This window comes from Rattus rattus, chromosome 10 (genome assembly GCF_011064425.1).
Source record: "Rattus rattus isolate New Zealand chromosome 10, Rrattus_CSIRO_v1, whole genome shotgun sequence".
Lineage (NCBI taxonomy): Eukaryota > Metazoa > Chordata > Mammalia > Rodentia > Muridae > Rattus > Rattus rattus.
In genome coordinates this window covers 44,619,097-44,747,338 of record NC_046163.1, presented here as the reverse complement: position 1 = coordinate 44,747,338, position 128,242 = coordinate 44,619,097, and the positions used below count along the sequence as shown (strand labels likewise).

The 128,242-nt window shown below is 45.4% G+C and overlaps 2 protein-coding genes across 3 annotated transcripts; one reads left to right on the top strand and one right to left on the bottom strand.

Annotated features, from left to right (window-relative positions):
- The first annotated feature begins 5,007 nt into the window (after positions 1 to 5,007).
- Positions 5,008 to 42,706, top strand: Mpzl1 (myelin protein zero like 1). 2 transcript variants are annotated; one of them, XM_032914995.1, is made up of 6 exons: positions 5,008 to 5,247; positions 27,963 to 28,129; positions 30,511 to 30,724; positions 31,897 to 32,029; positions 34,688 to 34,793; positions 41,288 to 42,706. In XM_032914995.1, the coding sequence occupies exons 1-6, from the start codon at positions 5,157 to 5,159 to the stop codon at positions 41,387 to 41,389; spliced, it is 813 nt and encodes a 270-aa protein (XP_032770886.1). In that variant the 5' UTR covers positions 5,008 to 5,156; the 3' UTR covers positions 41,390 to 42,706. The 2 variants fall into 2 exon arrangements, with proteins under 2 accessions (XP_032770886.1, XP_032770887.1); XM_032914996.1 differs by lacking the exon at positions 34,688 to 34,793.
- Positions 42,707 to 60,360: 17,654 nt separating this feature from the next.
- On the bottom strand, positions 60,361 to 125,006 carry Adcy10 (adenylate cyclase 10). The gene is made up of 29 exons (XM_032915418.1): positions 124,906 to 125,006; positions 121,030 to 121,235; positions 118,801 to 118,897; positions 116,140 to 116,228; positions 111,312 to 111,503; positions 109,987 to 110,105; positions 109,583 to 109,659; positions 105,649 to 105,838; positions 102,430 to 102,485; positions 96,654 to 96,810; positions 93,504 to 93,696; positions 92,239 to 92,325; positions 89,955 to 90,229; positions 86,528 to 86,664; positions 84,944 to 85,069; positions 81,767 to 82,045; positions 81,222 to 81,512; positions 76,944 to 77,010; positions 76,246 to 76,477; positions 74,684 to 74,791; positions 74,057 to 74,232; positions 71,556 to 71,709; positions 69,390 to 69,594; positions 69,214 to 69,310; positions 68,234 to 68,349; positions 65,829 to 65,946; positions 64,677 to 64,872; positions 63,387 to 63,572; positions 60,361 to 60,757 (listed from the first exon to the last, which is right to left on the bottom strand). Exons 2-29 carry the CDS (start codon positions 121,210 to 121,212, stop codon positions 60,596 to 60,598), a joined length of 4,365 nt encoding a protein of 1,454 aa, XP_032771309.1. The 5' UTR covers positions 121,213 to 121,235; positions 124,906 to 125,006; the 3' UTR covers positions 60,361 to 60,595.
- Between the last annotated feature and the right edge of the window lie 3,236 nt (positions 125,007 to 128,242).

The window sequence follows — 128,242 nt, the reverse complement described above, 5'->3', positions numbered from 1 at the left end:
GTTGTCTGATTGCCCATGATCCTTAGTTAGACAAAGAAGTCACAGCCTGTGGTTTCTTCAGCAGAACACACTGCTTGCTAAAATTGAAACAATATGAAGAATAGCATGACTCCTGTGTTCTGTATTCTTTTTTAAAAAAAAGTCATAACTTCTTAACTATATAAAATTTTAAACATTTCTCATTGATGCTTATGGTAGACATCTAGGGTACTACTCAGTAATTCTGAGTGACCACAATTTGTCCCAAATTCCTTATCAGCATATACGTTGGTACTCTGAGGAAGAGTAATTGAGAAACAACAAAAGGCAGCGGGCTCTCCTGAACAGACACATTCATGTCACGTGCGTGGTATCCACCGGCCACTCCTTTGCTTCCTGAAGCTCAGTCATCCAGCAAGCATTTGGCACATGGTGGTTCTTCACCTTGAATTGTCAAAACTTTCCCCCTAGGGGTTGACACTAGAAAAATTACGGCACTGGGATTCTACCACGCAGTCTCCACCCTTTGTTTTATTTGAAACTGTCCTAACTCGAGCCTTTCATTCTTAGGGCTCCAGGCAGTAACTCTGAGAATACTCTTTAAAATATTAACGAGTTCTGGATGCCAGAATAGTTTATTCATGAAAACCTAACTGGGAAAAAAATGTGCCCCAGACACCAAAAGAAGCCTCTACTTCCTAAACGAAGCAGTGGTTGTTACTAAAATAACGTAATCCCTTAGTGTCCACAAACTAAGAGTCTGTGCTGTCTCCTTCTCTCCTTGAATTCACCGGAAGTAGCATAGGTAGCATCTCCTCCCCGTCCAGGGCAGCTGCTGGGACTCAGAATCTCCTCAAACCTTTGTCCCCCATCCTGGCCTGGTCTCCTGCACACTGCAAGTACAAGTGTGAGCCACCACGGCCAGCTAAGGGGCGTATCCTTTATTCTCTGCACCCCAGATCCGAGACTATCTCCTTTATCTATCATAACAGTGACGGAAGAAGCTGGCGACAGTAAGAGTCATAGTAGTGGTTGCCTTAGGGTGGAAAAGCTTCCTGTCTTTGGGGAATGTGATGCTTCCGTGCTCTTTAGCTCTCGTCCATTTGACAGAAACTCGAGTCACCTAAAAAGAGGGAACCTTAGTTGAGGAGGTGCCTCCATCAGATTGGCTTGTGGGCGTGTCTGTGAGGCTTGATCTTATCGATGATTGCTGGGAGGCTCCTTTGAGCAGGGTCACCCCTGGGCGGGTGGTCCTGGGTGGTATCTGAAAGCAGACTTTGGAGACGTGAGGAGCAAACCGGTCAGCAGTATTCTTCCATGGTCACTGTCTCAGTTCCTGCCTCCAGGTTCTGTGAGTTCTTGCCTTGGCTTCCCTCGATAGACTGCAGGTTTTTTGGTCATGGTGTCTATCACAGCAATATAAAACCAACTAGGGAGGCCTGTGGTCCAGTCCCAGGCACATGCTTCCCTAGAATGAGGTCCTTGTGAAACAGGATGTGGATAGTTGCAGTGTGCAGGGAGTTTGAATCTTGAGGAACATTTTATCTCAGACACATTGCATGGGCGGCATATCCTTCAGGAGCAGGGTAGGAAGACAGAGAATTATGGGGTCACGGGAAGAAAACAGAGCATCTCCAGATTCTGACGAAAGCAAGAATCCCAATATGTTTGCTAGAAAGGCTGTCAACTAAAGGTAATTATTTTTTAAAAAAAAATTCTACATATCTATGCTGGAGAGATGGCTCAGACCATTTAAAGGTTAGGTTTATAACCAAAATAAAAAGGATGCCTATAATAGTTCTTGCAAATAAGATATTCTACCTTAAAATAGCAGTGAACCAGGCTCATGGCCTGAATGTGTGTAACCTTGGCAGCATCTCGTTTCTCTACCAGACATTTGCTGTAATCTCACAGATAACGTTGTTAGCTCTGCAGCATTGCTGTCCCCGTTTGGTTTGGTTATAAAAATGTGTGTATTATTATTGTTGTTATTATTATTACTATTGTTATTGTTATGTGCATGCATGCATTTGTGGATGCACTCATGAATGCAGGTGCCCTCACAGGCTTCTCAGTTGCGTCTGTCCTGGAGCTGGGGTCATGAGCTGTCTCCGGTGGGTACTGAGAATCAAATTTGGACCATATCTTTCCAGCTCCTAACTTAATTTACAATAAAGATCTCCCAACTTCCAGTGCTCTACCAGGTTGCTGTACCAATCATAATTCTGTCAGAAGCATCTCTGGACCCTCCCGTGGTCTCATTCATTAACCTCTTTAGCAAGGGCCTGAGATGGCTTAGCAGGTAAGGGTGCTTACCGCTGAGCCTAACAGCCTGCCCTGAACTCATTCATGTGGGTAGCTGAGAACCGACTCCCTTAGAGTTGTCCTCTGACTTCCCCTTGTGCCTTGGTGCGTTCGTGCCTCTCCCTACACACGCAAAGTGAATGAATGCAATTTCTTTAGAAAGTTTACTTGTTTGCGATCTTTCGAAGACAATAGCTTCAAAAGCTCGCCCAAGTCCTATCTGGTAGATGACTGAGATGTCCGCTGAGGGCTGAGGCGCTTACCCGGAGGAAGGAGCTGGCTGAAAAGGCCATAGAAACTGACCCTAAAGACAAGTTTGACAGTCTAGAAATTAGAACTCTTTTTCGTGATTGTATTTCCCATATCAATCTTTTTCTGAACCATTTCCCAGATGCTGCCTCCTCTCCATCTCCATGTGGATACTGTATGTTGTGCGCTTGTGAATGCTCTTCCATGCCCCCCCCCATCACTATCTCTGTCTCTCTCTGTCTGAGACAGGGTCTCACTAAGTAATCCTGTCAGTCCTAGAACTCACTATGTAGCACAAACTCTCAAAGACCCCTGTTTTTGCCTCCTGAGGGTAGGATTAAAGGCATGAGGAGCTCTCTGCATTACAGATCTGATTTTGTGGCCACTCCCCTTCTGTCACCCACAGAGTAACCTAAGGGTCTCCAAAATACCACCTCTGCATACACTGTTCACACTCGTACTTTGTCTCGTCCGCCTGACATACACTTTCCTGTCCTCTGTGTTTGCCTTTTCTATTCTTTTTTTTTTTAAGATTTATTCATTTATTATATATGAGACACTGCAGCTGTCTTCAGATACACCAGAAGGGGGCATCGGATCTCTTTACAGATGGTTGTGAGCCACCATATGGTTGCTGGGAATTGAACTCAGGACCTCTGGAAGAGTAGTCGGGTGCTCTTAACCGCTGAGCCATCTCTCCAGCCCTCTATTTGGCTTTTTGTTTTATTGTTTGTTTGTTTGTTTGAGGTATGAGTCTTACAGTGTAGTCTACCCTGTGGCACAGGCTGGCTTAGAACTCATGAAGCAGCCTACGTTGACCTCAAACTTGTTCCTCTTTCTCAGACTCATTCTCCACATCTTGCCTTTCTACTGCTCTACTAAACTCTTAGTCCTTAAATGTCCGCCTCAAATATGTTATCTTTCATAAGTCCTTCCCAGAGTCCTCTTGGCCAAGCGTGACTGTGTTGACGCGAATGACAATCTGTGAAGCTTTGACGCGTGCCTTTGAGAACCGCTGTTCCCATTAGCCGCAGGTATCTGCTTTGTTTTCTCTTCGTGAATGGCTGAGGTGAGTGTGGTGGCCCATGCCTTTAACCCAGCATTTGGGACCTTTAATTCCAGCACTCAGGAGGCAGATCTCTGTGAGTTAGAGGCCGACCTGGTCTACAAAGCAAGTTCCAGGCTAGCAAAGACTACATAGAGAGACCCTGCCTCAAAGAAACAACAACAAAACTCAAAAAGATTGTGTTAAAAATTGAGTATCGGGTTGTCTACGCTGAGTATCGGACATGTGCTACTCGAAAGTAAAGTCTAAGGGGCTGTGCATCTACAGATCAGTGAACACAGACATCTATTGGAAGGACTTGTGCACAGGAAAGGCAAAAATGTTGTGATAAGCATTCCTGGCTTTCACCAATTGCCTGGTAATTGGGAATTTGCTCTACTGCACGGTTAAGGGGCTAGACCAGCAAAAAACATCGGAAGGACACTGTTAAGACAGGCTTTTGACAAAATCCTGAAACGAGAGACTGCATTCTGGTCGACTGGACCACCCCCGCCTCTATTCTTGTTCCTGTCCAAAGCTTGTTTTCCTTCCCCAGACTCTCAGTTGGATTTTCCTGCTCTTCGGTCACTCTCATCTGTTTTGTGTTCTGGTCCCTCCTTCTTCCCTCTTTGAAGACCATTCTCAGAATCCTCCCACTCTAGGATTTGTTGGGCAGCTAGAACGCAGCAGGCACTTTTCTGAATCGAAGTGAGGCACATCCTCCGTTCTCACTTCTCATCTATAGGCCGAGGGACATTGATACACTAAACAAACAGTAAGCGCATTCATTGATGATCTAGGTGGCGAGAAAGAGTTCCAATTCCCACTCCTTTCCTGTCCTTTGAAAAGCCAGAAGAAGGGCTGCTCAGAAGTTAGGGCAAGATGGAGACTTCTCATGTTGCAACGCAAATGATCCAGTTCAGGCAAAGACAGACACTCGGCATAGGTCAAAGAGATGGTGGGTCCTTTTCTATCTGGACGACTGGATGGAAGTCTTTCCTCACCTCACTCTTCACTCCTACCCCTCCCCCACCCCGTCCCTAAATTAATTGCTTTTCTTTAGGTGAGGCCAGGAGTAACCAAGCAGATCCTAGTCGGAGATCAATCAGATCGGGACTTGGAAGAGAACGTGGGGAGGAACATTAAGAGAACTGTGGGGCTGGCCCCTCAGCGAAGAGGGCAGCCTCTGGCGGCTGCGGGCCGAAGGGCAGCCCCACGCCAGCCACGCAGGCAGGCTCAATGTAGTGCCGCTGCAGAGGCACAGTACGCGGGCATGCTGCACTGACACACCAAGGGCGGGGCCCGGGGGGCGGGGCCTTGTTCGAGGGGGGCTGACGGGGACTCGAGTTGTCCAATGGCTTCCTTCACAGGTTGCCAGAAAGACCAATGAGCGGGCAGCGGGGCGGGCACGGGGGCTGGAGCTGGGCAGAGGGCTGGCGGTTGGCCACTGGGGCCGGGAGCGGGGAGCTGTGGCGTGGAGGTGTCCTCGCGCCCGCAGCCGCGATCCGGAGCTGTGTGGTCTCAGGCAAGCGAGCCAACCGCTGCGGGAACCCGGGCGGAACGGAGCGGCGGGAGCAGGATGGCAGAGGCCGTCGGAGCCGTGACACTGATTGCGGCCCCGGCCCGCCGGCGCTGGCTGTGGTCGGCGCTAGCCGCGATGCTCGGGCTGTGTGAGTGATGCCGGGCCAGGGTCGGGCGGGGGCTCCGCGGCCGTGCGCGCGCTCGGGGCGCCGCGGAGGGGAGGGGGCGCGGCCTGCGCGCTCTTGGGGCCCGGGCACGCCGCCCGGGGAGCGCGGCCCAGAGCCGAGGAACCTTTCTTTGGATCCTTTTGCGTGGAGGGCGGAGAGGGGGGCACCTTACCTTGTAGCTCCCTGGGGGCAATCCCAGGAGCACACTCACGCCCAGTCCCCTGCCGTCGCTTCCTGGTGATTCTGGATCGCTCAGGACCGCCCGGGGGTCGGACTCTAGAATTGAGGCTCTCCACCTTTGGGAGATGGCGGAAGATTGTAGGATTTTTCACCTGTGGGGCCTTTGTTGGTTTATTTCCTTGTTTAAACCAGTGTTTTTCCTTTACCTGCTAAGATCTATTTCGAATGTTCTCAGATCCATTCTTTAGGCTCTGTGGTTGAAAACTCAGAACCTCATTTATATCACCTCGGGGGTCTGCAAATCACAGAAACGAAATTTATGTTACTTCTAGACTAGAAAGCAAAGGCTTAAAAGAATTCGGTCGAATTCGTTTTAATGGTAAACATGGGCACCGTAGTTTGACAAGACAGAATTATTTCCAAAGCGTGCTTTTACTTTGATTTAAAAAGCCTCACTTCCAGGCCCTTTCCAAATAACCAGACTCAAGATTTTGATAAAGGCTCCGGCTTGGTTTATGTGAAGTCTTGGGCGAGTTGTTTTATGGGACGTCTGAAGAAGTGTCTGCCCCAGGACTTTTTTTGTGTGTTGTTCAAAGCAAAGTACTTGTTTCTGTCTCAGAATTCGGTTAAGTAGTGGTTACTGAGAGGACGAACTGCTAAGAAAACACGGAGGGGGTTCCTCCCACTCATTTCTTTTGTTGTGTAAAATGTAATTTGTTCAAAATCCATTACTCAGTACTTTCGTGCAAAAGTTCTTAATGTAGTAGTCCCTGGAACCAGAAAATATAGTGAAATTCTGTTGGATTATCAACTTTAATTGAACCTAGTCATTAATAGTATAGAGGTGAACATGGAGAAGGTTCCTTTTCTGTGTATCAGATGGGATCTGTTCTGTTTTTCCCCCCTGTTTCTCCTAAGGAAACAGAAAGATGTGGGTTTTTTGTTTTGTTTTTGTTCTTTTTTGTTTTATGAATCGGTGCGGGTTGTATTTGTGTTTAAGCAAAGGAGGACAGAACAGACCGAAACTCCACTTTATCAGACCTCTTGTGGGCTGAATTGTGTAATGTCAGACATTGCTGTTGGGGACAGGGCAGTCAGAGTGATCTTAAGTTCAGGGTGTTATAAGCAGCAGAAGCAGGAACTTTGTGTTATGAATGAAATGCCACCTGCTCTGGTATAAAAGAAACTTTTTTTTTTTTTTTTTAAATAGAAGCCAGGTATTGTGGCTCACGCCTAAAGTCCCAGCACTTGAGTGGCTGGGACATGAGTTGGAGGCCAGTCTGGGCTGATTTGAAGGAACTACACATAAGGGTTCATCTTTACAAAACATTCTTTTGAGACAGCATCTCACGGTTTATCACAGGCTGTTCTTGAACTGGGCATCTTCCTGCCTCTACCTCCCAAGAGCTGGATTAAAGGTGTATACTACACGTGACTTTTCTGTTTTTGAGGTTTCTTTTCACCGTGTTGTCTAGACTGGCCTTTAACTCTTGGGCTCAAGCAATCCTGCTTCCGCCTCCAGGCACCTGGGAGCTGCCGGATGGAACACACCACCGTTTTCATCTAGAGTAGCTTCTCAAGTTCTGTTCAGTTACTTAGCAAATAGCTATCAGCACCTCTTAGCTGTTAAGTACTTGAAACGGTTATGGAATTTGGGGTCACAGTCTTTACCCTAAGACTCCAGGTTCTTGAGAAGTCAAAATAGTCAAATCAATAAACAAAAATCTGTGGAAAGTGGAGATTTACTCAGTGTGGCCACGTTGGGAAGACACAGGAGATCCAGTGACTCAATTCCAGGCCATCCCCAGGATCCTGAAAAGTTTAAGGTTTAAATAGAAGGCAAGAGACGTGTGCAAGTCTAAGCAGCCCAGGTCAGGGTGTGGGCTCACCCACCCCATTGACCCATTATTATCTGGGCTTAAGTCTCTCCAGCAAGGTGGTCCAACAACTTGTTAGTGTTGCAAGCTGCCGACAGTTACATTGTAGGTGTGGAAGCTCAGTCTTGAAACTTGATTAGGGTCTTGCCCTGGACTTCAGTTTTCCAGGGCAGAGGCCTGCCATTTAGAAAGTAGATTAAACTCTACAAATGACCAATGTGGTCCATTCTGTGGTAATTTATCTTGTATCAAAACTCAAACCCCTCGCCCCTTTTCTCCTTCACCTTAACAGTCGCTGTGTGTGTGTGTGTGTGTGTGTGTGTGTCTTAATTTGTGCTATATATGTCCACATGTTTAGACTAATGTTAAATGGGAAGAACACTGGGCTGAGAAGTTTGAGTACTTGGAAGCCTTGCACGCAGCCAGCACTCATGCCTGCTGGGTGTGCTGGTCACAGAGTGAGGTTATCGGCACACCTACTGACCCCATTACACACTCGTCTGTACTGCTCTGTTTTATATTCTTTCTCCTGGAGATTAGTTTTTCATGCTTATGAAGATATAAATCACTACCGAGGCTGAAGGAGAACAAGGTCGAGAGGACCACTTATTCCGTACTGATGATGTATTGATTGACGTAGCGATTTACTTCAAGCACTGCTTGTACTGCCTATTGACCAAGCATGACTTTGCCTGCTACCTGGAACAAAACGACCCGGAGAAACAGCTGAGAGCAGTGGGCAGTCAGCCTTAGCAATCCGCTCACTGCCAGTGTTTCCACAAAACATTGGTGCCTACACTACCTTGTGGTTTTAGAGTATAAAATGACAGTACAGACCGGAGCCCCGAGTGAAGCCTTTCAGGAGATGTCCTGGCTTTGGTCCACCAGTGACATCTCCTCTCTTCCACCATTACTGGTGTAGAATGCTTATCTCAGAATGATTCCCACCGCAGGGCCTTGGAAAATGCCTGGGCAGTAAATCACCAGGTATTTGTTGAGGGATTCATCGGATAGCAGGGCTGGCATGACTTCATTTGCAAGTTGACGTTTGTTTCCTGAAAGTTTGAAGTGGAGAAACTTTTGAGTTCTTAACCTTTTATTTAATTTATTTGTATGTATATATGTTTGAGACAGAGTCTCACATGCTATATAGCTCTGACTAGCTTCAGATTCACCGGGTAGCTAGCTCAACCTGGCCTTGAACTCACAGTAATCTTCCTGCGTTGGCCTTCCTAAATGCTGGGATTACTGGTATGAAGCACATTTGACTTGAGTTTTTAAGATCATAGTTAAAACTTTCTAAACTCATGAGGCACGTAGATAATTTACTGTAAACAAATGTTAAAAGTGAGGTCTAAAATCCCCGCATGGTGCTTTTCCTATAAAACTAAACAACAAGCCCAGGGAGCCTGACAGGCCAGCAGACATCTGCCTGGGGAGCATAGGCAGATAACTCTTTCCTGGCTCACCTTCGTCATCTCCCTTGGGGCTACTTACCTGCATGACCCCTTACCTACAGGAAGTCCCTGTTTCTCTGAGGTCCTGCTCACTCTCAGGCTGTTTCTTACTAGCCTGGCCTTCTCTCCTCCTGGGGTTCTTAAGCCTCTGACTGTCACCGTTACTAGAAAGCACACCAACTTCAGAGCGTCACCCTGCTCTTCTCTGCAGTCTCCCAAGCCCACTCCAAGTTGCTGGAGCTCATCACGACTGTGGTCTTGCTCCCCACCACCACACCGCCCTTCAGTGCGTTAGTCACTTCCTGGCTGCTTGTCTCCCACTGCAGCTCTCCACAGCCATTGTTGGAATCATTTCCTGGCAAACTCTTCCCTTCCTTGTATGCACCTGGCAGTCCCCCGCGTCTGGGAAAGCACGACCACAGCCTCACGTCTGCTCTCACATCTGCAGTAGTGTCCCCTTTCAGATCTTTCTCAGATCGTGCAGTACAGACGTGCCGTAGGATTTGTCTAGTTAAGAAACCTGACTTCGGCCTCACAGCTCCCCTTAGTTACATCTCTAAGCTCCAGTTCTCTGCAGACTTTCTCTGAGGGGGCCTGCTCCCCATTTAGTAATCAAGTCTTGTCACCTGGAGGTTTGGGAATTTGACGTTTGCATTGCCGGTCTTTTATCCGCCCCCTAGCTTTTGGTGCTGATTCTTTTCTTTAGCCCCTGGTTTGTAGTGCTTTGTTTCCTCTGGTTCATGCCAGCAAATACGAGGGGGAGACTCAAAAGAAACCGCACCAGAGCATGTGTTCAGGAACCTTCTAGTCATGGCGGATCAACAGTGATTTCCCTCCTGATGAATGGAGCTCGCACAAGCAAGCATGCTGAGGAGAGAGAGTTGGAAAGCCTCACCTCCTGCTGGCAGAGATGCACAGGGATGCTGTGCAAACCTTGACCTGTTTATAGCACTCGGTGGCTCCACGGGCACTTTACTAGGACAGTGGTTCTCAACCTTCCTAACATGCGACCCTTAAAACAGTTCCTCACGTTGTGGTGACCCCAACCATAAGATTATTTTGTTGCTACGTCATGACTGTAATTGTGCTACTATTAGGAATTATAATATAAAAATCTGCTTTCCAAGGATCCTAGATGACTCCATGAAAAAGTCATTCACCCCACGTAAGAGGTCATGACCCACAAGTTGAGAAACACTGAACTAAGGGGTCACAAAAGGGCCAATTCACAAAAGCCTCAGGGCATAGTGGAAGACTGAAGATGCCTAGGGTCCTGTCAGTGCTTAGAGACCATTTGGACAGATAAGCAGTGAACAGAAAGTAGGACCAAGGTTTTACTCTCATTCCAATAATGGTCATTTTTTAAGTTAGAATACAAAGTAATGAGATTCTCCACGACATTTTAATGCATATTATATCCTGTTCTAATTCATCCTCCTCCCCGGCTAATATCTCTTAGTTAATAATTTTCTTTGGGCATAAGTCTGTCCAATAGGAATGTACCTAAGTGTTCCTGCAGCTGCTGACTTATTTCTTCCAGTATATGGAACGTATACTAGGCCAGGTACCATTTTCAGCTCTTTGAAAGCATTAACTAATTTCAGTTCTAAAATAACTTAACGAAGCAGGCACTCCAGGTCGAGTAACCCTGATCTAAAATGACAGGACCAGAAGTGTTTTTGTTTTTTTTTTAAACCCTGGAATATCTGCAGAAGCATATATATGCTGAGATATCTTGGGGTGGGAGCAAGTCTGCTATGCAAACTCATTTGTTTAATAGATAACATTTAGAAGTATCCTGAGGGTGATTTTACACAACATTTTTAATACACTTATATTTGGGTATTTATTAATTTGAGTTTGTAAAATAGGGTCTTGCTGTGTTTCTCTAGCTGGCCTTGAACTCACTGCAAAATTTGGTTGAGTTGATGACATTGCATTTGCCTCAGGTCCATAGCACTTTGGAGAGCAGGGCAGGTTTTCTAAGGAAGTCCAGAATGGACTAGGGAAGTGTTGACTGCTCCCCGCACCCCTGCTCTACCCTCCCACCTCCTATTCCCACCTCCTGCCCCTACCTTACCCCAAATGTGTGTGTATAAGATACAGGCCAAAGATCAACCTCTGGTATCTCTCCTCAAGCACTCTTTACCTTGGTTGTGCTTATTTCATTTTAAAATATTTTATTTTATGTGTTGAGTTTTCCCTGCATTATGCAAATGTGCCCTGCCTGTGCTATACCTAAGAAAGCCAGAAGGCAGACCAGATTTCCCACAACTGAAGTTCTGAGACTCCATGTGGGTGCTGGAAACCAGTCCTCTGCAAGAGCAGTAAGTGCTCTTAACCCCGAGCACCCTCCAGTCACCTCCCAGCCCTCCATTGCCTTAGAGACAAAGTCTCTCTTTGACCTGCAGCTCACCAAGTTAGGCACAGCTGGCAAACAGTTTCTCCTATTAGAGAGTTTTCATCTCAATTTCTTGAGAGTTTGAAGCACAAAAGTTTTTAATTTTTATTAAACCCAATTTACCCATCTTATCTTTTTATAATCTACTTACTTTTTTTAAATGTACATTGGTATTTTGACGGCATGCATGTCTGTGTGAGGGCGTCAGGTCCCCTGGAACAGGAGTTACAGACAGTTATGAGCTGCCATGCGGGTACTGGGAATTGAACCCAGTCCTCTGGGAGAACAGTGCTCTTAACCACTGAGCCTTCTCTTTAGCCCCACACTCCTCCCTTTTATTGCTTCTGCTTTGGTTCTTTGAAGCCATCACTGACTAATAACAATGCACAACAATGAACTCCCCTGCTTTTTTAAGATTGTATAGTTTTCCCTCTTCTATTTAAGTCTGCTCTATTTGAGTTAAATTTTGTATAGGGTGCATTCACATCTTTTTTCATTTAGTAATCTATATTTCGTAATCATTTTATAGCAGCATTAAAGAACTTTCTTACTGGACTAGGGAGGTAGATGGCTCTGTCAGTCAAGTCCTTGTCACTCAAGGACAAGAGTGGCTTGGATTGTGCCAGCAGCTCCCTTGTAAGAACCAGCACTGGAGCGGTAAGGAGTAGAACACGGGTTAAGTCTCCAAGCTGGGCATTTCTAGGTGGGGCTCATCACCCTCCTGAGGCTGCAGAAGCATCTCTGAATTATAGTAGCTCCAATGTCTGCAAGAGGACAGTAAGACACTGTTTTCCTTTTCTCATTCATATTTATTTTGTTATAATTTCAGACTTAAGGAAGAGTTGCAAACAAATGGGAAGAATACTGTGTGCCTTCGGGTTGTTTAAATGTTACCATTTGAATCTCTTTCTCCGCCCTCTCAGCTCAGCCTCAGGAACGATGCTTCCCGCACTCCCAACTACTCCATTGCACGTTCTCTAAAGACACTTTCATGTCTGACCCGTGTCCTTCATGATCAGGAGATGGATATTGAAGTACTCTTATTGTGCAGTATGTGGCTTCAATTTGCCTGTTGTCTTAAGATCATCCTTCATATCCTGGTGGCCCCTGTCTCTTTAGTCACCTTTAGTCAGGAGCACTTCCTCGGTTTTTAAAATTCACACCTATATCTGTGTTTGTTTTGAGACAAGGTTTCTCTGTGTGGCTCTGGCTGTTCTGGAACTCACTCTGTAGACCAGAGTTGAGTTGAGACTCAAACTCAAGAGATCCACCTGAGTGGATGGGGTTTAAAGGCCTGTGCCACCATCCCCTGGCTTCACACCAACATATAAACCATAGAGGCCAGTTACATTGTAGATTGCCCCTCAGCCCACTGTCTGGTGACTTGGCTCTGTATTTGGCAGGAATGTCACAGGAGTGACACTGATCTCCGTGCAGGTCACCAAGAGATGCTGGCTCCTCTTTCCCTTCCTGGTGCCATGTTGCTCCACAGTACAGTAACCGTCATTTCCTGCTTTGTAGGGAACCATCCTGTGAGGAATATTTTGAAACTGCGTAGATGTTTGGTAAGATTCCCATAGGTGAGCTGGAGAGATGGCTCAGTGGTTAAGAGCACTGACTGCTCTTCCAGAGGTCCTGAGTTCAAATTCCAGCAACCACCTGGTGGCTCACAACCATCTGTAATGGGATCCAATGCCCTCTTCTGGTGTGTCTGAAGACAGGGACAGTGTGCTTATATATAATAAATGAATCTTTAAAAAAAATTCCCATAAGTGATTATGGTGTTTGAAACTAAGCTTTAGGTAAGAGCTTTTGATAAATCTATAGAATTCATTTCTTCCCCTGTTTTGGAGACAGGGTTTTGCTATGTAGGGGACACACCATGTATGTCAGGTTGACCTTGAATAGAGACTTGGTTGTCTCTTTATGCTCTAGAATTTCTTATTGCTAGTTATTTCAAAGAAATTGGGCATGTGTCCTTTTCTCAAAAAAAAAAAAAAAAAAAAAAAAAAAAGGAAAAAAATACGCCTTTTTGCTAAAGAAATGGCTTAGCTGCTCTTCCAGAGGTTCTGAGTTCAATTCCCAGCAACCAGATGGTGGCTCACAACCACCTGTAATGGAATCCGATGCCCTCTTCCAGTGTGTCTAAGGACATTGACAGTGTACTGGTATACATAAAATAAATAAATAAATCTTCAAAAAGAAAAACCTCACCTATCTAAAGTATTTGTACTTTTATAACTTGATTTTCTTAATAGTACCATTTTTAGATGATTTGAGATCAGATTCTGCCTCTGGGAGTTTTGTATTTATCTGATATCGAGGTTGCAATTGACATTTTAAAGAATCCTTTGGGAAAGTTCTGTTCTGAGTCTCTCTTCTCTTTGCTGTGTAACGGGTGATCTCATCCAGAAAGCCCACCGTGGTCATGTTGTCCTGTTTAAAAACCCTTAGGCTTAGTTCAAAGCCTTTGGATCCGCATACTCCAAGCTTTAAACCGCTGTTCTTGTTTCTGTTCCTGCAGCATGTGCCTCTGGTCTGTCTGGAGTCTTTCTGACATTCTGGACAAAACTCACATGCACTTTCCTAAAGCTTGCCCTTCCTCCCTGTGCTTCTTCAGACTTTGACTTTAACTGTGTGCAGTCTATTTTGTACTTCAGGGTGCATGATGGTTTGATGGGAATATAAAGAAATGGTGGGAAAACAGTAAATAACCCACACTCAGGACAGCCATGCTCCTGTTACAGAGGCCATTTTTCTGAGCTTACATCTGCTTACTGCGTGTACTCAACTCTTTTCTTTTTGAGACAGTCTTTCTGTGTATCTCTAGCCAGCCTAGAGTTCACTTTAAACTTGTGGTGGTGATCCTCCTGTCTCTGCTGGGATTACAGGTATGTGCCAGCACACCCGATTCATGAGAGTGCACACATCCGTGTATGGTGTTTGACCAGTATAGCCCTGCAGAACCTAGCACTGAACTGTGCAGGACCAGTAATCAAGAGTTTGTTTTTCTCTGGAAGGTTCTGCTTCCATGAGGTACAGGATGAGAGACACTGAGTATCAGGGCAGTACTCATCAAATCCGAGGCATCCTTACCAGTCTCCTTGGATGGAACCTCGGGAGACTGGGCTTTCACAAAGACCGGCCTGGTTCTGGGTTGAGAGAAAAATAACCATCATGTGTGCAAAGGGATGAATGTTACTGTGGACGTGGAAGGGATGAATGTTACTGTGGACGTGGAAGGAAGTGGGCGCTCCCAGCTCCCAGGTGTGGCACCTCAGATAGAAAGCAGGGGAGGACCCTGGTTTTGAAAAGTCTGCAGGGTCTCACTGAGGGTTGGTGGCAATTTTTTTTTCTTTGCTTGTTTTTGTTTTTCCAAGATGGGTTCTCTGTGGACCCCTGGCTGTCGCGGAACTCACTCTGTAGACCATTCCGGCCCTGAACTCAGAGCTCCACCTGCCTCTGCCTCCTGAGTGCTGAGATTATAAGCATGTGCCACCACTGCCTGTCCAAATATGGCACTTTTAAAATAAGAAACTGGCATGGACAAATTTTCATTCAAATCAAATTTAATTGAGAATCTGCCCCCAAATATTGGTAATCGACACAGCCCCCAGCTCTACACAGCTCTAAACGTTTCTAGCCACTATTTACCTCACTTTCCTGTGTGTGAGCCATGCTGCTAGCTTGTTCTTCCCACTCCGGACGTTTTGGCAAAAGGCTTAGGTTTCACACACCGTTAATACATTTACATTTCTCAAAACCTGTCAGAGCAGTAATGGTTCAAGCCTCCAATAGAATCTGTAGATGTTCTGGCCACTGTGCTATAGAATAAACACTAGCTTCATGTTTCATTTCTTCCTAATGTACATCTCTAACCATTAAAGTCCCGGCAGCTTGCACTCGCAGAGTATGGTAGGTATTGTGTGTGTATAGGGACTTTGAAGGCATCATTAACCCGGACTTGGTTACTATTTTTGTGCACATTTAACAGTGTCTTTAAGAAGACCATAGAGCATTGCCTTAGTCTTTTGAAAGTCTCAGGTCCGTAACCTTTATTTTACTAGTGAACCTTCCTATGCCTGAACCTAAGTCAAGTGCAGCGAAGTAGAGCTTGTCTGCCACAGGCCTGGTCTTCCTGTGGAAGGGCATCACTAGTGAAGGTCTGACTTCCTCTTTGGTATGCCAGAGAGTGGTTGGTCTTGAGGGCATTTAAAGGTTTTGAATGCCTTTACACTTCGTAACAATTAAAAGGTCTAAGGATAAAATGTCTATGGGCCCCACATATGAGTGTTTTGATTGCTTTATTTTCCTAGTTTATTCCAGTCTGGGTTTCATGTGACCGTGCTTGGTCTTGAACTGTCTGAGTGGATGAGGATGGCTTTGAACTCATCCCATTCTCCAACTCCCAAGTTCTGGGATCATAGCATGTACCACCACCCCTGGCATGCATTGTGTTAAAGAACAAATCTTAAGCGTCTGCGTGTCTGCGTGTCTGCGTGTCTGCGTGTCTGCGTCTGCGTCTCTGTGTCTGCGTCTGCGCCTGCGTCTGCACCTGCACCTGCGCCTGTGCCTGTGCTTATAGTACTTGTGTACAGAGAGGCCTGAGGAAGCCAGAGGCGGCATTAGATCCCTGGAGCTGGTGTTCCAGGAGCTTGGGAACTGTCTAACTTGAGTACTTGGAACCGAATTCAGGTGCTCTGGAAGAGTACAAGCTCTCCTAACCACTAGTGGTCTCCCAGCCCCAAGGCTTTCTAAGACGACTTTGGTTTTTAGAGTTTTTTGGATTATACAGGAGATGCAGCTGTTTCAGGCCCTCCCCCATCCACACACACGTCTATGTGTCTATGTACAGTCTCCCGTGTCACCAGCATCCTCCACCAGGGTGATGCTTTGGAGAAGGCTGTTGGGCCTGCTGAACCTGTACTGCAACATCTCTGTAACCCAAAAACTCCAGTGTTCACAGCAGTATTTACTTCTAGTGTGTCTAGTGCTAAGTCCACCATTGTGAGCACACACATAGTAGTTCCAGAGTTTTTCAGTAGTTTAAATGAGCACCACTAACTTTTATTTATTTATTCTACTTTACGTATTTTTTTTTTTTTTTTTTTTTTTGAGGAATGCCCTTTTTTTTTTATATTTTTTTTTATTATTATTAACTTGAGTATTTCTTATATACATTTCGAGTGTTATTCCCTTTCCCGGTTTCCGGGCAAACATCCCCCTCCCCCCTCCCCTTCCTTATGGGTGTTCCCCTCCCAACCCTCCCCCCCTTGCTTCCCTCTCCCCAACAGTCTAGTTCACTGGGGGTTCAGTCTTAGCAGGACCCAGGACTTCCCCTTCCACTGGTGCTCTTACTAGGATATTCATTGCTACCTATGAGGTCAGAGTCCAGGGTCAGTCCATGTATAGTCTTTGCCCTTTTTGCCATTGACCTTGAGCACAGTCTCCTTTCTGTTCAGTGATGTATTACGGTAATAGCCAGATTTGTTTCCCACGGCTTCTGACGTACCGTAAATCTTCTAAGATTTGAAAATTCACGCAGTTTTAAGACACAGTGATCTTTTGCTAAAAGAGAAATTTGTGTACATTTCTGCACTTGGGAAAGTGAAGTATTGAATGGTGGGCTCCCTAGTGGTAATGAAGGACCCCCGGGGCTTTCAACATTGGGTGTTAAGTTATAACCCTGGGAAGTAAAATGATCTGATTTACCCAAAGTACTGTGTTTTTATCTACTTGCCAAATCTGAGGACGTGCTTGGATCCCACATGCTGGTACTCCAGGGCAGGCGGAGGGCAGGAATGGGTTTGCATTGCCTGCTTGATTGCACTGAGCTTTTGGACTTTAGGGAAGGCCCACCATGGGACATCCCCGCATGACTCCCTAGGAGTCTAGATGCAGGGAATGGTGCCGCCCTGATGTACTGTGGATGTTTGTCTGTCTGCACAAGGCTTGTCAGTTCCAGCATAGGCTTGTAAGAATGAATGCTTGATTGGAAAAAAGAAACCAGTCACAGGAAAGAGACGAACAGTGCACACAGAGAGACAGAGAAGCAATGCCAGGCCTTATAGTCAAGTGATCAGCACAGTGACTGGCCTGGTTCAGGACCTTTTGAATATTTCTCATTTCAGCAACAGAACAATCTTTGTTGGTCCAGAAAAAAAAGTTAAGGATAGAGATGTGGCCAGCTGGACATGGACGTGAATGGTAGGAATTGATTTTGAGAGATTGGGGAATCCTGCCTGTTCCTACAAGGACAGGGAAATTCCTCTTGCATTGAAAGTCTGACAGATAAGTCCCTTTGGGGGAGACCTGCAGATGCTTCCTTCAAGGTTGTGTCAGCCAACAGATTTTACCCTCAGTAATCTCTATGATGGTGATTTAAAACTTGGATTTTTTGTTTGTTTGTTTGGTTTGGATTTTGGTTTTTTAAGACAGGGTTTCTCTTTCTAGCCTTGGCTGTCCTGGAACCCACTCACTCTATAGACCAGGCTGGCTTCAAACTTTGAGACTCACCTGTCTCTGCCTCCTGGGTGCTGGGGTTAAAGGCATACACTCCCACCCCTGCAAATCTTTTTTTTTTTTTTTTTTTTTTTTTTTTTTTTTTAACCCAGGGCCTTTCCCCTCCTTGGCAAGCGCTCTACCACCGAGCTAAATCCCCCACCCCCATAAATAAATCTTTAAAACAAACAAAAAAAAGAGAAAAATATGCTTTTTTTTTTTTTTTTTTTTTTTTTGGTTTGTTTGTTTTTTTCTTTTCTTTTCTTTTTTTTTTTTTCCGGAGCTGGGGACCAACCCAGGGCCTTGTGCCTGCTAGGCAAGTGCTCTACCACTGAGCTAAATCCCCAACCCTGTTTTTGTTTTTTTTTTAAAGACTTATTTATTTTATGTATATGAGTATGCTGTCACTGACACACAGAAGAGGGCATCGGATCCTGTTATAGATGGGTGTGAGCCACCATGTGGTTGCTGGGAATTGAACTCAGAACCTCTGGGAGAGCAGCCAGTGCTCTTAACTATTGAGCCATCTCTCCAACCCAAATCTTGAAATCTTTATTGTGAATCAGTTAGAACTTTGGATGTTTTGTTCTTTCTTTTGTTAGTTCTCTCATTTTGTGACCCCCTTCAAACAATACCTGAACACACTGAGAGGGGGCCAGGCGTCTGCTAGGTAAAAAAAGGTGTAATGGTGAACATAGAAGCCGTCCTCTGCCCTCTGATGGCTATAGACAACTATCCTTTCCACAGAGCATGATGGGAGAAGTGACCAGGGAAGGACAGGATGTCACGGGATCAAAAGTTCACTTGATGAGGGTTTTGGGCTCACTGAGTGGTGTATATTTTTGTAGGCGTCCCTGACTTTGTGTCATTCAGCTAAGAGTGATCCAAAATAGCAACGCTGACGCGTGGAAGAAAGGAGCCCATTTGAGCTCTAAGTGGCCTCTGGTCACCAACTGCAGCCAAGCAGCCCTGCACCTACCCAGTCGCCGCTGACTCGAGATCAAGCTCTGCTTCTCCAGCCAGATTGTGCAGGCACAGTGGGCACTACTGAAGGTTTTGACTGGAACATTCTGGGACTGAAAAAAGACATCTTTCCAATTCTTACTAATGTCTTTCCCTCTGTTCGTTCGTTTGTTTCTTTATTGTTTTGGTTTTCAAGACAGGGCTTCTCTGTGTAGCTCTAGGTGTCCTGGAAGTTACTCTGTAGATCAGGCTGGCCTCGAACCCAGAGATCCACCTGCCTTAGTCTCTGAAGTGCTGAGATTAAAGCATTCCACCACCACCTGGCTTCCTCTCAGTTTTTATTCTGAAACATAAAATGTGTGAGGGAAAAAGGCAGAGAGAGAACACTGCTTGTGGGGTAAACAGAGAGTAAGGGCCCAGGTATCTGTCCCCCACCACTGTGGCCCAGCAGTAACTTCATCCTGAATAATCTCGTGTTTAGTGTGTTTTGTCCTTTTCTTTTAAAAGGTCACATGAGTGCTTGTCTTAGGAGGGAATATTAGCCCATCACTGAGTACCAACAAAATCAAGGAAAGATGGGTCAGAGAGCAGTTCCTAAGTAGATGGATTTGTACTCATCATAAGAGACCAGACTGACAACTTCAAAGTCCTTGGGGCACAGGATGGGGGGAGGGCGGTCGGAGGTGGGGTAATTGTGGATTAAAGCCTTCTTTCAACAAGGAAAACCTTAACAGGATCCTTTCTGTAACACTTAAGGTTGAAAGTGGACCCATAGTAGCAGGGGGAGGCTGCCTCAACCAAATGCACTCTCGGGCTCATTGTCTGCCTGGGCTGTGGGAGTGTTTTATTTACTCACAACTGTGCTATTCCAGTGTATTTCCAGCGATTTTACAAGTTTGAATTTGTTTGGAGTAACAAGGTCATTGGGTCGCCTCACTCACTTCCTGTTACGTTCATAATTCAGAGTATCGGAACAGGCTATGTCAGGAAATGACCTCCTGGACAAGCCGTGTTTGACTAACCGAGCATGAATTTGCTTCAGGCTGGGTGGTGTGGCACTTGCGCCTGTGGACTCAGCTAGATAGATTGCCAGGTCAGAGTCAGCCAGACCAGCTGCCAGACCAAAGAAACACAACCTTGTTTCTTTGTTGTTTCATACTGTTTTCCTTTTGATCTTTCCTAACATGTCCTGGCTTTCCATCTAAAGTATAGGCACATCAAGGTGGGCATCATTGTAGAAATGACCTTGCTCCGTTGTTTCTTCCTGTCAGGTATTTTCTAGGTGTCTTTCAGTCTGAGGCAGGCTCCGTGCTCTTTGTTGTCAAAGTCACTGCTCAAAGGTAAATTGGTAGTTTTAGAAGTCCTATTCTCCAGGGCTCAGTAACTGAAGAGTTCTTTCCAGGTTGTTTATTTGTTTTCTTGACCTTTAAGCTCTAGCATAACTCAGCAAAGTTTTCTACTTCTTGCTAAACCAAGGGGGAGAAAATGTGCCGATGCCATTACTGTGTCTGAGTTTATGTGAGCCTTGGATGTAAGTTCATGGAGTATGGAAACACTTGATAAGCATTTCATCTTTTTATTCATTTCATTTTTGTTTTATTTGTAGGCCTGATGTCAACAGAAAAAAATCATTTTAAAGTGTTTTGGGGCTCAAACTTAATGCAATGTGTCCTAGTTTTCTGTTTGTTTTATTTCTTTCTTTCCTCCCTCCTCTTCCTCCTCTTCTTCCTCCTCTCCTTCCTTTTCCTCCTTCTCCTTTTTTTCCCTTTCCTGTAATAAATACTATGACCCAAACAGTGCACCATAAAAGGGAAATCTGTTAGGGACTCAAAGCAGGAAGTGACGCAGAAGCCATGGAGAAAGTCTGATTACTGCATGCTCTCCAGGCTCCCTTTCAGCTACTTCTCTTCTGCCTGAGGTGGGTTGGCCCCTCCCACATTGATCATTAATCAAGAAAATGTCCCTCAGGCTTGCCTATAGGCCAACTTGATGAAGGCATTTCCTCACTTGAGGTTCCTTCTTAGATGACTGTAATTTGTGTCAAGTTCACAAAAAACTTACCAACATACGTTGCAGCAGTCACTTTGCTTCCCTTAATTTTCTTTTTCACTCTTATGTTTTTTACTTACATTTTACTTATGTGTCTGTGCTTGCAGAAACATTAATATTTTCCTGACAAGCTGGCTCGTAGTTCATCTGCTTTTGTTCCTCTAGGACTGGGAAGCTCATTGTACAGCTCATACTGCATCCTTATATGTTGTATAGTTGAGAAATTATATATTTTGAACTCATGGTTTCAGCATTCTTTCCCACAGCCTTAAGGGTTGTCCTGAAGGTCATAGTGTTCTACCATTTCGCTGAGACATAGACACACCCTCACCTTCCGGACTCATGCTGTCTTTGATTTTCATGGAGTCATTAACCTTGGCAAAGAGGACAATCCTTGAAGGAGGACCATGAAAATATGTATACTGTTATACAAACAAGCCATATGCCCACAACAACCATTGACACTCATGGAGGCCCACGCACTCTGGCTCTGTTCCAGGGGCAGGAAACCATGTCATACTGTCTCTTAAATGGCTAAGCCAACTTGGAACTCTGGGTATGGAACTCGGTCATCAGGTTTGTACAATAAGCATCTTGACTCTCTGAGCTATCTAGCCTCAACTTTTATTTCCTCATTATCTTGAGAAGTATCAGATTTCCACATTTTTTGGTACATCATTATTTTTGGTTGACCTTCCCCACTATCTTCTCTCCCATCCTCTGCCTCCCCCTACACCCCTATCTTAACTCGTCTGTGTTTATAGCATATCTGTTCTATTCTCCTTCCCTTCCCAAATTAAAGAATCTCTTTTTCCCTCCCACAAGCCCTTTTAAGTCTCCTTGGTTCTGTGCACACTTCACCTAAATGCACATAAAGAAAATCAGAAGCTAGAATCTGCATATAAGGAAGAATACATGGTTTGTCTTTCTGAGCTTGGGTTACCTCACTTCATGTGTTTTCCAGTTCTACGTATTTCTTACACGTCATAATTTCAGGTTCTTTACAGCTGAATAAAGTCCATTGTGCATACTTACATTGCATTACCCATTCAGCAGTTGGTGGACATCTAAGATAATAGCCACTTTTTACCATGATCCCATAATTACAAATTCTAGATCTGAAAGGAATCCGTTTGATTTTTTTTCACATTGGGATTTCAGCCTTGGTGACTTGGAATGTAGCTTAGCACAGTTCTTTCTGTGTCTTGGTGCTCTTCACATCTGCATGTGCAGACATTATAATTAGACCCTGAGAACTCTCTTTTATGACTCTGAAGCCGAGCTGTCTGAATCCACAATAATTTAACTGTGATCTTCCACTATAATAATTATGGGGGGGGGGCAGGACAAAGCAAGCCATTCCTAATTGTTTAAGAAACCAATGAACCCACCCTTTGCTTGGGCTACATGGAATGTAACCTTAGAGGGACACCTGCTTTTTAGCTTCTCTCTTTGCTCACACAGGAGACCATTTCTAACAAAGGTGCCATTCCCACTCATTGTAGAATGTCAGAAACAACAATTGCAGCGTGCTTGTGTAAAAGCACATTGGATTCTATACTCTGCCATTGCATGGAAACCATGCGCAGGCTTAAGCAAGAGAGACTGTCGCAGTGTGCTTGGTAAAAGCTGTTTGTTGCTCTTGCATAGAAACCACTTACAGATTGAACTTGTGTTTGAAGAGGTGCGTCAGGTCTCAAACTGGAGCCATGATCCAAAGGAACAGGTGCCTTTGAGGAAGCTGTTTATTGGTGTCTTAAGCTTTACAACCACAGATAATAGTTTAAAAGAACATTCTGAGAATGAGAAACGTTAACAGGTTGTGTGGAGATGAGAGACCTTCAACAAAACACTCCAGGGACTCTGGTTTTGTGACTTGCTCCTGTGTTGAAGAGGTGGATGTAACATGTGCCCAGCCACACAAACTTGATGGTTGTGGTAGAATGGGGGAGCCTTTTCTAGAGAGTCCGTAAAGACGATTTTGGTGGTATTAAAGAAGAACCTGAAGACTATAATCTGAGAGACCACTTTGAAAAAGTAAGGCAGGTTGAAACCATCCAAGTTCTGGAAGTCGGACAGAGTGGGAAAAAGAGGATTTGCTTTTGTAGCTTTTGACGATTGTGACACAATTAATGACATTGTTGTTCAGGAATACCACAGTGGTCAGTGAGCCTAACTGTGATGTGAGAAGGGCCGTTTCTAAACAAGTGATGCATCTGCTGACACAGAGAGGTCTCTCAATGGATGTAATCGTGAAGAAGAGGTGCAGTCTGCTGGAGCATAGAGAGGGTGGGGAGGTGGATATGGCAACTTATGGGTCATGGAGGAAACTTTGGAAGCAGTTTTGGTCTTGGTGGAATCTTTGGTAGAAGAGGAGGCGATTGGTGGCCGCAGAGGTAGTTAGAGAAGTGGTGATGGTGGATATAAAGGACTTGAAGGTGACGGTGGTAACTGTGCTGGTGGTTATGGTTACAGTAGTAGAGGAGACTATGGTGGTGGACAGGATATGGAGACTAAGGTGGTGGAGGAGAAGAGGAGGATATGATGGTTATAATGAAGGAGGAAACTGTGGTGGAGGTAACTGTGGTGGTGGTAGGAACTGTAATGACTTTGGAAACTAGAGTGGATACGAGCATCTAAACATGGATCCATGGATGAGGGCAGTGTTAGGATGCTTAAGATAGTCTGCATGGGGGTAGCTGCTGATCCGTGGTGGACATGGTAGATATGGAAGCATAAGGTTTAACAAGCAGCAGAAAATGGCTACAGAAGGGAGGGCGGGTTTGTCAGGAAAGCTCTAGGTTACTCTGAGACAGTCATCTTCAATACTTTAGAGGAACTGTAAAAACTTGCCACGGAAGGAGCAAGGGTCCATAGCCAGGAAGCCCTTCTTGTTCAGGACTGTCACAGCACGGTTTGCAAAAGCGCAGCTGTGTATTAATGCAGTGTAGGGTCAATTAGGTGTACATGCCAAGGTCTTTTACCTGTTGTAGCTTTTCTTTTCATTACATCAGGTATGTGGCCCCGTAAATTGTAGTGGTACCAGGAATTAAAAAAAAAATAGGAAATTTTTTAGCTTAAATGAAAGAAAACACATGGACGTTTAAGCCAGAAGAACTGCTGCAGTGTGCTGGGTAAGAACAGGATGAACTCCAGCTGCTGTAGCAAGCAAGAGTTTCTTCCCCCGAGGCTTCCTCTTGAGATAGCTATGCCGAGCATTTGACACAGTTCCTTCCCTGTATCTCTCTTCATCCTGGGGCTCTGAGACACTCCCAGGCTTGTCCTCCTTGGTGCTCTCCGTGCGTAGATACATTCCTAGCTTCGGAGTGGATACTGCTGCACGTTTCAATGAGTTTGGAGAGGTGGGGCTAACCCACCTCAAGGGATGTGAGGGCTGGCCTGATTGTGGGTCTTGTAGGGAGCCCTGAAGACTCAAGCAGAGCAGTGATAAGATCTTACCTTTGCTTTTAAACAGAACCTTCCTGACCTCTCTGTGGAACACGTGTAGTTAAGTGAGTAGGGTGGAGTAAAGACACTAGTTAGGAGGCCATTGAAGTCCTCTATGTGAAAATGCTGGCTTAGACCAAGACTAGCACTGAATCCCAGAGAGATTTCAACTGTCAAAGAATGGGGAATGTGGTTTTTAGACAGCTTTGGAACTTGTGAGAAAAAGGAGTCAGGACCACTCTGGGTCAGCCTTGCCACTGACTGCCACAGAAGTTAATGGAAAGCCAAGCTGCTATACAAGAATGAGGGGATTGGTTTGGGCATTTCAAGTTTGTGTGTTCTGAGCGATCACTTTTAGGAGCCCCGAAGCGAGATGAAGTCACAGAGAGGAACGCTAAGTGCACATGGGTCAGAGTGTCCTGGGGCTTAGAGATGAGGAAAGCTGGGAAGGAGCGGGCAGTGAGATAAGAGAATTCAGGAGAAAAACCTTCCACAACCAGACTATAAGATGCTAAGGAGCAGGAATGAACTCCATCTGATAAGAGTCAGACCCTAACCGTTGATTAACCACGTGAAGGTAGTGTCATTCCTTAGCAAGAATGCATTGGTTGGAGGAGTGGGGATGTGAATCTGAGGTGGGTTTCTTCATGAGAGAAAGGTATACATTGGACATTGGGACTGTCTGGGGTTAGAATTCATTGTCTGCTCTAAGGGTTGTGTGTTCAAATTAACTGGTGATAAGGTGTTTCAGAATAACTTTACTCACCAGCTTGAAGTAATGAAATCAGGCCCATCTTACATAGACTGCTGAGAACCTTTTTAACTATCTGACTAGGCTTTTTCTCAAAACTCTTGACTTTAAACTCTGCCACCTGGCTCTCACTGTGTAGGCCAGGCTTCTCATCGCCCTGCTGTAGGCTCGCAGTGGGGGGATCTCAGGCCTGTGACCTTACAAGTGGGCTGAGAGACAAGGCTCTAACTTAACAAAACTCCTGAAGAAGCTTTGTTGCAGTTCTCACCATCTGAGGAAAAATGTGTCAAAACCAAGTGGAGTAAGCCACCGCAGCAAGTTATAATCCTGCAGGGAGCTGGTTAACTGCTCTGTCTTGTGCTTTGTCACGGGTTCTGAAACCCAGGTCCCCAGGGCGGCTTTCCTGCCTGCCCACAACGGCAAGGAACGTCTTTTGTTTGCTCCTAGTCTCAAAGAAAGGCTTATTTTGAGGTCTGGACCACAAATAATAATCCATTGTTCCCTATAATAATCCACCCTCACTGAGTAGAAAAAAATTTCCCTGATGCAGTGTGGCTATCGGTTTATTTAAAAGAATAGCCAAAGTGCCCATTATATTCTGAGAATAAACATTTGCAAGATGATTGGGAGGAATGAGGAGGTGCTCTTATTCTTCCTGGCTGGAGTCACAGTCAAACCCTCGGGGAGAAAATGACTGTCGTCCGGTGACAGTGCTGGTCTGTTCATTCTGAGGGTATTTGAACACAGCAGGTATTTATTCCAAACTGTTTCTTATAAGAATACCTTATTTTGCAGATGGGTGTTTTTAAGTTAATGGTTTCAGGGCAAATGCATTTAGCCTGTGAACATGCCTCTGTTCTGAATGCAGACGGTCTTACTGAGGCTGCCTCCTCTAACTGCCCTGCCCTGGCCTCTGATTACAGAGAGGGGTGGGGGAAGAGCTATTTTAAAATTGCAGAACGGTAGACACATTTTAATTGGCATTTCCTGGTCTTAAGCTAAGAAAACAACGTAGAAGGTAAAATGCGAACTTAAACCAACCAGTGTGATCAGCGCTGTCTAGAGTCCCCATGTCCCTAGCACAGGGACATTTTAAAGGAGGTAAGATTTCTCTCAGAAAACTGAATAATTTATACATTTTCCTGCCTTGAGTCCTCTCTAGGAAGAGTGTCAGTTAAGTGTGTCTTAGATTAGTTTAACTTCGTTTAAATTTAAGTATTGCTTCAAATATAAATGTGAGTAGAGCTTAATGCAGTGACAATGGCAGTATATCAGATGAGTATAAAAACTTCTTTAAGAAATAAAAATAAGACATTCATGTTATAGCAAACAGTCCACCAGGGAAATCCCAAGAAGCCCCCCCGCCCCATTGTTTTCTGTTCTGGAACTCACTTTCTAGATCAGGCTGCTTTCAAACGCACAGAGATCTGCCTGCCTCTGCCTCCTGAGTTTGAGGATTAAGGGTCTGCACCACCATGCCCAACTACCCAAGAAGGCAAGTGGTTGAATGCTAGAATCTGTGGAACAGCGGGAGTGTTTCCCATTGCATTTGTTACTTTCCTGTGGCTGTGTGGAAACTTATCTACAGTGTGACTCCAGCTATCCAATGCTGGGAAGGAGACGGAAATCTAGAGACAGTAAAAGGCCAGTGTTTCCAGGATCTTGAGGCCGTTTCTTAATCAGAGGCACTCAGAGGTGTTTAGGAGAGTGGACTTTTATATGTGATTCCTTAGTGAGGGTTATATGTTGCTACACTCATTGTTAAAATCCACAGGACTTAGAAAAAAGCCTTTACAAGAATGAACCCTAATGTAAACTAGGGACCTTAGTTAACAGTAATGTAGCAATATGTTTATAATTGAGACAAATGTACCACACTGATGCCAGATGTTAGTAACAGGGCGACCGGAAGGGAAGAGGGGGATGCAGTTTGTGGCAGCTCTACACTTTGCCTGCAGGTCTCTAAACATGAGACTGTGTTTACTGTTTGTTCTTGCCTTTTAATTATTTTTAAGACATTTATTTTGCTTTATTTGTATGAGAATTGGGCCCAGGTTCTCTACAAGAGCACCAAGCCCTCCTAACTGTTGAGCCATCTTTCCAGCCCCCAAAAAGGACTTTTACCCCCAAACAGAGTCTTACTATGTCTTTCCAGCTAACCTGGAACTTACTGTGTAAGCAAGGGTGTCCTCTGACTCACAAAGATCTGACTGCCTCTGCTTCTGCCTCTGCCTCTGCCTCTGCTTCTGCTTCTACCTCTGCCTCTCTGCCTCTGCCTCTCTTCCTCTGCCTCTCTCTCTGCCGCCTCTGCCTCTCTCTCTTCTGCCTCTGCCTCTCTGCTTCTGTCTCTGCCTCTCTGCTTCTGCCTCAGTCTCTGCTCTATGCCTCTCTTATGCCTCTCTCTCTCTGCCTCTGCCTATGACTCTCTGCCTCTGCCTCTCTGCCTCTGCCTCTCTCTCTCTCTTCTGTCTCTGCCTCTGCCTCTGCATCTCTGCCTCTGCCTCTGCCTCTACGTCTCTCCGCCTGCACCTCTATGCCTCTCCCTCTCCCTCTCTCCCTGTGCCTCTGTCTCTGTCTCTCTGCCTCTCTCCCTCTGCCTCTGCCTCTCTGCCTCTCTGCCTCTCTGCCTCTCTGCCTCTCTGCCCTGCCTCTGCCTCTGCCTCTGCCTCTGCCTCTGCCTCTGCCTCTGCCTCTGCCTCTGCCTCTGCCTCTGCCTCTGCCTCTGCCTGAGTGCTAGGATTAAAGGCATTTGCTACCATAGCCAAATTAGTGAAAAATATTTAATTAATAAAAACTCAAAACTAACCAAGTCTGTCTGTAGCCCAGAGCAGGAGGAGTCTGAATCCAAGGCCAGCTTGGGTTACCTAATTGAGACTTTGTCTCCAAATAGGACATCTCCCAAATGAGTAAAAACCAACCAACCAAACAACAAACAAATGAACAGCCAGACAGTGACAATTACTCTGAAGAAACCCAGTGAGATCTCTTTCTTTGGTAAATACGTACAGTGGTATTTCTGCCAAATCCTGCTCTTAAACTTTGCTTTTTGTTTTGTTTTGTTTTGTCTTCAGTGACAGCTAGAATATCAGCCTTGGAGGTACATACTCCTAAAGAAATCTTCGTGGTGAATGGGACACAAGGGAAGCTGACGTGCACGTTTGACTCTCCTAATACAACTGGGTGGTTGACCACGGTCTCCTGGAGCTTCCAGCCAGATGGCACCGACAGCGCCGTGTCGGTAAGGACCACGCCCCTCACCTATTCAGCCTCCCTCCTCTTCCGCCCGTGTTTATGGTTTCTCCTAACTGCTCTGTTGCTCTCCTGTGAACAGTGATCCACTCAGCATCCATCTCTGAAATGAGATCCGTCAAGGCTCGCTCTTCTCTGGCTTCAGAATGTTCCAGAATTAAGAGTTGCTCTGCATCTCTTAATGCAGCTTATTTCCTTGTCTTTTTAATTATCTCCCTTTCCATGTGGTCATTGTTGTCCCGTGTGTTATGTCCCCCTCACCCCACTTCTGTCCATCAGATCCCATTTGGAATTGTCCACTTCCTCAGAACACTTTCTGTTGGAACAAGTTTTATCCTGCACCCTTTCAGCTTACATTTGCCCCATTTTTAATTTCTATTTATGTTATGACATCTGTCTATAGCTGTCTGTCTTTGCTCTTCCCAGGGCGTAATGAGAATACACCTGGCATGTAGTTCCAGGATGCTGACGGACACAGCAGAAGGGAAGTGCTGAGTTTGCACAGAACATGTATTAGTGTTATTTTCTCCTTGTTGCTGTGATAAAATAATGACCAAGGCAACTTGAAGGAGAAAGTTTTTTATTTTGACTCATAATTCAATAGCATAATCCACTATGGAGGGAAGACATCATGACAGCTGAGCTAGACATAGCTGGTGACATCATGGTGACAGGAGGGAAGCAGAGGGTGACAAATGCAAACTCAGATCACTTTCTCCTTTTTATATTGCCAATCCCAGCCTAGGGAATGATACCAACCACAGTGGGCAAGTCTTCCCATATCAGTTAACTAAGTCAAAGTGATAATCTCCCATAGGCATGCTCAGAAACCCATCTTCCAGGTCTTTTTAGATTTCATGAATAATTGAGGTTAATCATCACAGAAAATCAGTTACCAGCTAGAAGCTAGTTATGTAGTGGGTTCTTGTTAGACATGGACCAACTGTTCCCATTCACTAATCCCAGCACTTGGGAGGCAAAAGCAGGGGGATCTCTGAGTTTGAGTCCAGCCTGGTCTACAAAGTGGGTTCTAGAATGGCCAGGGCTCCCCCGCCCCTCAAAAAAACCCCAGAATGGTGATTCTTCTTTAGCTGATGAGTAGGTGATTTGAATGGGTTCCCCAAATGCTGTCCCCTAAGCCTGTTTGGAGATCTTTAGGTGAGGTTAGGTGAAGTGGTGAAAGTAGGGTTCCCATGATGCACTAGTGACTAGAAGCAGAGATATTTGCCCTAGAATAAATGTTCCATTTTCCCATATGATGGATACCCTCTGCCATGTTCTGATGCAGCAAGATGCTCCACGGTGCTGACACTGGCTCTCCTGCTGCGCGAAGTCAGGTTCCACACTTGAGCAACACTGAACTGAGTTTTCTTCTCCTCACTTTCCTGTCTCTGTTCTTTGACGGTAGCTGTGCTCTTTGAAGTGGCTCTGCGAGATTCAGTTGTAATTGTTCTGCCTTCTCCAGTGTTATCTTTAGAGATAAGAACCTTTGTTGCCGCCCTCCTGAGTCTGGTCCCTGGCTTGGCACAGAGTACCAGTTCCTTCTACGGTGCGATGTGTGTGGCTGGTTCAGAGTGCAAGTTAGGGAATATTTGGAGATGATAATGGAATGGAAAACTAGATTATTTTAAAAAATCTCCTTTATTAGCTTGAAAATTTATTTTTTATTTCCTTGTTGAAGATGGGGGAAGGAGGGAGGGAGGAAGGAAGACAGCAGCTGACTTTGAGCAGGCAAAATATAACCAACCAGGATCGATGTTAAATAACAGAAATCACATGGGATTCGAAATCAAAGCTGGGTTTAAATTCCATCTCCAGGGCCTGTGACCTTAAGCAGGTCACTGAGGTTTTCTGAGCTTCCAGTTCCTCATCTGTGACATTCAGGGCATGCACAGGGGGGGTCAAGCTTAGTGAAATCAGATAGGACTTGAAGAGAAAACAGAGAACGTGGGTTGTATGTGCAGTAGTTGACTGTTAGGATCCACATTGCATAGGAAGGGCAGGGGCAGGGTGGATGACTACAAGGTTTATGGTGAACAACAGATTTCTAAGCCCATTGCTGTGCTGTAATAAAATGGCAAGGATTGGGTAATTTATAAGGAACATAGATTTGTGTCTTACAGATCCGGAGTCTGAAAAGCTGAAGACCAACGAACCCAGCATTTGGCAAGGGCTTTCTTGTTGTGTCATCCCAGAGTGGAAGCCAGAAAGACAAGAGAGTAAAGGCCCTTTGCCAAACCCTTGTTGATTCGCTTGTCTTCCTGTGGGAATCTTTTGAAAGAGAAGCTGAGAGTGCAGCGCCGCTGTCACCGGACGATGGGGATTTGTGCCTCTGAGAGTAGCTCATGAGTTCTTGTTTTCTTATTGCAGTTTTTCCACTACTCACAAGGACAAGTGTACATTGGGGATTATCCACCGTTTAAAGACCGAGTCACCTGGGCTGGGGACCTTGACAAGAAAGATGCATCGATCAATATAGAAAACATTCAGGCTGTTCACAATGGCACCTATATCTGCGATGTCAAAAACCCTCCTGACATTGTTGTGCGGCCTGGGCAGATTAGGCTCCACGTGGTGGAAATAGGTAACTTCCCACAGTGGCTGATAGATGGACAGACGGACGGACAGACGGACGGACGGACGGATGGATGGACGGATGGATGGATGGACGGATGGACGGATGGATGGTCTGCTTTGTTGTGGTCCACAGTGGCTGATGTGATAGATGGACGGATGTCTGCTTTGTTGGGGTTCACAATGACTGATGGATGGATGGACAGATGTCTTCTTTGTTGTGGTCCACAGTGGCTGATGGATGGATGGACAGATGTCTGCTTTGTTTTGGTCCACAGTGGCTGATGGATGGATGGACGGATGGTTTGCTTTGTTGGGGTTCACAGTGGCTGAATGAGGGATGGACAGATGTCTGCTTTGTTGGGGTTCACAGTGGCTGATGGATGGACAGATGGTCTTTTTTGCTGTAGTTAGCTGGAGAATTATGTTTCAAGGTGCATTTGGAAGGAAGATTTTTTTAAATTTACTTTCGTGGGTGTTGTAGATCAAACCCCAGCCTTACAAATGCTGGCCAGTTACTTTACTAATGAGCCCTATCCCCAAGTCCTGCAGGAAAGGTTTTGCCTTTCAGCTATGCTTCCCAGCTCTGCGGACACTCAAGGCTCAGCCTGGCGGAGCTGATGGCTGAGAACTGCTCAGTCAGTTCAGAGCTGGCTCCCTTTCCCATGCCTCTATCTGGAGCCTGGGGCTGACTTCAGACATAATAATGTCTTGGTCTTCACGCCAAGAAAGCCCAAATTTACTCTGGCTAGATGGGGTGGGCCATGGGGAAAGGAGAGTAGTGAGGCTATCTTGATACTGTCTGAGGTGATATTTAATATCGTTCATCACAACACAGTATTTTCTTCCCTTGTCTGAGGGTGTGCAGGGAATGCAGGTTTCAATGCCTCTCCTTGTGGCAGTTTTTAGCTGGAGAGTCAATTGTGAGCGTTCGCATCTCCAGATTTTCTTTGACTGCAGAATGTGAAGCTGGGTTGTGGGTAGAGAAATGCCCAGCTGTCTAGGTCATTTTCAACCTAGATGCCAGGGGCATTGCCAGCTGTGGGTCATCATTAGATGCTGCTCTAACAGAGGCTAAAGAAGATAACTGCCACGGGGAGACTTTTGCTCATTAAATTCATGAGATCCCGTCTCTTCTCTCTGTGGTCCTGTTCCTGACCCTTGCCCTGTTCTCTCCTCTAGACAACCTGCTGGTGTTCCTGGTTTGGGTGGTGGTGGGCACTGTCACTGCTGTGGTCCTTGGGCTCACTCTACTCATCAGCTTGGTCCTGGTCGTCCTCTACAGACGGAAGCATTCGAAGCGGGATTACACCGGGTAAGAACTGCTTCCTTGGAGGAAAGGGTTGGGGAGAAGAAACCGGGATAGAAACTTACTCTTTATGGAGAAAGCGCTGCAAGGAATTAACCTGCGGTTCGCTCCTCGGTCGGGCTCCAGCAGTCCTCCGGGCTGGGTTATGAGGAAGCAGACGTGAGTGGCTTGCTGTTGGTTAGCATAGGATGCCAGTGTCTGTTCTGTTGTTTCCTTCCAAGGTTTGGGGAAATGAATGGCTCAGCAGTCAGATGCTGAGTTCCCATGCCGTCCACTCGTCAGTTAGAATTCTTAAGCCAGACATCACTTACTCAGTTTAAGTAATGCTTCAGACGGTTTAAGGGTTTGATTTTGCCAGGCATGGTGGCACATGCCTGTAATTCTAGTACTTGGGAAATAGTTCAAGGTCATACTTGGCCTCACAGTAGGTTTGAGGCCAGCCTCACAAGACCTTGTTTTACAATAACAACAGGGTCTGGCACGATAGTTCGGCGGGTCGCCCCTAATGACTGGAGTTTAATACTGAAGCCCATATGGTAGGAAGGAACTAACCCCTGACAAGTTTTCCTTTGATCCTCTATTTGCATACCATGGTACACATGTGTGTATCCCCCTCAAATTAAAACGAGAAAAGGTTAAAGATAGTTTAATTGCAGTATGTTGCTATTAATTCATAAGGGCCTTCCTTTTGCTTGCTTATATAAAACACCACTGGAGACGCTCTGCTAGTGAATGGCTCTCCTAGCCCTGTGTCCTGCGCGACTTCTCTCTGCTGTAGTTCCCACCCCACTACAGCATGAGCAGCTTTATCACTTTGCTTTTTGCTGGTTGCATGCGCTGGGAGATTAAGAGCTAAGAAGAGCTAACGTCATAGCACAAGAGGAAGAAAGAAGACATGGCTTTGTTATGGTGTCTCGCCAGGGATGTCTGAGTGTAGGGGTTGTGTCTAACTTCAAGACCTTCTCTTTTCTCACTCCAGCTGGAAAGCTGACCCAATATAAGATGTAGCACCCATGGGTAAGATTGGGGGGTGAGGCTGGTTTCAAGTCGGTATAGCATGCACAGTGTCACACAGGCATAAGCTAACTTGAGTCATCCTAGAGGGACTGTGGTTAGAGAGGATCGCATGCCCGGATGACGGGGAGTTTTGCTGATCTAGAGTCCTTGGAAGTGCTGTGTTTAAACAAGTCTGCGTGCTCTGATTCGGGTACTGCCTGCTTGGAATGCTTCTGTTCTGCTGTGTATTGCTCCTTTGCATGAGTGTTTGGTGATTAAATCCAGCAGAATGGATGGTTCTCAGCATGAGGCTAGGCTAAGGTAGTAATGCTTCAGACGGTAGTGCTTGCTTGGGGTTAATAAAGTGGGTAGGAAGATTTCCCTCAGGTCCTGCCTACAGGGCACCATGGTTGCTGCTGTTCTTACCCCTCCCCCCATTTCTTGCTTTTCTTCCTTGGTATGCTGGGGCCAGGTCCTGGTTAGCTTCCCTTTTTAAGATGACATAGAAGATACATTGTTACTTAGAAGATACAGAAGGCACTGTAACGGGCTGAGTCTCCTCTTCTACTCCCACTAGACACATGGTAACCGATCCCACTGCCTGTTACTTGTTAATAGTGTGTGTACATGTTCAGCCCATTCCCTTTGTTGGCACTAACCAGCTAGCTCTGTGCTAACCCAACAGCTATTATGGCTTGTTCAAGAATATGTCCTTTGACTATACTGAAAACATAAAACATAACATCTGGATGAAGTTAGGTTCATCTGAGTGTGTGTGTGTGTATGTGTGTGTGTTTGTATATGTGTGAGATTCTTGTACATGAACTTTATTGTCAATGATTAAGACCTTCTTTGTATAGAATAATCGATCAGTTTGGCTTAGGGCATAGCTTCCCATCCAGAGAAGGCCATTCACAAAGTGCCCAGGATGCTTTAGCCTTAGTCATGACACTGAATGTAGTCCCCTCCAGACTCTTTATTTCTTAAGCACTAATGACAGCCCTAATGACCTGCTTCTTGGTGTTCAGTTTTCCTGATTTATTCATGAGGTGGCACTTGTTAGAGATGTTCCTATGTCTCTCACAGAGTTCAGTCCATGGAACATTCCAGAGTTTGTGGGTCATGACTTCCTGACTGATGGGTTTTGAGGCTTTTGTTTTTATTGGTTTTGTTTGGTCGTAATGTTGATAGGGAAACAAACTATGGGGACGGAAGACTGGAGGGAGCAAGGGACTGCTGTTTTGGCTCTGGATGCCGACCTGTAATTTTGAAATTCATCCAGAAGACACTTTCCCGTGTGGAGGACTAAAGATTTTGGCCATTAAGCAAGTGGAACTTATCACTTTGAACATTTATCCCAAAGCAGGGTGGATGGCAGGAGAGAAGATAGTGTCACAGACACAGACAGAAAGAATCACATTGTCTCCCCACACAGACGGAATCACAGAGTCGCCCCTCCCCCTCAGCAACATGCTGATTGGTTGAGAAGGATGCAGGGGTTTCAGGAGTGGGAAGCATTTGTCAGCTGTTGGTTGTCTGTAGACCCACGGTTCTGTTTCCGGTCGTTTTGCTTTTGTGCATCTGTTGCCATCACGTCATTATATTTTTGTTTCCATTTATTGTAATTTTTTGTTTTTACATTTGTTCTTCAAATCGTCACTTCATCAGCTGCAGTACCTCAGAGCGTTTGTCACCAGTTAAGCAGGCTCCACGGAAGTGTCCCTCCGACACAGAGGGTCTAGTAAAGAGTCCGCCTTCCGCCGGATCTCACCAGGTAACAGCTGATGGCACTCTGCTCTAAGGTTTGGTACACTATAACTTATTGGGTATGAAGGCAAATTCTGCACCGTGATAGAACCCACGCAGACAGAGAAAGGGAGGAAGATGGAGGAATTAAAGGGGTGGTCAAGACGACAAAAAAAGCGTGTAACAAAGAATTGATCTCAGTAAAGTTTTCCACCAAACCACCATTTACTAAAATGTGGCTCCTTTGACCCAAGTAGCAAGTGACTTTGTCAGCTGTAAAGCATTCTTCAGTTGCCCACGGAAATAAAGTTTAGGAAACCATAATCTAAAGAAACTCTGTAAGAACTGATGGGGGGGGGGGGCTGGAGAGATGGCTCAGCCGGTTAAGAGCACCCGACTGCTCTTCCAGAGGTCATGAGTTCAACTCCCAGCAACCACATGGTGGCTCACAACCATCTGTAAAGAGATCCGATGCCCTCTTCTGGTGTGTCTGAAGACAGTTACAGTGTACTTATATGTAATAAATGAATAAATCTTTTTTTTTCTTTTTTTCTTTTTTTTTTTTTTTTTTTTCCGGAGCTGGGGACCGAACCCAGGGCCTTGCGCTCACTAGGCAAGCGCTCTACCGCTGAGCTAAATCCCCAACCCATAAATGAATAAATCTTAAAAAAAAAAAAAAGAACTGATCGGGGAAGGGCTGGGGCAATAGTTAATTCATTTGGTAAAGTTCTTGCAAGAAGACCTGGGCTCAGTTCTCAGAACCCACATAAAGGGAGACTTGCGCTTAAAATCACAGTGCTGGAGAGGTAAGGGCGATGGACTCCTTAAGCTCACTGGGCAGATTACCCACCACCCCGGAAGTTAGGAGGGAAAGTTGGTGTTCTCAGTATTAATAAAACAAGAAAATTATTTCATGGTGGTCAGGATTTATGATGCAGAGTACCAGAAAATTTACTTTAAAGGAAAAATTGATATTTGTGGTATTCATAATAAAACAAAAAAATTGACTTTCTTTAGAAAAAATAGAGGTGCTAGAGAGATAGATGGTCCACCATTGGGAGCACTTGACTGCTCTTGCAGAGGACCCTGGTTCAATTCCCAGAACCCACATGGTAGCTCACAATCATCTGTATAATTCAGGCAATCCATTATCCTTAATTGAGAGGAAATGCTTCTGTGAATAATTTATAGGCAAGATGAATAAGGAAGAGTGTTTGGGTTCTGCTTCTTTTAGGTACTATTGCGAATACTTGGAATTTAGCGCAGGATCCAGCATCCTACTTCATATTGTGCCTTTACCGAGCTGTTTGAACCATAACTGTGGCTTCCTCAAAGCTTCATGGCTTAGTGCCTGTGGGATCTGCAAGGAGTAGAAACCATTCTGAAGAACTGGGCCAATACTGTTTTGCCCTAAAGAAGTGATAGCTAAAGGGACTGGATGGTTTTCACAAACAGTAAAAAGAATTTATATATATATATTCCCCATAAATAACACAGTGGCCTTAGTTCATGGGTCTTACATGTGAGGAGACCTAGGTCAGTAAGGAAACTGATACCAGGAAGGAAGGGTCAGGATTGGGATTCAGACCTAGACTCACAGACAGCAGGTGTGGTATAGCAGCCGCAGGCTCAGAACCTGTTCCTCTTCCCTTCCTCCCACTCTGTCCCCCCATTTCCACAGTATACCACAGCTAACTGATTGGGCCCTGACTAGGAATAGGGTTGTGGTGATGTCAGGGGAGTTATAAATAGGTCTAATGGCAAACAAAGCCTTGGGGAAGTTTTGTTCTGCCCTTGGAGTGAGGTGGGCATTGCTCTTCTGCTGAAAACAAACTCCTAGTGTGGAATACCGAGACCATGGATTTCAAGACACTGTAAACAGGGCATATGGCAGTCTGACCTCTCAAAGGGAAGAAACGGTACAGGCTTGAAATTGCACTGTCGGGCCACAGACTGTACTGCAGGGAAGGAAACGGTAGGATGGGAAATCAGACATCCCAGAGGAGGAGAGCGCGTGGCCATGTGGATGAAGTATTTGAGAGACCTGAAGGGGCATCTCTGAGAGTTTGAGGCTGAGTACAGATCTTGTGTACATGGCAGAAAACGTTTGAGACCCGGGAAAGAACCACCTGGAAAGAACACACGGAGCTTGGAGCTCCCCTGGAGCTGGGAAGTCTTGGGCTGGCTCTGGTGCTCGGGGTAGTCACACCTTTATGGGTGTGACACCTGAGTAAAGGGTGCTCTGTACCTGCTGTGTCAGGGCTTGTGAAGAAGCCTCTAGAGAATTAAACTAATCCAGAAGTAATTTAGCTGTGCCACAGCAGTGCCACAACCCAGCAGTGTGCCAGCAACCCAGTGCCCAACCGTGTAAAATTCTTAATGTCCGGTACCAATCAAAAATGACTGGGTACATGGCCAGGTGTGGTGACACACACTTGTAACACCAGTACTTGAGAGGCTGAGTTTGTCCTCTGCTGAAAACAAACTTGGTATTGCCTAAAGACCAAACTGGGCTACATGGAGACCCTTCCTCAAAGAGGGCTAAGGGAAACGAGGTGTGTAAGAAGCCAGCAATCAGTCGGTAGAAACCAACCCAGGCTGAGGCTGAAGAGGTAACCCAGGCAGCTAAGATGCCTGCTGCATTTGAAGGCTCCCAGCAGCCACGCAGTGCCTCACAGCCGTCCATAACTCCAGTTCTAGGGGATCTGACATGACACGCTCCGGCCTCCTTGGGCGCCAGGCACGCACACGGTACACATATATGCAAGCAAACATTCATGCATTAAAAAAAAAAAATCAATAAGCCTTTTAAAATTTGAGCCCAGAAATGACACCTATAATCCTAGCATTTGGGAGGCTGAGTCAGGAGGATCAAGAATTCAAGGCCAATCTGAGTACTCTAAGATCGGATCTCAAAAAGAAGCACATTTATTCTTAGAAGGTTATCTTCTAAGTCTGTGCCTTTTAAAAGTTATAATTAATGAGGTTTCTGCCTTGCCTGTCTGTTGAGTTTGTCCATCCACTGACAGTTGGCACAATACTATGAAGTGAATCACATGATTTTCAGATTTACTGGATAGGCTTTTGTTTATTTTTTTATTTTAATGATTGTTTCTATGGCCCTGTTAACTTACCTCAGAGGCTGCTGCTCTGGTAGGGCTTAAAATTTCCCAAGCTCCTTAGCCCACAGTCATTAATCCTGCTGGCTGCTGCTGCTCCCTCAGCCCCACCTTCCGAAGCTGAGGTAGAGCCTCCCTCGCAGGCAAGCTGCTCCCGAGAGTCCCAAGAGCACCTCCGTATACCAGAGGCACAAGTTCAAGTGCCCTGTCTCTACCTCTTCTGCACTTTCTTTCTTCAGGTTTGTTAGGAATTGGTTCTCAGCCTTCCAAGTGCTAGGACTCCAGAGACTGTCACTCTGACTAACCGCAAGCTTCCTTTTTTTTTTTTTTTGGTAGCTCTTTTCTCTCAGCCTTACGCTCTGTTTTTGTTTAGACATCACATAAAAATGGCTAACAGGAAGAAACCCCCAGATCCCCTTGTGTGCCAGTATCTGTTATGAGTGAGACAGTGCCAGAAAACCCCACAGACTCTTGTCCCTAGTCCCTGAAGGCCAAGAGTGAGTTACCTCTTCTTATCACCTGCAAGGGTCAGTCATTGTGACTGGCAGAGATAAGTTCGTGATTCACCCTGGGACCCAAATGGTGAAGTCCTTTGCCTCAAGAAAAACAAAACCAAGCAAACAATCAACAAAGACAAAGCAAGTACTGAGGGTGAATAGCGGAAGCACAGGAGGTCCCCACCAGCAGCAGGAGACAGGATGGGTTGGGTGGGGGTGGTCTGCAGTCCTAGATCTGTGTGGTTCTAACACACAAGCAACTTCTTTCCTGCTTGACCAATTCTTCTCAGTTCTCTTGATACCTCTCAAAGAGTCATTACACATAATTTGACTTTTGTATTTGGCCTCTAAAACCCCAGGAAGTAAATCCTGTAATGGGGCTTGGCCAGCAGTTTGTGGACACATACTGAAGACAGGTGCTCCCTCTCAGGGCGCACTGGGGGTTAAAAGTGAGTCTTTTCAGCCTGGGAAGCAGAGGCAGGTGGGTCTCTGAATTTAAGACCAGCCTGAGCTACAGAGGGATCCTGTGTCAAAAACAAAGCAAAAAATTTCGAGAAACACAAAGCCTGAGGCGGTCTATTCTTTTAATTGAACTCATTCAACTGGAGTTGCGTCAGCTCTGAATCTACCCTTCAGATTTTCTTTCCTACTAGAACATCTGCTGAAGGGGGAAGGAAGAAGGGATCAAAGGTACACACCACAGCACCCAACTTCTTGAAACACTTTTAAGGCCTTTGGTAGCTAATCGGTGGTGGTAAGCAAGCAAAAGGTTCGCTTCATTGTTGTAACAGTTTTGGGAGAAAATGTTGGAGGTTGAATGTTGAACCATCTATAGCTGCTCTGGGCCCAGTTGCTGCTCTTCTCTCTCTGCAGTCCTACCCTCACTCACCTGCTCTCTTAGAAGTCGGGCTCCCTCCTGAGGCATCGCCTTGTAACCAGCTCCAGAGCCAGGCTCCCGAGAGCAGTTCCAGATGAAGCCAAGATCTCAATCTCGCCCCCACGGCTTTATTTCTTTCATGTGGCGTGAGCCCTACATAATCTCGAAAGTTCTAGGTGATTAAGTAATGAAGATCCTGACTTTAGACCTATTGTATTCTAAGGGGAAGAAAGATCAGACTGATCGGGTAAGCACCTGAAGAAAGCCAGTGCAGCCCCAGGAAGGATTTCTGTCTCATGACCTTTGCAGACAGCCTTCCCATGAAACGCAATCTTGTGTCATGTGATTGCTGCGATGATTCTGTGTGTTTTCTCTGTCTCCTATTCATGCTGGGTCAGTTACCTGCTGCTGTGTGTGTGACCCCACTGCTCCACAACCAAGGGCTGAAATCAACCGATTATGCACATTGGTGGGGGGACGCTCTGGTTTAGATTTACTGGATCAGTTACCTCAGAGTGTTTGTAAGTTTGTGTGACATGATTCTGGCGGTAACAGCTGGTGTGTGTCTGTCATGCACACTGCCCAGCACTGCCCATCATTCACAGGTACCGTTTCAGTGTCATAACAAGACCAAAGGTCTCATCGAGAGAGCAGATTCAGTCTGCCCAGTGCCACGTGGCCATCGGCCAGGCCGCATAGAGAGCGCCTCATGAATTCTAAGTGGCTTTACCAGAGTCCAGATGGGTTTAGTGACTGACTGATTTTATGGCCTATGATTTACTGTCACACAGCCCTGCCCCTGGGCCTGTGTTCCCATGGAAGTCAGGATGTTGAACACTGCACTGCAGGAAGGATCTCGCCTTACACACTGGAGGGCACAGGTTGGCCTCCTGGCTACCGAGGGCTTTGGCTACCCCGCTAGACCTCTCAAAGTCCCCTGGATTGGGAGAAGACCTGACTTTGGGTTGAACTACATTTTTCTTCTTAAGTTAGAGCGGTTTTGTTGTTTTTACTTACAGTTTTACAGATTTAAAGGAATTGAGAAGGTTGTAAATGTAAACTGCCTTTCTGGCAGTTGACCCATCAGCCTTTGCCCAGACTTGGTCCCCCAAGAGTCAGGTATTTGCTCTGCTTCCAGCAGCCCAGCCTCTCTTGCTTTCCTGGACTGGACTCTGACACCCATCCTTGACTTCATTGGCTTCCTCGATGCTGAGGGAGAAGTGGGAAACTTCTACTTTAATCTATCTAGCGTTTTCTTTACGTTTCTTAAACTGTGAATTTATTAAAAAAAAGAAAGAAAGAAAGAAAGAAAGAAAGAAAGAAAGAAAGAAAGAAAGAAAGAAAGAAATGACTTACAAGGACAGGTACCTGATTCTGGAAATCAGCAGGCTGGTGGTAGTGCAGCTCAGTGGTTGGGTATTCCTAGCCTGGCTAGGATTAAGGATCAGTCTGATCCCTAACCAGAGAAGGTTGCAGGGATCACAAAACCCCAAAACTTTAAGCAATCACGACAGGGTCAGACTGAAAGGATTGTGTTGTATTTATATCGAATATTTAAACTGCTTGAGGATCTATTAGTATAAATTGACCAGCACAAATTAATCAAATGGGTGGCATCTATAGGTAATTCTCTATAGGGTGATTCTGAAACTCAGTGGCCCTTGGGTTGGGCAAGGTCCAACCTAGTCCTCATGCCCAGTTCTAATTGCAGATGCTGACGAATGCTTTGATAACCTAGTAAGGGGCATTGCCAGGAAGGAATGTCATATATTTTTATGAAAATGTCTAAGATACACAAAACCAAGAGGAGTAACATAACTAATTTTCATGTACCAGCTTTGGTGGCTTCAGTGGGTACCCACTCTGGTTTTAAGATCAATTCTAAACATGTCATACGGAACCTTAACTCTTCAAAGGAGCAGAGTCCTTGCCTTGGGAGCCTAAAGTATGGCTGTAGTGCTTGCTTCTGTTCCTGTGGCTCAGGGGACTGTAGGTCTTTCCAAACCTCTAATTGGTGTCTCTTTTCCAGGGCCCAGTCATATACGCACAGTTAGACCACTCTGGCGGACATCACAGTGGCAAGATTAATAAGTCAGAGTCTGTTGTGTATGCGGACATCCGGAAAGACTAAGAGAACACCCCAAATATTTCTTAAGCAAGAAACAAACCCAAGCGGACTCTTGTGAGGAAAGTGTCCATAACCATGTGTGGCCTTGAAGCAAGGACAAGCATGTGTGTACTCAGAGAGAGAAGAAAATGTGTATAAAGGAAATGCATATTCTATTTAATCTTCCGATGTGAGAGGCCAATGTTGCATGATGAGATGGTATGAGTCTATGTATGTGTAAGTTGTCTTGCTGTTTCTCTATATTCTTTCAGAGTCATTTCCAGCTGGAAAGTTTCAGAAACATCCTGTCACCCCGGGATATGGTTTGCCTTATTGAAGACTCTGCAGAACCCTTGGGCTTCCCAACAGACGTGGCCTTTTCATCAAGGGCTCAACCAGTCTAAGCATTTCTTGTAGTTAGAGAGTGCAATGTTGAGTGGAAGTGTGTCTCTCACAGTATCAGGACCGTTTGTTCTGTGCCCGTGCTAGCTGATCGATGTCATCCATTAACCATGCCACCGGAGGATGGTTTGAGAGGTTTTTGTTGATGCTTTTCTAAAATTTGAGGGACTTTTGAGCTTGAGGGCATCACCATCCTGCTATTAGCTAAGAGCTCACCAGTGAGTGGGCTGACTGAGGCCGTGGTTGTGGTTAAAAGGGTACAAGTTACAGCACCCCAGCATGACATTAACATGTGAAAGATGTCAGAGGAAGTCAGCATCTTCCTTCTCCTCCTCTTAGGGATTCAGTGAATGAACCGTACATTCTAGATACCCCAGGTGCTTTATGGTCTCCTTGTAGTACTGAGACAGAGACAGTGCATACGGTGCTAGGAGTGGGCTCTGTTCAAATGACACCTCCTCTTAGGGGCTTTCTGCATCTGGCTCCGTGACCTCCCTGCCCAGTCAGAACCAAATCCTCTGTTGGCCCAAGCCAACCTTCTTCCCTAGGCGGAAACAGTTAGCTGCTGGCATCCTGGACTGAGTCTGCAGCCTGGTTCCAGCTGCTTACAGGACAGCGTGCAGACCTCAGGGTCTAACTCCACACCCCACCTCCTTGGAGCATCCGGTCTCTTTCCGGAAACTCTGTCTTCTGGGCCTAGCTACAGATAACAGTGAGGTCACATCCAGACGGCAGACCTGTGCTTCCTGTGTCTTCTGACCAGAAGAGTGCATGAGATTTGAGAAGAGACACCTAAAAGTGATGGCTTTTTAAAATCCCTGTCTGTATTTTCTCACGGAAATGTATCCAGCTAGGAGAGATATCAAGTTCATTGTTACTTTTTGATATTTTCATTTGTACTTCTGTGACTATTTTAATACATCTTTTTTGATTTCTGAATGGTGTTGTCTGCTTATTTTTAATCAAACAGAAAGATAGAAGCCCTTTCATGTGAACCACGGCAGGTACACAAGACTCTATCTTTGAAACACACTACCTGTGTGCCTACTTCAGAGCCTAAAACAGGACTACTGCAGATTTTTGAGTGAGATCTGCTCTGTGGCTTAAGTTCAGATGTCCCCTTAAAGAGACCCTCCTGCAACATAAAAGCCACCTCAGGACAGTGAGATGGCTCGGTGGGCCTGACAACCTACATTAGGTTCCCAAATCCATATCACACACACACACATACACACACACACACACACACACACACACACACACACACACACACACACACACCACATCCTTAAAATGATTTGAAATAAAACAGCAACTCCAACTCCCTAGCCTGTCAGCTCTGATCTTGTGCTGCTCTCCCCAGCAAGACTTGGTTGTTTTGTTCATGGCTTCGCCCTGTGTAGAAAAGCACCCGGCACATTCCGGCTGCTTGCTCTATGCTTGCTGGGCAGGTGGGTCTGTCTACTAAGCAAGTGACACTGAGGACTGTCCTGGGCCAGTCACTGCACCAAGCATGAGGAAACAGCGAAGAGGATCACACTCTGAGGAGATGGCTTCAGAGGCCTGGCAGGGAGACCCAATTACTCCTAAGACTTGGCACATGCCCCGTGCTTGCCTTTCTTACTCTCTCGTAGCACACTGAGCTATTACCAGCTCTGCTAGCCTCACACCTCTTTTTAGAAAGACGTTCAGGCTTAGATTATATATTTTGCCCAACCACTGTCACTTAGCAATTAGTTACAGAGAGGGAGCTGAAGACCTCACTTCTAATTCATTCAGACGAGCGATCCACGTGCTAGCAGCAGTTTTCTCTCCAGGAGCTGTGGGTGGGGCATGGGGGGATGGAGGAATGGGAGGGTGAGTGAGAGAGACATGGCTGTCCAGGGTCTTAGTTTCAGTTTGAAAAACGGTGTGATGAAGGTAGAAAAAAAAACCAAAGACTACATGGTGACTTAGTCTGTCAAGAGCTGTGCCACAAATGCTACCAGTGACCAAACAACAAGAGTTGGTGCTTTCTAGTGATGTGTGTGTGTGTGTGTGGTGTGTGTGTGTGTGTGTGTGTGTGTGTGTGTGTGTGTGTGTGTGTGTGTGTGTCTGATGAGGAGGGAGCCCCTGGCTTTCATAACTTAAGGCTCTCCAGATGGGAGACATGGGACCCTTAGGGTTTTTTTTTTTTTATCATCTATGCTTCTCTCAAGGGAAAACTGGGTGTTGTTGGCCTTCCTTCTGCTTTGAGGGCTCTGGCTTCTCAGGAAACATGCCAACCCCTTGTGCAGCTTCTCACAGAGGCCAGGGCCTAGTGAGCTGGGCTGGTCTAAGAGGAAACCTCTGGGGTTCGTTCTGAAGGCAGTGGCGTGACCTTGGTGCCAGCTGGATTTCAGACTCCATCCTGCCCTGCTCAGGGAAGGTGAGCCTTTGTGGAGGTGGAGTCTGGTACTGGGACAGTGGTAGAAAAGGTGGCAGGGACTTAGCTGAGGTCCTCCTGCCCTTGCTTCCCATAGAATCAAAACTATGCTATTCTGGAAAAAAAAATTCAACATTTATAAAAGAGTAAAATTAGTCTCCATAACTCCCAGGCGTGGTAGAGCACACGCGCCATCCCAACACTTGGGAGGTTGAGGCAGGAGAATGAGGAACTGGACTATGTGAAACACTGTCTCAAAAAATATAAAGAAAACCCTAAATAAACGAGCTCAGAATTCTTAAGGGTAACAGGCACACACGGGGTGCACATGCATACGTGTATGCATATATGCAGACGTTAAATTTAAACATTAAAATATGGACATTGGGGAACCCGTGAGAGTACATGCACAGAACCCATGTGCCAACCTTAAAAGGTTAATTAAAAGTCTGGATACACCCATATATAACAACTACTCTAACCCTAACCCCATATAGCCCTATATAACCCTAACCCTAACTCTAACCCTAACCCTAACCTTAACCCAAGCCTAACCCTTGTCATGTTGAATTAAAACGTTTCTGTATGTGAGAGCACATGTACCGTGCAAGTGTAGATGTTGAAGGACTGGCTACCTGGTGAAGTTGGTTCCCTCCTCTGACCGTGGGGTGCCTGCAGAACAAACATGTCCAGTTCATCAAGGCTTCTTCCTCCCAAGTCCTCTCACTGGACCAACATAAACACTTTGAAAAATGCATTCCGAAAGCCAAAGCCTTGGTTTTATCTATTTCCCAGTGTGTAGTCAAATTTCCTCTGTTGTGAAAATGGCATTTTTACAAGTGGTTTCTTCAAATCAGGAAACAAACATGGTCCTAGTAAAGATTTTCAGAGTAGGGGATGAGGAAAAAAACCAAAAATGGTATCACGATGCTTTTGCATTTGCCTCTGTTGCCCTCCGCGTTGTGCCAGAGAAGTGCGCATGGTGGAAAATAAGGAACCAGGTCGTCAGTCACCCACACCTACAGACGGGGCTGCTCTGCTGCAGATGATGCACCGTGAAAGTTTAAGCTGTTTCTAAACTTGCAGACATTTTAGGCTGTTCCAGTTGTTGGTCTTACTAGTAATTCTGTAATTATTTGTCCTTATGAACTACTAAAGGGGAAAAATCCACTGCCAAATGTAAACCATTTTCAGCCAGAGGAATCACAGCCCAGGGTCAGGCCAACCCTTCAGGCCTTTGGAAGTGGAATCTAACATCTGAGAGTGTTGGTGGAAGGGGGTGTAGGGGGTAGGGGTGGGTGCTGGGGTCCCCTCCCTCCCCACATCCTTCCCAAAGCCTTCGGGAGCTGACAGGAAAGCTTGGCTTTGTGGGTTGGAAGAAAAACATTTGGGAGTAAAGCAGGGAGGGCGCTTGTGGATCAGCAGGAGACTGGGCTGTGTTTACCAGCAGGGAAACACAAACCTCTCAGGCTCAAAGGGGTCCCCAAGGACCTGCCTTTCCAGCTTCCATTTCCTCCTGCAAACAGGATGTGAAACTTCATTGTCCTTTCTTGGCTCTGGCATCCGTGTCTTTGCTGTGGGCTTTCTGGCATGGCCTTTGGTGTACCAGCCTTTTAGGGCAGGTTGGGGGTGTGTTGTGTGTGTGTGTGTGTGTGTGTGTGTGTGTGTGTGTGTGTGTGTGTGTGTGTGTGTGTAAGTCTCGCTAACATCTGAGACAAGAATTTGGACATATTTATTAATATTCTCACTCTTGCTTCTGCTCCTTGTCATTGGAGCTGCATGGCTGCCACACTGTGGCAGACAGCTCTGCCTTTGAGCGTACCAACCGGTGTCAAACATGGACATTTTGAAACACGGCTCTGCTTGGGTGTGGGGCCTACAGCTAAAGAGAAGCTGGCTTTTGGCTGGAGGTCTCTGAGGAGACTAAACTTTGAGTATCGACTGGATTCTAGCTCCTTCCCTGTCTTAGAATTAAAAAAAAAACTTTAAATTACATTTTATCATGTGTACATGCATGTGCATGTGTGTGCCTCAGTGCATATACGGGGGGTGGGGGGCAGAACACAGCCCCTGAGACATTCCACCATGTGGCCTCCTGGGATTGAGTTAAAGTCTCACTAGGCTAGGTCACCAACCTTTGAACTTTCTTTTAATTAAATTTTTTTCATTTCTCTTTTAAACATTTATTCCCCCCGATTCAACCCCCCATGAGACAGGGTTTCTCTGTGTGGGCTATCCTGGAATTCACTTTGTAGACCAGGCTGGCTTTGACGGAAGGGTTTATTTTATTTATTTATTTTATTTTATTTATTTATTTAATTTTTTTTTTTTTGGTTTTTTTTTTTTTTTTTTTTTTTTGGAGCTGGGGACCAACCAGGGCCTTGTGCTTGCTAGGCAAGCGCCTACCACTGAGCTAAATCCCCAACCCCAGGCTGGCTTTGAACTCAAAGATTAGCCTGTTTCTCCCTCCCGAGTGCTGGGATTAAAGGCATGCACCTTCACCGCCTAACATTACATTTATTAATTTTGTTTGTCTATGTTGGGGCACGTGGGCATGAATTCAGGTGCACATGAGTTCAGGGATGAGAGGCCACCTCAGATCTCCCAGGAGCTGAGTTACATGGGTTGGTTATGAGCTTCATGACATAGGTGCTGAGAACTGAACTCCAGTCCCGTGCAGGGGCAGTATGTGTTCTTAACTGCTGAGCCATCTCTCCAGCCCCACAAAATTTCATTTAGCTAGATGAAATAAATTTTGCACTTATTCTGGAGACGCACTTCTGGAGTGTTTAGTAGCTCCGGAAGAATATGGAACATTTTTAGAAAACTCTGATCTCATTTGTACTGGCCCAACAGGATCCCAGAGGTCTATGATGGATCTGGGAGTTCCTGGTCTCTTCCTGGTCCTCAAGGACATGGCACTGGCAGAGGGAGAGTGTCCTGAAAACTTGCTGGAGGATCTTGGTCCCAAGAATGCCAAGCATCCATTCAACACATGGCTATTGGCAGCTACTGGGCAGCGACCTTCCTCTTCTTCCAGAAACACTAGACAGAGTTCATGTCACTGAAGGAATATGATATGTGGTAGGAATACGACCCCTGGTAGGAAGTCATGTGGTAGAGAGAGTCCTGCCATGAATCCACAGCGCCTGAGACATCACACCCCAGGCTCTTGGCTAAGCCAGTATTTTAATGTTGACCAAGTGAAGTTGGACAAGAGAAAAAAAATCCAAGAGAACAAAATGTAATAAACAAGAGGAGAGCTGGTACTTGCCTGGGAATAACTGGTCCCCGTTCCAAACCCTGCCGGGGGTGGGTTGGAGCTCGGGGAAGAGGATGTTCATGCTTTGGGTTCCCTGGCCAGAAACTCGTGACTGGGGAGCTCATAGGCCTCAGGGGCCAACCTACTACTATTAAATTTGCTAAAAGGACATTAACCTGCCCTTTGAATAAATACGCACTGCCAAACCCATCTCTCAGTCCTCAGCAGAGACGTTTCTTTGTATGGTGGTTCATATGAGGGCACAGCCAGGCAAAGTGCAAGTCGGTGTGTCTTCGAAGGGGCCGTAAGTGGGATAGCTGTGTCACACATCCCTCCCACCCAAGGCTCATGGGACGTCACAGAAGAGGAGGGGAAAGCAAGTGCTTGAGGAGGACTGAGACAAAGCAGTGTCTTCTGGACGTGGCAAGATCAGACAGGATCAGGAACTCAGAACAATCCTGCACGGGCAGGGGGGCGGGTGGGGTGGGGGGGACTCGATTCCCCACCCGGCTGACAGGAGAACCATTGCCATGGATGGCCCCTAGAGGAAGGAAGGTTTGGCTTTATGGCTGTGATCCTTGGAAGGTGGACCATGCTCCAGTGGGTAACGGCACACATGCCTGATTTCCGGTCTTCTTATTTTTATTTTTTATAACCTATTGAATTTGATAAGTGCTTGCCATAGGCACATGGAGGAGGAGCTGGTGTGTGTGTGTGTGTGTGTGTGTGTGTGTGTGTGTGTGTAATCAAAATACATTGTATGTGTGTATGAAACTCTCAAAGGATAAAAAAGTATATATTTAAAAAAAATGGTTTGGGGGGCTGGAGAGATGGCTCGGGGTTAAGAGCACTGACTGCTCTTCCAGGGGTCCTGAGTTCAAATCCCAGCAACCACATGGTGGCTCACAACCATCTGTAATGGGATCTGATGCCCTCTTCTGGTGTGTCTGAAAATAGCTACACTGTACTCATACATAAAGTAAATAAATCTAAAAAAAAAAAAAGGTTTTGGTTCCTTGAGGCTGGAGAGATGGCGCAGAGATTAACACCGACTGCTCGTCTAGAGAATCTAAGTTCAAAATTCCTGCACTTATATGGCCCCACACGATCATCTGTAACTCGAATTCTAAGGGCTGTGACACCCTCTTCTGGCCTCCTCAGGCACCAGGCATGCATGAGGCTCACACACATAGACAAAGGCAGAACACTCATAAGTATTTAACAAAAAGATTTTCTTTCTTAATTTGAGTTGTATTTGTTTAAATTGCTTTTAGCTATGATTTCGCTATGGCTACCCCGCATGCTTCCTGCTCCCTACATAGGATGGATCAAACTATCTTAAAAAGCTCTCTGTAGAGGCAAAGACATAACATGAAGAAGTTGTACCAGGAGTCAGAGAGATGGCTTAACATTTAAGAGCACGTAATGCTCTTGTAGAAGACCTAACACTCACTTAAGTTGATTGACAACTGCCTGTAACTCCAGCCCCCAATACCCCTACCCTCTTCAGAAAACTGCACTCACACATACAGGCACGCGTGCACGTGCGCGCGTGCACACATACACATTTAAAATAATATGAATAAATGTCTGTGTTGGTTATGTGTATGGGTGTTTTGCCTGCATGCCTGGTACCCATGGAAGCCAAAAGAGGACATTGGATCCCTTGGAAACAGGGTTACAGACAGTTCTTAGCTGTAGGTTCTGGGTCCTTTGGAAGAGCAGCCTGTACCCTTGTCCTAAGCAATCACTCCAAAATGCATCTTTTTTTAAAAAAGAAATATCAGGGATGGAGAGATGGCTCAGTGGTTAAGAGCACAGACTGCTCTTCCAGAGGTTCTGAGTTCAATTCCCAGCAACCACATGGTGGCTCACAGCCATCTGTAATGGGATCTGATGCCCTCTCCTGGTGTGTCTGAAGAGAGTTACAGTGTACTCATATACATAAAATAAGTAAATAAATCTTAACAAAAAGAAAGAAAACAGAGAAGAAATAGCAGCAGCCTAGCTAGTGTTTACCTGTGCACCCAACACATCCCAATTATTGGATAGCTGTATATTTCCTTTGTCTTGCTTAGGCTATGGGGTTCAAGGCCAGCCTGAACAACTTAATGAACCATGTTTCAAAAATATATGTGTTTTAAAAACAGGTGAGAGAGATAGGGAGAAGAAAAAGGAGGGAGGAGGAAGAAGGAAGAGAAGAAAGGTTGAGGATATAGCTCAGTGGCAGGGTGCTTGCCTAGCATGCTCAAGGTCCTGGGTTCAGGACCCAGTACTGCCAATAAAGGAATAATCTAGAGCATTGGTTCTTGACCTTTCTAATGACCCTCAGCCATAAGGTTATTTAGTTGCTACTTTGTAATTTTGCTACTATTATGAATCATAATATAAATATCCGATATGTAGGATATCTGATGTGTAATCTCCAGAGGGTTGAGAATCACAGGTTGAGAACCACTGGTCTAGAACCACACATGGTATCACAAGCCTATAATCCCAGCACTAAGCAGGGTCTTGAGTTCAAGGCTGGCCTGGGCTATATAGTGAGACTGACAACAAACAAACAAACAAACAAATAGCAGTGCCTGTAATTCCAGTACTCAAGAGGTGATGAAGAAAATTTGCCCCAGGTTTGGGGTCTTTCTAGGCTATGCAGTGAGTTCTAAGCTAAGCTGGACTGTAAAAGGAGACCCTGTAAAAAAGAAGGGAAAAAACCCAGCGAACAGCAGAAACCATACATAAACAAGTCCACTCTCCTTTCCCTCTGAATGAAGTATGGAGGGCAGGATGGTGGGATCTCACCGTCCCTGAATGCTGCCGCTTTCTAGTGGCTTGACAGTGTCAACTCCTTCACTCACCCTACACGCCTACGGCCCACACTCTGAGGGGCTCTGAAGCAACTGTGAGCAAGACAGAACTTGCCCAAGACCTTCTGGTGCTTGATCTGATGCTAAGTGCTGGAGATACAAAACTGAGCGTGCGAGAATCCCCTCCCATTCAATGAGCCCAGCCCTCAAGGAGCCCCTGGAGGAAAGAGCCCAGAGCCATCCACCGCAGCTGAGGTGAGCCTTAATGAGCAAAGGCTCCGGGCTAGACAGCCTGTGAAGGCTAAGGAGCTCGGGGACAGAAAAGCTTGAAGCAGGTGGAGAGGAGCGCCAAACCCTGATAAGGGCTGTTCCAGGTGGCAGAATCAGTTCAAAGTCCACACAACCCGCCAGCGCACCCCACCCCTTCTGGGGTTTAGCCTTGGAAGCCTTATGGTTCAGGCTTAGGAATTTCATCATGGCCCTGCACGGCGATTTCATTGGGAAGCTTACTCTGCCAGTTCCACAGGTAAAGGCTGGAACTCAGAAACTGGGAAATGTGACTTAGTGCAGAGCCGAGTTAGGCGTGAGGGAACTGGATTTTTAACAGCGGTGAGGAAAGCAATGAAAGAGGTGGGAGAAAGGTTTAGAAAAATGTTTAGGGGCACTGAGAGAATATGAGTGGCTAAGGACAGCCAGGTGAGACAGCTCGTGCGTAGAAGCCCAGCATGCAGGAGGCTGCGGCGGGAGAATTTCTTGGAGTTTGAAATCAGTCTGACTACAAAGTTCCAGTCTAAGCAAAGGAAATAACGCAAAGGAAAACGGCCAGGGTTGTTACAGACAGTAGAATCATGAAGAGCTAAGGCTGGTACCGTTAACATGAGGAAGCGACTCCTAAACTCCAAGATGGATTTAGGGTTGAAAATCTGGGGTTTCCGTGCAGGGGCAAAGCTAAGTGGCGAGCACTGGCTACGCTGCGCTTGCAACTCTGTAGACCTCAGTTCACTTGGCCGCTGTATCTGGTCCTTTGAGTACCCTTCCTAAAAAGACCTGATTTCGGTATGTCCTGTCTCCTGCTACCCTGCAGATCAGCATCCTTGACCTAAATTCTAATCACTTCTCTTTTGCAGGTCACCCTGATTCCAGCTTGCGACACGATTTACCTGTCTTTATCTTGGCCCAGATCTCTTCCAACCCTGAGTGACTGGTGAAGCCTGGGTGGCCTTGGGCTAGGGATACATCTCAGTGGGAGAATACTCGCTCAGCCTGTGTGAATCCTTTGATTAGATTCTTAGTACCCCATATAAAAACCAAAAACTTTCTAAAACAGAAATATGCTCTACACACTTCCTCGGTGGTCATCCTGAGTCTCCTATTTTGGGTGGTATTGATGGGTCCTAGCCAGTAAGCTAGATGGCCCACAAGGCTGGGGTGATGTTCCTATCCCTTTGCTGGTGGGTCTCCTCCAGACCAGTTGGGGACTGGGGGAGGGGCACCCAGTCCTCGGGTGCTCCAGGATCAAATGCCATGTGCTGGTCTGATTCATACCTCCTCCCAGCTAGCTTCCACCAGCCTTCTAAAGACCACATCCGGGTATGTGCAACAGGTGCCCTGTATTTGAATTGCCTGTTTGCTCCTTGACTGCTTAGCCAGCATTAACACACAACCACCACCTTACGAAAAGACTACTACTATTATATCTCCATTTTACAGTCCAGGAAACTGAGGCACAAAGAGCTTTCCCCAAAGGGCGTAGACTGAGCAACTGGATCCAATCCAGTGTGTTTTCAGGTCTGTGTCAGTTGCCACTGTATGGACTGTTTCTTGGCTCATTCCTGTATCCCTGGTACAGGGCCGAGGTCATTATTTCACTCACTGAGTAAGTACTAGGTCCCTAGGGCCGCTCTAAGAAAGAGCAGAAGCAAACATTCTTTTTTTGTTGTTTGTTTGTTTTTTTTGGAGCTGGGGACCGAACCCAGGGCCTTGCGCTTCCTAGGCAAGCGCTCTACCACTGAGCTAAATCCCCAACCCAAAGATTTATTTATTTTATGTATTTGAGTACACGGTCTCTGTCTTCAGACTCACCAGAAGAGGGCATTGGATCCCATTACAGATGGTTGTGAGCCACCATGTGGTTGCTGAGATTTGAACTCAGGACCTCTGGAAGAGCAGTCAGTGCTCTTAACCATCGAGCCATCTCTCCAGCCCGCAAACATTCTTTATACATCCACCAGCTGACAGCTCCTGAACACTGACTACATGCCAAGCCCCGGGCTTGGTGCTACAGACAATGAAGATAGCATCTTCGCCCTACAGGAGTTCAGGATAGGTAAGGTTAAGGTTCAAGGGCACATGGGAAGAGCAAATCAGAACCCACAAAGATAATGCTTCTCTTCTCTGTTCCTAAAGTCGTCATGGATTATCTATCACATCCTTCTCCTAAAAATAATTCTGGGCAAGCTGCTCCAGAAAGCGCGTTGGTGGAAGCTTCCGGTGGGAGGTGCATAGTGCTGAAGCTGCAGGTCTGACAAGGGCTCTGAGCGAAGCTGGAAAAAGCTCCTGAGGCTACAGCCAAGTCCAGTGGTGCCATCTGCTGGCCACAATAGAAGATGCACCCAAACCCAGGGTTCGTGACGTAGCCAAGACTAGCAACCAGGTTCATCATCCCTGCGAAACCTGTGGGTCATTTGTAAAACCAGATAGATGTACCTGGACCCCAGATATGTAGAACATTCCATCTGGGCCCAGACATGTAGAACGTACACTTTCTAAACCTCACTGTAGTGTTCTCTATTTCAGCCTTTTCTTTCCTATGGAGGGTGCTGAATTAATTTTACCTCCAGCTACTTGGCTGAAAAATGTTTATTAGCTGTAGGAGTTCCACTGTGGAATTTTTTTAAAGATTTATTATATATAAGTACGCTGTAGCTGTCTTCAGACGCACCAGAAGAGGGCATAGATCTCATTACAGAGGGTTGTGAGCCACCATGTGGTTGCTGGGATTTGAACTCAGGACCTCTGGAAGAGTCATCGCTCAACTCCCGCCAACCCCCCACCACCCATGGAATTTTAAGGACCATGTATGTATACTATCACATGTAAAAAAAAAAAAAAAGTTATTTGACTTCCTTTCCAATTTAACCCCCCTTGATCCTCTTCAGTTGTCTTAGTGCTCTAGCTAGAACTTTAAGTACTATAATTGAACAGATATGGAGAGGACAGCCTTGTCTGGGTCCTGATTGGGTGGGATTGCTGAGTTTCTCCATTTAAGTTGGTGCTGGCTATGGGCTTGCTGTAGGCTTTGTCATGTTTATTATGTTGATGTAGGAAACCGCATCCCCATCTCCTCTCCCAGTACTTTTATCATGAAGGGTTGTTGGATTTTGTCTAAGGTTTTTTCTGCATCAAATGTGATCATGGGGGATTTGAGATTGTTTATGTGGTGAATTGCATTTATCAGTTTACACACGTTGAACCATCCCTGCAGCTCTGGGATGAAGCCTACTTGATTATGGTAAATGATTGCATTTGTAGACCAGGCTGGCCTCAAACTTAGAGAAATCTGCCTACCTCTGCCCCCCAAGTGCTGGGGCTAAAGGCGTGAGCCCCAGTACCTGGCTCTCTTCCGTCTCTGGTATTCTGTTGGTGAGGCTTGCCTCTGAGGTTCCACTTTGAGTTCCTAAATTTTCCTTCCCAGGTTTCCCTCAGATTGGGTTTTCTTTACTGACTCTATTTCCACTTTGAGGTCATGAGGTTTTACTCATTTCCTTCCACTGTTTGTGTCTGCATAGATTCCCAATAAACCCCTCCTTGAGGGTTTTATTAACCTCTTCATTAAGGACCTCTATCATATTCATAAAGGCTGTTTAAGGTCTTTTTCTTGTGCTTCAAATAAGGCCTCTGAGGTAGGGCCGCTGGGCTCTAGTGGAGACATATTGTCTTGGCTGTTACTGTGGTTTTGTGTAGGCATCTGGGACTGGGAAGATTATAATTCTAGGTCCTGATATACGGCCTAGTCTTTGTTGGGTGGGCATTTTGTTCCTAGGTTTCTCCGGTTGCCCTGAGTGTGGTGGCTGTGTGTTGCTTGGTGGAAAATTCTTCTGGGGTTCTGGTAGGGTGCGGCCACTGAGGGTCTAGGTAAAATGTGTTTCTAAGCATGGGGTGCTGACACTTAGGAATGGGGATGGGTTTGGAGGAGGGCTGGTGGGGAGGGGGTGAACTAGGTAAACTAGGGTGTCCTACGAGGATCTGCTTAGTTAGTCCCTTGAGCGTGGAGGCAGAGGAGTGAAAAGAGGCCAGAGAAGAAGGTCTGCAGCAGAGCTGGGGTGAGACTGCGGGACTGGATTTGAAGGGGTGGAAGGATCTGCAGTTGGTCCAAGTGGCCTGGGAATGCCTGCTGGAGCTGGGAGGTGGGAAAAGGAAGAAGCAGGGGGAGGGAGGTTAGGAGGGGAAGATGTGTGGGATCCACTGGAGACAGGGGTGAGGTGGGAGGGAAGCTGCAGGGGGAGGGAGGTTAGGAGGGGAAGATGTGTGGGATCCACTGGAGACAGGGGTGAGGTGGGAGGGAAGCTGCAGCAGGTGCTCTACCTGCAGAGCCTCGGATGAGACTGGCGGGGGTGGGGGAGCAGGGGTGGGGAGGGTGGGGGTGGGTTTGGAGGAGCAGGAAAGGTGAGCCTACCTACTTCCCTGGCTGGAGCCGTGTCCTAAATTCTTTTATAAGAAGCTTGTAACCCTCAAAACCAACAATGATAACCACACACTACAGAAAGAGGTGCCTGGCATAGTCTCCACGACGCAGGATCGGAAATGTTTCACACTTCGGAATTCTTCGGATTCGGAAATACCTGCCTAGACTTTACGGGTTGGAAATCTTGTCAGCATTCCAAACAGTTCTCATCTAGGGGTATTTTAGGTTCTTTGCCTCAGGGATACCTACCCTGTCTTGTGTATCACTGTTTCTATTTACAGACGAGGGAAGTAAAATAGAACGTGTGGGCTGTCGTCCTGTCAGTTGACAAGGCTACAGCGACTCCACACACATAGCCAAACCCAAAGAAAAGTCCACAGCCATTTCTAACAGAGAACACGAGAGGCAGCAGTCCGCTTGCTTCTGTTCTTTGCTGGCTATTCTGGTCATGTCCATTCCGAAGACAGAGAGATGAGTGTCAGCGTGTTCAGGAAGTGCTGCCAAGGTGCAGGGAAGTCAAAACCACTGGTGGTAGAAGAAGGACTAGAGGGAGGTTTAGCTTGGGGAAGACAAGATTTAAGAGAACCAGAAAGGTGAGTTCAAGGGTATAAAGGGAACAGGACCAAGAAGCTTGGAGCTGCAGAGCCAGCTCTGTGGTCACAAGCACTGACTCAAAGTACCCGCACAGTGGCTCACGACTATCTGTAACTCCACCTCCAGGGGGTCTGGTGTCCTCTTCTGGCCTTCAGGAATAGGCAGAGGCACACATGCCATGCATTTATATACATGCCAGACACTTCTTTAAAAAGTTTAAGTATATTCTAAGTTCAAGTGGAAAAGAACATGAATCTTTAGGTGATCAAATTATTTAAAGTCCAAAACAAAAGAAAGAAAGGAGAGAGAGAGAGAGAGAGAGAGAAAAGAGAGAGAGAGAGAGAGAGGAGAAAGGCTGGTTTCCTGGTGGGTGAGCAGGGACAATTTTGCACTGACTGACCGGATGACCTCAGTGAAGAATAGTCCTCAAGTTCTTTGTATCTGCATAAAATCAAGTATATAAATTTGACAGTAGGGGTAAAAATGGTCTAGAAGGACAGAGGGGATTATGGGAGTGGAAGGGAAGAGGAGATTTAAAGGGGGAATATGTTCGACAGACAGTACATACTTATACAGAAAGCTTAAAACCCCGTTATCTGTGAAGAGTAGAAAATATAAGAAACTGTCATGATGGTGTGTTTGTTTCTTGTGACATCATCAGAGTGGCTTGGTTTCAAAGCTGTTCAGCTGCGTCTTTTCCAGAGCTGTACCTTATTTGAATTTAACTTTCATGTTTTCAATGTTTTTACAAAATAATTTTCTCATTATTCAGTATAATACACATTTTAAAAAGTAAGTTGATGAAAGCTTATTTAATCTTCCAAGACAGAGTACATTTTGAGATTACATATATTTTAAAACCAAATTCTTTTTTCTTTTTAAGATTTACTTATTTTTATTTATTATATGTACAGCATCCTTCCTGCAAGTATTCCCAAAGGCCAGAAGAGGGCACCAAATCTCATGATAGATGGTTGTAAGCTGCCACGTGGTTGCTGGGAATTGAACTCACAACCTCTGGAAGAGCAGCCAGTGCTCTTAACCTCTGAGCCATCTCTCTAGCCCTAAAGCCAAATCCTTAATTGCCCAAACAAAAACTTTTTCCTTAAGAGGAAAAAAATTGATTTGAGTCGGTCATGGTTAATTATTGTTTCTATTAATATTAAAAATGTTAAAACATAGTACACTGAACATTTTTCAAAGGCCCGTAACATGCTCAGACATCTGATTCCATGTATACTGTCTGGAGATTTCCAAAGATTTGCATTAAGTCTTTTTATCCAAGTTATGAAAAAGAAACTAAACTTTTGATGTCTACAACTTAAGAGGCGATGTTTCATGATTAATAGAATATTTGAGGTATCCTATAGCACAATTAGCTGAGATCAAAAGATTAATTGAACAATGGGCTGAAGAAATGACAGCTCAGCTGTGGAGAGAGAGGACCGCTCTTGCCAAAGACCTGAATTCGGCTCCCTGTACTCTGGGTGGCTCACAACTGTAACTGCAGTTCCAGGCCTTCCAAGGTCCCAAGGGGATCTGTGCTCATGTGCACCCACCACCACTTAATTAAATAGAATAAAATAAATATTTTAAAATTAAACAGTATCTGTATTTTTACTATTGAAAAAGATGTGAGCAACATTACAGTAACTCGAGTGCCATTTTTATTTCTAATCATTAAAATAAGAAGAAAGTCAGATGTAGGGGCACATACCTTTAATCCCAACACTCAGGAGGCAGAGGCAGGCAGATCTCTGAGTTTGAGGCCAGCCTGGTCTATGTAGTGGGCTCCAGGCCAGCCAGGGCTACACAGTAAGACCCTGCCTTAAAATAACAATACAATAACAACAACAACAACAACAACAACAACAACTAAGACCTGGTCATGCAGACAAAGCTTATAAAATCAGAATTTTTAGAAGGTCTGATATTTTGTTTCTATTGTTTTTAATATTTTTTCACATGAAAAAAGACAATCTTGTTATAAAATGTAAAGGAATTCTATATTGTTACCTAATTTCTTCTATAATGTGACTTTCTGTTTCCTCTTCTAAACTCAAAATTGTGGATTTGTTTAAATACTCTAATTTTTATTTACCTTTTTATTAATTTTTTTCTTTTTTGTGACAGGGTCTCTTTCCTGGCTGTCCTGGAACTCATATGTAGATCAGGCTGGTCTCATTCTCAGAGATCTGCCTGCCTCTGCCTCTGCCTCTGTACTTGACATAATTTTATAAATACGTAAATTACATATTACATTACATAATTGTAATACCCCCAAAATTAAAATAACCATCAATTATGCACTTCCCCCCTGAGATCTAGGACTAAAGGCATATGCCACCACGCCTAGCTTGGTTTTTTTTTTTTTATTTTAAAGTTTATTTACTTTTTGATATGTATGACTGCTTTGCCTCCATATATGTGTGTGCATCATGTGCATGCCTGGTGCCCTTAGAGACCAAAAGAGGACATTAGAATCCTTGGAACTGGAGTCCCAGACAGCTGTGCGCTGCTGTGTGGGTTCTGGCAATCAAATTTAGGTCCTCTGGAAAAGCAGCCAGTGCTCTTAACCACTGAGCCATCTCTCTAGCTCCCAATACTTCAGTTTTAAATGAAATAGTTCATAGAGTACAAATATCTGTAAAAGCTGGGGAAATGCATAATTAATCTATTTTTAATATGTAAATTTTGGTTGTTAAAAATGCCTGATTCTTCTCCTGCTACCTTTACTTAATTAAACCAGTCAGTGGTATTGGCTATTTTAATTTTTGGTGTATTACAATTATGTGATGTGATGCGTAATTTATGTATTTATAAATCAATGTCAAGAACAGGGGATTAAAAGCGTTGATGGTGACGGCTAGTAGGTTTGAGTGATCGGATCCAGGAATTTCTTCTTTACCGGCTTTACCTGAAGTTCGTCTCTCCTGAAGACTGCTGACAGGTCAGCTACTCAGCCCCGTTTATATCAGATCCTAGGACTGAGCCTTGCTAGCAATGCTGGAATGTTAGCACTTCCTCCTTGTGCTCACAAAGCAAGGTACTTAGTCAACAAGAGGAAGTGTAAATCCAAGTTCCTAGAAAGAACCATGTGTCTGGCAGCCCTCTAGAAAGCTGGTGGGCTGATTTAGAACTTCAGTGCTTGTAGGAAGGAGTTGCAGGTCTGAGGCCTAATTATAATGTATCTTCAGCAATCTTTAGCTCCTTCAAGTCCCATTCCTTTTCCCTGCTTTGCATGTGACCTAACACCCTTGTGGTTGGCAGGTAAAACCTTTAATACGTTCATAGTACTAGACCACGAACTTCCACCAACAAAATGGTTAAGGACGAGGTCAGGCGGGGCAAGGGTGGCGTCCTCCAGAGGCGGAGGCAGGCTGATCTCTGAGTTTGTAGGCCAGCCTGGTCTACAGAGTGAGTTCCAGGATAGCCAGGGCTACACAGAGAAATCCTATCGTGAAAACAAAACAAAGCAAAACAAAAAGCAAAGAAAAATATTGTCAGCTAGCGTCTGAAGCTCATCGCAGAGATTTCCCTGGTTTGCAGTAACCTGCATGTTTACCAGTGCGTTTGAAGCGTCGATTCACAACTCTGCTTTGTTCCTAGAAAACTTCATGAACTCCATAGCACATTGCAACCCAAGTCTGTGCTCCCAGGCCATGCTCCAAACAAGACATCGCTTATCCCTTTTGAGGCACCTTGTGGTCTCGTGTCTTACGGGTCTCACGGTCTGTGCTCTAGCCTGGCTCCCTTTGCAGTAGGCCGTTCTCTGTGGCTAACCTTGTGACTCACAGGACTCTGCCTCACCTCCTCTGAGAAGCCTGGTTGTATTAACAAGAGAAAAGATACACAGCCTTGCCTTGTTGTCCGGGAAATAAAGATGCATACTATTATATATTAAACGTTTCTTACATGCTTGCAAATTTAGAGCATGTAAAAAGATAACCACATCAAATTGCTGTTTCTACTTAAAGCATTTATTTCTACAGATGTGAAGTGCCTGTGGGGCACCACCATGGCTCTGGAAGCAGGCACAGCAAGCCGTATCCTTTCTAATCCTGCTGCTTCAGACCTTAACAGAGATCTGACATTTGCAATATTGTGTTACTTCCAAGCCGTTGAGTGCACTGAGGTTGACCCCTGGAACCCACGAAAAGGTGGAAGGATAGAACCAACTCCACAAATGTTTCCTCTGACCTAAATGCATGTATGCACACACACTCTGTGTGTGTGTGTGTGTGTGTGTGTGTGTGTGTGTGTGAGAGAGAGAGAGAGAGAGAGAGAGACAGACAGACAGACAGACAGACAGACAAAGAGACACAGAGAGAGATGGTAAATTTAAAAATATTTAAATAAACATTTTCAGATTAACACATTATCTAGAAAACAGTCCGTTGCAATACAAAATGTCACATTACCTTGATAATAGTATTTCCCCATACTGAGGCAGGAGAATGGGGCAGACGGAGGGCTGGACACTTCCCAAGTGAGGTGTTTAGTGATTCTGAAAACTAGCTCTCCTGCACTACTGTAAAAGCCAGAATGTCCAAATATGACCTGCATCATGCTACTCAAACACATCCCTGGGTAGAGTTAAGACGCTCATGAGAGGCGCAGCATATGAAGTTGTAAGTAACCAGATATTGGAAAAACCCACACCAGGCGACATCGTGAAACCCCAATCCTTCCTGCACAGCTGCCCTTTGAGTAAGAAACCAAATGTTTCTCTCTCCAGCCCAGTTCTTCCCCTGTGGACGTGCACTATCACTTAATGAACTCTGCTTCAGGGACACCAGAACCCCTTCAGCCCAATCTCGACATGATTGTGTTTTGTATGGGCGGAGCCCCACAGGTCAAGCAAACAGCCAACGACGGTGAAGGCAGCTGTGCAAGGTTAAAGCAAGCCAGATAGTGATGCTCCCTGACTTACTGGAAAGGAATCCAGGCATCGGTTCCTAGGTTTGGTCCAGAAGGGTCCGTGGGAACCTGGGCATGCTGGCTATGCAGAGAGAACAATAACAGATCATGGAAAAACAACGGTCCTTACTGCAATCTTTGTTCTCATTCATAATTATTAGAAAGGATTGTCCAGAATATTAACTCTCATCAGAAATTTGTTCTTTTGAACATCCTGAAGGGTTACGTTGCCTGATACAATTTTATCCCACGATGGGAGACTCAAGACTGTCTGAAGCCATTGATCTCCTGTCAACTCGGGGGCTGAGTACCACCATTCCTGAGAGAAAGAGAGAGAACAAGGCCTCGTCAGTGCTCCCAGCCTGTGGAAGACGAACCTGATCCCAGCAATGCTAATGTGTCTTTCAGCCTATTTTGGTTTGGGATAAGATCTCGCTATGCAGCCCTGGCTGGTCTAACCTTTAAGTTAGGCTGATCCTCCTGCCTCTGAGTCTGGAGGGCTAGAATTATAGGCTTGTGCTGCCACACATGGCTCTGGCTCCTCTGAGCTTTTAAAAACAGGGAGATCCACAGACAAAAATGAAATTTTTCTTTATTCTTTTTGCTTCTTCTCTCCTTCCTTCCTTCCTTCCTTCTTCATTCCTCTTTCTTTCTTCCCTTCTTCCTTTCTTTCTTTTTTTCTTTGTTTTGTTTTATGAGATGGTTCCATGCAGCCAAATCTGACCTTGAATTTTCTGTGTAGCTGAGGATGACCTTGAACTCCTGACCCTCCTGACTCCACCTCCCAAGTGTTGAAATAACAGACAACAAATGACAGAAATAATTTTCGTTTTCCAAATTAGAACTCAGATGCATCTTCAAACAAGCATGCATAACTGCACAGCCAGTCTCTCCTAGCGCTCTGCTGAGCCTGCAGTTCCCCTCTGAGGTGCTCGTGTGGGGAGTGAGAGCATGGGGTGGGGTGGGGCACTTGGAACACAGATGGAGAGTGCAGGGGACCAGAGAGATGGGGAGACCGTACTAAGGGGGCTCGAATTGGGGAGTTCTCTGGAAAAAAACCCTGAAAGCTAAGAAGAAACCCATAAACCTGAGCTGTGGATGCAGACCTCGTTTTGGTAGAGCCAGTGATGGAGTGATGGTTACTGTGTTTGGAGCGTGTGCACACTCTCTACCATCCACACCTTGGAGCCCCACCCTTAAGGGGATAGTATTGAAAGTCAGGGCTTTTGGGGGTTAGATTCTGAGGGCTTTGGGATTTATGTCCTAATACATAAAAGCACAGGAGAACAACCCCCCACCCAATTCTATGGACAGGCAAGAAGGAGAGAGAATAGAAAGACAGGGGAAATTGGAAAGGAAGGAGCCTCTTATGCCAGAGCATCAGTTCTCAACCAGTGGGTAGAGACCTCTTTTAGGGGTCTAGTTACCTTTTTACAAGAGTCACCCAAGACCATCAGAAAACACAGATATTTACATTATGACTTATAACAGAAGCAAAATTACAGTTATGAAGTAACAACAGAAATAATTTTATGATTGGGGGTCACCACAACATGAGGAACTGTATTAAAGGATCACAGTGTTAGGAAGGTTGAGAACCGCTGCTCTAGAGAGTCTGGCTGAAGTTAAAAATGCCCACTCAATCAACAAAATGAGCTGTGAGGGTTCCTACATAAAGACAAGTTTTCCTTCCCATGGAGGTATCCTAAGTATGAATGCTAAACTAGTCATCCATGCTGAAGAGCCTCGAGTAGCTTTGAATATGGCTTTGCTCCTTCTGTGAAGCTGCAGTTTTCTGGAAACGTCAGAAAAAAGACCATAAACTTCATTTGCAGGTAGAAAGAAAAGAAGAGAGAGAGAGAGAGAGAGAGAGAGAGAGAGAGGAGAGAGAAAAGAGGGAAGGAAGGAAGGAAGGAAGGAAGGAAGGAAGGAAGGAAAGAAAAAGAAAGAAAAGAAAGAAAGAAAGAAAGAGAGAAAGAAAGAAAGAAAGAAAGAAGGAAAGAAAGCAAGCAAGCAAGCAAGCAAGCAAAGGTCTTAATTTCCTTGCATAGTCCTGGTGACAGATGGTGTCTCGTACAAGCCAATACACCTCCAGGAACCACCTTTTGACAATGCAATTTCAGAAGCTACCAGAACCGTACAGCATGAAAAGCTCACACGATGTTTTGTGTGTTTCATTTTCCTAAGCACTCTTAACACCTGTACTTAAATCTATGTTTAAATCTCTGTCTCTATGTCTCTATGTCTCTCTCTTTTTCTGTCTGTCTCTCTCTTTGAGACAGAGTTTCTCTGTGTAACCCTGGCTATCCTGAAACTAACTCTGTAGACCAGGCTGGCCTCAACCTCAGAGACCCTCCTGCCTCTGCCTCTGGAATTCTGTGACTAAAGGCGTGTGCCACCACCGCCTGGCTGAGCCTCAAAGTCTTTCCAGCGGCTATAGAAGAATCCTAGCTTCATTTGAGTGGAGGTCTCTGAAGGGATTTCCTCAGGCAGCAGGTGGCAGAGTGGGACTGTGTCTCTGGCTCCTGCTCCTTCTGCCACTGATAGGGGCACAGCCAGAGGTTCCGTCAATGGGGAACTCATCTTCATCAGATACTGAATTCTAGCACCATGGTCTTAGACTCGCCAGCCTGCAAAACTGTGAACAGTAAACTTCTAAGTGACACAGGATGAGGTATTTTGTGATGGCAGCACAAGTGAACTAAGACAATGACCTCTGATGCTTCTAAAGCCCCACTGACAAGTGGGAAGGGTGAGCCCCGCCCTCATCTCTCTCTCTCTCTCTCTCTCTCTCTCTCTCTCTCTCTCTCTCTCTCCCTCTCTCTCCCTCTCCCCTTCTCCTCCTCTCTCTCCCCCTCTCTCTCCCTCTCTCCTCCTCTCTCTCTCCTCTCTCTCTCTCTCTCTCTCTCTCTCTCTCTCTCTGGCTGAGGCCAACTCTCTCTCTTCACCTGCATGCTCAGCCAACATTTCTCCAGCAAATTCCCCTGTGTCTCAGAGAGCTCCAAGGCTGTGTTTAGGAAGAAGTCACAACTGTGCCCGTCTCCCATCAGTATGCAGACATAGGCCATCAAATGGTAGAGCCTGGGGTAGAAGACGGGGCCAGTGGTATTTTGAGCCACAAGGGTCTCTAAGGCCTAGAGAAAACAAACAACAAATAAAACTAGAGGCTGGAGATGGAGATGGCTCTGATGGTCAAGAGCTTGTCAACAGGAGTTCAGTTCCTAAAACCAACATTTAAAAAGTATGGCAAGGGGATAGAGGGATGGCCCAGCGGTTAAGAGCACTGACTGGGCTTCCAGAGGTCCTGAGTTCAATTCCCAGCAACAACGTGGTGGCTCTCAACCATCTGTAATGGGATCCGATGCTATCCTCTGTGTCTGAAGACAGCAAGAGTGTACTCACATACATCAAATAAATAAACCTTTAGAAAATAATTTTAAAAAAATCTTGAAGTTGGAGGATCTTGACTATTATAGAAAAGGAAGGAATCGCATGTAAAAATCTTTTTAGTCGTTGGGGATTTAGCTCAGTGGTAGAGCGCTTGCCTAGCAAGCACAAGGCCCTGGGTTCGGTCCCCACCTCCGAAAAAAAAAAAATCTTTAAAAAAAATCTCTTTATAAAACAACATCATGATGGGAAGTCATTGAGAATTCTATTTGACAGCAAATCTCAGCAAATGGGAACACATGGACACACGCAGGAAACACTGAGCAGTGCTAACACACCCTCTCTACGTAGTACAGCTACAATTTGTGTTTTTGGGGTTTTTTTGTTTTTCTTTTTTTCAGAGCTGGGGACTGAACCCAGGGCCTTGCGCTTGCTAGGCAAAGCGCTCTACCACTGAGCTAAATCCCCAACCCCGTGTTTTTTTCTTTTTAATTAAAACTTTTATTACATTGTGTGAGTGTGTGTGTATGTGTGTGTGTGTGTATGTGTGTATTTGTGGTCACACGTGCTACAACATAGGTGTGGACGTCAAAGAATGACTTTCAGGACTTGGTTTTCTACTTCCGCTATGTAGGTCTTGTGGATCAAACGTAAGCACCTTTACCTGCTAAGCCATCTCTCCAGCCCCCACCCCCCCTTTTTTTCTAACTTTTTAGGAGGGTTGTCTTAAAAATAAAGCTTTTAGCATAAACATGTACAAAGTCTGTGATGAGAAGACAGTTATGCAGGAGGGTAGATAGGAAGCCGCTGGAGGGGAGGGATTGTGCTGCAAACCAGGAAGCAGGCCTCACCTTGAGTAGCTCCACCCCACTGTCCTGAGCATTCTCGGCCTGCTCTTCTATTTGCTTCTGAAGATGGAGGACTTGCCCTTCCATGTACCTAGAAATTCCTTCGTAGTAAAGGACTGTTGGGGTTCTTCGAGTCACTAAAGTCTTTGCTCTATTGGAAAATTTGTAAAAGTTGTCCCATTCCTGAAGTCTGGCGTACCTGCAGCGCCAGAGAGGAAAACGTAAAATCAGAATGGCTCTCGGATGGGCTGGTTTTCTGACAGATCTCTGTGGATGGCAACTTTCAGTCCCTTGGACCTCTACCTCTACCCAGTGTCTGAAACATCAGGATGTTAGGTGACATGGACCTGGGAAAGGATGGAATCCTATGACTGCGGAGGGACAGAGAGCCCGCAGGAGCACACATCGAGTGCTGGGTTATCCTTGGACTCTAGGAAGTGAGATAGGTCCCACATTTCAGGCTTGAAGAAGCTGTCCCAGTTGCAAAGAGAGGTGGGCCAGCAGTTCTCAGCATGACCTGCAGACAAGCCGGTGTCACCTGGGTCCTCTTTAATTTTAGGCACCATCAGCTTATTATAAAAGGGAAGTATTAAAATTAGTTACACGGTGAGAGAGTTCAGAAAGTGATGGAATGGCCAGCTTCATGTGACACTGTTTCAATTGTGATTTCAGTCCACAGACTTTCCAAGAATGTCACCATCTCTAACTAAGAAGTAATCCTTGCCATGGTGCCTCCATGTTCTGGGAGGAGAACTTTGTCTCCAGCTTTCACATGGACTGCTTGAATCTCCCCACAATTTTCCTTTTGCACCTGATCCCACAACACTGTTACTGCAATACTTTTCCTGGAGACTTTCTGGAAGCATAACCCCACCTCTGGGTGCCCCACAGTCTCGGCAGCACCCCTTTCAGGGGCTTTCTCTAAAAATATTCTCTGGCGCCTTTAAGCTGTATCAGATGTAAACTATGAATATCTGTTCTTTTTTTTTCGGAGCTGGGGATCGAACCCAGGGCCTTGCGCTTGCTAGGCAAACGCTCTACCACTGAGCTAAATCCCCAACCCCCTGTTCTTTCTTTTAAAGAATGTAACTGAACTCTTCTTTGGCATCTAACTCTTTCCCTCTAGACTCTAAATGATATGTAACACATTGTTACCAGACAGCTATGCAGGAGTAAAGTCCCAGGAGGAGTCCGCTTTGGAACTTGAGGATTCTGTTGTCTTCGTTGTGGTGTATGAATTCCAAACATTCTTCAAATGTTCTGTAAATGAAGCCTAAAAAGGAAACAGTGATTTTGCTGCAGCATGGTGTGGGGTTGGGGTGTGTGTGTGTGGGGTCTTTCTGGCCTTTAGCTCGCAACAGAACTTCCCACTACCTAATAATACCTGGTTGCTTTAGATATTCAAAGGGTCCTGTGGGCTGTAACAATCACATTGCTGCCTTGGCCTGTGTTTACAGGATCTTAGGTAGACTGTGGAGTCTTAGAGGTGGGTACATGACCCAGTTCCATAGAAGAGACCAAACGCCATCAGATTAATCCAATCTTTCCTGCTCAACTACAAGAAGTCCTGGTAGTTCAGGAACCTTCAGTTTTTCACCTACAGTTCCCTTATTAGTAACGATGTATGTCTCTCCTTGGTTAACCATGAGTGGAGAAAGAACCCCTAGTTGGTCCCTCTGGTTTAACATAACAGCCATCTACTCAATCCTATTTAAAGGTTGTCAGGAAAGAACTTGTTTTTTGTATATACGAGTGAGGATTCTTAAAACTAAGCCATTGTTTGCACTGGCTGATTAGAACTTCAATAATGTGGAGAAGCTGGGATACTGCACGATAACTTGAATGCAAATTATCTTGGACTATCTTTAGCTCCCTGAATAGTCATTCCTTGCTCACTTCTGTGTTGGGCCCACCACTCTGTGACTGACACATTAAAAACTTTCTAGAATGTTTTTAACTTAGCAGACCCCTAGCTTCTACCAACTTGATCTAAAAGCTGAGTGTGTCGGCAGACAGCATCGGAAGCCTAGAGCTGAGATCTGTCCACTTTGCCGTAAGTTCTCTCTGATGTTCCCACCTATATATTTGAAAAGCACCTTGATTGATGACTTTTTTTGTAATATTATTATGAAAGAGTTCAAGGAGTTGGTTCTATGCTGGGGGCGTGGAACTGTGTTCCTGAACCACTGTCACCCACATCTGGCTCCAGAATAGACACTTTCTTATCCTTTTTGAGGTGAGAGCTGTGTTTTTGTGTTGCCATCACCATCAGTGATTAACTCTCATTATCAATGGACCAGCCCTTGTAGGCGTGTAAAAGCTTTAACATAGCAATACACACTGTCATTGATAATGTTCATGTTGGAGAATCATGCAACCAAGTTACAAAAGAAGATCTCATAAAGTTTTAGGTAAATTTACAATTTTGTGTTGGACCATGTGCTGGTTAGTTTTCTGTCACCTTGATATAAGCTAGTGACATCTAGGAAGAGGGAACCTCAATTGAGAATATGCATCCATAGGGTTGGCCTATAGGAAATGATGTGGCACGGCCCAGCCCGTTGGATACACCCTGGGTAGGTGATCCTGGATTGTGGCTGAGCAAGCCACAAGAGCAAGCCAGTAAGGGGCACTCCTCTGTGGTCTCTGCTTCAGTTAGTGTCTTCAAGTTCCTGTCTTGAGCTCCTGTCCTGACTGTAGCCTGCAAGGTGAATTATGTCCTCTCCTCTTCAGGTTGCTATTGGTCATTGTGTTTTATCATGGTAACAGAGGCCAAACAAGGACAGACCAGGGTCTTGGCTATGAAGCCTGCAGATTATGTGTTGGACATGCTTATCAACATGAAGTTTCTAAGTGTATCCTGTAAATATTAAGGATTAAATAATCCCAGTAAAAGGCACACCGTAAAACAGTGCCAGTGACTACCACTCATTCAGAAGTTGATCTGGGGCTGGAGAGACGGCTCAGTGGTTAAGAGCACTGACTGCTCTTCCAGAGGTCCTGAGTTCAATTCCCAGCAACCACATGGTGGATCACAACCATCTGTAATGGGATCTGATGCCCTCTTCTGGTGTGTCTGAAGACAGCTAGAGTGTACTCACATACATTAAATAAATAAATTTTTTTTTTTTTTAAGAAATTGATCGGACAGCTCAGACCTACAAGCGTCCTCCAGATTTCATTTTTCTTTGTCGCTGCTCCTCCAGCCCTGAGACAAGTTCTCACTATGTAGCCCTGGTGTCCTGGAACTTTCTATATAGAGCAGGATGGTCTTGACTCACAGAGGTCTGCCTCTACCTCCCACGTGCTGGGATTAAAGGTGTGCACCAACACATCAGACATCCACTGCTTCCTTACAGTTCCGGTGATTGCTAACCAGCTCCTTGAATCATTCTCTGCATCCCTGACCGCCAACTCTCTCTCTCTCTCCATCCCTTAATGCTAACCAGTCCAAAGTCAAAGCCCAAAGCCCAAGCCCCGAGGGCTGCCTCATCACTCCAGTGTGGAGATCCACCCTGATTTCTTTTCATTCCCCAAGCTGGAATAAATCCCATGCTTACCAGAATAAAGCATGATGTCCAAGCAGACGAAATAGAAAAATGCCTTGCTGAAGATGTGCTCCTCTGTTACGGAAAGGTCCCACAACCATCCCAGCACCTGGACCAAATGCTTGTATCTGTGGAACAGAAGTGGGGAGGTTGGAAGGAGTGAGAGGGCGGGATGGAGTTCAGTTCTGGTCTCGTTAGTCTTGGACATGAACCAAATACAGTTCTTAAAATAGCCTTCAAATCTTCCCTTGCCCAGAACCGGAACCTAAGTCTCCAACTGGGTCCTCACCCTCTACTGTTCTTATAGGGCTCCTCCATATCAGGGGGACTAGGGTCCGGCCAGTGTAGTGTGGCCTAGTCTTCATTGCTGTTCATTTGCGCATGCGCAATGTCCCCCCCCCCCTTTTACCAGTCAGAGATGGCGGCCCGATTCCCACAATAATCTTGATTGGCTGCCCCTGGCCAGAGGCAACCAGAATACAAAAGAACTCCAGTAAGAGAATTAACAGGGAAAAGGTGATGTTGATAGATATAAAATGACAGTTATCTATGTTACATCCAGGGAGGAATAAGCCAGAATCCCACAGGCAGCTTCCGGTTCTAACTAGCTTTGATTGCCAGCCCAATAGCCTAGAGCCATCTGAGAGAAAAGCTTCCTGATTGAGGGGCTGGGTGTGTCTGTGGGCACTGTCTTGGTTATTAGTCATTGCTGGGAGGCCCGGCCTTCTGCAGGAGGCACCAGCTCTGCTTCTGAGAGCTAGCTTAATCCCGTGCTGGAGAGGGAAGCAAAGGACAAGCCAGCAGGAAGCTGCGTGGTTTCTGCTCAGGTCCCTGCGCAAGTTCCTCTTCCTGAATTTCCTCAAAGATGGACTATGACCTGGAAGTGTCAACGCCACCATCCCTCCCCTCCCCACTTTCAGGCAGAGTGCTCCATCACAGCAACGGGAAGGAAAGTAGAATCTGAACTCTGGAAAATGCTTTAGGACAAATACCTGCTCTTCAAGAAAAGAGGTTTACTCAGTCTGCAGAGAACCATATGGTATTTGTTGGGATTCCGGAGAAGTGACCACATCTTGTGAGCTCGGGAGCCTGGGGAGAAAGCAATCGTGGTGCGTTTGGGGGGTATTACATGTGACTTTATGCTTTTTCTAGCCTCGCCAGCCCTTACCTAATTCAATGGCCAAGTCCAGATGACCGGTTAAGAACTTGATATGGCCCAGTGCGTCGGCTGCATAGGCCATGATTTCAAAGGCCTCGCCTTTCAGGGGGAGGTTCAAGAGCTGCTCCATGACCAGGATTTCATATTTGAACCACAGGCCCTCGTATCCAGCCAGATGGCAGTACAGGGAAAAGTCCAGGAAAGCCTTGATGATCTACAAAGGCAGCAAAAGAGAGAGGAGGAGGGAGACTGAGGAAGAACCCCAACACAAAAGACTCCGAGCCTACCAGGAAACTTTGTTAAACTTGGAGCAATGCCATGGACTTAGGTGCAGAAATCAGACTAGGTGTCTGCTACCCTACGTACTGGGCTTTCCAGGAGAGGCTCTGTAGCCACTCTTGTGTACAGTTTTTAAATGAAACAGACGTGGAGAAACGGCTGCATTGTACAAGATGGGGTGGATGCAATCAAGTCTACACGGCAGGCTCTTACATTTAAGGTGGAAAAGAGTATTGAGAGAGAATTAACCTTTCTCATGCACTGCTTTTGTCGTGTAGAAAAAAGAAGAAAAACTGGTTTGGTTAGTTTGTTTGCTAAAGACTAATTTAAAACATAATTGGAGACTTAAGAGAAGGTACTGGGGGCTGGAGAGATGGCTCAGCGGTTAAGAGCACTGGCTGCTCTTCCAGAGGTCTTGAGTTCAATTCCCAGCAACCACATGGTGGCTCACAACCATCTATAAAGGGATCCGATGCCCTCTTCTGGTGTATCTGAAGACAGCTAAAGTGTACTTATATATAAAAAATAAAAAAATGAGAAAAAAAAAAAAAAAAAAGAAGAAGGTACTGACCCTCCAAGCAAATCTTTAAAATGAGAAAGTTGCTTTGGAATATAAATGATTAGAGAAGAGCAAGGAGAAAAGAACTACTTCTAAGGGTTGGGGATTTAGCTCAGTGGTAGAGCGCTTGCCTAGCAAGCACAAGACCCTGGGTTCGGTCCTCAGTTCTGGAGAAAAAAAAAGAACTACTTCTGAACAATCAACACACACACACACACACACACACTACATGAACAACATGTTTTGAAAAATACAGACAGGAGAATAGACTGACAATAGATTCTCTAGCAGTCCAGTTATTTTATGTTGGAGGTGACTGTACAGGGGAGGTTCTATAAATTCCGTCAAAGGCCAAGTCCCTGGGTACTTATTAAATCCTAAAGTTCTCCTTAGCAAATTCCTTTCCTGGTGTGAACATGCATGGCCGAGAGAAAAATCTGCAGCTGCAATAGTCTTGCAGTGGCCTCTGACTTCTTAAATGTGGACCAAGAGAAACAGAATCTGACCGTTTCTTCTTATGGGGCAAACAGAGAGCTCGCAGAGGTTGTGTGGCTTGTCGGCGGTTACACTGAGGAGGGCTGGGGTCTGGACCCTATTCTCTGGGTTCTCATCTGGCCTTCTGTTAACTTCAGTGGTCCCTGGCTTGATTCCATCTTTGGAAACACCCATCCTTTTAGCTTCTTCAACTCCCGTTCTCCTAGCATATGGCCGAGTTTTGCAGGAGGTGGTACAACCCCTCAGTGAAGATGGGGCAAGCGTCTCGTTACCAGGGAAGGCCTGATGACACACACCTGTAATTCCAGCTCTCAAGAGCCTGACCTAGGAGGATGACTGCAAGATGGGGGCCAGCCTGAGCTACAGAGTGAGGTCTGTCTCCAACAAACAAACAAACAAACATGAATCTTCCTCAAACAAAGTAAGGCATGCAAACAATGAATCTATAAAGAAAACAATTAAGATATTTACAAAAACTTAATATAAGGCCACATTTATTGTGTTTTACTGTTGTTTGGGGGAATTGCAAGATTTCTTAATGAAAATGTTAATTATGTTAGTATGTCTTTATTAGTGTTGCTTTAAAGGATTTTATGTTTCTTTCTCACTATGAGTCTTATCATATCAATTGCAACCCACAAGAGCAAAAGCTGTTTGACTCTTCAGTGATTTCCAACAGTGGGGTCATTTGGGGCCGAAACATGAAATCTGGCAAAATCACCCAGTCAGAGAGGCCTTCTGCTACAACCGTTTGATTTTCCAGTTTCCCTTGGCATTGGCTAGGATGGTTGTTGTTGTTTTTCTGAATGAGATCCAGCAATGAGAGCTGTGTGGCATCCTACCTGGAAATCGTTTTGAGTTTCCAACGAAGTGTTCATCTGCATTATTGCTGCCAGACGACCATAGTACTTGTAGTGGAAAAAGAAGTTCAAGCTATAGATCTTCCACAGCAGGGAGAAGCAGGAGGACTGCAGGAAAAGTTGGGCCAGCTTCTTCCTGTCACAGGGAAGTTTCCATCACCACCAGGCTCATGCGCTTAGACCCCCCATGTCCTCCTGTTGTCCTTCCCAGAGCCCTTACCAATTTACTTTTTATATATAAGTATACATCAGATCTCATTACAGATGCTTGTGAGCCACCATGGGGTTGCTGGGATTTGAACTCAGGACCTTTAGGAAGAGCAGTCAGTGCTGTTAACCACTGAGCCATCTCTCCAGCCCGGTCATGGGCAATCTTGTAGAGCACTTAAGTATGTTACATTGAATTAGATCCTTAACCTGTCTGAACTTCACCTTCTGTGTAAAATGAGGTCAAGCCATCCCCTCCTTTCCTATGGACTCAAATTGATGAATGGTCCCCATGCATCTTTAGCTGGCTTTGCTTAATCAATGATGCCTGACAAGGGCAAGTGTTTTATCTGAACTATGTTATGGGGATAGACAGATGGCTTAGCTGTTAAGAGCGCTTGTTGCAGAGGACCCAAGTTCAATTCTCAGCACCCATATGATGGCTCACAACCAACTTAAATATAGTCGCAGGGGATCTGAGCCCCTAGTGGGCACCAGACATGCACATGGTTCACAGACATACATGTAGGAAAGAGAAACATTCATATGCATAAAATTAAGTTAAAAAGGAACCCATGTCATCACAAAATAATTATCCTGGTCTCCATTTTACAAGTCAGAAAGTGACTTGTAAAACAAAACAGGTTACTTCCAAATATTCATGTGCTGTCTTTCTGCCTCTGCCTCCCAAGAGCTGACATTACAGACACACGCTATCAACTCCATTACTACTTTCTTTAGAAATGTTCATTTTATTTACTTATTTGTTTTCTGTGTTTTATAAACAGGGGTGATGCTCACACCTTATGCATATGCATAAGAGTATATCAGAACTGGCGGTAGAAACATTTTCGGGATGCTTGCTACAGTGGTTTGAACGAGAATGTCCCTCACAGGCTGTGCCACCTACGTACTTGGTCCCCTGTTAGTGGCACAGCTGGGGGAGGAACAGAAGGTGTGGCCTTACTGGAGAAAGTACGTAGCCAGGAGCTGGCTTTGGTGCCATATTGAGTTTGCTCATTCTGTTTCCTGCTTATGGTTCAAAAGGTGAGCTTTCAGCCGGTCCTGCCACCTTGGCTCATGCCTATTGCGGTGCTCCCCGATATATGGTTTATTATGTGTGTGCTGGGAACCAAACTCTGATCTTACCATTGTTCAGTAAGCATCCTTAACTGCTGATGCATTAAGGGACAGCTGACTTTGTTTTTCTTTTTAGTTAAACAATGACTTTCATCGTGTCCTTAGAGAGAGGTCAACTTGGTTTTGCTTGTTTGTTTTTTTATTTGTTCTTCCTCAATAATCTTGTGAATTGTGCGTTGTAAATTGTTTCCACTGCTCCAAGAGTTGACTGACCCTAAAATGTTGCCTAGTATGTTAACTGTCTGACCATAAACCTATACAACATGTACCTTTCCCATGATCATAAAAATAACTACGAAATTCTACTTCTGTAGACGCTTGTTATACAAGGGTCCTCTCACTTCTGATCTAGGCTGATTCATTCTCCCACCGAGGAAGACTGTAAGTTTAGCCTGGCTGTAAATAAGATTTTTACCTTGCAATGTCTTGGTGTTAGCTCCTGGTTTTCGACAACATAACAGTATCTTTCCGGCCCTTCAATCATCGCTTTTTTTCTTTTTTTCTTTTTTCTTTTTTTCCTTTTTTCGGAGCTGAGGACTGAACCCAGGGCCTTGCACTTACTAGGCAAGCGTTCTACCACTGAGCTAAATCCCCAATCCCAATCATCACTTTTTTTATAGTTCATTTATAGACCAAGTCAGAGCTACATTTTAAACTAATGACTATCCCTAATGTAACCTTTATCAAATTCATAGGTGAGTAGAGAAACCTATCCTTTGGCAGATGTCCTCCAGACCTGCTAGTTTTCTTTGAGGTAAGAATAATACTTAGTGATGCATGGGAGGGGGCTTGGGGCTGAGGCTCTGAGGAACATGGCATCAGTTCTGACATCTGACTCTGGATCCACAGGAGAACCACTGTACGAGTAAGAAAGAGAATTGATACTCACTTTGCAAAGGAATCCTATGTTTTGCCATATGAGTGTCTTTGATGAAAGCTACTTGTGTAGTGCCCAGGCCCTGACCAGGAAGCCCTTATTGTATCTGCCTCCACCCCTCCCAACAAAAGATCAGACCAGACAGGAATTTTTGAGCTATTGGAGCTCCAGCTGTAAGGACAGACTCGTACTGTGTAGAAGTCTTTGTTGTCTGGGAATGGGAATGAGATGCTCGGTTTGCCCTAGCTCCTTCTCTTACCCTGGCAGCGAGCCCTCCTGGGTATGCTGGTTCATGAAGTGGGAGAGTCTGTTTTTCTCAATATGCATTTGGAGAGTCAGGGAGAGTAGATTGCAGGGAAACATTCTGTTGAGAAGCTTCAGTGCTTTTCTCAGCATTTTCTTGGCGAGCACCATCTGTCCCATATTAAAACAGATCTAAGGGAGATGAGGCAGGAGAGGGGAAAGCAACGATTCTTGACTTGGTGGGTTCCAACAGTAAGTTTTGGGAGAATACTTATCTAGAAAGCTGGTCGGTGGCTCAGGAATAAAGTTCTCATGTGTTTTGGCATAATATTCAAAAGGAATGTTTATCGGGTGCCTGCTGCCTAAGGAAGGCTGGGTTTGACATTGAGCACCATATTTACTCATCCCTGTTCATGCTCACAAAGACATCCCATAAAGATGTCAGCCTAGGTCGGTAGGCAGGATCTTGCTGCTGACAAGTTATAGTGAGAAACTATTGAGTCTAGTAGCTTGGGTTCGAGAATCTTGGACAGGAATCTGTGGCAGTGGAGGAGGAGCAGATAGAATGTATACAGATGGCTTCCACTCCTTCCGTGGACTCCAGCACCGAGATGACACCTTTCCACCATCAATGGTTTCTTACCTCACCTTTGAGACTATAAAACGTAGCATATTCAAAGGTCTGACTCCAAGAATCTTCATTTGTCAGAGATTTCAACAGCCTTTCTCCTTCGCCCAAATACATGTATGCCTGCAAGCAACCGGCAAAGAAAACAGAGAAGTGGTGAGTTACAACACAGAGGGCTTCCTGCCCCAGATACTCCTGAAGCAAGGGAGGCAGGAGCCACCCGGATTCCGTGTCATCCCTGATGTGGTCCCATTGATTACAGTGCATCTCCAAACAAGACAGAGGCTGGGAGGGCAGCTCAGCGTCACGCTCACCTCTGTCTGCTAGACGTAGCAATCCCTTCTTTTTGTTTCACTCTATGCATGTGGTTACTTCAATTCAAGGGGCATGATGCATGGAAACCTATGGGTTTTCTGGAGAAGTGTTAACCAGGGCTCTGGTGGTCTCAAGCCTGTCTATGTGAAGGCTTAGCCAAACTGCACGGAGGCAAAAGTGTGTGAGCCTCTGAGGGCTACGGGACTGAAATCAAACTCATGTCGTCCAGGAAACCTAGAGGTAGTCTGTGCTCTCAAGTACAACAGGACAGCAAGGCATAAACCACTCAGGAGGACAAGGACAAACATGAAGGATTTATATTAGGAGTGAATCAACCCAAAGCACTTGCGTGTAAGTCTATTTTCCTCTCTCCCAGCCAGGTAGACAATTTCAACAGTGGCACTATATCATTAGTTAATAAAAGGTTTGCTCTGTAGCCTACGCTGGTCTTGAACTTGGCATACAGCTTGGGCTGACGGCAAGCTTGTGATTATCCTGCCTCAGCTTTGCAAGTGTACCACCATGCCTGGCTTGGTTAATGAATCAATTATTAATTACGTTTTTTAAAGACAGGGTCTTATGCATCTTATGTGGCTGAACCTGGCCTTGACTAGATCCTGATAGTCTGCCTACCTCCCTGCCTGCATCCCAGGCTGGCACATATCACCACGCCAGGAATGATGCATGATGATGTGCTGGTTTGAATAGAAATGGCCCCCATAGGCTCATAGATTTGAATGCTTGGTCACTGGGGAGTTGCACTGTTAGGAGGTGTGGCCGTGTTGGAGTAGGTATGGCCTTACTGGAGGAGGTCTGTAACTGGGGGGTGGGCTTCGGAGTTTCAGAAGCTCAAGATAAGCCCAGTGGCTCTCTCTTCCGGCCGCCTGTGGATCGGGATGTAGAATTCTCGGCTCCTCCTTGGGCACCACGTCTGCCTGTGTACCACAGCGCTTCTTACCGTAATGACAATGGACTAAACCTCTGAGCCTGTAAGCAAATCTCAGTTGAGTGCTTTCCTTTATAGGACTTGCTGTGGTCATGGAGTCTCTTCACAGCAAAGGAACAGCGACGGTACTTGAAACTGCTCTAACTCTCTTATCTCAATCTCGGATCACTTCCCTTCTCAGCGATGGGATTGTCTAAGGAAGGGGGTGCTGGGAGGTCAGCCGGAAGTAATGGAAAAGCACACGGGAGCTGGAGCTGGCTGTGTGTCTGAGTCTTAGACGGAGGAGGAGGAGGAGCGGCGCGCGACGACAGCTTACGTTATAGTTGTCTCCCAGGATGAGATAGGCAGATGCAAGTTCTAGGAAGTAGTACAAGGCTTTGTTGTTTTCTTCTAAGGCTACGAAATGCTGGGCCAGAGGCAAGATGACAATCTGGAGCAGCTCCTCACAATGGCACGATTCTAGAGGGATGACATCATCCTGAGACGTCCTCATCTTTATGATAACATTGTCAAAGAAATGCAAGATTTTTTCCCTTGTTTCTGTGATGCTGTTTAAATATAGGAAGGAATAAGTAAAAATAAGCAGGAGATCAAGAAACTACAGGCAAGGCACAGATTTTGATGCAAAATCATCTTTGAAGACCAACAAAATCCAGTGTCACTCTCACAGACATGGTGCTCTCTTCGTGCACCATGAGGCCCCTGCCATTTCTCCTCTGTTACTAAGAGGCCCAAAGAGTTGATTGACCCAGAAGTAATGAACCCAAGGGTGATTTTATAACAATTGCTTCTGCTCTATCTAAAAACTCGCACGTGCAAGCCCGGCAGTGGTGGTGAATGCCTTTAATCCCAGCACTTAAAAGGTAAAGCTAGGTGGATCTCTATGAGTTTGAGGCCATCTGGTCTTCAGAACAAGTTCTAGGACAACCAAGGCTACACAGAGAAACTCTGTTCCAGGGGAGAAACAAAGCAAAACCCAACGACAACAATGATGACCACCACTTGTGTGCGTACCTGATGTTCTCGGGGAATTTGAATTTCCTGGGGATCTCTGATTTAGAAAAGATGACCTCGTCTTCAGCTAGAAAATAATTGAGCAAATGAGACATTTGCCATCCACCAAAGGCTCTTATTCCCTTTACCCAGTCAGGGACCACATTTCTCACCCCCCGCCCTCCCTGGGGTCACCTCAGCTTAGAGAAAGCTACATGGTTCTTTTCTCAGATAAAACCAGATCCTAAGTGATGGATGACACTTCTGAAGGAGATGGCTTTCTACCCTGCTCTTTCCTTAGACGGGAAAGCAGTGAGCTCTGAATGGCCAAAGGAAAGCAAAACGCCAACCAGGAGGAGCCTGCTGAGTCTACAACTGTCTGCTGGGCCACTGGTCAACAATTTCAGTGGATTATTACAGAAGCGGGAAAATACATTCCCATTCCACTGTGTTGACCCACAGAAATGCTGTCCTTTGTTCTAGTTGATAACATTATCCTGACCCATTTAACACACAGTAATTAAAATAATAGCTTAATAATCACAAAGAGGGAACATTAACGTGTAATGAAGAAACAGAAATGTAAAGACATGTACGCATATGCACACACATATGTGGTTGCTTTGCTTGAGATGGGGTCTCATGTTACCCAGACTGGCCTTGAGCGCAATATGTAGCCAGGGATAACCTTAAAATTTTAATCCTCCTGCCTTCACCTCCCAAGAATTAGGATTGCAAGAATGCAGTGCTAAGATTCGAACACAGGGCTTTGTATATGCTAGGTAAGGACTTTTCAGACTCCACAAATGTGATTTAGGAAATACAGATATTCTAATCAGGACTCCTAAGGCTAACTTTAGGGGATAATAGTCCTGAATTAGACATCTTATCTAATGAGACTTCAGTAGGTTAGATGGTCCCGTGGGGAGGCCAGACTTCTGATGGGGAAAGCGGTCCATCTCAGAGCATTTGCTAGTGGCTGATGTGGGATTGCACCCTAGCTCTTTGGGCTTGAAGGTTAATGGCTACTAAGTGTAACTTCATAGATTTGTTTTGAGACAGAGTTTTACTATGTAACCCAGGCTATCCCTGAGCTCTGTAGCCTAGGCTAGCCTTCTATTCTCCATCCTCTTGCCTCAGCCTCCACACAACTGAAGAGATCTTTTAGTTCCCAGTAAGGCAACCTGAAGATTCTGTGCTCTTTCCCTTACGTTATAACTCTCGTGGCTGTCAGCCCACGTGCAGAGCTCTGCCACACTCTAAGCACAGTGCATTAGAACCCTACCTCTTGCATGGGTCAGTCCTCAGCTCTTTCCTTTGTAATGTCTGCAGCTTGCCTGATACCTCACATTAGATGGCAGCAGGCAGCATTCGCTGTGCCTTATTTCTTGGTGCAGATTTTAATGCCAAGGGCATCCCACACAGATACTAACAGTTCTGGTGTTGGTTTTCTCCCAGACAAGGTCTCTTGTAGCTCAGACTCACTTTTCACTTCCTATCTAACCAGGGGTGACCTCAAACTCCCAATCCTCTGGCCCCATCTTCCAAGTGTTGGAATTACAAGCATGGACAACATTCTTAGTTTCATTACAAAATGCTTAGTTTTGTAACCATAATAAATATATTTCGATTTTGAAAAACAAAATGTCATGCCAAAGCGAATAACTGATAGTGGCCAGCACTTGGCAACAGCCATGAACATTTCTCTGACACCTTACTTGCCCTGGTGGGATGAGGCTTACACCACTGATGTCCCCTCTTCCCTCAGCCCTTGGAGGACTTAACTTTAAGGTCCTAGACTTAAAGTGCTTAATGGTTCCTCTTCTTTCACACTTATTTATTTATGTGAATGGATGTATGCGCCACAGTGTACATGAAGAGGTCAGAGGATAACATGTGTGTGGGCAGTGGTTCATTTTTTCTACCACCTGGGTCCCAGGGATCAAACTCAGTTGTTGGGTTTGATGACAATCACCTCCGCCTTCTGATCAATCTTGGGATACCAAGTCAATCTCTCCCCCACCCCTGAAAAATGGGAGGCAAGGCTGGGTATGATTGCAGATGACTGTAATCCCAGCACTCAGAAGCATCACTCAGAGGTTCAAGGCTAGCCTGATCTAAGTAGTGAGTTCCAGGCTAGCAGGGCTGTACAATGAGGCCCTGTCTCAGAAATGAGAGACGAGGACCGTGAGACACAGAACTGAAGGGGAAAGAGAGTTAACTGAAACCAAAGATGTATATATGAAAAAGCCATATGGAAACCTACTATTTTGTTAGGTAATTGTTTTTTAATGATTTATTTATCTTTATTTATGTGCATTGGTGTTTTGCCTGCATTTTTGTCCAGGTGAGATTGTTGGATCCCCTAGAACTTGAATTATACATAGTTGTAAGCTGCCTTGTGGGTGCTGGGGATTGAACCTGGGTCCTCTGGAGGAGCAGTCAGTGCTCTTAACCATGGTGCCATCTCTTCAGCCCATAAACTAATTGTTAATAAAAAGAAAAGAGTTTGAAAGGAAGTACCCATATGGATGGAAAATGTTGCTTCTACTACTCAGTGTGTTAAACAGAAATGCCAGTACCAGGTGTGGGATACCTCCTTATGTCAGCACGGACCCAGAGCCCTACCCCCACCCCCAAAAAAGAAAAAAAAAAAAAACCACAGGCCATTTCCATTGGTCTTGATTACCCATCAGAAATAGATGATTAGATCATATTGCTGATGACATCACACAGTTTGAAGACACAGATAACAAAGCTGGAAACCTCCACCCTGTTGGCTACCTAAGGACGCTTGTGGTGGTTGGAATATGGTTGGGCCAGGACGTGGCACTATTAGGAGGTGTGGCCTTGTTGGAGTGGGTGTGGACTTCTTGGAGGAAGTGTGCCTTTGTGGGGGTGGGCTTTGAGATCTTCCTCCTAGCTGCCTGTGGACAGTCTGCTCCTGGCATCCTCGGGATGAAGATGTGGAACTCTCAGCTCCTCCAGCACCATGCCTGTCCAGAAGTTGCTGTGCTTTGGGCCATGATAATAATGGACTGAAACTCTGAACCTGTAAGCCAGCTCCAATTAAATGTTGTCCTTTGTAAGAGTTGCTTTGGTCATGGTATCTGTTCACAGCAGTAAACCCAAATTTAAGACAGTGCTGTACAAACTGCTAAGGGAGAAAAGTCACCCACAGACTCACTCAGGTGGGAAAACTTGTGAGCTACAATACAAACCTGCCAAGCAAGATGAGCCCACGTGCAACTGAGGCACGAGTGTTGGGTAACCAACCACTTTCTGGTTAGATTGAAGGCCATAAGAGGAATTTATGCCTACTGCTGTAAACCCAGTCAAAGCTTATGACTGGGAAGGCCGTCGGGGGGTCATCAATAACCTATTATGGTTGCTTTGCAAAAATAGCATGGTGTCGAGCTGCATTCTAAATATTTCTGTTTATACCCATAGGTTAATGTTGCTCTCTGCCTTGGCCAAGGAAGCTTCTGTTTGCAATAGGCGATGATTAATGTAGACACTGAACGCTGGATAAAGTACTGGCAATAAGTGACTATGGAGTGCTCAACCCTAAACAGGACATCTAGTTTGGCTCCTTCAAGGCTTGAGGAACATCATGGAAGACAGCTCACATGCCAGCTGTGCTGACTGGTTTTGTGTGTCAACCTGACACAAGTTAGAGTCATCCAAGAGGAAGGAGTCTCAGATGAGGAACTGCTTCCATGAGATCCATGAGATCAGTCATTTTCTCAGTTAGTGATCAATGGGGGAGGTCCCAGTCCATGGTGGGTGGTGCCATCCCTGGGCTGGTGGTCCTGGGTTCTATAGGAAAGCAGGCTGAGCAAGCCATGGGAAGCAAGCCAGTAAGCAGCGTTCCTCCGTGGACTCTGAATCAGCTCCTGTCTCCAGGTTCCTGCCCTTTGGTGAACAGCAGTGTAGAAATATAAGCTGAATAAACCCTTTTCTTCCCAACTTGCTTTTGGGTTATGGTGTTTTGTCACAGCAATAGAAATCCTATGACACCACCTCTCTGGATTCCATCCCCTGCCATGAGACCTTCTGATTTAAGCTCAGCTGCACTTAACTTGTCAGAGCCCTGTGTGGAAGTCACAGTGAGACAGACTCTGCTACCCCAAGGTGCATTGCTAGTCCTTCCCTGGACCATTGGACCTATGACACTACTTGCTTCCCGAACCCTGAGGGACTGAAGCCTTTAAGGTCCAGAACCAAACCATATAGACCTCCATCTCCCAAGATTTCCCAGCAGGAGCTGGGGCTTGTTAGAAGGGAAGTAGGTTTTACTTTTAAATCCGTGGGACTTCACCATCTTCTTGACAGTATCCATATCCAGAGTGTTGAGTCGAATGTCCGCTATGAAGTGGTGGTAAGGAATGAAGTCTCTGTTTCTGCAGTGGCTGCACCGATGGGCACTCTCCTCCAAAAAGCGGGCGCATTTCAGATGCAAGACTTTCTTCTGGTCCTTGAGCCACAGCTCGTAGGCTGTCTTCTGCATTATGGGTCTGCAGAACCGAAGGATGTGGCATTCAATCACCTCTCCTTCCATCTCACGGAGCTGCTCCTCCTCACTGTAAGCTGGAAGGAACAAGAAGGGTTTCTCCAGCCAGGCAGCAGGCAACACACCTTTCTAATACATTAGTTCGTAAGTTCTGGTGGGTCGTTTTTGTTCTGTTGTAATTTTTGTGGTTACCAGGGTTTGATCCCAGGGCATTGCGCGTGCTAAGCTACGGCTCCACCTTTTGGCTGCATCTCCGGTCCTCTCAGCCCTTCAGTCTAGATATTCCTCTAAGCAAGGGGGATATAGACTTTTCTTTTCGGGTGCTACTCACCTAACCCTTCCTTGGACTTCAGGGACAAAGATCGATAATGAACCTCAAACGTGGTCACGTTTTGCTTTAAGGCTAGTTGAAGGTCTTTGCTACTCCGGAAGCAATCAAAGACATTTGATTCCACTAGGGTGGCCAGGGCCTTGATCATCATCTTCATGTTCCAGCAGGGGAGAATCTCAAACAGCAGCTCTGTGGTGAAGGTTAGACCAATGATAGCAGCACATCTCACCAGCATCTGATGGGAAAGGCTCATGCTGTCCAGTTGAACCAGAGAGATTTCTGCAGATGGAAAGCCATACATGAGACATGAGTTATCTACCATCATCAGATAGGTGCACTCTAGAGGTAGACAACTGTCCTGAGCTACGGTTCTTGTTTGTGGAAACCTAGCCAAGCCCAGCCCAGTCAAAAGAAGTAATTGTTTAATACCCAATGTATAGATACCCCTCTTGCTGGAGATAGTCAAGGTGCAGTTTCTATGATTTGATATGTATGACATGAATAAGACAGACCTGAGGGTATTATGGTTTAGTGGTAATGAGTGAAAAAGATGTGTGAGGATAAAGTCATGGGAGGCCACAGTAGTCAGGTCTCCCACTCCTGTGCTTTGAAGGCTTCTCCAGCTGCCCCTATGTCTTCACTGGCTTTCCTTTTCCCTGGACCTGCTCAGTAGGAAGAATAAGGCCCTCTATCTGCTCATCAGATTCATTTATTTCCATGACACACATTATGATCTCTATTGCCTTAGTACATGTCAGAGGGCCTAGAGCGCCAATCCCAACTCTTCACCCGAACTTTAGTTTCATAGTTCACGTGTACCTGAATGTCTACACTTCTACTTCTATTTTCAGTGTGTGTGTGTGTGTGTGTGTGTGTGTGTGTGTGTGTGTGTGCATGTGCGTGTGTGTGCATGTGTGTGTGTGTGTGTGTGTGTGTGTGTGTGTGTGTGTGTGTGTGTGTGTGTGTGTATATGCATGTGTGTGTGCCTGTGTGTGTGTGCGTGTGTGTGTGTGTGTGTGTGTGTGTGTGTGTGTGTGTGTGTGTGTGTGTTATCTGAGGTCTGAAGCATTCTGATCCTGAAGCATCCTGGACAACTTGCTTTACCACTGGGCTACATCTCCAGACCCTTCTTGGGCATTTTTAAAAAAAGATTTATTTATTTATGTGTGTGAGCCTGTGTTAGTACATGTGCACTGTGTACACTGGACGTCAGAAGACAGCATCAGACCCACAGGAACTGGAGTTAGAGGGGCTGTAAGTCACCATGTGGGTTCTGGAAATGGAACCCAGTTTCTTGGCAAAAGAAGGACACACTCTCCACCACTGAATTATCTTTCCAGCCCCCTTTCTGGACATTTGATATCCATTTGAGACAACACTCGAATTTCTTTACTTGTCCACAGAACACAGGCAGGTACAGTTGGAAGCAAGGATACCTTCATGCTTTAGCAGATCAGTGAAGGAAACACAATAAAGGCAGCAAGTGTCCCTGGGCCATTCTCTCAGACCTTTAAAGTTACTTCTGGATGACATAAACTGGAGCTGTATGCAGGCTACAAGACTCTTTCAAGGTCATTGTCTTTGAGCAGAGCAATATGTCTCAGACATGAGCTTGTCATTTACCACACCTTTCTCGTGAACTTTGATGCCAGAAAATGTCACAGTGTTAGATGTTAGAGAGTTCTTCCTTATGATTGGTTTTAGCTTAACGGACAACGTATGCCACTTCATTCTGTGTAAACATTTATATGTGCGTGTACGTGTTTGTGTGTGCACATGAATGCACACATGCTGGTTAATGTGTGCACACTTAGAAGCCAGAGTGAACTGAGAGTCTCCCTCAATCCTTCTTCACCTCATTTATTTTTAAAGGTTTGTTGTTTTATTTACATGCATGTATTTGCCAACATGCGTACAGATGCCCACGGAAGGCAGAAAAGAGTAAGACCTGCTGAAACCAGTTACAGGCAGTTGTGAACCACCCAATGTGGGTGCCAGGAACTGAACTTGGGTCTTCCCAGAAGTACAGTAATCACTCCTAATCTCTAAGTTACCTCGTTAGTCCTCCCTCTGACCCCTTTTTGAGATAGGGTTTCTCTGTATAGTTCTTGCTTTCCTGGAACTCACTATGTAGACCAGGCTAACCTCAAAGTCACAGAGATCCTTGACCTCTGTTTTCCAAGTGCTGGTATTAAATGTGTGCATCACTACTTATTTTATTTTTCGAGAGAAGGTCTGTGGTGGTTTGAGTGAGAACGCCCCCCCCCCATAGACTCATGTCAATTTCCAGTTGGTGGAACTATTTGGGAAATTGTAGGAGGTGTGTCCTTGCTGGAGGAGGTGTGTCACTGAAGGCAGGCTTTGAGATTTCAAAGGCCCATGCCATTCCCAGTTGGTCCTCTATCGTCTACTTACAAAGAAGGATATAAGCTGTTGGCTATTGCTCCAATGCCATGGCATGCCTGCCTGCTGCCATGTTTCCCACCATGATGGTCATTGGGCTCTAACCCTCTACAAATGTGAGCCCAGGATAAATGTTTTCTTTTTCTTTTTTCTTTTTTTCGGAGCTGGGGACCGAACCCAGGGCCTTGCGCTTGCTAGGCAAGCGCTCTACCACTGAGCTAAATCCCCAACCCCAAATGTTTTCTTTTATGAATTGCCTTGACCATGGTGTTTTTGTCATGGCAATAGAAAAGTAACTTAGGCAGGTTTTTTTTTTTTTTTTCCACAGAACCTGATACTCTCCAATTCAACTAATCTGATTAACGCAAGCCTCAGAGAGCATCCTGTTCTTCCCCCTCAGTGCTAGGACTAAAAATACGTGTCACCACCATGCCTGGCTTTTTCTTCTTTCAAAGAGAGTTCTAGAGCTTGACCTCAGGTCATTCCTCAAGCCTGCACAAGCACCTTGGTAAACTGAGCCACCTCCCAGCTCTTCACATGTACTCTTCAGTGCACTGCAATACGAATTCGTTCAATTCAGACTATGTACAGAGAGGAGGGGGCTCCTCATTAGAGGGGGGAAAAAACAAAGCCTGCTGTGCGGCCTGCCTCCCCCATGGGGAACGCAAAGCGTGTACTTCAGGAACTTTGTCATCATCTTTTTTTAGACCGTCACCCTCGGAGAGGCAAAAGTAAAGCCTACTGGAAAGTGAACGCAACTTCAATTTCCCTTACCTTTGAGCGATGCTGGAGGTGACAAATTCTTTAGTCTGACACCACTTGTAAGGTAACAGGCTTCTTTCTGTCCCTCGGCTATGGAAGTATAAAGATACATGTCTTCTGTTGGCCTAACAGAATACTCTAATGGAGGCAAGAGACAGGGAAAGTTGAGATTGTTATCCTGTCTGTGAAAAGTCCTACTTCCTTGAAAACTCTGAAGGAACTCGGGTGAGAATGACTAAGCAGAGATGTGTTGGTTTACCAAATGTTCTCGAACAACTTATTTTAAATAAAACCGATACATGGACATCTAAAGTAACTCAAAATTGCTTTATGTTCCTTTCTCCCCCTCCAAAAGAAAAAAAAATGGTACTATTGGTGTCTCCATGATGCTTTTAGTTTTAGAGTACTGGATTCACGGTAGGCCTAGACTCCATCCTGTCACCTAAGGTAACATGGAGCTATGCACTCATTCATATTCCCCTGAGATTATTTGGACATGGGTTATAACCAGAGGGGAATTTAAAATTGTGAGGTCTGAGAATAAACATGCCCAGTACGGTGGTCCACCCATATGGAAAATGTTTGTCCCTTAAATAATTCCTATAAGACTTGGTAGGTAAAGGACAAAGACAAAGGTGACTAAGTGTAGTCAAGTTCCTCATTTCCTGAAGGGATAAATCATGCACTCGAAGACTGCCAAGAAGTAAGTGACCCATTAGGGAGTACACACGGTAAGTACTAGACAGTTCATATCAACATTTACTAATTATTTGTAGCTAATTATTTATTAAATACTGGTTGGTTTTATGTCAGCTTGACACAAGCTAGAGTCATCAGAGGGCTAGGAGCTTCAATGGACAGAATGCCTCCATGCGATCTAACTATAAGGTATTTTCTTAATTAGTGGTAGTGGGGGAGGTCCCAGCCCGTGGTGAGTGGTGCTATCCCTGGGATGGTGGTCCTGGGTTTTATAAGAAAGCAGGCTGAGCAAGCCATGGGGAAGCAAGCCAGTAAGTAACATTCCCCATGGCTTCTGCATCAGCTCCTGCCTCCAGGTTCCTGCCCTGACTTCTTTTGTAATGAACAGCAATGTGGAAGTGTAAGCTGGATTAACCCTTTCCTCCCCAAGTTGCTTTTGGGTCATGGTTTTTCAGCAAAGCAGCTGAGACCCTAAGACAAAGACTTACATTGCAACACAATCTATGGGGGTGACCAGCATGAGTGGCCAACATTCCCAGGCCTTTGGGTACACAAAAGAGGATTTCTAAGAGGATAGAAATCCAAGGAGCACCAGAAAGAGCTAACAAGGAAGATCTTGCTATTGGAATAAAGTCATAGGAAGGGTTCATAAAGACCCTTATCAGGGTGCTGACATTTCCCCGTGTTCTTTCTATCAGAGTGTACATTCTTTAGCCCATCTCTGGAAGCCCAGGTAAATTGGGTTTTCTTACTATTTGGGGCCTTAGATCTAACCTTTTTATTCTCCTGGAAACCCTCTGGCCATACAGGAAGCTGCCTGCAGCCTAGCCCCATTCCTTTTGAACCTCTCTACAAAAGGACTTAGTGAGAGAGTAATAGTGAGAAGAAGCTACTCACTGAACAGGTTATTCCAGGTCACGTTTGTCTTTTCCTCAGCCTCTGCTTGTTGGAAAATGAGAATTCTGTGGTGGTCGAGGTTTTTCAGCAGTTCCTCACAGTAATACGGAATCCCGCAGCTCCCCTCCACCAGGTACCTGTAGAGAAAGTGAGGCAGAGCGCCCACACGGAAAAACCAACGGTCAGTAAAGATCAGACTTGGCCTCCTGAGAAGTCTTCCCTTCTGCGGGTGCTTCAACTTGTTTTCAAGCTGGGAGACTGATTTCTTTCCCTCCTTTTGTTTTCAGGGCTGGGGACTGTGCTTGCCGGGCAAATCCTCTGCTGTACTACCTTCTCCACCCACCTCTCACTGCTTAAATTATGTAACAGATTCGCGTGCTTCCAAAATTAAAACTATATAATAAGTCATAGCCTTTGTCTTGATTCTCTTCCTTGTTCTGTAGGTAATAATTTTGATTAGCTTTTGGTTAATTCTGCCACTGTTTCTTTTAAAAAATGAAAGAAAAAAAAAGGTACTGGCCACATGGCTCAGTGGTTAGAGACACTAGCTGTGCAGGTCTCACAACCTGAGTTTGATCCCCAGTCCCAGGTGGAAGGAGAGAACCAAATCCCGAGGGTCTCTCTCTCCTTCCCTGCCTCTCTCTCTCTCTCTCTCTCTCTCTCTCTCTCTCTCTCTCTCTCTCTCTCACACACACACACACACACACACACACACACACGACAGAGACCGAGACTGAGACAGAGACAGAGACAGAGACAGAGAGGGAGCCATGAATATGGGAAGGAATTTATTTGGTGAAGAGAAGAGAGAATAACAGGAGCCAATAGTTGAACAGGAGAAGCTAACAGGGTCAGGAGTGGACTTCATGTACAACTATGCATGAAGCTCATGTATGGCTAAAAGAGGCAAACCAAACACACGCCCACTTAGATTCTACTCATACACCTCCATTACTTTTCAAAATAATATTGTAAGGTTGATGTGTATGGGTGTTTTGCCTGCATGTATGTCTGTGCACCCCATGCATGCCTGGTGCTCCCAGAGGCAATTGGATCCACTGGAGGAACAGATGGACATGAGCCACCATGTGGTTGCTGGGAACCAAACCCTGTCCTCTGGAAGAGCAGCCAGCGCTCCTAACTGCTGAGCCATCTCTCTAGCCCTTGGCTTACTCTGTCCTTAGGTGAAAGGCACCATGCATGCTAGGCTATGCCTCACAATGGATCCTCGTCAACCCTCTATGTCAGTAGATCTTTCTCATCCCATATCACTGGATGGGTTCTACCCTACTGAACTTAACCTCTTAGGATAGATATTTGAGTTGTTCCCAGTGTCTTATTAACGTAACTTAGGCTTCAAAGAAAACCTTGTTTTTGCATCATTTTTAAGATTTTTGTCATACATTTGTGATAGATTCCTAGAAAATTCTGGATTGGTAGATCAAGTGGGAAGTTTGACTAGGGACTTAGATCAGTAGTAGAGGTGCTTGCCTAGTGTGTGTCAGGGGCCTGGATCTCTGAGGAAGAGGAGAGGGAGGGAGGGAGAGGGAGGGAGAGGGAGAGGGAGGGAGAGGGAGAGGGAGAGGGAGAGGGAGAGGGAGAGGGAGGAGGGAGAGGGAGAGGGAGAGGGAGAGGGAGAGGGAGAGGGAGGGAGAGGGAGGGAGAGGGAGAGGAGAGGGAACACAGTACAGTTCCATACACTTGGATTCCAGTACTTGGGGAGACAAGGAAGGTGGATCCCAAGTTCAGAGTCAGGTTGGACTATATAATAAGATCTTGTCGCAAAGAGATCTCAAACCATGGGCTAAAGGGATGATACCTCATCAGGTGGGAATGCTGCTGCATGAAGACTGGAGTTCAAGTCCGAGCACCTATGTAAGAACTTGGGGTGGGCACACATGCAGACCGGGGGATTGGTGTTAGTTTCTAGCCTAGCCGTAGAGTCTGTGAGAGACCTCATCTCAAGACAATAAGTGGAGAATAACAGAATAGGGTACCTCACGTCTACCTCTGGCCTCCCTACACATATGGTTGCACATGCCTGCATACACATGTGCACCTACATTACATACAGTCATCACACATACATGTATACATATACATATGCACACACTAAATAGCAAAACTAACAAAACACAAAACCTAAACAGAAAAGGTGGTCATACTTACAGTTATATACACATATGTCTATTATCATATATGAGAATCACTGCCCCCCTGTGTGCCTGTGCATGTGTGTGCGTGCACACATGTGTGCATATGTGTGGAATACATTGCTCAAGTTATATTAAATGAGCCCTTGTTCCATGTGTCTTTCTTCCTGGAGTAGGTAACCTAGGTAGAAAGGCCTGGTGTTAAGTGTCTGTAATCCCAGCGTTAGGAAGCCAAGGCAGGAGGAGGTGTATAAGGCTAAAGCCGCTCAGCTGGTTCGGTAAGCATCAGGCCAGTCAGGGCTACACAGCAGACTGTATTCCAAAGAAACGGAAATGATGAAAAACAAAGCAAAACAGAACCCAGAATGACAGACACCAGAGTGGCCAGTGAACAACCAGCTGAAGGCCACTGTCTCGTTGTTAAGGGGGTTGCTGCCAAGATCCGGCAGGAGAATCACCGACAGTCTCACGACAAACTCCTACGAGTCAGTTTTCAGCATCTGTCTTACAGCGAGAACCCTACCACCAGACTCCACTCTTGCGTAAGACCTTGCTGAGTAGCTGGTGTGCTTTGTACAGCTTACCAACTTCTCTTTCCTGTCATTCCCAAGCACACATGGCATGCTCTGCATCACCACTCATCCCAGCAGGTAGGCCCAGACCCAGCAGACCAGCCAAGCAATGCACGAAGAGCGGAAACACACCAAGGAGGTGATCAACACTCACTCTACTAAGTGCCATGTGTGGGACTTCAAAGGCTGGGACAGCACAAGCGCTGAAATCAGCATTTCGAGTACAGCCAGCCCGGGCTGGGGGTATGGCTCAGTAGGTAAAGTGCTTTCCATATAAGCCCAAGGACCTGAGTTCAGATCCCTAGCACCCACATAGAAGTACATCTGTTATTCCAGTTGTGGACAGGCAGACACCAGAGGATTCCTGGGATTCACTGCCTCTAAACCATTAAACCTCTGGCCTCCACATGTATCCACAGGAACATATGAACACACAAGTGAACATATTTATACATTACACACATGTATACACACATACACACATGCACACATATGTACACATACACAGAACACACATTGCACACACATGTATGCATACCTACACATATGTGTACATACCCACACACATGTACACACATATACACACATGTACCACACAAATGCATTCACTCATGACATGGCCTAACGGATCTATCTGATTAAGCTCAGATCTGGGGGATAAGTGCGGGTGTCAGGACCTCGGGAGAGGAGGAGGTTACTCACGAGTCAAGCTCTCTGGGGATGCTGCTTACGCTAAGGTCAACACAGACCTTGTCCCGGATTTCCTGAGGCTGCATGGTACCGAGTGTGATGTAGGTGGTGTTCCGGTTCTTCATTATGGCATTGGCAGCTGCGCAGGGAGTTTCAGGGAAGGGACACAGGGACATAACAATGAAGATGGGCATGGACCGGATGAGCTTTTCTATGAAGGCCCAGGAGGCTATGTCCACAAACTGGGCCTCGTCGATGATGAAGATAATCCTTTCTTCCCTCACTGTCTGGAAGAGGGAAACGGAAACACTCTAGGCGACTTCGGGATCGTGTGTGTGTGTGTGTGTGTGTGTGTGTGTGTGTTTACCAAGTTTTATGGTTTGCACTATATAAACCAGGCCTCCAACTCAGAGATGCACCTGCTGTGTCTCCATATGTGTGTCTCAAAATGTGTGTCACCACGACCAGAGAAGGGTGACTTTAAAAAGAGGGAGGGAGGGAGGGGAGGGAGGGAGGGAGGGAGGGAGGGACACTAAAGCCAGATGTGGCACACACCGCTTGGTAGTTGGAGGCCTGAGGATCAGGAATTCAAGGCTACCCTTCCCTATCTATGGCACAAGCCCAGGGTCAGCCTGAGCTACAAAGACTCCTTTTAAAAAAAAAAGAAAAACCGTGAGAGTATAGTTCAGTGGTAAAGTGCAGTTTTAATATGTCTAAATCCCTGGGTTGGATTCTTACTTTTAAAAGATTTATTTATTTATTTTATATATGGGTATACTATATACTATACTATATATACTATACTATACTATACTATACTATACTATACTATACTATACTATACTATACTATACTATAGCTGTCTTTAGACACAACAGAAGAGGGCATCAGATCCCATTACAGATGGTTGTGAGCCACCATGTGGTTGCTGGGATTTGAACTCAGGACCTCTGGAAGAGCAGTGAGTGCTCTTAACCACTGAGCCATCTCTCCAGCCCCAGATTCTTACTTTTAAAAAAAGAGAGATAATTTGTGAGATAAATAAGGTCGTGGAAGTATCTATAAAATAAAAAAAAATTTAAAAAAGCAAAGCAAAACAAAGCACAAAACCATGTTCATAACATAGAAGTAATGGACGAGTCGACCAAAACTCATCTTAATTTACTGGCAAATAATAAATGATCCCGGGGATACGGTATTTGTTCTGCAACATATAATTACCAAACACCCTGGGTGGGTAGTGTGATGGAGACGGAGCCGCCTCTGACCCTACTTGGAGGCTTATGCTATTTTGGTTTGAACTCTGGTATGGGTTACACTTTAAGTAGATTGTGTATCCTTTTTTTTTTGTACAGACTACAACTAATCTGAATCGTTCACCCCCTCGTTAAGTATTTAGTGTGTATCTATTAGGGTCATGCACACTCCAGGTGTCGGAGACATGCCATAACTGTAAATGCACAAGCTTCCTGCCTCAGTTTCTCAGGTTCTAGGAACATGTATGTGCCACTGTGCTGGATGTGTGTGTGTGTGTGTGTGTGTGTGTGTGTGTGTGCACATGTATCTATGTGCATATGTATGTATGCTTGTATATATGTGTGCGCTTATAAATTATTTTATTTTCTTAAGATTTTGTCTGTATGTCTTCTGTCCATTGTCTTCTGTCTCTTTATCTATCAATCTACCTATCTATCTATCTATCTATCTATCTATCTATCTATCTATCTATCTATCTATCTACCTATCTATCTATCCATCCATCTATCTATCTATTTATCTATTATTTATTTTGGTTGTTTGAGACGAGGTTTCTCTGTGTAGCCCTGGCTGTTCTAGGACTTGCTCTGTAGACTAGGCTGGCCTTGATCTCAGAGATCCAGCTAACTCTGCCTCCCAAGTGCTGGGATTAAAGGCTTGTACTAGCATTTCCTGGAAGATTTTATTTTTAAGTGTGTGTGTGTGTGTGTGTGTGCGTGTGTGTGTGTGCGCGCGCACACGCGCATGAGCGAAAGTGTCCACAAAAGCTGGATGAGTAGCAGATCTTATGGATGCTGGGAACTGAACTCGAGTTTTTTGCAAGAGCTGCCAAAGCTCCTAAGAGCAGAGTCATCTCTCCAACTCCTCCATGTTTAAATTCTGAACAGACTCAGCTCACGTTCAGAAGGCCGGGAGAAGTAAGCACTTTAAGGTATGGCTTTCACATGCTTGCAGAACTCTCTGCTGGTGGAATGTGAGCCCCCGGCTCTGTGGCCTTTGCGTAGTTCCCTCCCCAGGTGACTTGACAGGTGCCTCTTACTTGCTCCAGGATCTTCATAAACAGGGCTTCCAGTTGCTTCTGCTTTCTTATCTTGCTCATCCTGGACATCTCCCGGGAAACGGGGAACTGTACGGAGAGTGAGAGGGTTGAACAGAAGGAGAGAGCAAGGGGACTCCCAGCAAACCCCTTCAACTGTCCTGAAGCTTGGGGTGCTCAAGTGTTATGTCCCACAGTGCCCTGCCTCCAGCCTGGAACCTCTACGCCGCAGAGTATAACAGGAAGGAAAACAGACACACTGTCTACATTTGCCATCGAGTTTGGGAACGGGTGACTTCGTGCCCTAGGTCACCCAGGATGGGACAGTGCAGCTATGAGGGAAAGGTAACAGACATGCAGAACACGGAGTGGCCGTTTGGACTTTCCAGAATATGGTATTTGAGATACGTCTGTTATCTCACAGGAACGTGTTACAGAGGCTGTGCGTATGGCTCAGGGCAGAGCAGATGCTTAGCATGTGTGAGGTCCCAAGTCCACCCTTAGCTTCTATAACTAGCTAAATAAATACATGTAAATTTCAAAAATGTGTGTTGCTTAGTCTGTCCTAGGTTCATTATCTAGAGCCCCAAAACCTTATGTTAAATGTTTCTGTGTTGTAAGGCATCGAACTATCATTTAGGTTTGCCTGAAAGTCTTTAGCACTCGAAGTAAGTCTCAGTTAAGTGATTAAAAACATTCTTCAATCTTTTTCTTTTTATCTCATGTGTCTGAGTGTATTGCTGCGTGTAGGGAGGTGTATCACGTGCATGCCTGCTGCCCACAGAGGTCAGAAGATGCTATTAGATCTTCTGGAACTGGAGTTTGTGAGTCAGCATTTGGGTGCTGGGAACTGAACCCAGGTCCTCTACAAGAGAAGCAAGTGCTCTTAACAACTAACTGAGCCATTTCTGTAACCCCACGACGGAGAGGGTTTATCGATTTATTTTTGGCTATGTTTATTTTTATGTATTTATGTGTGAGCTTGTGCATGGGAGTGCAGGTACCCACAGAGGTCAGAAGAGGACATTGGATCCCTGTGTTACAGGCAGTGGTTGGTTATCAGCTGCCAAGTATGGATTATGAACGGTGATGTGGAATTGTAAGCCAAACAAACCCTTTCCCCCCAGCTTGCTTTTGGTCATGGAGTTTCATCACAGCGATAGTAACCCTGACTGGGACCAAAGGTTAAAGTCTCAGAGCTTCAGGCAGGAGTGGCCGTGCGTGGCCCATAGCTATGTTTTTGCAGGAGTCTCACACGCGCTAGTTACCTGAACATGGAAGATGTCGTTAAGGAGACAGTGGTATTTATCATCCAACAGCGTCTTGACTCTATTTTGAAGATTGGTCTGTCGTTCTTTGTAATGTTTACAAGTATCCAGACCTAGTACGTTAGCCATGAGTATCTGGATAGTGTAAAAATTTTGATGGAAGCTGATCTTAGTCAGTGCAATAGCAACAGCCCTGTTCATAAGACAGTGGAGAATCAGGAGACCGTTTCAAGTCCAGTTCCTGGAACTAACAGAGGCTGGGAGAAAGTTCTGAGTTCTTACACTCAGCTGTGAGGACAGAGATTTATCAAGCTGTTCTTTAGTCCTGCTTCTGGTAACCCACCCTTCTTCATACGGCTATATTAACCTGGAGGTCTTTTCCTTCCTAGTTTTTCTGTTGACGCCCAGCACCCAGGCCAGAGCCTTAAACTCAGACCTGTCCTTGTCCTTTGCTTGGCATGCGTGAAGCCTGGAGTTCGCTCCCTAGTACTACCCAAAGCAGACCAAAGCTTGAACAACAACAACATTAGCATCAGCATCTGCATCAGCAACAGCAACAACATCAGCATCAGCAACAGCAACAGCAGCATCAGCATCAGCATCTGCATCAGCATCAGCAACAGCATCAGCAACAGCATCAGCATCAGCAACAGCAACAGCAACAGCATCAGCATCAGCATCAGCAACAGCAACAGCATCAGCATCAGCATCAGCATCAGCAACAGCAACAGCAACAGCATCAGCATCAGCAACAGCAACAGCAACAGCATCACAGCATCAGCAACAGCAACAGCAACAGCAACAGCAAGCAACAGCAACAGCAACAGCAACAGCAACAGCAACAGCAACAGCAACAGCAACAGCAACAGCAACAGCAACAGCAACAGCAACAGCAACAGCAACAGCAACAGCATCAGCAACAGCAGCAACAGCAGCATCAGCATCTGCATCAGCATCAGCAACATCAACAGCATCAGCAACAACATCAGCATCAGCATCTGCATCAGCAACAGCAACAGCATCAGCAACAGCAACAGCATCAGCAACAGCATCAGCAACAGCAACAGCAACAACATCAACATCAGCATCAGCAACAGCAACAGCAACAACATCAGCATCAGCAACAGCATCAGCATCAGCATCAGCAACAGCAACAGCAACAGCATCAGCAACAGCATCAGCAACAGCAACAGCAACAGCATCAGCATCAGCAACAGCAACAGCATCAGCAACAGCATCAGCAACAGCAGCAACATCAGCATCAGCATCTGCATCAGCATCAGCAACAGCAACAGCATCAGCAACACATCAGCATCAGCATCAGCATCAGCAACAGCAACAGCATCAGCAACAGCAACAGCAACAGCAACAGCAACAGCAACAGCAACAGCAACAGCATCAGCATCAGCAACAGCATCAGCAACAGCAACAGCAACAGCAACAGCATCAGCAACAGCATCAGCAACAGCAATAGCAACAGCATCAGCAACAACAAAAAGGACAGATCTTGCAGCATTTTCTTGTTTAATCCAGGGTTCCCATGGCCTATTTTGTGTGACATACAGAGTCACCAAAGCCTCATTCTCTCATAGCTAACCCTTCTCTTCCTAGTCATCTACCCTTTACCACCACCAAGTAAACAGTGGTTCTTTCTACGGCCAGGGCTGTGTCTAATCTCCAGGACTTTGCTTTCTTGCTCATCCAGGGGTTGATATCACCGGTCACAGTTTTTGTAAGTCAAATCCTAGCTTTGGCCTCTTGGACGACGTTCCTGATGCCCTGAGTTTGAGTTATGTACCTCTGTTCTTTGTGTCTCTGCCATCTACTGCTTGTTTGTCTCTGCCACTGCCCCCGCCACATTGCCTTTTCCTGGTTACAGCCTTCTCTCTTCTCAGCTCCTTGAAAGTAGGGATCACAAGGCCCTCATATTCGGGGCATTGCCCAGTGGCTCTCCAAAACTCATGTGTGAGTTCTGACTACCACAGAAAGCAACCTTGTTTGGGAATAGTGTAGTCGGAGAGAATCAAGCAAGACGAAACTATCATTTGAACCAGGTGTGATGGTGCACGCCTGGAATCTCGGCGTTCATGATGATGTGGAAGTAAGAGGAATTAAAGGCTAGCCAGGGCTCCATGAACAGGGCTCTGCCTATATATCTACAAGCCAAGGAGCACCGAACATTGGCACTAGAAGCTAGGGGAGAAGAAAAGGACTTTGTTTTCTTAGTTCTGTGAGGGTACCAATCCTGGTGACACCTAGATCACACTCTTACTCTTTCCGTTGGTTAACTCACCCAGATTGTGGTAGCTTGTTACTAACACAGCACTTAACAGTTCTTGGAACATAGTAGGGATTTAATAAGTAATGACATGAATCAAATAAGATAGCAGGCATGGGGGTTGGGGATTTAGCTCAATGGTAGAGCGCTTGCCTAGCAAGCGCAAGGCCCTGGGTTTGGTCCTCAGCTCCGGAAAAAATAAAATAAAATAAAAACGATAGCAGGCATGTCCACCTCATATACCCTTTAGGTTAGGTGGGAAAGACACGAGGCACTGTTGTCATGATCTTGGTCATCATTTCTGTACAGTCCACTCCCTCAGAGTGGCAAGCCGCTCATCCCATGTGTGGCACTTCTTGTGTGAAGACAGATGAACAGTCTGAGGTAAGCACACTAACTCTGCCCTCTGGGTGGAACACCTAGTGGCCCAGCATTCCTTAGCCCCACTCTCCAAACTAAAGGGTTTAAAACAGCAATCCCCTAATTAACATAAACAGCAATGCCCTGATTAACATAATTAGCAAAATAAACACTAGCGTCTGGTCCCCAGACAGACTTCAACCTTGCCTGCCACAGCTCTGTGGATGTTTCAACCTGACTATCCATTGGGGTTAGGCAGGAAGTTCTGAAGTCTCTGAGCTTGCCCTGATATTAAATTGGGATTTGCAGAAACCAGTGCCATTTCCCTGTCTCTTAGTTTGAACCGCTTCATCATTAAATACCTCTTCAGCTACAAGGTCTGCCTCTCCAACAACTGTACTTAGCTAGATCATGTCAGGCGAGTTATACAAGGGAGAAGACAAACAAATGCAACTCTTTCAAGGGTGCAGCATTTCCTGAGATCACAAGAAACATGACTTCAAGACACTCACCTATGGTTCTCATGCTGGGAGGCCAGATACTCGATTTCCATAAGTACCTGACTTTTCCCATATCCTGGCAATCCTTCATACATTAGAACTCGGCTGCAGTTCGTCATCAGAAAGTCCTTCATAGTAGACATGAAATAGTCGATCTCCCTAACACGACCTGTTGTTTTTTTTTAAAAAAAGAACATTAACAAAAAATAGTTTAGAAATATATTTTAAAAGGCACGCAGTGATACCCTTTCTAAGAAGGTCTTTAGAATTTCCATGACATTGCACATGGGGCCTCTTCCCTTTGTGGTTTTGTTCTTTGTCTCTCGTAGCTGAGGCTGGCTGGTCTCCAAGTTGCTATGTAGCTAAGGATGATCTTGAACCCCTGTACCTCCTGCTTCCACCTCCCAAGTGCTAGTGTTACAGGCGTGCCACTATGCCTGACTTGGTTTCTTAAAGCTCTATGTATTTTTAAAAGTTTTTAAATCTTTTTTTTTAAAGCTTTAGTTAGCAAGGTGATTTTGAAAGTTTATTTCTGTAAGCTGTGAGGGAAAGTTCTTTTGTCATTATCCTCACTCGGTCGGCCCCATCGGGCCAGGGATGGAACCCAGAACCTCTGGAATGCTAGCCAAATGCTTTACCACTAAAATCTACCTCTGCTCTCAAGGGAAAGTTTGTGTAAGCTCATCACCATTCCGTTTAAGTATGCTGCACGGAACTTGAGATTTGCATAGATTATACAACCAGGAATCGAACCGAGGATCTCTAACCTTAAAATAGATACTTTTTCTCTGTTTCCTTTAGCAGACTAGATTATACAACTAACACATGCTCACTGTAGAAAAATATGGAAAACGTAGGAGGAAAAAGAACAATATAAAAAAAAAAACCTGTTCTGGTTGACAACCCTATCGCTTTTTTTTCCCTTTGATGCCTTAAAATGTATGCAGTAGGAGGCCCAGGCTGAAATCTGATACTCAGCCCACAATCTTCCAAAACCCCGGTCGAGCGTGAAGGACCTGGAAATACTGGACTTTCACAGCCATGGGCTCACTTGGGTCATTCCTAGTCTCTGCGCTGGACAGATGAGGTCTGATTTTGTTATCTGTGGGTACAGTGCCTGCATGTTCAAGTGCTTCTAATGTCTTTGCTGAAATAGGAGATGATAACAGGTAAAAGTGTCCTAGAAAAAGGAGGTGTGTATTTTGCCTGGCAACGTGAGGTTCTGGGTATGGTTTAACGGAAACCACCCTGCACACTCTGTTGACTCTCTTGAAGGAAAAGTACCCTTTGCAAAACTACATCTGAACTTCAGTGTTGTGAGCTCTCCTCTGAGAAGCCTAGGCTTAGAAGATGGGAGTCAAAGGGCCACGTAGTGAAATCCTCTCGCTTCTCTCTTCTGGTTCTATGGAACACGTACTGTCTTTCATTGGATTCTAATGTGAGTTTTAAGTCACCTTATCTTCAAATATATGCATCGTGTTTCTATCCAAACCAAGTCCTAGCTGGACATGTCGGTGCATTCTTGTAATTCCAGCACTTGGGAGTAGGTGGCAGGAGATTTAGGAGCTCAAGAATAGCCTTGGCTACCACAGCAAGTTCAAGGCCAGCCTGGGCAACATGAGACTCTGTCTTTGAAATCGAAAACAACAAAAAAATGATTTAAAAAAATCCTACTACAACGACTGTCGATGCAGGTTTTTTTTTTTTTTTTTTTTTTTTTTTTTTTTTTTTTTTTTTACCCTAGCATTTATTTTCCTGGTAATTTTGTTACCCTCTGTCAGAAATTTTTGGGACAGGAACTCTTACCAAGGAAGAGCATTTCCCATATTGCTGGTCTCCTACAATTTCGCTTTGGCTACTGCTTTGAGGAAAAGTGTGAGCCTGGTTTTTACCCGGCCCCCGTGTGAGGAATATGGCCTAAAGAGATTGGCTCATCACCTGGATCAGACTGAGGAAGGTCTGCCAATCACCGCACGCACTCTAAGGTAACGGACAGTCTAGGACTCCTCCTACTTTGAATCATCACTATAATCGCTTCTTGGGGGTGGGAAATGGGCCTCTTGGGGAGCGGGGGAGGGATGCTCTCCATCTTCTCTGGCTTTATGAGTGTGGGAGTCTTGGCCTGCTGGGTGTGATTGTTGGAAGCCTGTGTCTCTGTGGAGGGTTTTTGTTGGCCTGAGTGCTTTGTTTTACAGCTTGGGAATGACTGAGCTCCTGCAGGCTTAGCAGGCTCTGGGATTCTGGCCTAACACACTTCCAAAGCAATGCATCTCAACTTTCCTCTCGCTATGGCCCTTTAAGGCAGTACCTCGTGTTGTGGCGACCCATTCCCCTCCCCCAACCATCAAGATTACTTTCATTGGTACTTCACAACTGCAATTTTGCCACTGTTACGAATCATAATGTAAATATTCCTGGATAGAGGTTTGCCAAAAGGGTGGAGACCCGTGAGTAAAAACCACTGCTCCAGAGGAAGGGCAGAGCCTTAGACCCCCTGACACCGTTGTGGCTAGGATTTAACTTTCAATACGTCTTCCAGGGATGTTAAATCTAATAAAAGAGAACAGCAAGGGCTACTCCAAATATCCCGTCTTCAAAATCTATAGCCTCCTCTTCCCCAAAAAACACTGTTGCCTTCTTTCCATTGCTTCCAGCTCCAATGTAAATTAGCTTTGAGAAGGTCCCAGCCACCAAATCCCAACTGCATCACTTCCACATAGATTGTAGATGAACATGGTTTTGTGGGTGACAGAGGATTGAACCTTGCACGCTAAGCATTGTGCACGTTAAACACACACTCTCCTCTGAACCACACCCCTAAGCCCTTATACACGTAAATACAAAAGGTAAAACAGAATTTCTGGAAGAAAAGCTAGGAAATACTTCTCCAAACATATGGATGAAGAAAGATTTCTTAAATAGCACACAGAGAAACACGGTTTAAAACAAAAAAAGAAGGATAAATTGAATTACATCGCAGTTAAAATTTCTGTTCATTAAATAAATGCCTTAAGCAAACAGCTGAAAATGGACACTGAAGAGATAATTAGCAGGGACCCTGTACATAGGTGGCATAGCAATTTGTGAAGGGTTCCTTGTTTAAAGAGAAAGAGAAACCTACCGTGGTGGCACAGGCTTGGAATAGCAGTACTCCAGCGGTAGAGACAAGAGGGTCACGAGTTCAAGGTTGTCCTCAGGCAGATAGCTAATTTAAAGCCACCTTGGACTTGAATTGTACAGATTTTATCCTAACAGCAGTGACCACAACAAAAGTACAAGTCAGACTCTGTCTCGAGGGAGAAAAAAAATAATCCTAGCCCAAATGACAAAGTAGAGAAATGTGTGTAATCATTTTATGTAAAAGATGGGTTAAATAGCCCAAAAGGACCTCAGCCACATCTGAGCAATGATAAAGGGAAACTACAATAAGGGGCCGCTACGTACTCCACATGTGTCTAAGTCATAAAGACTAACCAAGGTGGCTGTTGGCAAAGATGAAGGACGATGGCATCATCTATCAAAATTATACCCTCTGTTCTGACAATATCACTTGTGTATACATAGATGTGCATATATGTACCTTTCCATACATACTAGACAAAATGCATATGCACGCTCTTTTATCTTCTTTGCTATTGTTGGTTGTGGTGGTTTGGGATGGTGTCCTGCACTGTGGCATTCTTCTTGCTTGGCCTCCTTAGGGCGGGGCTTACAGGATTTGCCCCAGGCTATTCCTCTTCTTATAAAATGTCTATTACAAAGACTTGTGTAAGAATGCATACGGCAACACTGTAGGGACCTGGAGATAACCCAAATCTTAGATACCAGGAAAAATGACTGCTGCGTTGGTAAACCGGCACACAGAAGAGTAACAGTCAAGAGTGATTTGTAGACAGACCACAGCACGGATCCACGTCAGAACACACGAGTGAACGAAAGAAGGTGTACAGAGGTGTTGTCCTGTGTGTTCATTTTTGTGCTTCTGGGCCCCCATACGACAGGGAAGAAGTAGGTACGGGGAAACGAAATTCAGCTGCTCACTCTTCTCCATCAATCAAGGAGCCTCCAGACAGAAAGGAGGGCGAAGCACATTCTAGAAGGGAAATCACTCCATTTCTCCTACTCTTCTTTTCTCCCTGCCAGCTGACCCTACAACTATCTTATCCTGTTGTGCTGAAGCCCCCTGGACAGTGACCAGGGTAGGGGCAGGGGTGGCAGGAGACACCACCCTTGAACCATGCTTTCTTCTCAGGGTTTTGTGAACTTTTCCTGGACTATCCTAAGCTCTCCCCCTTCAATCCCTTCCCTGCTGTCTAAAGCCTCTTCCTCAGTAGTTGGTATCTTATTTTTTGTTGTTATTGTTGTTTTCTTTCCAAAGGGGTAGGGAAGAGAGTCCAAGATTCCGTCCTAGTGGAGGGAAGGATGCTGTTTGGGGACAGGGAGAAGCAGGGAGAGCGGAGAGGTGTCCTCAGTGCAGGAGGCGGTTAGACCGTAAATGCCTGCCAGTGTTCCTAGGGAAGACTCAGGTGATAAAAAAAAAAACAAAAAACAAACAAACAAAAAGGAGGCAGAGGGGCCAGATGCAGAAGGCAGGGCAGGATCACAGGGAGTCAGAGTAAAGGAGGAGCCAGGCGCTAGCAGTGTTTCCTTTGCATGGGGAGCGCAAACACAGTGTCTCCCTCTTCTACCCCGGTTCAGCTTTGGTGTTTTCTTCTTCCCCTTTCCCACAGCATAAGCCACGACCCTGGCCATGTCCTCATGTCTCTGCATCTCTTGAACGTTCTGTCCCTCTACTCCCTCCTTCTGCACAGACACTATTACAGTATTTGTACGGCACAGCTCCCTGAGCATAAATGATGCTCTTTCCGTGTGTGTCTAAGTGATAAGTAAGTTACCCAGGGTGGCCTAAACTCCTGGGTTCCAGAGATCCTCCTACCTCTGCCTCCTGGATAGCTGGAAAATCATCGTGCTGGGTTTAAGCTGTTTGTTTGTTTAAGTTTGCTTGCTTGCTTGCTTGCTTTTTAAGACCAGGTCTCACTATGTAGTCCCTAGAATTCTTATGTAGACCAGGCTGACCACAAACTCACAGACATCTACCTGCCTCTGCCTCTTGAGTGCTGGAACTAAATCTGCATGCCACCATGTCCAGCTTTATGTGGGTTTTAAAGTAAGCATAAATAACGAAGACTGTTAGAAGCCCTGAGACTGGGGAAAAGGAGGAAGCAGGAAGGTATGCGTGAGGATTTCTAATGCAGGGCTTTTTCCTCTCTCTTGTGCATGCATATATATGTGCACATGTGGTGTATACGTGTATAGAAGTAGGTGTACATGTGCTCAAGGGTATGGAGACCAGAGGTTAACAGTAGGTGTCTCTGACCTTATCTCTGAGACAGGATCTCTAGCCGCTGGCTAGACTCCCCAGCTAGCGGGAATCCATCTGTTTCCATCCCACCAGTGCTAGAGTTACAGAAGGATGCAGCCAAGCCAGCTTTGTATGTGGGCCCTGGAGATTTGAACTCAGGTCCTCAAGCTTCCATGGCAGACATTTTAGCCGCTGTGCTATTTCTCTGACCTTTGACCTTCATTTTGTCAGAATTCATTGGGATGCATGCTTTCCATTGCTGCCCTTTTCTCTGTGTCTTGCTAGAGTCCGATAAAGTTCTAGGAAGCGAGAGCTTGTGCAATAGGCACAAGGCCCTGAATTAGTCTCTGGTTGCTCCCCACCCCTTTGAAAAAGAAAGCCAAAACCAAAAACAGAGAAAGGTTCAAATCGAGGCTCACTACCTACCCAGCAAAGGGTAGCCCTCATATCTGTTGCAGATGAGATAGGCCATACCAAACATGCTGAAGAGAGAGAGAGAGAGAAAAGACGTTAGATTCAAAGCAGAAACACTGAGAGCAAAAGTGGCTTCTTAAGCCTTAAAAAAAAATCTCTAACGAGCCTCTATTCCCTGGTTGCAGACACCAAGAGGGGAAAAGATCTGGTCTCCTTGTAACAGAGTCCAAGCAACTTCTGTGCTAGCTATTACTGTAGTGGCTGGCATACTATTTAGCAAATGACTATTGTGCTTGCATTGGGAGACAAGAACCCTTTGGAGGTGGGGTGTGTGTGTGTTGGGGGGGTAGACCCCAACAATCTCAGATGTGCTGCAGAGTCTGCTGGAAAGATTATACGAACTGCTGAATATCTTCAAAGCGCTTGTTATGTGTCTTGTATAGTTCTAAGTGATTCACTGCTTGTCTTTTTTTTAAAAAACCTGTACCTTTATTCTGACAAAAAACGTTATTAAGCAGAATGACCCCTGCGTTAGAGCTGTAACCGAGTGGGAGGACATTTACCTAACATACTTGATGCCTTAGGTTCAGTCCCCCAGTGCTACCAAAAACCACCCACAAAACTCAACCAACCAACTTAAACAAACAAACAATCAAACAAACAGAAACCAGGGAGAAAAAAGTATCACCTAATGTCCATTTTACAAACGAGTGAACTGATTGCAGAAACGTGCCCAACAACCCGTAGCTAGCTAGGGGTGGCAGTGTCTAAATACAAGCCAGGGGTGCGTGTGCCTTTCAGAGTGAATTTCACTTGGATCATTCTCTTCTGTGTTCTGCCTCAATACTTTGTGTTCTGCCTCGAGACTTTGTCATACTCTCTGGTGGCACCTATCAGATCTCCTGTGCTACATACAGCTAATCTAATGTAAAAGCTTCAAGGCAGAAACCAAGCCCTGTTCAGAGCTGCATTTGTGTCTCTATGCTTTTTTCTCCGTCTGGAGGGGTGGCCCAGAAAATGCAAGAAGACTTCAGGCTTTGGAGCCTGTGAGGTGACTGTATGGAGTGACCCATTTCATTACCCTCCCTGGACCTGCACCCCTTGTCATCTAGCTTGGCACTGACTTCCTGCTGTGACTTTAATGAATGCTCTGGCTGACCAGAAGTCAGCCAACAGGAGAGAGAGGCTTGAGAAATGTTGTGCGTGATCCAGCTGGGCCTTGCTCGTTCTTCACATATTACTGTGTCAAGATGCCTGGTGGAAGACGAGGCATGCAGAACCAAACTGATCTCTGGAAGCCCAGTTGACCCTGCTGTCTCAGTCAGTGCCATCTTGGATCAGCCAATGACCTGCTGAAGCCCAGGCACATGAATAAGTGGTGTGAGATCAGTCGAGCTGATCACTATCAATAGTGTCCCGTAATTTCCTGGGGAAAAAACTCCCAAACAAACAAACAAACAAACAAACAAACAAAAAACCCAAGACAAAACCTGTTAATTGTGTTGGGGTGTAACTAAAGGCTGAGCATAAACAAGGTGAGTGGTTTGATCTGGTACTACCAAAAAAAAAAAAAAAAATGTTTGCTGATGTCTGTTGTCTTGTGCCTCTGAGGTTTGCCTGTGAGGTTACCTGTGTTACGGTGGCAGTTTGAATCTTGGCTCCCTGGCTTTACTAGAGAGACCCTGGGTGAGTCACTTAATAGCATTTCAGTTTACAAAATGGAGACAGTAAAATGTTTCTACCTCCTGCAGTCGATCACAAGAATAAATAGTATATATTGAGATAGAATGCGCATTTAACAAGTGCTCACCAAAACATTATTGCTACCCTTTCGCTTAGTCAGTCACTACTTAACGATGAGCTGTTGTGTGCTAAGCAGGGTGCGGAGCCCCAGGAACACGAAGAGAAGAGAAAGAAATGTCTGAATCAACTGTAGCCTTTGGCGACTGACTCTTTCAAGACCTAGGGTCTAGTTTGCTCCTGGAGTAACAGTTGTCTGTGTCCGGGTGGTTCATTCATGCACCACTCATTGACTCATCATTGTTGGAGACCTACTGTGTGCCCGACACTGGGGATAAAAGAATGAAAACAAGATAATCGGTTCTCAGTCTCCCTGTGCTCACAGGGCGGTGCTAGGGAAGTGTAGCCAGTCGGTCACTGTGCCATAAACTGGTGTATACTCTGGAGGTACAGCATACGCTGAGCATGAACGAGGCCCTGGGATCCATCTCTAGAACCAGTCACTGAAGAGTTTGAGAGAAGACAGTCTACTGGGAGTCTGTGCTGTAGTTACCCAACGGTGGAAAGGGATCCCAGTCTAGTGGGGGATGGGAATGCCACCCTCACCCTCACCCTTACAGAGAAGAAGACTCCTGAGCTATATTTTAAAGATGAATTGGGCAGAGTAGTGAGATAGCAGCCATCATACAAGCCCAGTGAGGGTGTGCACAAAGGGATGAACTGGGAAAAAAATCTGAATTTGAATGTTAGCAAGAACTGATTAGAAGCTACTGGTCTTTCCTCCTTTCTTTTCTTCTCCTCCTTCTCCTCTTCCTCCTCTCTCTCCTCTTCTTCTCCCCCACCCCTCTCTCTCCCTCTCTCTGTTTTTCAAAACAGAGTTTCTCTGTGTAGCTCTGGCTGGCCTGGAACTCTCTCTGTAGACCAGGCTGACTTAGAAATCTGCCTGCCCCTGCCTCCTGGGTGCTGGGATTAAAGGCGTGTGCCACTGCCACCTGGCTGAACAATTTTAAGCCCAAAGAGATATCTAAACATCTAAGCTGGGCTTCAGCAAAGACCCTAGAACAATATCTTATCCTCTTTTAATTTTCTTGATGTTGGGCCTACAGTTAACATAATCAGTCAGTACTAAGATGGTGACCAGATCTGTCTGTCTGTCTGTACTGAAATCAGGGGACTCACTGATCTGTTTCTGCAGCTGCTGATGAAGTACCCTTAGCCTCTCAAGCCTATGTGAAGAATGAACTTTCATCTCGCTATAATATCAGTAGAATGGAGAAAGATGGGGGATGTTTAAAGTCTGGACCCAGGAGGACCCAGGGAGAGCCAGGTCTGGGAAGATATAGATTTCAGCTTCATGAAATGGTTTTGTATCTCAAATAGAGAACCAATTGTTTGCTATCAAAACCACCCCTTTACTAAATAAAATAAAATAAAATAAAATAAAATAAAATAAAATAAAATAAATATATAACAGTTAATACCCACACTCACACTTTCTCATTGAGGCCCAGACACTGATACACTGGTCCGGGATCCGCAACTCCTTTCATGACTTTCTTTGGAAGCTCTTTAAAAAAGTAGGCTGGCAGGTTGCTGCCATCGTATGTGACAGAGTCGCAGGTCACGATGCCTGGGTAATACATCATCATCCTGGCAGCAATATTGACCTTTTGGCCAATGACTGCAAAAGGCGAGAAAGTCCGAGAAGAGAAAAAACAAACAGAAGCAAAATAAAACAACACACGAAAGCTGTTAAACTCCGTGTAGCTTGGGGAGACTCCCCCAAATGACCTTTTCCCTTATTTCTTCTGCCTGTCATGAATGACACGTGACAGGGCCTATTTCAAACAATCGTCAATGGTTAACTCTGCCAGTAGCAAAGTTTCTGTCTTAGTGCGTGTTTATTTTTCTTTTATTTGGGGGGAAGGGATGTTTTGTTTTTTTGAGACAGGGTTTCTCTGTGTAACAACCCAGACTGTCCTGGAACTCACTCTAGACCAGGCTGGTCTCCCACTCACAGAGATCCACCTGCCTCTGGAGTGCTGGGATTAAAGATACTATCATATATCTAGCTAAGCTTTTCTTTTGTTTTGAGACATGGTATCACTCTATTGCTGGGCATCCTAATGGTCCATTTCTGCTAGGTAGGTCATAGTTCCAAAGGTCCCACAGCCTCCCAAAACCGCAGGAGACCAAGTGTCCAAGCCCATGAGCCTCGGGGGACATTTAACGAGCAAACCATAATGTCTCCTTCAGGCTATTTCCAGGGGATTTTGTAATGGGGACAAAAAAAATCAAACACATCAGTTCCTGTCATAACATAACTTTCTCTTTGAGTCATTTCTCCCCCTCGATTTTTTCTCAAATGTCAGGAACGCTGAGCTCTGCAGGAGATCATTCCATTATAGGGATCTAGAAGTAACCATTTCCCAAGAGACCAATGTACGCGGCATGATTTGGTCGGTTCTGCCTGCCCTCGTGTGTTTCTTTCCCCCTTCCTTTTGCTCCCCCTCTGTATATTCCTGTATCTCCCATCAACACCCTGAGGAGGGGTAAGGTGTCAGTTCCCCTGTTCTTTTTGCTGTGGTTACCTTGAATAAAGCCTTGTCTTGCTTCACCACCTCTCACCTCTTTTACAATTAAATCATCTCAGTGAGTAATCAGACCTGGTTCTTGGGGATTCTGGGGCCAACAGGCCAAGGATTCTGAAAATATCCAATGAGTTCATACTTGAAAAAAATATTTTTGAGAGGCAGTGGCTGGCAGATCTCTTGAGTTTGAAGCCACCCTGGCCTACAGAGAGAGTTCCAGGACAGCCAGGGCTAGCTACACAGAGAAACCCTGTCTCTAAGACAACAATGAAAGTAAGTAAAAAATTCACTTTATGTATTTTATTATTTCTATGTATGAGTGCTTTGTTTGCATGTATGTATGACACCATCAGAGGTCAGAAGAGGTCACTCAGATCAACTGAGAGTGGAGTTACATATGGTTGCGATCCACCATGTGGGTGCTGGGAAAATAACTTCATATTTCCTATACTCATCCATGGCACCAGAAACACACTGCAGGCATGAAACTGTCACTCACACACACTGCAGGCATGGCACTGTCACACACACACACTGCAGGCATGGCACTATCATACACACACACACACACACACACTGCAGGCATGACACTGTCACACACACTGCAGGCATGGCACTGTCACACACACTGCAGGCATGACACTGTCACACACCCTGCAGGCATGGCACTGTCACACACACACACTGTAGGCATGGCACTGTCACACACACACACTGAGGCAGAGGCATGACACAACACACACACACACTGTGGGCATGGCACTGTCACACACACACACACTGAGGCATGGCACTGTCACACACACACACTGCAGGCATGGGCACTGGCACACACACACACACACACACACACACTGCAGGCATGACACTGTCACACACACTGCAGGCATGACACTGTCACACACACACACTGCAGGCATGGCACTGTCACACACACACACACACTGCAGGCATGGCACTGTCACACACACACACACACACTGCAGGCATGGCACTGTCACACACACACACACTGCAGGCATGGCACTGTCACACACACACACACTGCAGGCATGGCACTGTCACACACACTGCAGGCATGGCACTGTCACACACACACTGCAGGCATGGCACTGTCACACACACACTGCAGGCATGACAGTGTCACACACACACACACACACTCTGCAGGCATGACACTGTCACACACACTGCAGGCATGGCACTGTCACACACACACTGCAGGCATGGCACTGTCACACACACACTGCAGGCATGACAGTGTCACACACACACACACACACTCTGCAGGCATGACACTGTCACACACACACACACACTCTGCAGGCATGACACTGTCACACACACACAGGCATGACACTGTCACACACACACACTGCAGGCATGACACTGTCACACACACACTGTAGGCATGGCACTGTCACACACACACACACACACACTGCAGGCATGACACTGTCACACACACTGCAGGCATGGCACTGTCACACACACACACTGCAGGCATGGCACTGTCACACACACACACTGTAGGCATGGCACTGTCACACACACACACTGCGGCAGAGGCATGACACTGTCACACACACACACTGTAGGCATGGCACTGTCACACACACACACTGAGGCAGAGGCATGACACTGTCACACACACACACTGTAGGCATGGCACTGACACACACACACACTGCAGGCATGGCACTGTCACACACACACACACACACACTGCAGGCATGACACTGTCACACACACTGCAGGCATGACACTGTCACACACACACACACACTGCAGGCATGGAACTGTCACACACACACACACACACACTGCAGGCATGGCACTGTCACACACACACACACACTGCAGGCATGGCACTGTCACACACACACACACTGCAGGCATGGCACTGTCACACACACACACACACTGCAGGCATGGCACTGTCACACACACACACTGCAGGCGCGGCACTGTCACACACACACACACTGCAGGCATGGCACTGTCACACACACTGCAGGATGGCACTGTCACACACACACTGCAGGCATGACAGTGTCACACACACACACACACACTCTGCAGGCATGACACTGTCACACACACTGCAGGCATGGCACTGTCACACACACACACACACACTGAGCCAGAGGCATGACACTGTCACACACACACACACACTCTGCAGGCATGACACTGTCACACACACACTGCAGGCATGACACTGTCACACACACACTGCAGGCATGACACTGTCACACACACACACACACACACTGCAGGCATGGCACTCTCACACACACACACTGTAGGCATGGCACTGTCACACACACACACTGCAGGCATGACACTGTCACACACACACAGTGCAGGCATGGCACTGTCACACACACACTGCAGGCATGACACTGTCACACACACTGCAGTCATGACACTGTCACACACACTGCAGGCATGACACTGTCACACACACTGAGGCATGACACTGTCACACACACTGCAGGCATGACACTGTCACACACACTGCAGGCATGACACTGTCACACACACACACTGCAGGCATGGCACTGTCACACACACTGCAGTCATGACACTGACACTGTCACACACACACACACACACACACACACACACACTCTGCAGGCATGACACTGTCACACACACACTGAGGCATGACACTGTCAATGACCAAAGCAGTGTGGCTTTGCTCCACCAGGAAAGAGTATAAACTCTCCAAGGACTGAGCCCCTGTCTCCATACCTCACCTCTCTTTAAAAACCCCTCCCACAAAGCTCCGTTTGTTGGAAGTCCCGTGAAACTAGGTCAGCTCTACACACCTGTGTACTCGTGTCTCACAGTGTGTCCAACGATCCCACAGAAGACAATCCCACTGGCGACGCCGATGGAGACAGTACTGACGCCATGCGTGGAAAGAGATTAACAATGAGTATTTACAAAAACAACAACAACAACAACAACAACAAAAAGACGAGGCGCATAGAAAATGTGGAAGGCTGGGGAAGTAAGATAGGCAGGGGAGGGGCAGCTGTTTCAAATGAACAGCTCTTTCGCGCTCAGTCCAGGACAGTTACATACACCTGAGCGATATAAAGGAAAGACTGCGTGAGCACAAACCAAGGTATTCACTCTCTCTCCCCATCCCAGCTTCCTGTACCCCCATCCTCTCCGTTCCTTTAAGACAGCCCGGGAACTACTGGATAAGATCAGGGTTGACACTCACCGGATTTTGTGGACCTGAGAGCAGAAGTCGAATATATCCACGGCACTTTCCAAAGCGTGAGTGATCTCGTCAGGGGCCTTTTCCCCAGGGAAACCGAAGACACAGAGGAAGGAGCAGCCCTGTAAGTGAGAGTCAGCAAACGCACTTTCAGTCTGCACCAGCCAGAAGGCCTAACCAAGGGATGCCACAGCAAGTGTTCCTTTCAGAATCAAGTTTCATGCTGGTGTCCTGCTGCATCTGCCTGATGATTGGTAAACTGGGTAGCTTCCGTACGGCAGCTCTGTCTTTGCTAAGTGCTTCTCTTCTCTTCCCTGCAGAGATAGCTCCTACACAGTGCTTGTGTGTGTGCTTGTGTCTGCTCCTCTCTGTAGACCAGGCCTTGGGCTCTGAGGTGAGACATTTAAGTCTAAGAGGCACAACAGAGTGGAAGTTATGACACCAGGTTGGGAACAGAACCTGTCAAGATGGCTAAGGGATGCTCACCTTTAGATCCAGTAGGATGATGAAGCAGAGGCCGGTGGGTCTCTGTGAGTTCCAGAAAAGCCTGGCCTACATAAAAAGTTCCAGGACAGCAAGACTCTCCTTTTAAACAGTCGTAGTGTGTGTGCATGAGTCAGAGAGGGAGGGAGGGAGGGGGAGAGAGAAAGACAGACAGACAGACAGACAGACAGGCAGAGACACAGCAGAGAGACAGAAGTTCTTACTCATCTACAACTCTAGTTCCAAGGGCTACGATGGTTCTTCTAATCTTTTTGGGAACCAAGAATGCACCTGATGCACAGACACATACATGTATATGCACTCATATATATACATATATATATATATATGATAAAAATTAATTAATTTAAAAAAGATAACTCAGAAAATAAAGGCAGACTTAAATGGTGGAAGAAAAGAAGCAACTACTGAAAATTGTCCTCTGACCTCTACATGCACGCCTTGGCACACATTTGCCCATACACTTATGCACATATAAAATAAGATACGATTTTTAAAAAGTGGACTCATAGCCAGGCATCGTGTCACACACCTTTAACCCCAGCACTTGGGAGGCAGAGCCCTGATTCAAGGCCAGTCTGGCCTATAGAGGGAGTTCCAAAACAGACAGAGTTGCATGGCGAGATAAAGAGTAACCCCAAGGCTCTAATTAGTGAATGTAGGTAAAATGTTGAGAGGCCCGCCTGTCATGTTGGCTATGTATACGCTGTTACAAAGACTCTACATTCTATCACATTGTCTGTTCCCTCACCTCACCGACATCCTTGGACTCGCGTGCTAACCTTGCACTACTGGAGGTTTCCCGTTCTGTAGTTCGTACTTACCTTATCAAACATGAAGACCTTATTGATCTGGCCTCGGAAGACCTTCAAGACGGAAGTGATGTGCACACAGGCAGCTTGGATGGCTGATCCTATGACTTCTGCTTTGTCTTGCTCTTTAAACATCAAGTTCACAAACACGATCGTCACAGGACGAAGCTCAGATAAATAGCCCCGAAGCTGCTTGTCATCAATCTGCAATCAGAAGGCAGCTTTCTGCAGTGGGCAGCCCAGGCAGGAAAGCCTTTCAGCACCACTCCAGCCCCATACCCAAAGTCCGTACTAGGAAGAAAGCCTTCAGCAGCAACTGAAGCTATCACAGCGTGAGGTACAAGCCACAGGACAGGGCCAGCCCACGGGAAAATGAGAAGATGGTTAGAACCCATTATTCAAATCTCTTCCATTGAAACCAACCAACCAACCAAGCAAACGCACACACACACACACACACACACACACACACACACACACACACACACCCCACTACATCTTCACTAATTTGGCTAGCAACTGCTACATTACCTAACAACCAAATCCCTCGTGCCGACATGGACTCACATTAAGAACTACTACTATCGGGCTGGGGATTTAGCTCAGTGGTAGAGCGCTTACCTAGGAAGCACAAGGCCCTGGGTTGGTCCCCAGCTCCGAAAAAAGAAAAAAAAAAAAAAAAAAAAAAAAAAAAAAAAGAACTACTACTATCTTCGATTTCTTATTTTTAAAGTAGGGTAAAAAAACAATCTTTTATATAGTCTCACCTTGTACTTTCATAGCCTGCAGCCTTCTGGGATATTTTTAGATTCTGCCCCACTATTTTCAGACGGAAGTTCAAAACCTAGCATCAGTGCTCTTGTTTTACAAATTTAATAGCAGACACATGGAGAAGTAACACGGTTTCCCCAAAGTTATGCAAACAGAAAGTAGCAAGTTAAAACCCAACTCTGGATCCCAACATTCCCTGTAATGCATGCATCTTTTGGGGTAGTGTATTTTGTTTTATTGTTGGATTTAGATTCCCTCTTTTCTACACCCCCATCCTGTGAGAAGCATATGGAGAAGAAAGAATTCCCGAATTATCCCTGCCAGTCATCCATCTCAAATTTCATTAAATGGAGTGCTTTGCAAATCAGTGGGGGATAGTCATGCTCCTTTTTGTCCAAATAATACAAAAGTATCAGATTCTCCACTGACAATGTGAAATGTGTCTTACAGAAGAAGCAGGAATTGCCACAGGGATTAAGTCGCCACACTTTCTAACTGTTTAGCCTAGCCCCAGGATCAGGTTGGTTTAAATGTACTTTTCATAAAAGATGGTGTGATTTATGTCTAACGATTGTAATGATGTTTTCCAAATACATTTACAAATAATCTTTAACAAAAATTATCCCATTAGACAACATGTTCTCAGTTTGGTTGAGAAAACAGGACCACAGCATCTCTGGGGATGCATGCCCTTTACATGCTAGGACATGCCTTGATGAAATCTTCCAAGATTTGCCTTCCAGCTTTTTCAGTTCCCCACCCCAGACATACTTCTTTAACAGTATTCAGTATTTCTACCCACAATTCCTCGCCAACTCATGAGTTTATCTTATACCCGCTTCTTGTAGGCAACAATCTGGGCAGTAGCTACTGGGGTCTATCTATTGAGGTAGGGAAGGTTGTAGGATCGACTTTCTCTTGGACAATTACGGGCACTAGTAGTAGACACTAGTGAGCTACATTTAGGGGCAGTCTCGTATGCTTGTACTTGAGGGTTACTGCCCTTTTAAATGACTATTAAAAACAGCATCATAATCCAGCAACTCAAAAGGATCACAAGTCTAATGCCTTCCGAGACTGAAGACTGAGTTCAAAGACACCCTGGAAAACTTAGTGACAGCCTGCCTCAAAAACAAAACTAAAAAGAGTAACTGTAGATTTGTGTTCATTAGACTGGGGATTGAGCATAGATCCTTGAGCACACTAAGCAAATGTTCTACCATTCAACACACTCTTCCTTCCTTCCTTCCTTCCTTCCTTCCTTCCTTCCCTCCTTCTTTCCTTCCTTCCTTCCTTCCTTCCTTCCTTCCTTCCTTCTTTACTTCCTTCCTTCCTTCCTTCCTTCCTTCCTTTCATTCATTCATTCTTTCTTTTCTTGAGGAAGGCCCTCTGTAAATTCTCAGGCTATCCTTTCAGGACTATAGGTGTTTATCACCAGGCCCAGAATAAATGCTAGGTTTTGTTGTTGTTGTTGCTGCTGCTGCTGTTTATTTGTTTCATTGGTTGGTTATTGGTTTGAAGATTTGTAGCTCAGGCTGGCTGAGATTGCTAATATTCTAAGATGACTTCTGATTCTCCTGCCTCCACTTCCAAGTGCTAGGATTATAGGTGTGCACCACTATGACCCAAGGTTTTTATTTTGTTGTTGGGGTTTTTGTTTGTTTTGAGATGGTCTCAGTCTATAGCCCAGGTTTGCCTGGAACTCACTGTGATCCTCTTGCCTTGGCTTTCCAATTCCAGGATGATAAGCACAAGCAATTTACATTGTTATGTTTTCAACAGTTCTGATTTGGTTATATAAGACAATGCAAGACAGGCAAGCATAGGGAATAGCTTAGCAATCCAGGATTCTACTTAGTTTGGGTTCTATATAAACTACTAACAATGCTCAGGGCAGCCACAGACCCTTACCTGAATATATCACACACACACACACACACACACACACACACACACACACACACACACACACACACACACACCTCTAAACAATATGGCTAGCAACCAAGAAGCCATGTGCATTGAACTACATTAATGCAATAGTTGTTTTTTTTAAATGAGAATGACTGACATAGGTTCATATGTTTGAATAATTCCCAATTGGTGGAACTATTTGGGAAGCATTAGGAGGTGTGGCCTGGTTGGAGGAGCTGTGCCACCTGGGGGGTGGGCTTTGGGGATTCAAAAGTCCATGGCATTCCCAGTGTGTTTTCTGCCTCTTTGTAGTTCTCAAGATGTGAGTTCTTAGCTGCTGCTCCAGCCACTTACTGCCTGCCACCTCCTCTCTGCCATCATAGACTCTTCCTCTCTGAGACTGTAAGCCTCAAACAAACTCCTTCTCTTCTATAAGTTGCTTTGGTCATAGAGTTTTATCACAGCAATAGAATAGTAACTAAGACTTAACTCTACACCAAACAATGGGCTAAGCTTTTTCTCCCCTTATAAACTATCAACTGTGCCCTCCAAGTGAACCCTTAGGGAGCATCCACTATTTACCATCTTATGCCTATGCACTATTGGGCATGCATATGATTAAAGTCAGAGGCCCTATGAGCAGACATTTGTGCAGTAACAGTGACGTAACCCAATTTGGCAATCAAATTAGAGAACCACCTATATCGCCCCTTAGCAATCAAACTCCTCTTTCTTTTGAACCCCATAAAAGGGAGCCCCAAATGATAGCCAGAGCCCTTGGGTACTCTTTCACTCATGTGGCCTGCTATTTGTAATGAAGCATATTCTGATCTGTGCTTTCGCTTTACTCTGATGAAAGTTTCTGAGCTACGTTGCAAATCTGCGTGTACTTATGTCCATGGTTTGAATAAGATGCCAAGAACCTGGAGACACTGGGCCAGACACTGGCCACTGGTACCACAAGTTTTTTTCTTGGTACCACAGTGTGCTTATGAATAATGACTCTGTTAACTGTAACCCTCCTTCTCCTCCTCCATATTTCCCCTTCCTCCTCTTCTCCCTCCTCTCTCCTCCTTTTCCTTCCCTTTCCCCTTCCCTTTGTCTGTCCTGTCTCCTGTCCTATCCCTGTGTTCCTGCTTCTGTATCTCTGTGTCCCTTCTTCCCTCCCCTCCCCTCCCCTCCCCTCCCCTTTCCTCCCCTTCCCTTCCCTTTCCTTCTCACTATGATTTAGCAAAGCTAGAGATAGGACCCAGAGCCTTACATAGGCAAGGCAAACTCTACCATTGAGCCACATACTTTCCTTAATATTTTTCTTTTTCTATCTCGTGTTTTGTTTTTGTTTTTTCAAGACAGGGTTTCTCTGTGGAGCCCTGGCTGACCTGGAATTTGCTCTGTAGACCAGGCTGGTCTTGAACTCAGAGATCCACCTGCCTCTGCCTTCCAAGTTCTGGGATTAAAGATGTGAGCTATCATCACACAGCTTACCTCCCCTAATTTTTTAATATTCTGATTTGCAAAAAAAATTTGAAGTCACTTATACACGGAGAATATGAAATGAAATTCCCAGAAAAGAAAAGTCATGTTTAAAGATTCTTCAAGGATGATTAACTGATTGACTAGAACTTCATGCTTGTAGAGAGTTTTGGACTGCTACAGACCCAGATCTTGTGCTATCTGTAGACCTCTTCTTAATAGTTATCCATGGCCTACATGCTGAGTCCTTCCTAACACCTTTTCATTTATGAGGTGAACCCCTCAGAATGTGTTAATTTAACAGATCCCATAGCTCCTAGAAACCCCCAAACTAAGAACATCAGACAACATGAGACCTGACACAGATTTATCCACCTTGCCATGTTCCCCTCTATCTGACATTCCCACCAATAGACTTGAAAATATCTTGACTTATAACAGACTGTCTTTTGTTCTATGCCCATGAAAGACTCTCCATGTTGGAACATGGTATTCAGGGCAACCTGAGTCTGTATTCTAGGGTCACTGTCACTTCTCCTTAAAGTTATGTGAGCCAACATAAAGTATTTTTTTATTTAGAAACATTTTACTAGCTTCTGTGTTCCGTTTATTATTTTATCTCTCTTGCTATTGAAGAGATTCCTGCCACCTCAAAATAGAACACATTGGATTATGAAAATACCTGCTTCAAAATGATTTCCATCACATACTTTTGTAGAGACAACTCGAGTTCAGGATCAGACTCCAGCATGCAGGCAAGCCTTAGGAAGTCTAAGAGGGCAGAGGGAGAGGGCAGGCTCAGCAGTGCTAGAGACAGAAGTCTTCTTGTTCCCATTCCCTGGGTTGGGGTGCAGTATTCCTTACAGTTTCCTGGGGAGACCCCGGGACACCAATGGACAAAAGGGCCAAGGGAAATGCACAGAAGACTTCTTATGGGTTGTCGGCTTCTCTACATTTTGTTGCATGTGGCTTGGCACCAGGATTGATTTAAAATGCTTTGAAACCTGGAAGGTTGTTACTTGTGGATTTTATCTTGAATTTTGCACTGTAGACTTCATAGTGCTGCACTCATATGGAAGCTTGGTGTGAATTGAATGCTTTGGGAAGAATTGAATGGAGAAGACGAGGAAGTCAAGGATATCACTCTGACATTTCCAACAGTTAAGGAAAAGGAAGGAAACTGGCAAAGGGGTCTGAGGATGGTGGTTTGGGGAAATAGAAGCAAAACTAATATTAAATATTGTGAGAGCCCTAGGAAAATTGAGAGCATGGCTTTCATGGGATGATGACTCATCCAAGTCAAGTGTGGTGCTTGTGCCTGTGGCCCTAGCACTAGAGGAGCTGAGGTGGAAAGACTGCTTCAGCCTGAGCCACAAAGTTCAAGGTCAACCTGGGCAACAGGACAAGAACCCGTCTCAAAAACAAAACAAAGCGAAACTAAACAAGAAGCCTAATAAAAGCCATACTGGGGTGGTGGCATACCACTTCCCAATCTCTGGGCAGCAACGCTAAGAACCTAGGCATCTTCTTTCCCTGGCCACCAGTTCCCACCTGCCATCTTCCAAACACCTGTGAGACAGGACACAGAGTGTCTCTGACTCCTACTTGTCCTCAACCTTCCTGTGAGTTTCTATACATATATTTGTGTTGTACCTATCTGTTCTTCATCCCCTCATTCGCACATGCACTGGTCAATGCATATGTACTGCATGTGGCTTGGAATATGTGTGTAGGTAACTGAAGGTGGAGGCTAGAGCACAGGCAGTTCAAGGTCATCCTTTGACACAGAGAAGGTCTGAGGACAACTGGGCTAATCAAGACGGCCTCGGAAAACAAAATAATAAGGAAACCCAACAATATTTCGACACTGGGCATGTAGCTCACTGGTCAAACACTTGCTTATACACAAAGCCTTAGGTTTACTCCTTTACACATTTGGGAGAAGGAATTAATCTAAGGGCAATCACCTAGGCAAGTCTGGGATTGAGAGTATAGCTCAGGGATAAGGTGATTGCCTGGCAGAACACAAGGCCCTGCGTTTAAACAAAGCACTGTAAACTAACTAACTAAACTAGAACTTCCAAACAACAATAAAAGCCAAAGCCAGCCACCTAGGGTCAACCGCCCAGGATGAAGCCTAGGAACAGATCACCAGAATTTAGTTAATGGAGTAGCTAGTGGGTTTGACACATTCCCAGATGGGGGAAGAAGGTAGAATAAGACAGGTTTAGCACAAGAAGCTGAGGCAGAAGGATCTCTTTGGGAATAGTTTGAGAATAGCCTAGCATATTTTATTTCTTAAAAATTAAAGTTGAAGCTGGGCCTTTAATTCCAGTGTCTGAGAGGCAAAGGCAGGAGGGCCAAGAGTTTGAGGCCAGCTTAGGGTACAAATGAGACCCTGTATCATCCCCAAAATAAATTTAAAAATTTAAAATAAATTTAAAGTGAAAGACTGAAGAGTGGGTAAATGCACCTCCCAAGGCATATGTGACTTAGTTAAGGTTTCCATTGCCATGAAAAGACACCATAACCAAGCAACTCTGTTAAAGGAAAACATTTAATTAGTGCTGGCTTTCAGGTTCAGAGGTTCAATCCATTAATATCTAGGCAGGAGAATGGTAACCTCCAGGCAGGCATGGCACTAGAGGAGCTGAAAGTTTTACATCTTGTTCTGAAGGAAGGCACACAGGAGAAGACTGGCTCCCACGTGGCTAGGAAGAGGGCCTCAAAGCCCAAGCCCACAGTGACACACTTCCTCCAACAAGGTCACACCTACTCCAATAAGGCCACACATCCTAATACACTCCCTGGGCTAAGCATATTCAAACCACCACATTTCACTCCCTGGGCCAAGCATATTCAAACCACCACATTTCATTCCCTGGGCCAAGCATATTCAAACCACCACATTTCATTCCCTGGGCCAAGCATATTCAAACCACCACATTTCACTCCCTGGGCCAAGCATATTCAAACCACCACAACATGCAATACGTATTTATTGGTAAATAAGGAGATACAAGAACAGACATGACACAAATAGATATATACACACTTATGAGACATTAGAGAGTAAATAGGAATCAAGGATGCTTTCTTTGCATTTTGTCTTGTTAGTGTTTGGAAGAAGGTAGATGAGAATCAGTGGCAAGGAGAAGAGGATAGCTAGAGACTCAACATTGTTCTGAAGAATGGCAAATCTGTCTCCTTCATGTCAAGGTTAAGGGCCGGAGCTGTGTAAAGGAATGTACCCACATGTCACAGAGGCGCTGACATCGGCATATGTCCCTGCTGATTGCTACAGAGGCAGAGGGTCTGTCTGTACATGGAGGCAACTACTTACTTTTGTGGTCACCAGAAGGATAATAATCCATGAAGGCCATACACTTGGCAAAAAACTCGTCGAAGTTAAAAGTTGGGGGTGGTTTTAAGAAGCTAACCTAGGCAAAACAAACAGTAAACTTTGTTATTCTGAAGGTTGCGTGACCTTAGGAATATCCTTCCACAGCAGGACAGTGTGCTTTTGAATGTCTAGCACAGAACACACAGCGACTGGCACATCTCAGGGTTTTGTTTTTGTTTGATACAGGATCTCACTCTCCAGTCAGAATGTACAAGTTCAAGGCTGGCCCTTCAGTTTCCAGCCATCCTATGTCTTGGCTTCTCAGGTGCTAGAATTATGGTACGAGCCACCAAGCCCTACTCGGTTATTATTACTATTATTAGTACTGTTGGTAGCAGTGGTGGGTTTTGTCAGTACAAGGGATATTGTTTTGCTTTGTTTTGTTATGTTGTGTTTGAGACAGGATCTCACTATGTAGTTATGGATGACCTAGAGTTCAGTGTGTAGATCAGGCTGGCCTAGAACTCACAAAGATCCACTTATCTCTGCTTGCTGAATGCTGAGATTAAAGGTGGGTACTATCTTTCCAGGTCCAGTAAGGCCACATCACAGGTCCACAGATGACTGAACACAGGGCCTTGTGCTCCCCCACAAGCTATAGCTAGTTGTTTGTTTGTTGTTGTTTCAGACAGGGTCTTGCTCAAGCTAGCCTCAAATTTGTTAAGGTTAGGCTCCCAAGTGCTAAGACTATAGGTGTATGTCACCAACATGCTATTATCATGTAAACTGTAATTTTGAACTAGGCAGGCTGCAGTTGCCAGTAGTGTGGGCCTATGATCCCAGCTATGTGAGATGCTGAGGCAGGAAGATAACAAATCTAAGGATTCCCTCTACTGTGAAGGAAGTTCAAGGACACCCTGGGCTACTTGGTGTGGCTTTGCCTCAAATTTGAAATCAAAACAAAATGCTGGGGCTATAGTTCAGTGAGACAGGCTGTTGGCCCAGCATGTGTGTGCTTCTGTCCTTCATACTGTCCAAAAAACAAATTCTGTTGAAATTATAAATGTGAGGGGTATAGCTCAGACTGGACATATCCTTAGCTCCTAAGTCCTAGGTTCAACTTTTAGCTCAGAAAGAAAAGAGAAAAAAATTTATTTTTCCCCAGTTATTTTTTAAATCATTAAAGGTTGATATGTATGCACAAAGGGTCACTTGTTTATGTTTTTCCACCCTGAAGGTCTTTGTTCTTTATCTCTGAACATTTCAAGTCAAATAAAACTTGAGAAAACCATATTTCCTTCTTCCTTCTTTCTGTTCTTTCTTTCTGTCCTTTCTCTCTCTCTCTTTCTTTCTTTCTTTCTTTCTTTCTTTCTTTCTTTCTTTCTTTCTTTCTTACTGCAGAGTTGCATACAGTGTTGGAGGCCATTATCCATTCAAGTATGGGCATTACACACACACACACACACACACACACACACACACACACACACACACAGAGAGAGAGAGAGAGAGAGAGAGAGAGAGAGAGAGAGAGAGAGAGAGGGGCGCTTACAGAGAGGATAATTCACACCCAGAATATGGGTGCAGGCTTCCTAGGAGGGATTCTCTCTCCATTTCTTTCTTACAAGTGTAAAAACCAAAGAGTGTTAATGCCTAAAATGTCCTCAGGAAGACCGTCAACTCTGTAATATGATACACTCAGTCTGGCACATCCTCTGGTATTCTTGCCTCTAAAAATGCAGAAATTTAGTTCAACAATGAGGAAGCAACAGGCAAAAACAGATGGGGACATGTCTGGCAAATTGCTGACACTCCACTGGTGAGTGTCAGGAGGTCGTTGGTAGAGAAAATAACTGCTACCATTCACACCGAAATCCCAGGTAGTTGGGAGGTGGAGGCAGGAGGATCAGTTAAGTAATTTAAGACCACCTTTTAACTGTATAATGAGTTCAGGGTTAGTTTGTCCTACATGAGACCCCTGTCTCAATAAAAAACAAAAACAAAAACAAAAACAAAAAACAAATAAATGAGGCTCAGACATTACGACTCCCAGCTGTCCCTAGGTCACCCCGTAGCTCCATTTACCCTCAGTGAGGGGGTGGGAGGAGCATTTTTTTCCTTGGGTTCAGCGGCCCTGGCTCCTCCCACAGAACATGCCCTTAAGCTAACCCTGACTCCGTGGACTCAGCCTGTTGCCACACACTGGCAGCAGACACAGTGCACTCTCACCTTAACTGCTCTCTGATCCGGAATCCTCTCGATTTCAATCATGCTCCTATCACAGAGCTGCCAGCAGTTTGGTGACAGAATAACATCATTCATCTGAGCCATGTTCTGAGCAAGGCGTACATCATCCACCGCCTGGCCAATCACCAGGAAGTAGTTCCGTGTTTCATCCCCAAAGACCAACATGGTGATGTGGCCAGCAGCCAGTCCTGAAGGAAGCAAGCAAGCAATGGGTTTGCACAACAAGTTCTGGGTTACTTCCCAGAAACACTGGATCTTGGAAAAAAATCAGATGTGACTACACAACCTCTAAGCAAAATCTCACTTTTAAAATTTTACATAAAAATCAGAGAAAATCAGAGAATGCCTCTTCCAGGTCCCAGCTGGTCCAAATGACCCTTCTTTTAAAGCTGGCGAGCACAATTCCTAATTTTCACCTTTTGGTGACACGTTTTTTTCGATGGGGGATATTTTGAGACAGGGTTTTTCTGCACAGACCTGGCTGTCCTGGAACTCACTTTGTAGACCAGGATGGCCCAGAACTAACAGAGATCCAACTGCCTTCTGAGTTCTGGGATTAAAGGTGTGGGCTTCTGTGCATGGCTTCCTCTAATTTGTTTTCAAATTGAGAAATGAAGTTTTGGTAACTGAATAATAGCACAGAGATGCTGTAAGATATGACATGTGTATGAAAATTTTATATCTATCTATCTATCTATCTATCTATCTATCTACACATACACACTGTATATGACAGAGTACCCTTAAATTACTGTAATTAATGTAATCAAAGTTTGTTTTCCATTTTTGTTTTTTGTGCTGATTCTGTGTGTGACTGTCCCTTGGCTGGGCTCCAAACTACCACCAATTTTCCAATCTTACTCTCCCCCACCCCCCTATCCAACCCTCTCCCTCACTCCCTCCCCTCCCCACCCTACCCCTGCCAACTCATTTTGTAGATGCTGACTTCCCTGGTATTATATATTTTGTTCCCATCTGAAGCACAGTACTATTTAGACTTACCATAGGGAAAGAGGAAATGTGCCAAAGCAAACCTCTGCTAGCCCCTCACAATGCCATGAGGGTTTGGGTTCCTATTAGCCTTTTTTGTTTTTCTTTTTTGAGTCAGGGTTTTGCATAGCCCAGGCTAGCTTCTGATTCAGTAAGTAGCAGAGCCCGATCTTGAGCTTCAGATCCTCCTGCTTTTACCCCCCACCCGCTGGGGTTACAGATATGCACCACCATTCCCCGTCTGGGTTATTTTCACGCTAAGAAGTATACTACATTAGTTTCTCTGAATGAAGTTGGAAAAAAGTGTTGTGGGGTCGTCAGAGAAGGCTGGACATGGGTTTCCGCCAACAGGAAGTCTTTATTAGCTGGCCAGCAACTACACTGGGTGTTCAGAGCCCAGTGTAGCTCTGAGTCTTTCTCAGGATTAGCTTCTAAGCACAAAAAACGTGTTCTGGGTTGACGTATTTTGGTTAAGCACAGCCATTAGCCAGAAGCGGAATGACAGGGGCTAAACAACAAGGTTAGCACATTTAGAGACTTCCCAGAACTACATGCACTTCAATGGGCCAGGCCTTTGTTTTAGTTTTGGCAAGTGATGCTGTCTACGTGCCAGGTTTTACAGCCAGAATGGTGCTTCCGTCATGGAGTCAGTTGTGCTAAGGCTTCAGGGCCTACTTAAGTGCCCTATAATAAAAACAAAAACAAAAACAAAAACACGCAAGCCAGCAAACGAAAACCACATTCAGTGTTGTACTGGCTGGTCTTTTAAAGAATATATTTATTTGCAAAATTTGAAAACTGACATAAAAATCCTCTAAGACAACAGTTAAATAAAGAGAAATAATCAATTAGATAACCTATGTTGATCCCATTAGTTCTGATATTTGTGACTTTTTTTTTAAAAAAATTATCATTAGTATGACTGGGAGTATGTGTGTGAGTGTTTGTGTGTGTGTGTGTGTGTGTGTGTGTGTGTGTGTGTGTGTGTGTGTGTGAGAAAGAGAGAGAGAGACAGGGAGACAGAGAGACAAGAGACAGACAGAGAGAGAAAGGGAGACAGAGAGACAGACAGAGAGAGACGGAGAGAGACAGGGAGACAGAGAGACAGAGAGAGACAGGGAGACAGACAGACAGAGACAAGGAGACAGAGAGACAAAGAGATAGAGAGACAGAGAGACAGAGAAGCCAGAGGGCAACTTTGTAGAATTTGTTCTCTTCTTCCACTTTTCTGTGGAGTCTTTTTACTGACTCAGCCACCTTGCTGGCCTCCGTGTTTGAGATTTCTACATTCATACATTTCGGTCTCCAACGGGGCCACCCACAGCGCTGGCTGTTACTCATCATCCACATTTCTCAGAATCGTGGTTCTCATGGGTGCCATGTTCCCTAAATCCTGGTGACATGATGAGAGGGGAATGACAGAATGCATGTAAAGTTTGTGCAAGTCGGAGCTGCATGTGACTGATACCGTATCACAGGAGAATGGCGTGCAGTACGGAGCCCAGTGTGGCTGTTATTGTCAGGAGGATGTCCTCAACAAGCCCAGTTATAGACACTGAGCTGTGCTGCAGCCACAACTTGTTAAACTGTATATCATTCCTCTAACAAAAAGATTATTTTATTCGAATGAGGGTTTTGCCTACAATTATGTATGTAAGCTGTGTGCACACCTGGTGCTGTTAGTGCTCAAAAGGGGGAGTTGGATTCTCTGGAAATGAAGTTTAGATGGTTGTGAGGTGCCACGTGAGTGGTGGGAACTGAACCTGGGTCCTCTGGAAGGGCCACCAATGCTCTTAACCGATGAGCTATCTCTCCAGCCTCTGTATAGTGTTCTTATGAAGTAACAGATAACCAGTCGGCATTGCTGAATCTGTGTAATGACAAGCTACTCTCTATTGTACATAATGATTTACAACCTCTACAAGCAACAAGATATAACAGTGGTAGCAATTCCTTTATTCAGTTCTTGTTATGTGCCAGGTACCAGACAAAGCTTATGTAGGTGAGCTATTGGTAAATGCTAAACAGAGATGGGGATTATCTCCTCCCCCCCCTTGTTATTATTGACACAATATCTCATATAGTCTAGGATGGTCTTGAACTTGTTAAATAGTCAAGGGTAACTTTGAACTTCTTCTCCTCCTGCTTCTACCGCCCAAATGTTAGGATCAAAGGCATGTTCCATCACCCATGGTTTATAATGCACCAGGAACAGAACTCAGGAAGTTGTACATTGCTGTGCTCTTGGACCTGAGCTGCATACACCCTGGTGATTGTATACTGCTCTGCCTCCTTTTCTGGGCGCTAAGATTATAAGCATTGCCACCATACCTGGTTTATGTGGTTCTTGAAATCCAAGGCATCCTGCATGGTAGACAAGCACTCTGTAAATTGAGTTATTTCTCTAAGCCTAAAAGTATTTATTTCTTGAGACAGGGTTCCTTGTATAGCCCAGGCTGTCCTCAAGCCCACAATAGTTTCCTGTATGCCTTGAGTGGTACTACTATAAGCATCTATAGGCATGTGTCATCACATCTAGTCTACCTCCCTTTTATAATAGCCTATGTTTTAGACATCATGATCATCTCCAGTTCTCTTAAATGATTAGTGAGCGAGCAAAACATTGTATTCTAGTTAGCCTAGTTCCAAAGCATGATGGTAAGGCCAAGCCAGCAGATTCCAGGCGTGATGACCCAGACCCCAACTACTATAGATTCTATTCTTTCACAAATCTTTAGTTTATTTTTGTTGAGACTGTCTTGTTATGTCACCCTAGCTGGCCTCAAACTTTTAGCTATTCTCCTGCCTCAGCTTTTTGAGAGTTGGGATTGTAGGCATACACCATCGTGCCCAGCTCTAGATACTTACCTATCTTAACTCGAATATCCAGGCCTTCTTCAACCTCCTTGGCTTCAAACAAGCCATGAATCTCCAGGCTGCATTTAATTACCACCGTGATGATGTTCTTCAGTTGCTTTCGTTCCACTTTCCACAGGGCCAACAAGGCATCACCTTTAAGAGAGACACTCTGGGGTCTTTAGTCATACTCTGGAGATCAGGGTGTTTTGCATGATCATTGCATAATGTTGTGCTGCTTCAAACATTTCTCAACCCATTCCCTGACCACGACTCCCTGAGGTGCCTCCTTTTTAACAGGGCAGGCGATTTGTTTCTTCTTTCCACCCTCCCCAACTCAGTCAGCTTCCATACCTGCAAATTTTAGGATGTCTCCTCCAAAAATCAGTACTTCTAAAAGAAAGAAGAAGAAATAAATAAAGAAAAGTTAAGTCCGACTGACTCTTAAACATTACTCATTGGTAAAGTAGAATCAGGCTCGGTTGTACATGCCTGTAGTCCTAGGACTTGCAAAGCCGAGACAGAAGGATCACTGTGAGTTGAGGCCAGATTGGGCTAGGTAGCTAAATCTTAGACCCTGTCTGAGAGAGAGAGAGAGAGAGAGAGAGAGAGAGAGAGAGAGAGAGAGAGACTGAGAGAGAGACTGAGAGAGACAGAGAGACAAAGAAACAGAGAAATAAAGAGAGGGAGAGGGAAAGGAAGGAGAAGAATAAAAGGAAGGAGGAGGAAGAAGGGAAGAAATGGGGTAGCAAGAATAGCAATTTGGGAAAAACGAATCTGTCAAACATGACATCTCATTACTTCTGTGCAGGCCAGTGAAAAGCACAAGTTCAAGCAGGAACCTGGAGGCAGACATTTAAGTAGAGACCATGGAGAAGTGATATATTGGCTTACTCCCATGGCTCACCCAGACTGCTTTTCTATACGACCCAGGATCACCTGCCCAGGAGTGGTACCATCCACAGTGGGCTGGAAGCTCCCACATCAACTTTTAATCAAGAAGATGCCCCACAGACTGGCCGACAGGCTAACTTGATGAAGGTGTCTGTTCAGTCAAAGTTCCTTCTTCCCGGATGCCTCTAGCTTGTGTTAAGTTGACAAAAAACAAACGAAAGAACAGACACTGACCAGAAGAAGGGCTTGTGTGTGTGTGTGTGTGTGTGTGTGTGTGTGTGTATGTGCCTAAGTGTGTGTGTGAGTGTGTGTGTGCGTGCATGAGTGTGTGTGAGTGTGTGAGTGTATGTGTGCGTGCATGAGTGTGTGTGTGTGCATGTGCATGAGTGTGTATGAGTGTGTGTGTATGTGTGTGCATGCACGTGAGTGCATGAGTGCGTGTGTGTGTGCATGAGTGTGTGTGCATGTGCATGTGCATGAGTGTATGTGAGTGTGTGAGTGTGTGTGTGCGTGCATGTGTGCGTGAGTGTGTGTGCATGAGTGTGTGTGTGTGTGTGTGTGTGTGCGTGCATGCGCATTTCCTGGAGAATATGAAGAACGGTAAGTAACTACAGATGCCAACTGAGCCACAGGCTGGAGCACTGCCCAGCCCGCCCCCCAGAACACTCACTCTCCACTATCGCACTTATGTAGTAGTTGAGGATCTCCACCAGCTGCTCGGCTCCTCGGTCCATGTACATGGCTGTGCTGAACTTCTCAGTCATTGCAGTAAAGCCTGAAAGAAACTGCAGCTGTTTTCTAGGAGTCGAGCACAGCCAGCAGAGGGCTCACTGGCCCTGCCCTGGGATCCACTGAAAATGGCAGGGTTTCAAGTGACCTTAGTGTGTGGCCAGACAGTAGCCATGCAGAAATTAGTAGGCTAGAGGTCAGGGAGAGCCATCTCTTCCTTTTAGGCTCCCAGTGATAAGGGCAGTTTTTGTTCCAGGGTTTGAAGGCCACACATTTTCCGAGCGCTTCTGAAGAGGCTTGTTTGGTATTAGGGTGTAGACAGGAGCAGGTCATCTCTTGAGTTAGTTTGTTGGAGATGTATGTGGGACTTGGGGGGCCAGGCTATGAAGTTGGGGCAGAGACCCTGGAGCCAGAAGTCCCAGACGGGGACCATGAACGCCCTAAAGACAGGCCTGTGACTGAAAGCTGGGGGAAGAAGATGAAAGACATCTGGGGTCAGAGGCCACTCTCTATTTCCAGCGTGCACAGCGAGGTGAGCTGTTCTGCTGCTCTAACAGCTGAGCAGTTTGAAAATGGTGCCCCCCCCCATTGCTGTCACAACCTGCATGTGACTTCACCCACATTAAACAAGCATCCCTCTGGCACTTGCCTGAAATATCGACAAACATCAGAACTCCATCAAAACATTTCACTGACGGCCGCTCGGGAGAGAAATCTCCATAGACAATGAGGTCCGGTAAGTGAGCAGCTATCTTGACGATTGCCCTGTCCTGTAATTCCTGCCTTCGGGCACTCATGTTCAAGGACAGTGGTCAGGATTTTTCAGTGCCAGGAAGCTGTCTCCCCAAGGAGGTCTCTAGAAACGGAAGTTGGGAATGGAGGGTGTCTACCACACGTGTTTGTTCTCTTTCCCATTTTTTTTTCTCTCCAGTGGTTTTGTTCTACCCCAGAGATGGTTTGCTTAAATAAATGACTGAGTCCTGGCAAAGCTAGAATTGGTGACACCCCAGAAAGGATCACTTTCCCCTCTCTCTCAAGTCCCCCCCTTTTTGAGAGAGGGGGGTCTCACCCCATATCTCCACTATTATGAAGACCTGGCCTCTAACTCATAGAGGTTTGTTTGCCTCTGCCTGTAGGATTAGTTTTCTATAGGGAAGGAAAACCATGACTGGTCTTCCACTCAATCCTGGGCAGCTACACAAAAGGGCAGGTTATTGAGGGCAGCAATGGACCCATCTACTTCCAAGAAAAGGTAAACCCCACCGAGGAGTAGGGGACAGTAGCCTCATTCAATCTAGCCAGATTCCATTTCCTTTTGTTTCTCTGTTCTTCCTCCTCTTCGGGCCTGTTATCTTTTGTCCTTTGCAAAAGATAAACACAGATGTGAACTTTTGTGGGTACATACTTGTGTGTGGGCATCAGATTATTATCTCTAGGCAAGAGGTTAAGTAAATCAAGGTCTAATGTTAAACAGAGAGCGAGAAGGCTCCAAAGGGTGGATGTGGGTGTGCAGGTAACAGTTGGAAAGCTGAAAGGCTTAAGTTGTAAGTGGGAGGATATGTTGACACTTCCTTTTGCTGCCAGTTGGCTCTAAGCAAATGAGTATTGAGTAAGAACTTCCTTTAGGTGTGGGCATCAAATGCTCAAACTCAAGTGAGGTTAGGTGTGGGCATCAAATGCTCAAACTCAAGTGAGGTTAAAAAATGAAAAACAAACAAACGAACAA

Coding starts and splice junctions, on each gene's coding strand:
- Adcy10 (XM_032915418.1), bottom strand. CDS start 121,212: ATGTTGGTCTTTGGGGATGAAACACGGAACTACTTCCTGGTGATTGGC. Junction 102,486..105,648: donor CTGGGCCTCAATGAGAAAGT/GTGAGTGTGGGT, acceptor CTCTCTCTTCAG/CATGTTTGGTATGGCCTATC. Junction 68,350..69,213: donor CCTCTTTTCTTGAAGAGCAG/GTATTTGTCCTA, acceptor TCTGTTCCACAG/ATACAAGCATTTGGTCCAGG.
- Mpzl1 (XM_032914995.1), top strand. CDS start 5,157: ATGGCAGAGGCCGTCGGAGCCGTGACACTGATTGCGGCCCCGGCCCGC. Junction 28,130..30,510: donor GCACCGACAGCGCCGTGTCG/GTAAGGACCACG, acceptor TTCTTATTGCAG/TTTTTCCACTACTCACAAGG. Junction 30,725..31,896: donor GCTCCACGTGGTGGAAATAG/GTAACTTCCCAC, acceptor TCTCTCCTCTAG/ACAACCTGCTGGTGTTCCTG.